General features: G+C 42.6%; 1 protein-coding gene across 1 annotated transcript; it reads right to left on the bottom strand.

Annotated features, from left to right (window-relative positions):
- Nucleotides 1-22819: 22819 nt before the first annotated feature.
- LOC135491577 (uncharacterized) lies at nt 22820-24396 on the bottom strand. Its single transcript, XM_064777549.1, has 3 exons — nt 24231-24396; nt 23913-24088; nt 22820-23032 (listed from the first exon to the last, which is right to left on the bottom strand). The coding sequence occupies exons 1-3, from the start codon at nt 24394-24396 to the stop codon at nt 22820-22822; spliced, it is 555 nt and encodes a 184-aa protein (XP_064633619.1).
- Between the last annotated feature and the right edge of the window lie 119783 nt (nt 24397-144179).

Genomic DNA, 144179 nt, shown 5'->3' with positions numbered 1-144179 from the left:
TGACGGACTGATTTGGAAATTCATTCCAACCATGCAACTGTTTCAGAAATTAGAAAAAGTTCCTGGGTGTCATGACATGCATTCAATTATTATTTCACCACAAAGAGCTGCTTCTGTCAGCAGATATGAGACAGCTACCGGGGCGGGGACTATTTCTTTATGGGGCCTTATTGTTCAGCGTCTCCAAGGAATTCTATTTATAGAGTCCAATGCCATGGGGGGGGGGGTTGGGGGGGGCCTTCCCCCCAATGTACTGACTAAAACCTGTCACTTTCAGAGAACTGGGGAGGGGGTTTGGGGGACTCATCCCCCAATGTACTGGCTAAATATGTCAGAAGGACGGGGGTTGGTGGGCTCCCCCATGTCAAACAGTTACAAGTGTGAGTTCACTAGAGATTGCTCTTTACATATTAACTCACACAACGTAGTGAGCGTAATGGTTACGTATGTGTATAAAGTGTAAACAAAATTCATATATCCATCATGTCCATCGAATCTGAAAAAATTTGTGCAGACCCATGACAATTCTGGTTCCGGTACAGTTTGTCGCATTCCATACGGGCCGCGCTTGCCGATCCTGCTTTCACGACGCACCGCAACCACAGTTACCATGATTCCCATTGTTTCCTTCCTCGTGACGCAATTATTTCATGACGTCATGAGCCATTGACCATTCACGCAAGTAGATTTATTCACACCGGCGCCACTGTCCTGAAGTGCGGGTGTGGGACATCATGTATCTAAAAATCGTCTGCTAGAACATACAGGACAACAACGTCGGCGGAGACTTTTGTGACATTTCATTGCAGACGAAGTAAACGTCCTCTTCTTCTCGATTTACGTACTTTACTTCAAAAAAGTCAGTTTTAACACTACTGCACAAATATAGAGTGGTCATAATGTTCCATTTGGATAGAGATTTGACGGACTGATTTGGAAATTCATTCCAACCATGCAACTGTTTCAGAAATGAGAAAAAGCTCCTGGGTGTCATGACATGCATTGTGTGTCTTGCCTCTGCATTTTTGTACTCCGGCATGTCAGAGGGTTTTCAATTTTCATATCATTGAAGAAATAATTCAGTCCAATCTACAAGTATATCAATCACATCATTTATTTAAAAATCGTCTGCTAGGACATACAGGACAACGTCGGTGGAGACAGTTGTGACATTTCAATTTTCATTGCATAGAGATTTGACGGACTGATTTGGAAATTCATTCCAACCATGCAACTGTTTCAGAAATGAGAAAAAGCTCCTGGGTGTCATGACATGCATTCAATTATTATTTCACCACAAAGAGCTGCTTCTTCCAGCAGATATGAGACAGCTACCGGGTCGGGGACTATTTCTTTATGGGGCCTTATTGTTCAGCGTCTCCAAGGAATTCTGTTTCAGAAATGAGAAAAAGCTCCTGGGTGTCATGACATGCATTCAATTATTATTTCACCACAAAGAGCTGCTTCTTCCAGCAGATATGAGACAGCTACCGGGTCGGGGACTATTTCTTTATGGGGCCTTATTGTTCAGCGTCTCCAAGGAATTCTATTTTTAGAGTCCAATGGGGGGGGGGGGGTTGGGGGGGCCTTCCCCCCAATGTACTGACTAAAACCTGTCACTTTCAGAGAACGGGGAGGGGGTTTTGGGGACTCATCCCCAATGTACTGGCTATATATGTCAGAAGGACGGGGGTTTGGGGGCTCCCCCATGTCAAACAGTTGTGTGAGTTCACTAGAGATTGCTCTTTACATATTAACTCACACAACGTAGTGAGTGTAATGGTTACGTGTGTATAAAGTGTAAACAAAATTCATATATCCATCATGTCCATCGAATCTGAAAAAAATTGTGCAGACCCATGACAATTCTGGTTCCGGTACAGTTTGTCGCATTCCATACGGGCCGCGCTTGCCGATCCTGCATTCACGACGCACCGCAACCACAGTTACCATGATTCACATTGTTTCCTTCCTCGTGAGGCAATTATTTCATGACGTCATGAGCCATTGACCATTCACGCAAGTAGATTTATTCACACCGGCGCCACTGTCCTGAAGTGCGGGTGTGGGACATCATGTATCTAAAAATCGTCTGCTAGAACATACAGGACAACAACGTCGGCGGAGACAGTTGTGACATTTCATTGAAGACGAAATAAACGTCCTCTTCTTCTCGATTTACGTACTTTACTTCAAAAAAGTCAGTTTTAACACTACTGCACAAATATAGAGTGGTCATAATGTTCCATTTGGATAGAGATTTGACGGACTGATTTGGAAATTCATTCCAACCATGCAACTGTTTCAGAAATGAGAAAAAGCTCCTGGGTGTCATGACATGCATGGTGTGTCTTGCCTCTGCATTTTTGTACTCCGGCATGTTAGAGGGTTTTCAATTTTCATATCATTGAAGAAATAATTCATTCCAATCTACAAGTATATCAATCACATCATTTATTTAAAAATCGTCTGCTAGGACATACAGGACAACGTCGGTGGAGACAGTTGTGACATTTCAATTTTCATTGCATAGAGATTTGACGGACTGATTTGGAAATTCATTCCAACCATGCAACTGTTTCAGAAATGAGAAAAAGCTCCTGGGTGTCATGACATGCATTCAATTATTATTTCACCACAAAGAGCTGCTTCTTCCAGCAGATATGAGACAGCTACCGGGGCGGGGACTATTTCTTTATGGGGCCTTATTGTTCAGCGTCTCCAAGGAATTCTATTTTTAGAGTCCAATGGGGGGGGGTTGGGGGGGGGCCTTCCCCCCAATGTACTGACTAAAACCTGCCACTTTCAGAGAACGGGGGAGGGGGTTTGGGGGACTCATCCCCCAATGTACTGGCTATATATGTCAGAAGGACGGGGGTTTGGGGGCTCCCCCATGTCAAACAGTTGTGTGAGTTCACTAGAGATTGCTCTTTACATATTATTTGAAGGAGGCATATACCGTAACGTACATCAATCCGGGCAACAGTCACACTTGAAAGCAGCCTCGTAATGTGTTCCGTTAGGGAAGGAACCACGGTGGTGTCGAAGATACCATGCAAAGTTTATCAACACCAAGAAAAAAAGCAAGAGGGAAGAGTCGATCCGAATGGCATGAATGGCGCTCCAGAGGATTAAAATCTGACCGATGAAATGTGCAGATAACTGGTAGTTCTTGCCTCCGATTTATGATTTATGTTGTTATTTGTATAATATAATTATCATTAAATATTATGCGCGTATTTACTGGCGGCTTTGTGATTTTTCCGCGGATTTCCCCGGAGTCCGCGTTTTATAACAGCCGCAGTACATTATGGTGGCCAACACAGCCGCTTGTAACTCGAGGCGAGGCAAAGTTAATCTATGATTTTTGACTGGTGCAATGCGAGTTTTTGACATAGCATGCCAGTACCAGAGTGTCTTTTTCCCTGGGCGGAAATAACTTGAACATATGAAGCCGCACCAAACGCATTCTGCGAAGCGTCACAAAACACGTGAAGGTTGTACAACATGGGTTTCCCCGCGAATTCTACAGGCCAGTATCAGCGGTTCAGCTGAAATTGTTTCAGGTCAGCTAGTTCATTCAGCCAATCCTGCCATTCGCCATTGATAGGCTGGGGGGATGGGCTCGTCCCAGTCGAGATCCATTTCCCAGATACGTTGTAGTAGCATTTTTGCCCTCAACACAAACGCCGCCAGAAAGCCTAAAGGGTCAAAAACTAAACTGAGGGCACTCAAAACACCATATTTGGTTAACGGGAAATTCAGTTGCAATGCATCAAATAAGAACAAATATCATCACGTAACACCAAAGGTATGAGTGATGGTGTTCCCCTCAAGGTCTAATTTCAGGTTCCCAAGGAGTGATGGATCATGGCCAGTAATAGCGACCAGAACTTCTTGACAATTCGATGCCCGTTTTGTAAGCGTAAACCCACCGGCAGCTGTTAGATCAATAAGTTCCAGAGGTAGACTGATGGCTAGGGGAGAAAAATCAAGGGCCTTTAACATACCGTTCACGTAAAAATTCCGAAGAATTGATTTACACGCCATCACTTGAACCCGTGACGTCACAAGCGACTTCCCTCAAGCAGTAATTCGCGCAACACGGAGAGCATTTTGCACCAAAGACATGTAAGCACATTTGATAGTCTTTTGGAGTGTCACTCTACTTCAAATCGTCCTTCCATAGAAACTGAAGAGCGTCACTGTCAAGTTCAGGCACGTGCACTTGGTGGAACATACCCTCAATGTCAGCCGCAATAGCTATACACCTTTCCAGAAATGGGGCGCTGAGTGTCCGAAATAGTGATGTCATAAGGTGGAGGGACAAAGGAGATAGTCATGGTTGACCAACACACTTGAATGCCTTTAATGACGGACAAGGGGGAAAAAGTTAGTTCCAATGCAAGCCACCAATTTCGGGAAGCATGTATAACACCCCTTCTGAATCTCATTAGAACTCCAATCAAATTAGTGGCGAGATCCGGGCCCGACAACAACTTGGCGTTGAGGCTATGTCCGCGGTATTCTGCAGCAGCGTCAAAAACCACCCGAAGTTAAGGTGTGTTTTTTTTTGGGGGGGGGGGTACTTCGCCGTGGTGTGGGAGTTAGCAAGTTAGTTCGATCAGTGACTGTTTCGGGTTCTTCATTAGTCATCGCGCGAAACCTCTGCTAATACATGTATAACCATGTATTTCTTTCTGAAACTTCTCACGCATTTCAGGATTGGTAACCAGTTTTCTATTGAGAGAATCGAAACATTTTTCAGCAAGTTCTCTATTTTTAGTAAAAACCACGGGATTGTCATCTGTCAGCCCAGAGCATTCCGATTTCATGATACACCGTTTTCAAGTTTTCTAACTGAACTATTCAACATCACAAGAGCTTTAATATCCTCCATAGACTGAGGTTTATCATACGCAGGCGCACATCCAAAGCTTTCAGTAGACCAGAAACTTTCGACTCGAGCGTGCAACTCATCGTCTGACAACCGTACAGCGCTACTGGCAATATGAACGCAGATGATATTGACGTTATCGTTGGTTACGTCATATGGGTTCAAATTATCAGTAAACGCCGCACCCAAGACCGTCCACCCAAGAGGAGTTCGTACTGCAATTGGTAAGTCATCATGACCTGGCCTTGTTTCTAAGTGGGTCATGACGCGTTTGACGTCAGTTCCGATGATGACTATGATTTGGTCCGCACAGACATCACACAAGTTCAAATCTTTTACATGGGGCCAGGCAAGGACACCACTTTGATCACGTGGTAGTGACTGAGCTGGAAGATTAAAGGGCGTGTTGAAAGTCTAGGCATTATGAACCCTAATTGGGGGGGGGGGGGGGGCGGCTGGAAGTTTCAGCATGATCGCTAAGCAAAAAAACACACCCTTTTTGAAAGGGCGAGAGGGCCGTTGCTTTCTACCCCATCGTAGATAATTAAAGCCATACACCAATGAGTGCAACCAGTCAATATTGCATGGTTGTGTATGAAGCCAAGGTCTACATGTCATGTGTAGGGATGTAGGGTGCCTACGTGTAGGCCTTTATTGTTGATTTTGATGAGCAAGTACATGTACATGTACATGTAGCGCTATACTTGTAAAGACAAGCAATCTTTAGTGCTAACTGCTGAACATGCAGTTTCCATGCGGCTATTCCTTTGTCAGTTCATTTGTGTCCAGTACCCTATGTGTGACAGGTGTAAAGTCTAAAATGTTCTTGGATAGAATGCCCGATATTCTTCAATATGAGAGTTTATGTCCTTAATGAGAAACCAGTTCCTATCCCCCTCAGACTAGTATTCTTAGATGAGACGTCTTCAATTGCTTCTACCAAAATACAGGCATAATATCACTTTAATAAGTTATGTATGGCATTCACCAAATGCGGCTCCACGAGTGCGCTTGAAGACGGTATGATAATGTTACTTGTTTACTACATTTAATTAGCCAGTTGTACTGGCTCTTTAATGACGAACCAGTTTCAATCCCTCTCAGACTAGTATTCTTAGAGGATACTTCCTAATTACACTATCGACGTATCACACCAAGGGTTCAATATGGACAAGCCCTTCGGCGATAATGGCTCACTGTGAGAAATGATTGCTATAATGTTGTCAATGTGTACAGGGACTGGACCAATTGGTTCACTTACTGAATCCAAGATGGCGGACCACCAGACTAAAATGCGAGTACTAATTGAAGAGCTTAGAAGTATAATCAGGCTAAGGCACATTTTAAACCCTATATTTGGAGAAAAATGCAAAAATATGAAAAAAATCTTCACATTCCCTGGAAACGCGCAAGTGATGATTTCTAGATATCGCTGAATCATTAAGAGGCACAGATTATATGTGTTGAAAGCATTTGCTTCTTTAATGGTATAAATACTGCAAAATGTGCATAAACCAAGAAGGGTTGTTACAACTAGTTACACTACGGACTTAGTGATAAGGCCTCGTCCCATCGCCCTTACCGGCCACTACGACAAGTCAATACTCTTGCTGATGATTCGTCATTATTGGTCGTCGCAAAAACAACGAATTGACACAGATATCAACTAGGTCAACCAATCACGCGGTAGTCTGGCGGACACACCTCCACGACACACTTTATGTGACTTAGCATGGTGTCCCTGATGCGGCCACTAAAGACATGATGACGTAGATTGCCACAACAAACTTGTGGTGTGAAGCTGTGTACTCCTCCTACTATAATATTACGTCTGGAGGCAAAGTCGTAAGGTGTACAGTTAGCCGACGACGTTTGGTGTGCAGGTTTCTAATGTCTTCGGCATTCCGCGGGCGATGTGGAATTAGTCCGCCGAGGTTATGGAAGAAAAAAACCAAAATGGCGGGAGTGTCGGAGAACGAGAAGCGTACTGCAATTTTTTCCGCATCAATTTTGAAGTATGTGGATAATGAGGCGTTGGGGAGTTCGTTCAAGAGCCAAATAACTTTTGCATACCAGGGTTATGAAACTGCCGGCTTGTTAGAAAAATGTCGGCGGATTAGATGGTCTTCGTTTTCGGACATTTTTTTGTTGGTTGGCACGAACGATTGTTGTAGTCGTTCCAGTGCAAGCGGACATGGTGGAGCCAGTGCTAGTGGGCCAGGTTACTCTACCAGTGAAATATGCAGGCGTATTGATGTAAGTTTTATCTGTTATAGTGGTGACTTCTCGCTACGTTAATTGCAAAATACATGTACATGATAAGAATGAGTTTACATAAGCAATCTAATCTTTGTTTAAAAATAGTGAAATACATTGAAAAGACTTCACCACGTACACGAAGGAGTGCAGGGAGTTTTCATATCCATCGCTGTTGGGAAGAGAAGGCAAATAAGCCTGGCCAAAGCCTGGGGCCAAATTGGTTGCCTTGGATGAGCCGTCATCAGTGAATTCACCTTTTTCATTACAGATTGTTAAATTATTCACAGACATACTTGTGGGTAGGCCTAATCCAGAAGAAACATACCGCCAGCCTTTCCTCCGGGTTTTCCTACAGCCTTCTACTTCTACTATTCTAGGCCTAGTTCTAGCACAGATAATTCACTTATTTTTCAATATATTGCAATAAAACTTGCAAAATATGTTTTAAATAACCTATTTTATTGATTTATGTCAAGAAAATATAATTTTGATAACTTTGAAACCTGGTGGACGCTGGTGGACGCTGGTGGACGCTGCTGGAAGCTAATATTGATGTGGCAGGGAGAATATGCGTGAAGTTTGTGTATGCTTTTGAGAATGAGCGGAGCTCTCCAGTCGACGTGCTCTCTGAAAAGTTGTTATTTATTCCAAAACCACCGGCCTATACGTATACGTTGACTTCAGAATTCACCGGCCATCCGCATCAGGCTGCAAGTGCAACTCTGTCAGTCAGTGTCACCCAAACCAGGTCATACCAATGCTGCCAGCGATTTACAGACAACTAATTTACACCCCTTTGTGAGTATTTCCATCACCTCGACATCTGAAAACTTACTGATTTTGTACGGAAAGCAAGCAGTGAACGATGTAAACATTAATGGATGACGGTAATTACGGTGATTACCTCGTTCCGAATGCTCACCATAAGCTTAGTTGCATACAGTCATACACCTGCAATACTTCATCGATCCCAGGTTGATTATCGGCTAATGTAGCATATCATTATCACACCCCCGGATCAAACCTTACTAATCAAACCTGAAACTATCGAACTGGCACGATATTCGTTCTTTTCTTTAAATATTTGTCGATGGAATCAAATGGAATCAAATGGAATAAATTGTTTGTGGCCGATTTGCACTACTCACACGCTTCCAAAAAACCAACATTTTGCGAATGTACTCGATTTGTTGGAACATAGTAAGCTCGTCCCCTTGTACGAATGTACGTACATATGACCATAATAAATCAATATGAATAACACCCTGGAAAAGGGGCGTGGCAAAATTACATGGAAAAACGAAAAAAACAGATATATACGATGGTTTGTTGTCCAAAATCACTTCACGAGACACACCTATGATGCCAAACACAGCCAATGATGCCGATTGCGCCCGAATCGGTCAGCCCTTATGGACAAACGAGGTTATCGCAAAATGAGGTTAAAAAACACATGCAACTTTAATGGTCACTATAGACAGTGAGCCAATAAGCCTTACACCAAAAAGTCGGACATCAGTCAATGTTGCGAGCCTGTGCATATTAAATCAAGATCTAAATGTCCTGTGTAGGCCCGGGCATGGGGGGGGCATAGGCCTTTATAGTAGATCGGTTTGTATGAGCCTATAGCCCTATTGTTGCAGAGACAAGCAGCCTTTTGTGCCCACTGCAGATCATGCAGTTTCTCTGCGGCCATTCCTGTCCAACACTATACGTGTGCCAGGTGGAGAAGTCCAAAATGCCCATTTCCTTACAAGAATTGGCCATTTTGTTAGTTCATACTTACCTATGGAACACTTTTGCATGTTACTCCATTTGGGCTCAAACACAAGAGTATCCCTTTAATTTTCTAAAGGGAGAACTGAGTTAACAGCTCGGCCGCCAGGCGGCGCCCTGACCGATCCCGCGAGATCGCGCCGATCTCATGCCGCCATATTTAGTCTTTACTCTTGAGCGTTAATAAAGAGTATGTCCCGTTTGTGGGGACGGCGGGAGGGCCGTGTTCAATAGGTAAGTATGAACTAACAAAATGGCCATTTCTTGTAAGGAAATGGGCATTTTGTGTCATTCAAACTTACCTATGGAACACTTTTGCATCGAATCCCAGCAACCTATTGGAGGTGGGAAACGAGGACTTACCTAAGGCTGAGCTGTTGTTCCATCCAGGAGGCACCACCGGCATATTAGCTAAGGAGGACCGCCAGGGGAAAGAAATGGGGAGAACCGGAGGACCGGTATTTTGATCTCGGTATTACAATCATATTATAGAGAGTAATAGACCCATTCTCCGGAAAGCGCTAGAATTGCGTAATAAAACCATCTTCTTTCCGGCAACAGAGCTTAGAGCAAGTAAGGCATGTTGAAGGGTGTAGAATGAGTTATTGCTAAACAACAATAAGAAATTGCGTCCTTTCTAGTCTACTAGGGGTTGCCTGGATGTTGAAGATAGGGCATATCAAAAATGGCGCAAGATGCGCGTTTGACTCTTCAATCGGGCTTCCCCCCCTTTTTTTTTTGATCTAGCCAGGATCAAACAACATGCCCCGCAGACACAATCGGGCCGATTGTGTGCATGCCATCTACGAGGGAAGAAACGTCTCGTAGGTAGAAACGAGAGAATGTGGAGTGATTACTCCAACATGCAGCGGAAACGACTTCTTGAAGAGCAACTCCTCGGTAGTTAGCCCAGGAGGTGGCTAGTGCTCTAACTTCGTGCGCTGAGATGTTAGCTAGCGCACGAAGATCAGAGGAAGTCTTCAAGGTGTTGTAGGAAAGACGAATAGTCTCCACAATCCACCTTGAAATAGTGGCGGCCGCTATCTCTCGTTTATTTCCCTCCTTATAGGACAAAAACAAACGCTCTCTCCCCTGGCGGATACCGGGAGGTTTTGTCCTATTTATGTAGAACTTTAGGGCCCTGACGGGACATAAAGTTCTGTCAGGAAGATCATAAGAGATCGTTCCTGACAGAGAGGAAATAGTAACCGGGGGCCGAGAGGCGGCCGGTCCCTGGTTCTTCGCCAGAAATCCTGGTATAAAAGCCAGGATAACCTCCCCTCCCTCTCTAAAAGCCAGCTTCCTAAAAGAAAGTGCATGGACCTCTGATCTCCGTTGGGCGGTAGCCAAGGCTACTAGAAAGACCGTTTTGAGTGTCAGATATTTCATGGATGAAATAGACATGGGTTCAAAAGGATGCCTCATGAGCACCTTAAGGACAACAGAAAGGTCCCATTTAGGGGTGTTGTGAACCGGTCTAGGACGCTCTAATAACATTCCTCTGAATAGAGGGGTTATTTGGTCCTCCCAACGAAGATCCCAGGTGCTTAAAACACGGAGGGTAGAAGCGATGGCGGACTTGTACCCTTTTATAGCCGTGACAGATAGTTGTCTTTCCGTGAATAATTCAATAAGGTAATCAACTAATCTGTATATAGAGGGAGAGATCGGATTAACTCCGTTTTCCCTGCACCAGGAAGTGAAGGTAGACCACTTTCCTTGATACACATCAAGGGTAGACTCCCTTTGAGGTGCGGACATGCGCTTGACAGCGATGTCCGAAAAGCCTCTCTGGTGGAGATGCAACTGGATAAGTTCCAGGCGTGAAACTTGAAAAATCCAGGGTTCTGGTGGTAGCATCTCCCCAGGGGGTGCCACAGCAGGTGCTTCCAAGTAGGAAGACTCCTGGGGTGATCTATCAGGAGCTCCAGCAAGGCTGGGAACCAGGCCTGATTTGGCCAGCAAGGTGCGATGAGAGTTATTCTCACCGGATGGCTGGTCAAGATCTTGTTCAGGACTGGTTGGATGAGAGGGAGGGGTGGGAACGCATATGCGTTCAGCCCGACCCAAGAGGCTGTAAGGCTGTCGACTTCCAGGGCCTCTTCGTCCGGAAGTGGAGAGTAATAGATGGGAAGGCGATTGTTCAGCCTGGTGGCGAACAGATCTACCTTCGGAGATTGCCAAAGGCGACAAAGGTCGTCTACAATCTCCTGATGGAGTGTCCACTCTGTCTGAACTAGCTTGTTCTGACGGGACAGGGCGTCGGCAAGGATGTTGCGATTGCCCGGTATGTGTCTGGCACATATCGATACTCCAAGGTCGGCACAAAGATGGTTAGCTGGCAAAGAATGCCGGACTTTGTGCCTCCCTGTCTCCTGACATATGCTACTACTGTAGAATTGTCGGAGAACAGGGTTACTCTCCGATTCTTCAGGCGAAGGGAAAGAGCCCTCACGGCAAGAAGGACAGCCTTCATTTCCAATATATTTATTGGAAGAATGGTCTCCTCCCTTGTCCATAGACCTCTTATGGACATGTCCCCGTTGTTCAGATGTGCTCCCCACCCTAGTAGGGAAGCATCTGTGAACAGGGACACTTCTGGGGGCGGTGGAGCAAGATCTACACCGCTTTGGAGACGAGTCTCCGACTCCCAGAAGTTCCAGACGTTCTTGAGTAGGTATTGAGGTATCAATACCAACTTGTCTAATGGGTCCCTGTGGGGTTTCCATAGAGACATTAGAAACATCTGGATGGGACGCATATATAGACGGCCAAGGGGGATTTGGTCTGCTGCCGAATTCAGAAGTCCCAAAAGGCTCAAGCATCGCCTTGCGGGAGCTTGAGTCCTTCCTCTGAATTCTGCGACGAGATGAAGAATTTTCTTTATCCTGTCTAGGGGGGGCAGCATTTTCCCTATGGCCGTAAGGAACCGAACTCCAACGTAAACGAAGTCTTGGGATGGTATGAATTCTGACTTTGTTTCGTTGATAATCCAACCTGCGGAAACTACTTTTTGCTTTAGAACCTGAAGTTGTTGCAGTAGTAGTTCCCGCGATTTGCAACGGAGTAGCCAATCGTCTAGGTAGTGATGGAGCTTGAACCCCATCACGTGAAAGGGAGCGACGAAGGCTGTGACTATCATCGTAAAAATTAGGGGTGCCGATGCCAGACCGAACGGCAGGGCCCTGAATTGATACGTCTTTCCTTCGTAATGGAATCGAAGGAAGTGTTGATAGTCTGGATGGATCGGTACATGTAAGTACGCATCCATTAAATCCATCGATACCGCCCAATCGTTGGGCTGTATCGCCGTTGCTATAGACCTGGTGGTTTCCATCTTGAAATGAGGAACATTCAAGAAGGTGTTTAACCTGGAAAGGTCTATGATCAGCCTCCATGTCCCTGCTTTCTTGGGAACCAAGAAAACGTGGCTGTAAAAGCCGGGGGAGCATGGATCTTGAAGGACCTGGATAGCTTGCTTCTCCAGTAATGTCGCGACCTCTGCTTGGAGGGCAGAGGCCTTGACTGGGTCCTTCGGTGGCTGAACTGGGGTTGGATATATGGTAGTCGGGGGGGTACGGTTGAAATCTAGTTTCACTCCGTACCTCAACATGTTTGGGACTGGGGACCCCTTTGGGCACCAATCGTCCCAAATGTCTGCAAATTTTTGCAGACGGCCCCCGACTACCGGAGTCGGCTCCTTTTTGCGTCCGGGAGGAGAAAGGAGGGGGGAGTCACCTCTTCCGGCCAGCACCCCTTGGGCGAAAGGAGTGCTTAGTCGGACCGGATCCACCCTGGTTAGAGGAAGTATTTTTCCTCTTTCCAGTCCGGCGACCCTCCGCTTCCCGTCGGAAGGATCCAGCAGGAGCAGGCTGACTAGGCGGGGTAGGCCTAGGCAGAACCTGCCTGGCGTACGGGATTGAACCCGATGCCTGCTGGGGCCTCTCTATCTTTCTAGCGTTAGGTAGAGAGGTCTTGGCCCTCTGTGTCGCAGTGGGGGCATATAATTTGTCCCAATCTTTCTGTGCTTGAGCGGCCTCTTGTACAGAATCTGCGAACAGGAAAGAACCGTCCATAGGAGCGGTTCTTAAGGCCCCTTCCAGCTGGAGGGATCTGATGACATTGAGAGAGCCCAGTGCGGCGTCTCTACGGAGTAGGACGCTATTTGCTGCGGTCTTGGCGGACAGCGCAATAGCGTGCCTAATCGAATGTGACAAGGATGTCACAAGCGATTTTGTGTCATCAGATAGTGACTCATTATCTTTTAGGGATCTGGCAAGGGCCAGGTTAGTGTGCTCTGCGTAGGAGAGCACCGCTAACGTGTTTTTGGCCAGACCCTCTTGTGATCTAAGGTCTCGGTAAGCCGAGGAGGAGGTCACCCTAGGCACGAGTTGGTCCAGCTGTACATCGTCCTTTAATATGGAAGTCGATGCTGCAGCTGGACAGCCGGCCGAGCTGACTCGATAATAGTCAGCGCGGTACTGCCTAACGGGAGGAAGTTGTGCCGTGAACAACTTCCCCGGTTTACACCAAGCTTCTGGTCCGACTGCCGGAAGGACAGGGATGGAAGTACGTTGGTGGGCGCCTTGTGAGTCTCTGATTGTACGCTCCAAAAGTTCAGAGACTGCTACCACCGACGGGGAGGGAGGAAGGAATTCAAGTGCCCGAGTGGAGCCTTGAGAAACCTGTGGATTGGGATCCACTTCCTGTCCCCAGAGTGAAAAGGTCGGTGTTGACAAGGCTGGCAGTTCCGGCGGGGTAGGGCACAGATCCTGCGGGAGGTACGCTCTGATCAAGGATCTGAGTGTCCTCATATCCGACAGGATACTGGCCTCCTCTGGTGACAGCTCCTCCTGATTGGGGGAGCGGTAGCCTGGCTGAGAACTCTCGTTCTCAGAAAATTCCTCTAAAATAGAGGAGTCGGATGGTGGGTATCCGATGGGACCAGGCGCACCAGAGGAACCGGAACCCTGCTCCAGATGGCTGAGTCTATCAGAAAGACCTGCTACCATCTGGATGAGCTGGGACAGTTGCTGTCCCGACTCGGGTTCCGGACCCGACGTGCGGCTTCTCTCAACGACGGGCGGTTGAGGCGAGGGTGAGCGCAAAAGCGAACCCTGGAAGCCGTATGTGCGGGCGAATGGGTCTTCCGGAAGCGGAAGATGCCCATATTCTAAACCAGAGTTCAGATGTCCTCTCTGCGTAGCTCGTTCCATGGGAACGACGCCTCTGCTACGAGGAGGGGGTGGCACTTCCGGTTGGTTCCACCCAAGAGGTTGGCCAACGTAGGAAGGTGCCTGCATTTCCGGTAGGACGAAGTCCGAAACCGGAAATGCCCGTAACTCCTTCGCCGGTATGGAGCTACCGGAAGCCCTTTTAGAAGGAGGTACGGAGGGCGGAAACGCTGTTACCGAAGACGCATGGCGTTTCGGAGGTGGCGTTATAAGGTCCGGCCCTACTCTACTGTGTCCGTGAGGACTGGGGTTATTTCGCAGTAAAGACTGAGAAAAACCCCCAGTAGAGTCTTCGGTTACTGAAAAACGGGAACCAGCGTCAGTAACCGGAACTGCAATCGGCGGACCGGAAGCAGTGTGCTCCCGCGGGTACAAAGGGCTTGTACTCGGGGGAGCGGACGACAGGGGAACCGGAAGGTTCCCTGAGGTCCGGGGTATATTAAACCCTTGGAGACTTATTGGATGTAAGTCTCCCTTGGGACCACAGACATTAATAATGTCAGATCCCGCATCCTTCGCAGCCGCGGCCGGAACCGGAACTCGGCTGACGGAAGGGGTGGTGGCGGGAGGTTTGCTAGACCTCCGGGTTATATGCCCGGAAACGGAACCGGAAGAGGGTTTAGGCGTCTTCGCGGCCCGTTTCCCGCCACCAGACGCATTCCTTTGTGGTGAGACAAAGGATGCCGTCGGAGGGGTACGCCATATAAAAAATGGTACCAATGACAATAAAAACACTGGGAACCCCAAGTAGGCCAGAAAGGACGCACTAATTAATGGAAAGGAAAACATGCCTACTTGAATTAAACACTATTGCAATGGATCTGAGTCTTGTTCATTACAATAGAGCGGAGAATAGCCTACTAAACTCTACCCTACCAAGATCAAAATAATGGAGCCGGGTCGACTAAGCTAGCTAAGAAAATGTCTATAATTAAATAGACTGGACAATACTAATGCCAAGATTAGTTTGGCGGTCTACTCCGTAGGTGAATGAACCCAAAAATCGTCTAGACTTGGCTGGTTGAATTTGGTTTTAAATCGAATTCACGGCAGCTTTGAAAAAACGATGTGCTTCGTAGAAGCACAAGAGTAAAGACTGAATATGGCGGCATGAGATCGGCGCGATCTCGCGGGATCGGTCAGGGCGCCGCCTGGCGGCCGAGCTGTTAACTCAGTTCTCCCTTTAGAAAATTAAAGGGATACTCTTGTGTTTGAGCCCAAATGGAGTAACATGCAAAAGTGTTCCATAGGTAAGTTTGAATGACACAAAATGTCCTATGCGCTTTAATCTCTGAGCTATATTGCCAATCATGGCCTCTACAGGGTGTACCAAAAAAAACTATACAGTTTGATAAATTACCCCAAATTAGCACTTTATATTTCTGGAAAATATATTTGATAGATATTTGACAGCTTTTCACGCATGAGAGAGCAAGGGCAAAATTGCCTGAACCAATTCAAAACTTGTTTGCACCGCTAAGGGATGTTATTCAAATTGAATCAAAGATCATGGGAAAGGACATTTGTTTTCCACAAAAATTGCTAATTACCGCATTAACCCTTTGGCCTCCACGTCAATATGAAAAAGATACATTTTGATAAATTACCCCAATATTACCTTTTTTTGTAATTCATAATTTAATTTTTAAATTGTTGGAAAATGTTTCAATGGATATTGGTAGGTAGGGGTTTAATACATATCTTTGCAAAATTTTAGACCCAGCTTTTCACGCATGAGGGAGAAAGGGCAAATTGCCTGAACCAAGTAAAAATTGGATTGCACCACATTAGGGACGACATTTAAAGAAATGCAATTGACCTGGAGGCAAATGAATTAATGCTGTAACCTGGGAACTTTGTGGAAAACAAGGCAGATGTGCCTAATCTACCTTTCCGTGGTCTTTGATCAAATTTAAATGCCATCCTTTTTCACGTTACGAAGGATATTTCATTGCACACTAGTTGGTATCTAAACATTGAAACGTTTTAAAAATAATAATTTCGAGAATATAGCATAAAAATGATAGTTGATGAGTAATTTTGATTTTTTATCAGTTATAATCCTAAGCCTGTTCTGTTTTCCTATTTCGATAAATAATTTTCATTTGGTAACCCAGCCACCCCTTCGTAGTCTTGGCATGGGCATATGGCAAGCGGAGTGTCCAGTAATTAAAAACACCTAGTTTTATTCAAAAAAACTTGGTTTTTTACCTAATAAACTAAGTTTATTTGGTAAAAATATAGGTTTTTTTAAAACAACCTTGTTTATTAGCTAATAAACCGAGTTTCTTTAATAAAACCAAGTTTTTTTTACATTCTTTCCTAATAAAGTAGGTTTTTTAACAGAAACTTACATTTTATGCTAAAAAACCTGGTTTATTACCTAAAAAATTTGGTTTTTTACAACATAATTGTATAAAATATAAGTTTCTGTACAGAAATGTCCATTTATTCAATAAAACAAGGTTTATTACTAAAACAACCTAGTTTATTTAAAAAAACTAAGTTTATTACTAATAAACCTAGTTTTTTTAAATAAACCTGGTTTATCAGAAAACTTACATTTTTAAACCTCGATCCTACCTACATTGAGTTATCTGGGATGAGGTTAGGGTCTCACTAACTAGTTTACAGAGTGCAGTGCAGTGCAGCATTAGTACCACGTGGTGCCGAGGTTGCCCATCCTCGTCCCGATAACATCGCGGATTTGTGTACATGGGGCGAGGTAGAAAATACAAGTTTCTCGATAGAAAGTAGGTTTTTGCACGCCGTTTGTCCAGTTATTCAAAACAACCTACATTTTTACAATAAAACCAGGTTTTATTGCAAAAAACTAAGTTGTTTTGTATAAAACCAAGTTTTTTACGTAAAAAGGTAGGTTTATTGGCCATTTGTCCAGTTATTGTTAATAAACCAAGATTCTTTGCTATAAAACTAAGTTTATTACCACTGGATGAAAAACTTATATTTTAGGGAATAAAACCAAGTTTATTTGTTAAACTTGACATTTGTGGATAGAAACAAGGTTAATAAGGTAAAAAACTTGGTTTCATTAAAGAAACTCGGTTTATTAGCTAATAAACAAGGTTGTTTTAAAAAAACCTATATTTTTACCAAATAAACTTAGTTTATTAGGTAAAAAACTAGGTTTTTTGAATAAAACTAGGTTTTTTTAATTACTGGACACTCCGCTTGCCATATGGGCATTCCACTTTCAGAGCAATATACGTGGAATGCTTGCATACCACAATCTCGAATAAATAACCTGCTGGTAATGCCAGCTTTTTAATATGTAAACTTGTGAGATACCCGTTTATATGAATTGCAATTAAGTTCTCTTAATTTCATGTTTTGATAACTTGATCATTATACCAACACAATAGATACAACCAAACCCTGTCAGCCATTTATGGAACTGAAAAAAAACATTCCGCATTGGCCTCAACTTTATACAGCGAAACTAGTCGCCTCTGTTGTCGATAGATGAAACTGCAAAAAGTTGTAAAATATTTGCAAGTGTGGAGTTTTTTACGCCGGGACATAGCAAACAAGGAGCATGAACACATTCCAACATTTCCCTACATTCAAAAAGATTAGTGAGACTTTTCCTACATTTTTCGACATTTGGCGTTTATAGCGAACACACGTGCAATGGAGCTGAAAGGGTAAATCTCATCCTGGGTGCACCTCAAGTGTCCGAGGTTAAAAATATATTGTCTTGATACAAATCCTCGACAGAGCTGACATTCCTCCCTTCAGGTCGATCTCGTCCTTACCTTTCTTTTCAAGGTATCCTATATCTCCGCTCGGAGCTTTACGCTTCAGCCCTCCATCAACATTAAATTGGTTCTGGGTTTTGTCCTGCAAAAAGAATAACAGTGAAATCATTTACATACATGCTTTGAAATAGTGGTGGTGGTGGTATTACATGGTGTGCAGTGGAAAACAGCATGATTGTCCATTTCTACTACAACAGAGACAACACCTGTACTAAAATAGTGCCGAACACAATCTCGCGTAAGCCCGATCCTTTTGCTGTTTAAGTTTCGACCAGTGTTATTTTTCTGAAAATTTTCACAATGGCTTCATAAGTGCCAAACCTTCTTTTCAAACTTTTTACAGTTTACAATTCATGTGTCTTTCAACCAGGGATGACTGCAAAAATCAACGATGCAAATGCTCTCACTAAAATTATTTGACTCCTGTAGTTCTGCAAAGATCGAAATTGGGTTTCGCTAACTTTTCTGACAATTCGGCACTCGGCTTCTTTGGAGGAATCCCTCACCCGGTTTCTTGGAAGAACCTGCCATCCCAACCATAGCGCTCTCCCTGATCATATAAGCTTTCTCTTTGGTAGTGTAATTTTTTGTGTCTGCTTCCATCTTTTTCTTGTCGTTCAAAATATCCTTTTCTCTGGTAAGATCAGCCAATTCTTGCGAAAGCTGCAGCATCACATCATAGACTTCATCCACTCCAGACCTAAAATGTATACATCAACAACTTGGCTTGACTATTTACGGCACAGATTGTAGTTACTCTCAAAAATTGTCAACATATGCATTATTATGCAAATGAAATGACTCAACCAAGCATGAAATCATTGATTATGGTCGCCGGAGACAAGCCTTTTTTCACAAGGGGAATGCACAATTGTCAAATAAAATCCTTTCAGACTGGATCGCAGCCTCGCAGCATCAGCTATAGTTACCACTCACTACTTAGTAGTGTTTCCTCTTTAAACTGGCCCGATCATCCTTCTTGAATTTTGCAACTGGCAAATCAGCATTCTCCCTGCATATATAGTTTATGATTCACTCTAAATCCTGTTTTACATCATTTAGATTTTTCGCGTGTACACCCCACTGATTCCGGTGATTCTTCGGGTCGTATTGAAAAGGGTTCACAACGTCTCTAAGCAGCAGCACATCCTGCTCTTGAGAGAAACGAAATTTCGGCGGCATGTTCCACTTGAGGGTCTCTAAGGCCACCACACACGGGCAACAAAATCGAGGCGACTGCCGACGCCATTGGCGACCGCGACGTTGCCAGCGATGATCGCAAGTGAGATCGCCAGGCGACGTCGTGTGCGACCAGTCGAGTGAATCATCCGCAAACGGGCGACCAACTTCCGATAGCGACCTAGGTCGCAGTCGATTGTGGCGTCGCATCGGTTTGGTTTGCGGGCAAAAATCGTCTGCGCAACTGATTCTTTTCGTGGCCCGACTAGTTGAAACAACTGTTGCACGAAGCGACTGAAAATTCAACATGTTTGATTTTCAATCGCTTGGTCGGCTGAACTTTATTTTGTCATGATCAGGGACCTGCTTCATAAAGCCTAATAAAGTGTCTTTAGCCCTAATGCTAGGATAAAGGCACTCCTTAAAGGAAGAACGCGTTTCATAAACGTGACTTTAAAATATCTAGGTTAATGTTACCATTAAGAGTGTTTCACGTAGTGGTTTTATCCTGTGTTTATTTTACTCGGTTCCTTTAAACCTGAAGGTAGTCTAGAGTTCCTTTAGTCGCGAGGACTTCGTCCAGGGTAAACGTGGAATCATGTTGCGCTTAATTCAGGAACGGAATAGGCGAAATCTTCGACGAGAACGGGTATTCAGGGATCGATTCAATCCGCTGGTCAGGATTCCTTGATGGATGATTTATTCATCAAGAGATATCGTTTCCCGAAGAACATATGTTTCGATTTTTGTCGTCAGCTGTGGGAGGAGTTTGAGCATCCTACTCAGAGAAATGACGCCCTCCCAGTATCATTGCAAGTGTGTATAGCATTACGATATTTCGCAACCGGGCATGAACAATCTAGTATCGGTGATATTCACCATGTGAGCTTTGCGACAACATCGAGGTGTATCGGCGCTATGTCATCCGCGTTTGCAGCACGCATTGACCAACACGTTCACTTCGAGAGGGACCTCCAGAAGGTCAAAACCAATTTTTTTGATAACACGGGTTTTCCAAGAGTAATTGGATCGATCGATGGGACCCATTGTCGTATACGCAAGCCTCAAATCAACGAAAACGTTTATATCAATCGGAAAGGATACCACAGCATTAATGTCATGCTAGTTTGTGATTGGGATATGATCATTAATAACTGTGTGGCACGTTTTCCAGGAGGGTCTCATGACGCCTTCGTTCTCCACAGTTCAGCCCTTGGCCAGGCATTTGAAAACAATCCACCGAATGGATGGATGTTGGGAGACTCGGGGTATCCTTGCAAGAGGTGGCTTCTGACATCTCTTGCCAATGCCAAAACCAGACAGGAAAGGGCATTCCAGCGGATGCAAATAAGAGCCAGATGCGTCATAGAACGTTGCAACGGTCTCCTAAAGCAACGGTTCTGATGCCTCCGCAAGGAGATTCAATACACACCACAAAAGGCAAGCATTATTATTCAGTCGTGCTGCCTGCTCCACAACATTGCTGTCCCGGATAGATTGCCCTTTGTGGAGGATTCAGATGACGATGACGATGATGACGAGACCTCTGATGATGACGCAGGGGATGATGACTTTCCTCCTCGACACATGAGTGTGAACGACAATCATATTCGCCAGCTTGTAATTGAGTTCTAAGTAAAACTACACTAAAACATCAAATTCAGTATCAGTCCAATTGCGAGATCGCTGTCTCTAGGCCATGTTCCAAGCACAGAGTTAATGCATGGAAAGGAAGTTTCGTATGTCGAAAGGGCAATCATATAGTGTATAGGAACCAAAGACACTAAAATTGACACATTTTGCCACGGCCCGATCATGTATTACGAATCTCAACACAATAAATCACTTTGCGTTCGAGTTTGTTTTTTTTTTCACCAATGAGGTACACCATACAATTTATTAATGGCAGGTCTGTTAAATTTAATGTAATGGCAGAGTAAAAACGAGTTATGAATCGCTTTTAATACGCAGCTTTAAATAGACGTTATATCCTTCCTTTATGGTATCTTGAAGGAAGTCTGTTAAAAAGATTTATGAAACAGGTCCCTGGGCTATTATTTATCTGGTCTTCGCCGGCCAATCACTGATCGGTAGTATGCCATGTGATGATAAGCCATATACTGGACGGCGTCAACTTCTTCAAGCTAGTCATACCACACCATGGCGGCTGCTTGTTGTCAGCGGCATATGCTAGTCATGTTGTTGTTTTTGCGCCGCAAACGGCGCCGGCGGCAAAATAGAATGGCGTACTTGTGGGCACACAAATGGATTCTCCGACGTCAACGTTTGGGGGCATATGGGAATCTTGTCAAGGAGCTCCGCCTTGAAGATGTGAACTCGTACCGGAAGTTCCTAAGAATGAAACCGGATATTTTCGACGACCTCCTCCACCTGATTTGACCACTGCTAATGAAACAAGATACACTTATGCGAGAGGCAATTTCACTAGGGGAGCGTTTAACCATCACACTGCGTTTTCTAGCTACTGGTCAGTATAGATAATCTAACTTGATTCCATAATTTATGTATTGAGTTTTGAGGTGTAATGTAAAAAAATCGTATTCTAAAACATACCTTATTCTCAAATTTCAGGGGGAACGTTCGAAAGTCTGTCCTTTCTGTTTAGAGTTGGAGAAAGAACAATATCAAACATCGTTAACGAAACAACAGTGGCAATATTTGACGCTCTCGGTGAAAAGTACATCGAGGTAACTTCCTGTGTCTCCAGTTGGAAATGAAGGTAGAAAATTATAAAAATCATGACAATAGCAATACAACGACTGAGGAGACGCCAACATTCATGTATTTAAGCAGAATAGTACATTTTTCACAAATAAATGCCGGTAATTTCAAAAGGAAAGGAGGTTTGATACATACAGAACAAGTAGTTGAAGTCATAGCTCACAAGGAGGTTAACTGGAAGAGCCTATCCGAACTCTCAAAGCCAGCGTTGTCATCCATTGAAAATTGCGTATCAGGGGAAGAAACTGTAAACTGGGGGAAGTTGGGTTTATAAAGGGCAGTAGGCACCCCCGGAACGTATTGGTGCCGAGGTTGGGGAAACGGGTTACCTGTTGTTAGGGTATCGAATCTGGGAGCAGGAAAGTAGGCGGATGTTGGAATGTCACGATACAACGGCTCGCGAAAGTATCGTGGCCTCAAAAGAATCCACAAAACCATAGAAATCGAATAGAAATAATTTAATGAACACAACTTGAGAATGTATAGAGAAATTTACAGAAGTTTGGAGACAAGAAAATCTACGTGTTCACTGGTTGAGAGATGGCGGCGCTTGACCTAGAACAGTGGTGCCATCTGCCCGAAGTGAATCACACTAACGTCACAACCAAGGACAGAGAGACATGACAAAACGGAGACAAACCAGCTTCGTCACATGGAAGCATCCCACTGCTTTGTGGAGTGGGATGATCAAAACAATGCCTGCACACAAACCACTATACTCGATGTCAAACACGACATTTTCGATTTTGTGTACTGCCATCATCTGACCACGCCTATCCAGCCTTTTGAGTCTGAAGGAGAGATGGCGACAGAAAGAGTCCATTTCGTCCATGTCTTGATTAAGTTTTGCAGGTGTCTTACAAGGGTTTGTAAGTTTTTTCAGCAGGCTCAACTCTTCTTCTTCAAACTGGTTCATTTTGCCCTTCCTCAGTGGCTTGGTAGTCCTCCCGTTCTTAGCTTTGTCGGCTGTGGTGGACCGTTCGGCAGGAGATGAGCTGCGGCGTCTGACCTTCCGATGTCATAGGAGGGACCTCTGGGTCATCCGGCAACTTTTCACGGCCTTCCACAACCTTTTCCTCTTCAACCATATGACCATCTGAATCATAGTTTGAATCTTCTTTTCTTTCCAATCCTTCTTCAAAATCACTAGGGGTGTTTGCTTGTGCCTGAAATGAGAAAAATAGGCATATTAATCTTCTTTTTTTTCATTTCAGATGCCCGAGAGCCAGGATGAGTGGAAAATTGTTATGTCAGAGTTTGAGGACAAGTGCAACTATCCGCTTTGCCTTGGAGCAATAGACGGCAAACATATCAGCATCGAGAAGCCAGGAAACACCGGATCAGCATATTTTAATTACAAGCACTTTTCCTCTGTCATACATCTTGCGCTTGTTGACGCAAGATACATATTTCTGTACGTTGATGTTTGGGCCCCGCGTCGCGCAGGGGATGCTGGAATATTCCATCAGTCCACACTGAAATTTGGCATGGATTACAACACATTGAATTTTCCTCCAGATGGAACATGTGGAATACTTGTCCACCCCCATATTATAGGGGATGCTGCCTTTCAATTTCGACTAGATTGTTCAAAGCCATACCCCAATAGAACTCATGATATGGCCACCAAAATCCACAACTATCGATTGAGTCGTGCAAGGCGCACCTCAGAAAATTGCTTCGAGATTTTCGCTCACAGGTTTAGAGTATTTCTAACGACTATAAAGCTGGGACCAAGAGTACTTGAGGACATAGTTCTTGGAGCTTGTTGTTTACACAACTATTTGATAGATAACCAGTCCACCTTTTATATCAGACGAGGAGACGTAGACCGAGAAAATGCTTCTCATACGCGGATGGACGGAGCATGGAGAGGTGCGCAAGAAAAACAGCTGACGCCGCTCGAAAAAACCAACCAACGTATGTGCAAACTGAACGCAAAACAACAAAGGGATGCTATGCGTGACTACTTCATGTCGCCAAACGGGGAGGTTTCATGGCAATACGATATAGTGTTCGAATGCCATTTCAAGACGTCATAAATACCTTGAGATTCGTTGTGGTTTTGCCTATGTTCATATAGGGCAACAAAAACTTTAGGTTTTCTTTCACCCATTCTTGTTTCTTCGGCAGCTTTTTCCGGACGCTCCCGGATGGAGGGCACTTTACAGCTCGAGCGAGCATCGTGCGTAAAGATTTCATTTTGGTTTTTACTGTGGGCACTGAAATAGACGTGTATAGAGATTGTCATGAGTACGCTTAATCATAACGAAGTGATGATAACTGAAAATAAAGGTGAAATAAAGGTGTACGTTTAATTTTCAAAGTTTGTTTGTTCCCGATTAACCCCGAATATCAACTTACCGCTGCAACCGATTTCCTTGCCGATGCTCTTAAGAGCGGCAGCCTTGTAGTCAACATCCCTGTAATCATTACAAGTTGTCACATACAACCCTGGATGCTTCTCCCACTCCATTGCCAGTTTAACGGCAACGTCTTCATGTGCATCGTCTTCCACTTCCATGTCCATGTTGACCAATGACTAGACCTACTGAGGAACAGTAGTCGATTTGGAGGATGACGTGATTGTCGTTACCGTTGTCGTTTATCGTTCGAGTTCTTAACCTGGCTATTTTCTCTATTTTCCTTCAACAGCACCCAGGATTTACCCTTTCAGCTGCAGGAGGCTTATACTAGCAGAGACAATGTGCTTGAGTATTACTGCTTTGGAGAATGATGCTACACATTTCCACAAGAAATAGTTCTCGACTCATTGTTACCAGTCGAAAGTTTGATTGTGGTCTATTTTGATTCACGTTGATGATATCATCAAGATAGTGCAAACACAGCAGGTAACAAGGTCTCTTACTCCCAGACCAAAGGCAGGTTACGTAAAATTACTACAGCATGCTTGTCCCAGCTATCAGGATTACCAACAAAACTCAGCAGGAAGGACATCGGAGATGTTTTCTTATTCCTGAAAGTTTCTCTGAACCCGATGATCAAAGTTAGCGTTCTTATATCATTTCTCTAAATTGGTCGTCGACGCATAGCATTCCAAATGCGATCTATGTATGTCTATTTTCACCTCATCTCAACAAACGCCCTGAAAGTATAAAGTCCTAATCATTCTCTTCCCGTCCAGTCAGCTCTAGTAAATTTAGGCCCACTGGGATTCCATGAACGGGAGGCGAGGTTGATTGAATCCAGGCAATGCAATCCGATGATCGTAATCTAGCGTCCAGCTTCTTGAGTCCAGCTTTTATCAACTACCGTGTCCAGAGCATCCAGAAGTATTAAGGTGGCAGGAAGGGGTGGGCGTTAGTGGTTTCTGAGTGTGGGGAGGTATAGTGCCAGTCAACAGACATGTGGTTTCAGTATTATGTCTTTCATTGTAGCAATGCGAAAATATAAGCAATTTTGGTTAGGTCCGTCATTTGTTATGACCAAGTAGTTTTTAGAGTGACTCTTGATTACAGTGGCCACTTCAGCGCCACCAAGCGGATATCTTCGCGCGCGATATGCACCATTCCTGGAAAACTCAATGGCGAAGTATGCTCATCAGCATAATCTATTCTCAACTCGAGGTAATCTTGCGCAGTGTTTCTTCGGCCCAGATACATTGTAATGGAAAACGTCTATTACAAAGAATGCCTGGCTTGCGCCAGACTAATAGGTGAAGAGAGTCTGGCCGCGCGAGTCTACTGTGATAAAAATAACCATTGCAGAGACTCTGTGACGTAGGTATATACTTTTTACAATTAAAAATGCTCTCAAAAGACGATAAGGAATGATTATTAATTATTATTTCCTGAACTATATTCCTTCTAATTATTAATTTACATAAATAGGTTGGCGTTAGGTCGCGTGCTTTTCTTTCCTCGTGACAATATACAGCAAAATAGTTACAACCCCACAATCGCCCTATAAGTCCATAATGAGATCACGGTGACCCGTTATAAATGTTTCGCCAGCTTCGCTATTTTGCCGCTGTATACGCGACGCGTTCGGTTCTTGCGTCAAGAATGCTATCCTATGCCAATATACAAAGCTGGAGCATAGAAATAGCAGAGGTGTAACCGTTATGTGATGAAACCTGAACATCAGTGTGTGCAAACATATCATACTCAAAGACGTTGACGGAAGCTAAGAAGGAAGAAGGAAGAAGATGCAAGCTAAAACCTCCGAATGACGCATTCTCTCAATTTCAATTCCCAACATCATTTATAGAGCTGTAGGCAATAAGTGGTCAAATTCTTTCCACCAATTCTCTCTTACTTACCAGGTCGAGGGCAGAATCTCATTTGAAAGACGGTCGCCCACTTTAAAAGACCGTCTTTCAATCGAGACGGTTCTGCTTACTTATCGCATGTGTAAATTCATCTACACGACATTGTGGCGTAGAAAAGTCATATGAGAAAGTATATCAATGAATTTCTTCATGCAGCAAAGTCTTGCATATTATTGAAAAGTGGAATGGTTCGATGTCTAGTCTAGCTTAGATGTATAGATTTAAACCAGATTCAACTTTGAAGAAAGTTTCGCAATATTACCATCACAAGAAATGAAAAAGGTGTGAAAACTTGCATCCCCTCGGAGCTGTGCAATATCTGTATTCTCACTTCTTCAAGAGGTCCCGTCATTATACAGACGAGAGAACATAACCAGTGAAAAAACGAAATATACTATAACAAATACTATGGAATGTTTCCAGCCAGCCAAGATATTGGTTGATGATCTGAATAAGATTGTATGGACAATACGTGCAAATCTACCCAGATACATGTACACATGTACAGTCCTTCCGGAAAGTAAATGTCCACAGGCTTTTTTAATATCACAGTGATAGAATAAGATAATTGAATGCGGTTTTCAGCAGAGAATGGTATATCTACTTGGCCATGTATCTGTTGTATTTAGACCCACCTAATCCTGTCTCTTCATTATGTAACAGGCAGTTTTAAAAATGTCTAAAAAGTCACTTTTTTATTATATTTGATTTTCGTTCTTTTCACAATGTATGGGTAAACTATGATGCAACAAAGGTTTTTTTGCTTTCATTACTAAAAAATTCCTGCTAGATTCTTTCATTTTGAATATCAATTTTAGGTCGCCACAGATTATTGTTTTTTTCGGACAGCTGGTGACATTTGAGAACACCCCTCATAGTCAGCAATGCAGTCAGTCAGGGTCTTTATGGCCAACTCAGCTCATGCGTGAAGGATGTGGGGTCTTTATCAAAGGTTATGGAAGAGATTAAAAAAATAACATAAAAATCGTAAGCAAAAATGTGCATTTGTCATGACTATCGAACACTCTCTATTGGATTGCAAGTGCAAAAATTGATGGTCATAAAGCACAGTTCATTGGCTCATTTGAATTTTTGAAAAGGCACATGGAATAAAAAAGTGATTTTTGGACCTTTTAAAAAAATGCTTGTTACATAATGGGGGGATGGAATTAGGTGCATCCAAAAACAACAGATATATGACCAACTAAATATACCATACTCTGCTGAAAACCGCATTCATTTATCTTATTTTTATCTCTTTATCTGTGATATGAAAAAAACCTGTTCACATTTACTTTCTGGAAGGACTGTACATGTGTAGTCTCCAAACGAGTTACTTGCACTGACTAAGATAAGGTGATAAGATGACAGTTGCCAGTTCTGCTTTTTTGATGCGATACAATTATGGTGTACTAATTAGGATGTTTCATACCCAATGAATTCTCCCAAGCATCATTTTTACTTCGAAAAATATTGGATAAAATCAATATGATTATTCAACTGATTCATTTTGCCACTTGCATAATACAGCATCAAAAAGCACATTTTAGAAATTTGATAAACATGTTTACGTACAAAACTAAATTATTTGCATTAAACGTTGTGGGGCAGCTAAATGTAATCAGATTGACGGGATAAAACTACTATGATTTATGATTGAGAAGTAATTTCTATCTTCTGCTTTTACAGAGCCGTTCAAACTCTCTATTATTTATAATTCTAAGTGCTTTGCTGCAGGTTGTTCTTAATCTGCAAATGGTGGTTTTAATTTGTTCACGCAGATTGCGTTTCTTTTCTTCACGCAATAAATACTTTTGCGGTCAACTGTTTATTTTCACCAAATTTTGGCCAGGCGATTATTCTTTCATTCGCACCAAGAATAAGCATATGATGTGAGACAAACTTGGCATCTAAGGTCATCAATAACGTAGGCCAAGCATCCACATCAGATTGTTTAAGGCATGCCGCCAAATTTAACATAAAAAGAAGTATAGCACGGTTTTTAGACTGAAACTTGTAGCTCTCATCTGGGTCAAAACCGAGGTTGGCTCCAATTTTCGACCGATGAACCTCAACGACGACGTTATATGATCCGAGCAAAGACACAATTACAGAGTCTCCCAATTTTCTGAAGAAATCATCACGAAAGATAATCGACGTGGATGTATTATATTCGTACGGTTTTTCTAAAATGGTGATGGAATGTGTTCTGGCTGATGATTTAAAGAGGTGACCATTTATATCACATTTGATATTCCCTGACATATCCATATTAAGTGCTATGGTTGCAATGTCGGCTTCTGACGTAAGAGAGTAGCGAATCCATTTTAGGCTTTTAACATACTCAAGTTTAAGATTGAACCCTACGTCGACTATTTTATACCAATCTAACCAAGACACAGACAGGGTTTTTTTCCTGATCTTGTGCTTCTGATATTTGCATCGATAGGTCAACTCCAAGAAAACATTCTCACCGCATGAAATCATTTTGAAATATTCGAACGTCGAATTTTTCGGACCGAGGCTTTTCTTCAGTTCGTCATACGGCAAAATCATCTCTCGGCAATTGCTATTTCCATTCAAATCAACTTGAAATGCTCGAAATGTTTTATAGGCAGATTTCCTTCCAAGACGAGTGCTTACACCTATGACATCATCGCCATATTCTCCAGCAATGTATGTGAGCTCGTTAAAATGAAAATGAGATATGATTTTAAAATCTCCACTAACATCTTGGCTGAAGACGTAGACGTTACGGTAAGGACTCAAGGAGTAATGAAAAGCAGCCACTGTGACTATGACATTTAGCCCAGTGTGGTAAAATACCGATCCCGCCCACGGTGGGAACTGGCCATAGATCCTTACATCACGGTACGACCCATAGTTGCCCCTCTGCTAGTTCGGCGTTTTGGTTGAAGTTAAGATAAAACATCTTCAGGTTATAAACATGATGAAGGATTAATATGCTCAAGTTAATATAATACAATAGTTTTGAGAGACGGAATTCTACTGCTTTCCTGCTCTTGATTCGACAATCGTCACAAGTAATAATGCACGCATCTAGACGCAAGGGCCCAAAGCGCCGCGTAGCAAAAAAGCGAAGCTGGCGAACATTTATAACGGGTCACCGTCACTTATTATTGGACTTATAGCGCATTTACGGGGTTGCAACTATTTTGCTTTAAAGTGTCACCAGGAAAGAAAAGCATGCCACCTAACGCCGATCTATTTGTATAAAGTGATAATTGGAAGGTATATAGTAGGAAATATCAATAAAATAATCATTCCATGTCGTCTTTTGAGGGCATTTTTGATTGTAAAAAATATATGTGTACGTCACCGGAGTCTCTGCAATGATAATTTTATCACATCCGTCTCGCGCAAGTAGAAGTCCTTTACCTGATCTTCACTTATTAGTCTCAATGTCTGGCGCAAAGCCAGACGTTTTCCATTACGATTTCACTACGATGTTTGACAAGAAGGAGCAGTGCGCGAGATATGCTAATGAGCAGACTTCCCTCGCTTGAGTTTCGGAAGAATGTTCCATATCGCGCTAAGCTGACCACTGCTGACCATGACAGGCGTGCATTGGACTGGTACAGGTTGGAACTGAACATTGAATATGCTGGTGGTGACGCTTTCTGATGAGAAGTTGGTCGTGACTGATGCAATATCCTAGGACTTTTCCACAGCATCGTTCAATCATTGCTCTCTGAGCTGCCTTGATTCTGTACTTACCCAAATACTGAGACCAAATGCCTGTTGACTGTGCTTTAAGAGAGACTGGTGCCATGCCTAGTCTCTCTTAAATCACAGTCAACAGACATCAACCCCCTCAGACTCAGAAACCACAAACGCCCAACCCTTCCTGCTACCTTAATACTTCTGGATTATATCAAACCATTATTAACTTATAATGCCACTTTGGGATAACATAATTAGAGAGGTTTCGCTCCATTCTGACTTCCATTTGGGGAACCTTACGGCAACAATATTTATAGCCAGCCTGGTAAAACCACGCGCCTCCCTGTGAGATCTCGTGATGATTAGGTGGTCGATCGCACCGGATCTCGCGCCTAGAAGCGCATGCCCAGTATGAATTGAGCCCAAACGCTATTGCGCCAGGCCCGAGTAATAGCAGAGTAAAGTAGCGTAACCAAGAATGACACAATACTTTGTGTACGTACGTAAACTGCAAAAACTAATCACTAACCCTATTGGCCGAATTTTTCACATCCTTATATCAATTATTCATCAATTACTTCTCTTTTTTTTGCCCCAAAACTGCAGTCTGATGCAATAGAACAAATGTGTATTACATTCGTCTTCCACCTTTTCTCGAAAAACACATTCGGCAGCCATTTAAGCCGAAGTAACCCAATCCGAGGCCAAGCGCTAAGTGAGTCGCCAGTGCCAAGAAGGACGCTGTGGTGCTTACCCCGACTTTCGAACACACTATTGAACAGTGAATAGCGATATTCGATAATCAGTTGTAAATTTTCCACGTTTTGTCTTCTTCCAAACACAACGGATGTGGAAATGGTCCGGATCCATTGAAAAAGTAATGCAGGTCATTTTTTCCTGCATGTTGGTTGTTTTCCTATGCCTGATATTGATTGTGGTTTGAACAATTTGATACCTATGAAATGAATATTAGTAATATATTCCATAACTCTCAAAGTGTTGATACATGTATTAAAACATCGATATGCTTATACTGTTTTTGTAGGCTGTTTCCGCTAAATAGGCGCCATAGCCCGTTTTGAATTTCTGGGCTTTTAACGTTCCAAATCTCACTCCGACTTTACCTCCGAGGTCGAATCATATTTACTGTTATCTATATATATACCAGTATTCAATTAATCAGTTTTAATGATATTCTTTCTGCAGTAAAGTGTTTTAAATTCCAAATTGGATCGGTGCATAAAATGAATACAACGTAGTTGTTTCCAAGTTTCAGTCCACGACTTGGAATCCGACTAAATTATATACGCCTTAGGCACATGTCTGGAATTAAAAAGTAATTTTGTGCAGGTATGCGTAATTTATCGCTGTGGAGTATTTACCAGTTCAGTTGAGTCGAAGTTATCACCAGACGACTGCAATTCACCCTCAATGTTGAAGTGTAGGTGAAATGTTTATTCTTCAGTTGACTTGTTGACGTTGACATTGCGCCGTGAATTCGGACGAGAATTGGGTTTCTTTTTCAAAAGCGACTACGGTACAAAAGTTAAAGTTCGATTTCACTGTATCGTTCGAGTTCCACGTTTAGCGCACACGATCCATCTCAAAGTCGAGCATATTCCTCAACTCCAATGGTAGTCTTGATGGTTTTATTACTGTAGAAGAGAAAAATTTCGCGTACAGGATATTTTTTGCGAATTTCGCGAGTAGCTCATGTTCTCGAAAATGTTCTGCCACAAAAATCTACTGCTTTTCATTGTTGCTATGTTCTACGAAGGTATTGTCTCCAGCTATAGGCGTTGTGTCGATCTCGGTTTGGTATACTATGAAGGTGATAAAAATACGGCGTATACCCTCCTCATTTAGCACGTATGACATCTAACACCCTCAAATTCTACACCTTTGAATGACTACTGCCTAATTGATACCCATCTGTGTGTGCTACAAAAGCTTTAAATTACTCGACACAATGATCTTGACGGTATATTTGAATATAGACATCTACACTGCAGCGTCTACTTTAATTTTTGGGAAAAAAAATTATTGACTCGCGAAAATATTTTGCCGCGAATATGCCTATTAATCGACATTCGCGAAAACTTTATGGCGCGAAAATTTTTCGTTCTACAGTACCTTGAAACTCGCGCATAGTGCTGGCAGTTTCATTTTTCTTTCTGTGTATTTCATAGGCATCGCATCGGCAAATTTTACGAGTCATATAGGTCACACGATTGCCGAAGATAATTCCGACAATGATGGTGGGCGCGATGCGCGGAGGATGGAGATCGTTATAAAGCACGATTCATTCAAACAATCTGTAGTTATTCCTAACATGATGTACTTAGAATATCAAACCGCGCAGTACACGGGATCGTCAGTCAGGCAATTAAGCACAGAGAATAACAAAACCTGACCGACGACGGGTCGAGAGCACCACCATGGTGGCGTTTAACTTGTTGTGCACGCAACAACAGCAAATTATGTCGTTATTGCAAAATTGGTTAAGCCCGTAGCACACTAGCCGCCAACTTCGGCGTTCACAGGCGTTTTTTGCCGCAAGAGTCCTGAACGCCTGAAAAATCCCTAGTCTGCTCCGAACGGCGTCGGCGAACGCCACTTGCCGCCACTTGCCGCAACTAAACGCCAAATATCTAACATGTTTGATTTTTGATGCATGTCGCCGCGTTTGAACGCAAGAAGAAGTCAGGTGTGCTACGGAGTGCCGCCTGAATTGGCGTCGGCGGCGAGGCTATGGCCAATCAGTATGCGTCTTGATGTCACACGATTTCAAAATGGCAGCCTAATGTGGCGGAAAAGACGCTACTCGACGCCGATTCTGGGCAGGTGTGCTCTGACCAGGATCAACTGGCCGCCAACTTTGGCGTCGAGAGGCGTCAGCTGAACGCTTCTAGTGTGCTGCGGGCTTTACGAATGTGGAAATTGAAATATTGGCTACCTGCTTTTTCCAAAGCCGATGTCTTCTGGTCCGGTCACGGCAATTCCAGCCCTTGGTAGCATCATCCTTGTGAAGATGGCAGGTTTCCGTTTGATCATGGCCATCAATGCCGTTCAGGTAGGTGGTGGAAAAGGCAACACAATTCTGAATATTCGAGCAAACAACGCCACATCGAAGAATCGACTGAACTCGTAAAATTGCATGGGTTAAATTATTGTCGGTTCCGCTAATGTGCATTGTCATGCAGTGGAATGAGGAAAACACTAAATTTCCTGAAGCTATGACCATATTGGTTAAAACGTGCAATAATCACTATAATATGTCGTGAATTACATTTACATGGAATATGAAAACTCAACCAATAGATATCTCTATATCGGACGACCTACTTTCTCGAGATATTGATGGTGTCATCGCAAATGCCACATTCAAAACTTTTCGTAGCGAATCTTTAAAGAAATTTACATGAATGCTATATAGAATCTAAACGTGAATAGAATTTGTATCTTCAATTAGTTTTGTAAATGACAACCTTACTTGATCCTTTTTGAACAAATTATATCGAGACTTCCAGTGCATTTGACAGATAGATTCTATATAACTTAAACTTAACTTTTTAAATCTACCTACAAAACCTACATGTAGCACCAAGAGGAAATGACGTTATTTCCTGTTGGTAGCAGCTATTATAATTCCAAAATTTATGAAATTCTAAATAAAAATTTCTGTGACGATTTTGTATTCATTATCATTGTTTTCTGGAGAAAGGTAACGGCTTTCTCTTTTTATCTTCGAGAAATATTTAGAATGTGACTTTTTCGTTGAATTCACAATACAATATATTATGGCTAAAAAAGATTAACTAAGTGTCATCTACATCTGTGGTCGATTGAGCACCACCCGTGGAATACTGACATTAGGTTAGTATGTTTTAGCTGTGAGGTACATATAGCGAGAGGTGTTACAAAGATATTTGCTGTGACGAGTCTACATTGTAAAGAAACTAGCAATTTCTGTGCTCCGCGCAGAGTTTGGGGCATGGACACATGGAGTGGTCGTTGATTGGTGGAAGGAATATCCAAAAGAGCGGAACATTTGTATTTCATATTGATTTGATTATAATTTGGTCGTTATTTACCGCTTGGTTATTTACAAATATACTGATTGGGTACTTTTAACTGAAACAACTTCTCCTTGAAAATTTCACCAAAAGTTTAAAACCGTGTTACATATATATATAGAGTCCTTTAGGCATGGCAATGTTCGGAGAAGCATGACAATTGCACCGTATTTAAAGATGAGACGAATGGTTGGCATGCCGTCGGAGTCATTAAATTACATGTAAGAATTTCAATGGAATAGTTGTCCTGTTGTGTTTCACCATCAGAAACTGGCCCGTCTACACTCAAATACGCTTTGGAGGAGCCCAGCAACGTCCTTATGAGTATGTCGTTGATTTTGAGAACCAATTCGTGTATTGGCGATTGTTTTGGGGAAGGCTTTTGTCCGATCGAATCCCCGCGACAAATCTGTAATGCCTGCGTCGACAGTCTTTGCATTGTTTAGTATGATGCAACATTCCGATGGGGTTTGAATAGAATCTCTGCTCTCTGAACATGGTGGGACTATGTTGTTGCCGTTTTATTGTATAGGCCTATGCAGGCCTACTTAAGCTGTCCCTTTCGGAGTTGCAGGCGTATATATTGGTGGTGGTCGAGGCTCGGAATCTGTATTACAGGAATCGCACTGATATATCGTATATATATCAAATATATTCAATAAGAATCACGGCGAAAAAAGGAAAAAAAGACCACTGCGGGTTCCGACCTCGGGTCGCTGGCGACAGGCCAGTGTTTTTACCATTAGACCGCCAGGATTCCTAGAAATGTCAAGGCAATTTCAGTTGCCAGATTAATAGATGGCAGCACCGTCTATTACCTTTGCTATTCATACGGAAAAAAATCTGATCTCAGATTGTTCAAACGATAAAACACACGAAAAACACGTTTTGCGCTGAAAATATTGATTAGAGACGAAGCTGAATGGCTTCGCGGGTAAACTCAATATGCGTATACGAATAATTAGGAGATTCCATCCAGCGGTTAAGGCTGTGGTAGCCATAAAGAGACTTTTACCAGTTCTAGTATTAATATATACAGTATATGACTAGTGACTTCATGAAGAAATAGATAGCAGCCACCTTGACACAAGACAGAGGGTAAGCCGTGTCATTTTGTTCTCATGCGGCAAATTGGCTGAAACGGGAGTCACAACGAACTTCTCTCAGACTTGTCCCATTGTCTGAAACCTTCCCTGGGCATTGATCTCACTCGCTACCCTGTCTAAAATATATACAAATTTAAGATTTACAGTATACGTGTTCGTAATGGTATGCGGTCCAGCATTGTCAAAAGGCTTAGAACTCATATGTTGGTATTGTTTTAACTACACCAACTGTGACCAAATCCGTGCGGTTGTGAATCATTTAGTTGTCAGACGATTTATGACGATGATGACAACGGCTTGGTGACAAAAAAGATTAAATCAATACTGTACACCGATTCCGATTAAATGAGAAGCGTTTTTGTTATCATTCATAGTTTAAACCTTTTTTTAAGATTTGCATATTAGCTAGTCATTGCATTTATCCAATCACTAGCCTAAATTTAAGTGTGCAACACATGTAGTGCATTTATCAATGTAGAAGTAGTGTAGGTGAATGTACAAGCGAATAGTGCGAGCGTAAAACTATGGCATGGTAGTTATACATTCATTAATTGTGTGCATAATACTAATAGTAGCACTGCAGCATTTTTTGTCACTGCATTTCTCACATCCTGGACCATCAATAATTACGGACGGCGTACCCCTTTAAACGCTCATTATGACGACTGCACGCAAACAGGTCACCAGTCATCAACGCCTTCGTTCAACACAATCTGCTAAGATATTTTTCTATTTTTAGAAAAAAAAAGCTCTTGATTATTTAGTAGCCCAATATACTCTGTTTCCTCACGTATACCGTCTTCCTATACATGCTTCCCGAAATTGGTGGCTTGCATTGGAACTAACTTTTTCCCCTTGTCCGTCATTAAAGGCATTCAAGTGTGTTGGCCAACCATGACTATCTCCTTTGTCCCTCCATCATATGGTCTAGTTTCCCCTTATGACATCACCATTTCGGACACTCAGCGCCCCATTTCTGGAAAGGTGTATACAGCTCATACGAAATAACAGTGTCTATACATTGAGTTGGGTACGCAATAGGCTTCACCACATGCGGGGCGGTTTTTCTTTGCGCACGTGATGAATGGGCAATGTCCATTTGCTCCGTCTCTGTCACGTTATGAAAAGCCCAAGCACGATTGTCTGGCAATACAACCCATTCAATTCATTTAAAATCTCATCAACTAATGGTAGTGGACTGCAAGTATTGGGTATCTCTGGTCATAGGTCAGCGCAACGGTCTGAGCCAATCAGTCCAATCCATGGATTAGACTGATTGACTCTGATTGGCTCGTTGCACTAGGACTAACCTTTGTATTAGATATGCGAGGTATTCTTCTCTTCGGGCCTCTTAAATATGGCGCCTAAAGACAGTAGGAGGGGGGGGGGGGTAATAGGCTCCGATCAACTGCGCAGTGGTGTGTTATGAGGTGGCTTGCGCTCACTGCCACCATTGAATCTGAAATCGCCCATCCGCGTAACTATGGTCTCATAAGGGACTTTTTTTGTATTCATGCGCGGCCAATCCGTAGTTCCTAAAATCATTGATTTCTTGGTCCTCACAGTATGTTAGTGTTGATTTAGCAGTTGTTTTGGCAAAGACATGTTTTTCTGGAGTTTCTGAAACCTAGAGCGCTACTCAATAGGCGGCTTACAAGAAACTACGCATTTACTGTTGTTGCCGACGTGTGTGTACACTGAACTTGGGATGTGCGTCGGCCCCGTGTTGAAATGTCGTCCAGTGCCAGTTGGTGCGTTTTTCGCTGATTTGTGCAAAATTCAACATATTATCTCAAAAGTTCAATGGTTGACCCTCGATTTTTTTTAATTTTTGAGTAGCGTAAGCAACTGTCTTTCATGGGAAAATGGTCACTGTAAGAATTATTCAGGAAGAAATGTAGGCCTTTATTTGGGGGTTTCCGTTATTGTCCGGCCCAATTGGCAATTTTTATAGGATGACAAAATATCGGAGTCAAAAATAATGGTCGCTCCCCCATTGCACTCGTAGCTTTCTTTGCGCAAAGTCCAATAAGCCATGGAACTATACCCTGTGACGTCTCGCTAATATCGATTTTTCCGACGTCAAGCTGGTGGCGCTCGTATACCCAACAATTAACTGCGACAATAATGGAAATAACGTTGCGTCGTAATAGCGGAGTGACGTGAACTCGGAAGGAAAGGTATTTCGCGCGGTAGTTGATAAAACTTGGAATCAGTGAAACCATGTAACCTGTGGTAAACCATGGAATCAGTCCTAAAAATGCATAAAAACATGAAATAATGCCATTGGAACCTAAGGTGGTTACGAATCAATATTTGGAGCTTATTTTTACATGATCAGATCGGAATTTGACGGTAGTTTAGAAATCAGTCGCATTTCCGATTCAACAATCTATATTTTAGAACAACCCAGTCATACCTCGCCTCAAGTGTACATTACTGATCTCCCAAATATGGGCATGTGTGGGAGTCTCGTAATGCAACATTTAGAGTATTGAGATCTTATAGTTTTGAACGTAGAGTATTAGTTTATAGTTTATTAGTAATAGGGGCCTAGTCTTATATCACATATAAGTTGAGTCTCAACCCTGGTTATTGTGCCCAGATCTTGTGAGGGAAATCTAACCCTTCTTGGTTTTTGTTATATATGGAAGCTATTTTGTGTTGGGTTGGCTCTGGCCTGCTGTTATGTCATGTACATAGCCCCTTCCAAGGGAGAGGGCAGACAAAACGCAGACACGAGACAAGTAAGACACAAACGTTGAAGACCCTGATTATATACTTAGAAGGAAGACAAGTTCTGCCACCAAGTTGTGCATCACCAAGTTGCAGCGCCTGAAACCAATGTGGGCAAGTTAAAAATGTTAAATGAGAACGAATTCCTTCACGGTGAGCGATTTCGTACATTTTCATGTACACATCGGGATGTAGAGATATTTTCGTGATGTCACCAGTTCTAAGCGGACACATTTTTTAGTGATTCCCGAGTGCATGTTTGTCCTATCTACCAAGCTTAATCAGAGCATCATATATACAAAATGATTCTAAGGAGTTAGTCGCAGGTCCGTTTTAATATTCCATATTTTGGAAAAACCCAACGTCCTCCGGGTAGGCCTAGTGACCGGCTAGTGACCTAGGCTTGGTAAGGTCCGTATAGGCCTACCCCTGATGTTACTAGCCAGTCACTAGGCCTACCCGGAGGACTGTTTCAGCATTCTTTCAAAGAGCCTGCTAATAAATAAGGTGCATGAATCAGATGCATGGATCTATAGTGAGTGAACTAGAAGAAGAACAGATACATGTACATGTATTCTGCAATAAAAAGCCGCCAATTCCTTTAAACAGTTTGATCGGTTCAAAACAGAAATAGAAATAAATGTTCACATGATAAAAACTGGGTAACATTACAGCATACTCGAAGATTTTTAGTAAATCGACACATTTAAGGCATTTTTTTCGAGCATTCTTGCTGCATACATTTACAGTACCTACTTGTATAATTTGCCGCGGCAGGTAGGCCTAGTAATTTTTCTAAGTCCATATTACAGTTTATACAGTAGGAGTGATGGTACCTAGAGAACAGTCTATTATGATAACACGAATCCCGGGATGATCAGGTATGCATAATACACTCACCTAGGAACTAAGCAAGACTTAATAACTTAAAGGATTACCTCATGTTACGAATGTCTGTGGTTTTTATTAGGTCCTTGATTATTGGTTATTCTTTTGATGACATTTTACGATGTTACTGTCACTTCAAATAAACATGAGGTAATCCTTTGGCATTGAACATGATTTGCGTGGTGACGTCCCCACTTTTATTCAATTGTAATGGAAAACACCTGAGTATTTTAGTCATGAAAAATACCAGGACAGTTGACCATGGGTACTCACCCGCTGTTCAACTGTTCTTCGGCACTCATCACGCAGCTCCTCCTAACGGCTAACCAATGGCCAAACGTCCTTGGATTAATGTCGGTATCTCGGGCAAATGTCGATGCATTTCTTGCGAATGCATGGCCAATTAAGAAGATGCGCCTCCGCAAAATCATCCAGATAACGTATTCTCTCGATCATTCAAAGAATACGCGTTGACGGCGCCGGCGAGGGCGAACGGGCATGTCATCCATGTTATCGGCAGGGGTGGGATCATCTAAGCCTTTCTCTTGGTCTTGGTCTGTTTTCCATTACATGGCAGCAGGTATATAAACACTTACTGCAGCAACTAACCGCGAGACTAACTGCTGGTTGGCTAAAATACTCAGGTGTGGATACTTAATTGTCGTAAAGAAATATTCCTTGTATAACGTTTCGCTACATTGTCACAATCATCTTAATTGCATAAAAGTGTGGACGTCACCACACAAATCATGTTCAGTGTCAAAGGATTAGCTCATGTTTATTTGAAGCGACAGTAACATCGTAAAATTTTATCAAAAGAATAACCAATAATCACGGACATAATAAAAACCACAGACATTCGTTAGAGGCCATATTCCTAGTTCAGTGTATCACGCATACCTGATCATCCCGGGATTCGTTTTATTATATATGCTGTTTCTCTGGCTACTATCACTACTACTGTATAAGCCGTAATATGGACGTAGAAAATTACTAGGCCTACGGCAGCAGATTAGTGCCATAAAAAATAAAATATTATCTCGTTATTACGAGATGTTATCTCGTTATTACGAGATCTTTTCTCGTTATTACGCGATCTTTTCTCGTTATTACGAGATGTTATCTCGTTATTACGAGATCTTTTCTCGTTATTACGAGATGCGAAAGTGCACGCAATATCGAGGATTAAAGCTCAGGATCAAGCGCGGAAAAGGTCCGTACTTTATAGACCCATATACCATCGTCGTGTCCTAACATGCCTAATATGAGGGAACTTCTTGTACGGTTCTATTTCAATCTTGGACTGAACAATGGTGAAAATAACGAGAAAAACATCGCGTAATAACGAGATAACATCTCGTAATAACGAGAAAAGATCGCGTAATAACGAGAAAAGATCTCGTAATAACGAGATAATATTTTATTTTTTATGGCACTAATCTGCTGCCGTATTGGCCTACCTGCCGCGGCAAATTATACAAGTAGGTACTGTATTTCGTTTTTATCTTGATTTATTGCACATCTCGATGTACATGTGCGTTTCACATGTCTCCATATCTTCGTATCGTATCTGTAACAGACCATGGGCACTAATAAGATAATAATAAATTGATATTGATATTGAAATTGAAAAAAGAAACCGAATGTTAACAGTTACTAATGGCGAAGCTAGGAGATGCTATTCACATCTGACAGCCCCGACATACCATGCAGGTCTTAATCGGTTTGCCTGAAGTAATTTTTTGGAGTGATCTGGCAAAGCATTTTAAAATCGCGATTTGCTGTGGAAGAATGATTTGGTACAAAACATTATTTGTTCGGATTTCGTCGGCGCATTTCGAAAGTATCCCGAGAAGGCAAAAGAAACAGTCCGTCGTCGTGACAGTCGCAGCTTGGTGAAACAACGTGCCTCCCACCGACATACCACAATATCGGGAGGTCGATCGCTCCGTTCAGCAGATAGAGCCATTTCGAACAATGAGACGAATGCATCGGTATGCTGCGAACGAGCCTGGCGAGAGTGAAACTGCGGATACTAAACCACTACAATGCAGCTATTGGAATCCTCAATGTTGAGGATAGGATTGGTCATATTGTTGAAGTTTGTGACTTCTCAAAAAAACACCACTCGTGAGTAAATTTAATTGTTTCTGAAGTTTTTTTCCTTTTCCTTTTCCTTTTCCTTTTTCGATTCGATTCTTTATTTGTCTCCTTACATCGCAAAATTCTGATTGGTCCATCCGTCAAAAACGCTGGGCCTGGTCAGTATTCTTTGGACCATTTGGATCTATTTTCATGCAGAAAGACTTTAGACTTGAGGTACATGTATATAGTTGCTACCGCTCTTACAAAATGAAAAGAGTGTACATGTATGTACAGTCCTACCAAAAAGTAAATGTCCACCGGTTTTCTTAATGTCAAAGAGATAGAATAAGATAATTGAATGCGATTTTCAGCAGAGAATGGTATATCTAGTTGGCCATGTATCTGATGTATTTGGACCCAGCTAATCCTGTCTCTTCATTATGTAACAGGCAATTTTAAAAATGTCCAAAAAGTCACTTTTATATAATTTTATTTAATTTTCGTTCTTTTTCACAATGTATGTGTGAGCTATAATGCAACAAAGGTTTTTTTTGGCTTCATTACTAGAAAATTCCTGCTAAATTCTTTCATTTTGAGGATTAGTTTTAGCTCGCGACAGGTGATTGTTTTTTTTCAGACAGATGGTGACCTTTGAGAACACCCCTCATAGTCAGCAGTGCAGTCAGTCAGGGTCTTTATGCCCAACTCAGCTCATACATGAAGGATCGGGGGTCTTGATCAAAGGTTATGGAAGAGATTAAAAAAATAACATAAAAATCGTAAGCAAAAATGTGCATTTGTCATGACTATCGAACACACTCTATAGAATTGCAAGTGCCCACAAAATGATGGTCATAAAGCACAGTTCATGGGCTCATTTGAATTTTTGAAAAGGCACATGAATTTTTTTTAAATGTGATTTTTTGGACCTTTTTTCGAAATGTTTGTTACATAATTAAGGGATGGAATTAGGTGCATCCAAATACAACAGATGACCAACTAAATATATCATATTCTGCTGAAAACCGCATTCAAATATCTTATTTCATCTCTGTGATGTTTTTAAAAAACAGTGGACATTTACTTTCTGGTAGGACTGTACGTGCGGTCATTCCCTTGCAGATCTAGGCCCGAAGACCACCCGGGCCGATGACGCTACGTCCTACGTATCGTGTCCCGCCGAGAGGGTCGGGGTTATTTGCACAAGCGACAATCTCGGTGGCACTGATGGGACATTCTTCGTGAATAAGTCGTCATGTGTAGCTATTCATAGGGGATTCGCGGATCCAATTCGGGTAGGTACACGCTCGTGCGCGAGGAAAATGCCCTGTTCAACTTCTCTGGTGAAACAGGACAAATATTGTTCTTAAATCGCAATAGAAAAGAAACATCGCTACTCATTGATACTCGAAAGGTACTATCTTAAATAGTTCAACTAGTTTTAGTGTCCATTTCTTAGTATTGTGTTTTATCTAATACAGCAGTTTGGAAGAACAATTTTTCATTAAGGAAAGCTGACGCGGATCACCAAATTTCTATCATTGAAAGTTGTCAATGACGTAATAGGGAAGCCTTTTGAAAACGAGGCTCTGTTTGCAGAAGCTTGGATGTGCGCGAACTGAGGAACTTCTGTCTATTGATAGCCTCAATTGTTTTACCTCAGGCTAAAGTGATCTGCTCAGAAAGCGCTGATTTGGACGTCGCAGATGTAATGGATCCAGAGACTGATTTTATTGCCGCACCGAGAGCGAAATGTCCTGGGGGCTATACAGTCCTAAGTTGCTCGTCTTTCTCGGCGTAAGTAATGTAGTTCTAGTGATGTGAAAGGAGTTCTTGTGCAGTAAAAGTAGTTATCATTACTCTTAACGTATTTCTTATAACTGTAAAAGTAGGTCTAGTTCTTAGTATTGTGAAAGTACATGTAGTAGCGTTATTGTTACTGACTGTAAACGCATTTTTTAGTGCTGTAAAATTAGTTCTTATTGCTGTAAAAGTAGTTCTTACTACTGTAGAAGTAGTTATGAAGCTGAAAACACCAGGTCTCATCCACTGCTCATTGCTCTAAATAAATGCTAATACTACAATGAACGTAGTTCTTTTCGCTGCGAAATTAATATGGTTCTTACCACATGTATACTAAAAGTAGGTCTCGTACTGTATAAAGCAGGTCTTACTACTGTCCAAGTACATGTGATACTGTAAAATGGGCTAGGAGCGCCTGACCGAACATTCCAAGTCTTGGCACTGAAAGTTGCTCTGCCAATTTGTTTCGCATTCCTGATCTTTTTGCATGTCAGTACAATGAATCTCTCGTGTACTCAGGCTGAAAAACCAACAAACACTATAGCACCGATGATTGTTTTTAGGAAAACTCTATCATGGGTCGCTTGATAGATTTCTTGTTTGATGCCATTATCCAAAGCATTCCGTGTTTATGTTTGTGTTAAGAGGTCTTCAATGGTCCTTAAGTGAAAACCCATATTTTCCATTAAGTTTAATGAAATCATACAATGTATACAGTTTGCTCTTTTCTTTCAAACAGAAAAGCAATCAGTGCAATGAGTAATGAGTGTTGCCATGGGAGAGCTTTGGCCAATCCAGTGGGTGGGTAGTAATATGGAAATTAGCAATTCAGAAATAGAATCTACTTTGATTAGTTTCCTTTCGTACTACTCAACAACCAGGTTACAAGTAATACATATGAAAACTTTGTAGTGAGCGCATATAGTATTCGGTGGATAAGACCCCTTTGATGCAGGTGTGTCAGTTTATAATTGATCATGACCGTGATCTATCTATCATCCCGTAATCATTTTCAGGTCAGGTAACCATTGAAGTGTGATGTTGGTTGGAACAGTGACAGAACATTCCCTTTTATTGAATTGTTAGAACTGTCCAAAGTTTATCGAAACCTAAAATATGAAATTTAAAAAAAAGCTCCTTGCTAACTTATCAAAGATATATCTGGGGTCAGTAACAAATATTATATAAATGAAACAGTCTTTCAGGTTGACAAATCTTCCTAATTATGAGAAACAAAAGAATTTTTGGGTGCAAGTGTAACACGGGAGAACTGCATAACGGTCCTCTCGTCGGGGGGTACGGGGCACGTAAGTTGCGTCTGGGGAATAGGGCCTCGGACAACTATTGGCATGCGACTAGTATACTACAAGAACCGAACAACGGAATGAATTGGAACTATCATCAGATCTATATTTTGCCACTATACGTGCACAAAACAACAACATACATGTAATACATACTACATTTGGCCTCGGAGCCAAACAAAGAACCTCACAACCCACATGTGAAATGTTTTAGGAGCAAATCTCCCCAAAAGTATGATCAACCAGAAGAAAATGATGCCGTGCCAGTGATGCCCAGTGCTTAGAGAAGGGGATGAACCATTGCCAAACGGAAGATGTATATTGTATAAGGTTGATTTTGAGGATTTAATACGGAATGATAAATAGGAAATCTGGTCTCTTGAGGGTCCACCTAACATACAAATCTCCCCCAGCAGGAGAGCTCAGAGATGAACTTTTAGTTAGTTCCCCTTCTCTCAGAGGGCACCACTGACCAATACATATAACTTGACAGGGCTACATCCACCCCCCAGTTAAAAAGAAGTCTCCCACGACTTCGCACAAAACAACAACGACCGATCAGCGATCACCTAAAGATGCGTTTCAACTTTTTTTCTGAAAATAGAAACGACCCTAAGAAACCGGTGTAAAAGTAACCCACGACCTACCTAGCTGGAGTCCGCCGGACTCTAACTCCTGGGAATCTAAGTCCTACGGTCCTGGACGGCTAGGAGCTGGAGTCCTAGGACTTAGGTTACTAGCAACCAATGTCCTTGGACCGTGACTCCTTAGGAATGTAGGTCCAAAATCTAGTAATCTCCGTCCTAGGTGGACTTCCATTACTAGAACAAACTAGTATTCCAAGTCCTATGCAAAACTACAGTAGATTTTCAAGGAAGATACATTACTCTACTCAAAGTGCCTGCACCTAATTTTCATTCGCAGTGAGGTGTTGCAGCTTACCGATTTTCTATGGCAATGGCTTTTACAATTTCATTCGCCTTGTACTGTACATGTATGTACATAAAGAAATCAACAAGTCATTCTGTTTAACCAGATTCTGTATTTAATGCAAGTATTCACAAGGGTTGACATAAATACTAGTATCATACCCTGCTCTTGAATTGGGCTCTCAAATCACTCTGTTTTTAACCAGAATTGATACATATTGTGGTATTGATAATGTGTTGACAGTGACATGAAGACTGGAACGTAGTTTCGCCCCGTTTATTGAGGATTTCAAGTGGATACCATCCTCGTTCGTTAACAAGTATCCCCCGCTCTTGGTCTTGCTCCTTATGACATACGGGCCCAGCCAAGGTAACGCAGATTTTCCCTCTTTTCGATCCAATCGTACCAAATTTTTCTTCAGGACCTTAGTTCCAACGGGGATATCCTGCAACAAAAAGAAATATGAAGTTTGAGAACAGAAGTTTGCAATACATGTAAGGTGCCACTTGCCTTAGACAATAGCTTCTTTGCAACATTTCCCTTCTTCAGATCAGTGACGTCATCTTCGCATGGTCAAATGAAGCAACATTTTCATGAATAATACATGAATACGTTTTGTCTAACACTCACGTTTTGAGAGATCCTCCTCTTGTTGTAATGCGTTTCTTGTCGCCCCTGGGCCTTCTTGATGTTTTAAGCACTTTCTGCCCTATAGACTCTCGCATTCTAGTAACTCTCTTATTGACCTCTGCATGTTGTTCACTCCCACTTGGTCGGGGTTCGTCTGCTTCGGCGTTTCCCTCAGGTTCATCCACATCTTCAGGAAGAGTGGGTTCCCTAAAATGAATAATGATTGAACTTGCGCGACACATAATAAGAGTGATTCAAGGATATTGTAACCACTTATAGCTACACACGCAGCGCTTAAAACAATATTGATAACCAGTTAGTACTTGGAAACTGGTAAGTACATGTCAGAACGAATCACTTACTTATTATCAATCCAAGCTGAATTTAAGACTTTTTTGGTGTCAAAAGTTTGGGTCAATTTTCCTTTCCTTTTAGACAACAGAAGACCAATAATTACCTGCCATACATGAGGAAAAAGGGAGAAAATCCCGTTGAGGCGTGCTTTGAGGTGTTGTACGTGAACACGACTTGAGGCAATTGGTTCTCCCAGTCATCACCTGGCTCCATCTTTTGTAGCATTGCTTCCAATGTCTGATTGAAACGTTCTGGAGAAAAAAATACAACAAATGAAGCGAAATTAATTTACGTATAAAACAGAATTAGAATATGTGGCCTTGTAATGTATTGTCTGCATTTATATAGCGCTAACAAGTTAACCTGCTCAAGTCCTTTACTTACCAGTTAATCCATTCGACTGAGGGTGGTAAGCCGTGGTTCGGTGGTGCGACATTTCTAAAGCAGTCACTATGCCCTTCACAATCTCGTTGTTGAATTCCCGCCCTTGATCGGAGATCAAAACCCTTGCGGAACCAAAACTGAAATAAAGACTACGAATACGGAATTATGTTTTTTTGTGCGTATGTCTATTGATGAACAGTCCTGTCCCTGAGTAAGGCATGATGGGTTATACTTACATGTAGCTGCCAAAGTAGCGCTAATTTGACTATGGCCTATGTCTTAAGTTATAGTAATGTCTTATGCCTATGTCCTATCAACATGATCAAGGAGAAAGGAAAATTATTTATTTGTCTGATTTCATTCTCTATTCATTGTTCAAATTTAGTCTATAAAACTTACCACAAGAATGACTTGAAAAGCACCTTCGCAACACCTTCTGCATGTTTTGACGGTAGTGGGTTCGCCTGGGCCCACTTGGAGAAGTAACAGGTCGTCGTGCATATGTATTTATTGCCATTCCTTGACTCTTCTAGAGGCCCGATAAGATCGATACCAATCTGAAATCACAAAAAGGGGACAAAACGAAAGTAGAGTTAGAACGCAGATAATCAATTGTAGCGTCTTGCCCAGTAGGACACCACTGCATTACGAGATATAACATTGTATTCAAATGCAAGATACTATCGCTATTTATATGAGCATACTGCAGTTAGTTATAAACAATGAAGAGTGTAAACTCACCGTTCTATAGCATTGCGCTTTAGCGACAAGGATCGGGTGAAGAGGCGGGGCGACCATATTCATTTTGCGGTTTACCTGCTGGCATCTTGGGCATTTCTTCAGAAAGGCATTAACGTCGGCTACAAGGTTTTGCCACCAATAGCGCTTTTCAACTTTGTCCAAGGTTTTATCCCTTCCTAAATGCTCACCTGAAATGTTGGAATGGTAGTTGAAAAGAGGAAAGATTTTCGGTACCACGATCATTTCACCAAAGTTGCCTTCAAATTAAAATTCGCTTATTTGATATAAGTGTTCAAGTGTATCCTTAGAACAGTAAGCACATCAGTAAACACTACGCATAAATTAACCATCCATCGCTTACCTAAGGCCGACGAATGGAGATTCGCAAGCGCGTCATCGATCTGTTTTGGCGTCATAAGGACCTTGCGCCAAGGACTTTCGTGTAATTCCCCATCTTGGTCAGCATCATCGTAAGTGCCTGGGACGTCGTTTATCTTCTTTTTCAGTCGCCGATACATGAGTTCACCGCGTTCAAGCTGTAAAAAGACGTATGCTGGTGTTAACAGTGAAAGCATTCATGGTTGTTGCTTCCCAGTCTAGTTTTTTTTTAGAAATTTGAAATTTTTTTGCTTGCAACAAAATTGCCTGTTTGGGATGAACACTGTAGTCGTGCGTACACGCATTAAATTGTATTGAAATCTAGATCAGCAACACCGAATTTGTTGCACATATTTGTCGAAAAAGTGTACCATTAGATTTCGCGCTGGAGAGGAAAAGGCCTATGCTATGGCATGGGGTCTATATATTGATTGAATTTGAAACATCATAACCAAAATCCTACGCAGCGCATCAATAGCCTTCTCAATAAATAAGCTTCCTCCAGTCATCCGGACCTATTTTACTAGGAAAAAAAGTCCCCAAGACCTCCTTTCCTAGGAATCTAACTCCCCCGGACCTTCTTTTCTAGGAATCCAAGTCCCAAGACCTGCTTTCCTAGGAATCCAAGTCCCCCAGACCGGCTTTCCTCGGAATCCAAGTCCCCAAGACCTGCTTTCCTCGGAATCCAAGTCCCCCAGACCAGCTTTCCTTGGAATCTAAGTCCTCAGATCTGCTTTCCTAGGAATCCAAGTCCAAACTTACCTTAAAATTGTTCTTTGATGCTCGGCGGATGGACCGCTTCCTCGAAAGACTGCAACGAGCTGGATAGGCATGGTCCCGTAAATAGCGAAAAATAATGTGCGGGTCATGAGGTGTTCTTTCGGTTGACATCTCGGCAGGAATGAAGGCCAATACAAGTTTCCACTTGCGTTTTATAGGCCTAGGCTACACTGATGATCATGATTGAATATTGAGTCACTCGAATGATTGTAATCGATTATGCAAGATGTAATGAAGAGAAATAAACAAAAAAAGAATAGACCGAGCGGGACTCGAACCAGCGGTTTCTGCTTACTAGGCAGGGACCATGACCACTACACCGTTCCCAAGGAATGGGGGCCCATTCCTTGGGAACCAAGGTCCGTAGGACCTTGGTTCCGGGCGGACTTGCATTTCTTTTACACCGGTATAAAACATAATATCATATTAGTCTAAAAGTAGTGGGGCAGCATGGCCGAGTGGTTAGGGCTTCCGACTCACAATCCGAAGATCGATTCCCGCACCGGTCTGTCTGCTTTCAACCCTGAGCAAGTTGATTTACCTCGATTGCTCCGTCCTTCGCATGAGACGTAAAACCGAGGTTCCTTGTATCTGGTGTCTATTCCAGAGCAAGTAAAAGACCCCATCCAAGTGGACTGTAGCTTGTGGTGGACTACCCCTCCTCAACTTGTGGTGTCTATGCCACGAAGCCGAAGTCGGAGTCACTAGGCCAATAAACCCAATTGGCGCTAAACCGTAGTGGCACGCATTACCGCTCATCCCGCCTTGGAGGGGAAATACTCCCAGGAGAATGACCCCTCCAGAGGCAGAGCGAACGCGAAGAAGAAGAAGAAGAAGAGTCTAAAAGTCACGATGTAGTTTGATGACACAAGTGCAGTAATACTGCCCAATAGTGGAACACCCAAGCTGTTCTATAACCCCATCAGCAATTAGAAGGCAACGGCATTGAGCTGACCAGCTATCCATAGATCACAACCATGACACCTAAGGAGTATATTAATAACATAAGATGATTAGTCAGCAGTAGAACAAGAAATGCATATAAGACGGATTAGTAAAACACACAAAAATTAAAACAAATGCAAGATCCTGGGCAAAGCACAGCAGTAACCACACCGATTAACTGGACTATTTAAAGCCATTTGAACTTGTTGGCAAAGATGCTAGTAATTGGACTCAAAGTTCTGATTCAGATTGATGCAACTCAAGTGTCAGTGCAAGTGTCTATCAAGATCAACATGGTCCAGTACAGTATCACAGTTCATGCCACTATAGTGATTGTTAGTCATAACGCTGCTGCCAATCCTCGGAATATCAAGTATAGAATATATGTAGAAACTGTATAAGTGAGCCCATTCCTCTGCAACCATACGCCCAAAAGCCATACCCATTATATATATGCGTGAGTAATCCTCGCGAGTAGTGACAGTACGTCCGTTGCTTTCGCCTATTGTCACTAACATTCCATATACAACTGCTGGCACGTGCGCTGCATATACACAGTCTGTGGATTTGGTCCCGCGATAATACATGGTCTGACCGGCTTCATAAATGCTTGCACCAAGCATATCAAGGTACGAATGTTCACACTAGAAGGCAGTTGAGCTGCAGTTTCCTTAAGTCAAGCCTCAGCTAAAGTTACTGTGATGGTCCACTCCACAACGAGGGACGACGGCGGTCCAATAAAGGACCTGCATCGAGAATGTTTGTTGTACAGAAACACAACTTTCCAATCACAGCAACGATGTTACGGCAGATATCAACACCAATCTCCTAACAGGCTGACGTTGTCCGGTTATTCTCCTCCATCTACTGCTTAATGCCACATATCCATAACGACAGACTGACTGAGCCAGTCTAGTCCAAAAGTGATGGCGAGTGTAAAGTCTACACATTACCGGGCACATTGTTTCTGCTGGTGAATACCTGCTCACTGCTGCTCAAGCTCAGTAACAGTTTAAATCCAGTGATTCGAATCACGAATCCATCCAGTGTTGAAAGTACGGGGCAGGCAGTTGGTTGTACGGAATAGAGGACTTTGCTCAGACAAAAGCCAAATATATGAACTAAATGCTAAGTCCTTCGAAATCCCATATCGATCATTGTCCTGCTGTAATCCAGGTGGCATCCATCACACTGGAAGAGTCACACACAGCACTTGCACGGCACGATTTTTTTCAAGAAGAACGAACGGATTATGTAATGCAGTGACATCCACATGAAATTAACAATTACGAATCCTCCAAATAGATTTCCAGGCATCCTCGAACATAGAAAATTTGCTGCTGGGCCCAGGTGGTATGCTAGAGGGAGTCCCAAGAACCATCAAGGCTAACAGACTGAGTATTCGCGACTAGTGCCACAATTTTGAAGGTTTTTTTTTTGTTTTGTTTTGGTATGTGACAACAGTTCATCTTAGCTTCCCCAAGCACCGGCATCACCCGCACAGAAAAGATTCCTTCCAGGGATCAACAACCAACCTCGACAAGGAGAATAATTGGAGTATTCAACACCTAACCCTAATCCTATAGCTACCTGAGGACTACAAAATGATTGAATCACCAACCTATAAAAGTTAGCCTAAGACGATTAAGCCTATTAAAACCATTCACTACTAGAAGAGGGTTTATCCTAAACTTGTAAGAAAACATTGGCAAGTGAATCAGCCAAAATGCTGCTTCCATTTTACCATTTACATAAGACTAGACGGCAAGGGTGCCATATCATCGAATACACATACTCACCTGCCTTTTTGTCCACAAACACCCAAATTGGTGGTAAGAGGCAGTAGTAGGCTGCTACAGATGCATGATGAGCAACGCAGCCAGGTTTAAATATAACAAATTGGTTGTTACCAAATGTAACCATAGCGTAAATTGAACGCACGACTTAACTGCACAGCAGTCAGTGCTTAAATCGACACCATCCACAATAGAGGTTGGTGGTCAGCAAATACAGGAATTTAAAGTCTCAAACCACCGATATACAGCTTACATGGCAATACATGTAGCGTTCCAAATCAGAAAAGCCTTCCCAAGGAGATGCAAATTGGTTACAATAAAAGTACGGATAGTTGAGGTCTCTGTAAATCGGGCCACTGCCATTGCAGTCCTTCAACTGTCACCAAGAGTGGGGCACAAATAGAACACACACAAAATCGAGAAATATCAACTAATCAAATACATAAGTGAAATCGGGGCAAAATCAAAGAGCGGTTATCGCTTTGGAATCCTTGGATGGTTTTCTCTCACAGGCAGGGATGCACCAGTCAAGGATGCCACTGCATCGAAAAGCTGGGAAAGGTTGGCCACTGCACTCTGTTGCCGCAAGGATGGGGCTCCCAGTCTGTCGTAGACAAAGTTTCGAGCAGGCCGTCTCTCGCGGGCAGAGCGTCTTGCAGGAACTGCGGCTTCCTCACTAGCATCGTCAGATGCGCTGCTCTGATCTATATTATGATGATTGAATTCTTCGTCTCCTTCCGACTCGACAGGGGGTCCGGGCATTCCTGCCTGATGATGGTTTGCGTCACTCTCGGATTCAGAATCAGAGAAGTCCCATCTCGGGCGCTCGGCCTCGTCTACATTGCTGTGGGATGAATCTATTTCGCTCACAGGGGTATCCTTGGGTGGCGGTCTTTTCCTCGGCTTTGGTATTGGTTTTGGTTTTGGTTTTGCCGTGGCAGGGAGCTCAGTGGGCAAGGGCAGAAATCCACATGGCAACAGAAGATTTCTGTGGAGGGTACGGGGGTTGCCCTTTCCGTCTTCCCGTCGCACTGTATAAACAGGGGAGTCTTCGCTGCCGTTCTGGCTGACTATAAGGTGAGCCTCCTCACCCCATGTGTCCGCTAACTTCCTTTTCCCTCGGATGGTAACATTCTTCACCAACACTCTGTCACCTACATGCATACTATTCTTCCTGACCTTAGCGTCATAACACCCCTTGTTCGCATCATGGCGTTTCTGTGCTGCGGCTGAGGCCTTGTCATATGCATCTTTGAGTGATTGTTTTAGATCTTCAACATAAGTGTCGTACGACTTTCTGTCTTCCTCAGGTTCCCTAAGGCCGAAAAACCAGTCAATCGGCAGTCTTGGCTGCCGGCCAAACATCAATTCAAAAGGCGAGAACTTGGTAGAATCGTTTGCAGTACAGTTGTACGCATGAACCAGGAACTTGATGTGCTTCGACCAGTGCGACTTCCTCTCTTTATCCAGGCACCCGAGCATGTCAATCAGGGTCCGATTAAACCGTTCGCACTGGCCATTTCCTTGAGGGTGGTAGGGGGTGGTAAGTGAGCTCTTCACTCCAGTGATCTCTTTAAGCTGGGAGATGACCTTCCCGGTGAATGATGCACCACGATCAGAGTGAAGTCGTGCTGGCAAACCAAAATCTAAGAAAAAGTTTTTCCACAACACCTCGGCGACTTGCTTGGCTGTCTGGTTCTTCGTGACGAAGGCCTTCGAGAATATTGTAAAGTGGTATGTCAGCACCAGGATGTTCTCTTTTCCTGTCTGATCCGGGTCCACACTTAAAAAGTCAATACAAACCAGATCCATGGGGCCGGATGATTGGAGCGCCCGCAAACACGCAGAGGGTCTCTGTGTCGCCTTCCTCAAGGTGCACCGGCGACATTTCTTACAGTGGTTTGTGACGTCTCTGTCCATCCCTTCCCAATAAAATCTCTTTCTTGCTAACGTTAATACACGGTCAATACCCAGGTGCCCCATCTCGTCATGCAGCCCGTTAAGAGCGTGGGCACGCAAGGACGGAGGGGTGACAATCCTCTTGTAAAGGTTGGTTCCAAGTTTGGACTTCCTTAAGAGGATGCCATCAGATATGGTGAAATGATCTATGCCACGTAGCAGTGATCTTACCTCAGGGGTCTCCCTCCTCCGGGCCGAAGATGAAGGGGGCGTCCCAGCACCTATGATTGCTAGTAACCGCCTGAGGTTTGGATCTTCCCTCTGCGCTGACCGCAGTTGATCTGTACTAAGAAATTTGGGTAATCCTGAGCACAAGTCATCGCCAACTGTCATGTATTCATCAACAACCGTTGGTGTAACTGGGAGACACTGGACAAGGGGTAGATCAGGCGCCGGCCAGGAGTCTAGGACTTGTCCAACGTGCTGTACTTGGCACTGGGGCTGAATCCGATTCAGGAGGTCCTTAGTTGCAGCTTCCTGGTCCCAATCATCATGTTCAACTGGTTCAGGGGGCTGGGGCATCCGAGAGAGGCCATCTGCATCAATGTTCTTCTTACCAGCGATATAGTGGATAGAGAAATCTTACAAAGCCAAGGCTGCAACCCACCGCTGTCCTGTGGCATCCAGTTGGGCTGTGGTCATGACGTACGTGAGTGGATTATTGTCGGTAAGAACTTTGAATTTGGCTCCATAGAGGTAGTCACCTAGTTTGTCAACTACGGCCCACTTTAGGGCAAGAAACTCCAATTTGTGGGCGGGGTAGTTGCGTTCACTATTACTAAGCCCACGGCTAGCAAAGGCCACCGGCCGGAGGACACCATCCTGTCGTTGATAAAGGGCCGCACCTAATCCCAGACGGCTTGCATCGGTATGCAGTTCATAGGGCAAATTAGGATCAGCAATAGCTAGCACAGGGGCAGTCGTCAGGGCGGTCTTCAAGGAAAGAAACGCTTCTTCACATTGGGGGGTCCATTGATCACCAAAGGGCTGCTTGATCTTTGAATAATCCACGGCAATCTTCGCTCCCTTACTGCTGGGCTTGGAGCAGACATATCCCTTCAATAGGTCATTGAGTGGCTTAGCAATTTGAGCGAAGCCTTTGACGAATCGCCGGTAGTATCCAAGGAATCCCAATAAAGACCGCAAGTCCTTCATATTCTCAGGGCTTGGCCAACTGCGGACGGCCGCAACTTTCTTGGTGTCAGTCTCAACTCCACGCTCAGAGACAACATGGCCCAAATAGCTGACAGTCCGTTGGAAAAAGTGGCACTTTCCGGGCTTAGTTTGAGGCCAAAGGCCCTAAGACGGGTAAGAGCATGACGCAAACGCTGTTCATGCTCCTCCAGGGTTATTGAGAAGATAATAAGGTCATCCAAGAATGCTAGGGCCCAGTCAAGGTTCATTGTGCCGAGACATTTCTCCATGAGCCGCTGAAATGTGGCCGGAGCATTGGTGACTCCCTGGGGCATTCGATTAAACTCATAGAAGCCTAGCGGACAAGTGAAAGCTGTCTTAGGCTTGTCCGCCTCGTTGACTGTGACGTTGTAGTAGCCGGATTTCAAGTCCATGGTGGAGAACCAGCGGCAACCTGACAGCTTGGTGAATGCGTCCTCGATGCGTGGCAAGGCGTAGGCATCGCGTACCGTCCGCCGGTTCAACTTACGGTAGTCAACGGTCAGGCGTATGTCTCCATTTCGCTTGCGCACAAGGACGATAGGGCTGGCATAGGGGCTTTTGGACTCACGAATGATGCCTTGGTCCAAAAGTTGCTGTATGTGGCGTCTGGCGTCTTCAAGGTCTCTCGGCCGAATAGGTCTCGGCCTCTCCTTGAACGGGGTGTTATCGGTCAGTTCGATCTTGTGCTCCACCACGTCCGTGCAACCGATGTCCATATCATGGCGGGAAAAGACGTCTGCATGCTCACGCAAGAGTGCCTTGGCCCTGACGTCCCATTCGGCGGGAAGGCTTGCATCGAATTTGAAATTGTCAACCACACTTGGTGCATCATCACCGTCCTTAACAGTCTGTGGTGCTGAAATGACGTCATCGTCCGTCTTGATGCTAGTGTTTGCACATTCCTCGTCCAATTTGGGAGGAACAGATCAGCTAGCGTGGAACGGGGCGCAAGGTTTATTTTTTTCTGAGAAAGGTTGGCAACTTGGATGTTGAGTCGGGCCTTGGTGGTGGTCGGCATCGTCACCAACATATTCTGAATCATGAGGCCGGCTGGGAACGAGGTCCTTGTTGAGGTTTCCTGGACGGCTGCGGGATACTCAACCTTTGCCCCAAGCGTACGGGCCTGGCAGGGAACAGTGACGGTCTCCCCAGGTTTGATCACAACAGCACGATGACTCAATACTTTGGCTGACCCCAGTTTACCAGTCTTTTCATCACAAAATTGCTTGACGTGTAACATCGAGGCGTGTATTCGTCTCACCTCAGGGGAGGCCCACAGCGGAACGGAATCGGGCCAAAGTCCGGTTAAAACGTTGGTCCCAAGTAGGATCGGGACTTTAGAGGAGAAGGCTGTATCAGGACATACGAGAAAAAAACTATCGCGGCCATGCCCACGGGGATCCGGATCTCCAGGGAAGCTAACCACTGCTGAGGTGTACCCAATATAAGGAAGTAAATGGCCACCAGCGCCCTCTACAGTGAGCACTCCGTCGAGTGGTTCAAGAGGTCTGGTCCTGGCCAGGTGGTCCCGGTAAAAAGACTCTGACACTGTGCTAACCTGCGACCCAGAGTCCAGCAAACACACAGTGTCGGTCCCACCAACGATGACACCGGCTTCGCACCTTTCACCAACTATTTTTGACAGGAGGCTCTGCCAATCAACCTTGGTTGTTGATCTCTCAGCAGATCTCGTACAGGTCACTGTGGGGCCTCTCCCACGTGTTGCCTGTGTCTGGCCCTCGACACAGACACCACTTAGTTTCCCTGGTCTTCCAGGGGGTGTCCTCCTCCCATGAGGGTTGCGCATACACGGTGGGGGTTATGGGGCTTTCCACAATCACGATAGAAGTGGCCCTCTTCTCCACAGTTATAGCAGATTGCCCGTCGGGTGCGTGGCACTGGGGCCATTGACCGCTGTCGACCAAGTTCTCACGGCTGGGCCCTCGTCCTCGGCCACGACCTCGTCCTGGTTCAACCTGATCTCTGGGAGGCTGCTGATATTGAGGCTGATCTCTGGGAGGCTGCTGATATCGAGATTTCTTCAAGCCTTCTACCGAGATGCTAAGAGCTTTCACTGTCTCCATCAGCTGGGCCATCTGAGCGCTTTCTGGCTGCGCGGCTGGTTCCGACCCTACGTCCTGTACAGCCTGGGACTTTACGACGGCCTTCTTTCGGTCCTTGACATCCTTGCCCTCCGTGGCGTGGAACCTAGCCTTTTTTTCACGAATCCTGACTTCTTCCTGCTTGAGGGCGATAAAGAGAGAGGGAAAGTCTTCATAGTCCACATCCTCAGCATCTCCCCACAAGTCGAGGGTCGATAGGAGTGTGTCCTCTCGGCTTCCACGGCGGAACTGCTTCAAAAGCGTCTCAAACTCGCCAACAACATCCACGGTCCCTCTATCAACGGCTTTACGCAACACATCCTGGAGGCGCTGCAGATACGAGCTGGGTTGTTCGTCTTCCCTCTGAAACGTGTCGTAAAAGCGCATGAGGATCTCATGGCCGTCATCAGATTGGCCATAAGCAGCCCGAAAAACCTTCACGATGCTATCGAGGGTAGCTGCCTTTCCAAGACTGCGGCCAAGGGTAGACGCTGGGGGAACAAGGCTGCCCATGACCAGCCGATGCTTGACTCTGTCATCGAGTTCTGTTCCCGGTTTGAGTTGGAGCTGGTTGACCTCATATTCCCAGCCATCAAAGTCCAGTTCAGAGCTAGGGGGATGTCTTTTTCCTGAAAAAGATTTTAAGCGTCTGGTCCACACACGCTCGGACTGTGCAGATTTACCCCCTGTGGCGGCAGCTGGGGGTGCCCCTGCTGGCTCCTTGGGCTCGTCGTCATCACTCGCCATAGTGAGCCTGAAATTAAAAAACAAAGGTGTAAGCAAGGGGTTAAAAGGTATTATAACAGTGCCTGGGGCACAAAGGCAATACCTGTATACACAGCTTAAACTCAGTTACGCAGGGAAATCAAAACAATGAGGGGCATATTTAAAATTTACCCTAATTTACCTTAGGTCTACTTGTAGGCCTACAAGTACATCAGGTTACTGTACAACATAGCACCTACAGCCACTACACGACATACGTCATCGTATGCATCCGACATGTATTTCTAGCTCACCAGCTTCCAAGAGAAATGCATATCTCTGAGCCAATACAATGTACGCACACAATGTACAGGAGATGTACAGATCATGTACACCAAAATGCACTACACTCTACAGCCTGCATTTTCACTACAATAAACTAGGCCTATGCACACATAGAAAAGATAAGGCCTACAGACCCAACAGGCCCCACGTTGGGCGCCAAATATGTTACACGGGAGAACTGCATAACGGTCCTCTCGTCGGGGGGGGGGGGGGGTACGGGGCACGTAAGTTGCGTCTGGGGAATAGGGCCTCGGACAACTATTGGCATGCGACTAGTATACTACAAGAACCGAACAACGGAATGAATTGGAACTATCATCAGATCTATATTTTGCCACTATACGTGCACAAAACCACAACATACATGTAATACATACTACATTTGGCCTCGGAGCCAAACAAAGAACCTCACAACCCACATGTGAAATGTTTTAGGAGCAAATCTCCCCAAAAGTATGATCAACCAGAAGAAAATGATGCCGTGCCAGTGATGCCCAGTGCTTAGAGAAGGGGATGAACCATTGCCAAACGGAAGATGTACATGTATATTGTATAAGGTTGATTTTGAGGATTTAATACGGAATGATAAATAAGAAATCTGGTCTCTTGAGGGTCCACCTAACATACAAATCTCCCCCAGCAGGAGAGCTCAGAGATGAACTTTTAGTTAGTTCCCCTTCTCTCAGAGGGCACCACTGACGAATACATATAACTTGACAGGGCTACACAAGAAATAAGCAAACCTGTTGGCTTTTTTTCTCTGCCGAAAGCCTATCAATGCGCGAATAAGGGTCATTGCTAGGGCTAGGGCAAGCTGGCATTTTGCAGAAGAAACCGCCTACATGTAGGTAGTTTATGAGTAAATGGTGATTTTATTTACAGCTTTCTACATTTTTTGTTTTAATTGTCCTGTTTGGCTGTAAGGGGAGAGCATTAGCGTCATTTTGAGACCCTAACCATTGTAATCCAAGTTGAAGGTTTTCTTGAACTAATCCGTTTTTGATCAGGGGTATAATTTGTCGGACCACTCATGCTTACAGTTGTCTTTTGAGGTACCGGTTATTGTACGTGAAAATTCTGCAAACAATAACGTGAGTGTGCGGCATCTTGACTGGCACCAGTTTCACTGACATTGAAAATTAATAACGTGTGCTGGATGAAAATTTAAGAAATATTGAAATTCTCTATTATGCGATAAACTGTAAGGACTATTTATGTGATATCCATATAGAATCGTTTTATGATAGCATAATTGAGAGTTGTTTGGCCGCTGGCAAGATAACAATTCCAGTGACAAATCTAATCAACTTAAGGGTAAAGCTGGCTAGAATGAAGAGGTTAAAGAATACAAAGAAAATGCCCGTTTTGGCATAATGGGAGAGCCCGCAATAGAGTAGTCGCAAATACGGTAAAGTATGATCTATCCGGCCACCACGACGAACTTGTCTAACAAACAAATTATTGAATACATGTATACACACTCCAGGAAAAGTTATGAAAGGCCTGATTAGGGTTACATGTTCATGAAAATCGTCCTAGGCGTACACTGTAATGGTTATCCCGTGGTGAGATCAGTTTATAGAAATGACATGTCATTCATTAACCCTTGCCTGCGACTAACGGACTTAAATTGAAAAAGCTCACGATTTCAAAAAACAAACAATTTTAATGCCTCTTGGGTCAAACTACAAATCAAAAACCTGAAATCACTCAATATCGTCATACACATCCTCAAGGATCACACCATCTTCACTACTTTCATCGTCTGACCCACAAAAATCTGTTACATCCTGTTCTGCATGCTCCGTTACAGGCTCTTCATTCTGTAGTAGCCTAGAGGCTCTCCACGCGGTGTGGATCGCTTCAGCGGTTATCTGACCCCAGAACTCGCCAATGACGCGCATGACCGAAAACCTTGGTATGGCAGGAGATTGGCCATGTTCATCATTGTTTGCAATTACCCATGCCTTCCACAGCCTGCGTATGTTACTTTTGAAAGATCGTATTATCGTCAGGTCTGGAGAGGTTGTACAATCGAGGTACACCTCCTAGGAAACATGTGCACAAACCGAATCTTTGATTGTCTGTTAGGAGGTGGGCATTTCTGTGGGCTGGGAAGTCGAACATGTCCAAAATTAAGAGAAAGGGAAATGCATCCCCTACAAAAGGCAGGAGGCAATCATTAACCCAGGCCAGAAGCGTTTCCCAGTTAGCCCAACCTGTTGGTGAACCTGTTATCCGGACATTTTCTGGAGCGTTAGCTTGTAAATGTTGCATTTCTTCTCCGTCTGCCCTTACTCCTAAAGATTACACTGGCAGGCATCTTTCTCCCGTCGAAAGTAATGCCCAACGTTACAGTAACACCAAGCTTTGCGTTGCCGAGGGACGTACGTACATCTACCTGTTTGGCTCCTTTAGTACTGTATGTGTATCTGGGAGCCATGTCCCATAGGGCAAAAGTCTCATTCAAATTAACGATGAGATCAATTCTATTTTCTTCCACAGTTGCAGCGACATCCTGGCGGAAGTTTTCCACCAGTTTATCAGCATTTGCAGGTAAAGTTGTTGAATCCTTGCAAGATTTTCGGTAACTTATATTAGGTCATTTCTGTTTAAAAACCCATGTGACCATCCTCTTGAAGCTTTAAATTCTGCAAAGTGAGGTCTGTTTATCTGGTATTCTTCTTGTTGGTCATCAGATAGCTCTGCCCACGCTCTGCCCACGCTGGCTTTGCATCATCAAATCCTTTCCGGACAATGTGAGTCCTTGTCCACGTCGACCGTTCATCCACTCCGTAACCAAACGGTCAACCTCGGGCCAGAGGTCTGAAATAAAAGTTTCATCTCGATCATCACCAAATAACGACAAAGTTCCCAAGATCCACATTAAGCGATTATATTGTTGATTATCATTCGGTTGTGGGATTAAGCTAAAAAAATGCTGCTGAAAATGTTCCGCCTGCCGCATCCCATATCCATTTCGTTAATTTCTGCCGAGACCTACCTACGCCTCTTTGTCTTTGCCGATGCATTCTAGCTTGGCAAAGGTGGCCCCACGCTGCCTCTCTCTAATTTCTTCTTCTTCATTGAGCCATCGTCGCATCGTCCTTCGAGGGATTTTGTGCTCCCTTGCAAATTCGGTGTCTGAAATCCCACGAGGCTGTCTTAAAATGTGAGCAGCATGAAAATCATAAGAATAAGATCCGTGACGTCGAGGGTAGCGACATCATCAACATCATCAGCATTTTCCATCATGAGCACAGGTGTGAGGAGACTAAATGCCAACATTGCGGGTAAACTCTTCATCTTGACCTCATAGCATACACTGTGACAGAATGTGCCTGTCTTTGCCAATGTCTAACATGCCTGAGATGTCCTGATCAACACGATTTGAAAATGGTGTTAATTTCAGCCTCGCCTATACTGTGGATTAAAACTGTGGCCTGCCGTTGAAAAGAACTCACAAGTGAAAGGTATTTTATAACTTGACCTGGACGCAAGTACCCAACGCGCCTCGTAGCGGCAAAATATCGAGCTGGCGAAACATTTATAACGGGTCACCGTGATCTCATTATGGACTTATAGCGCGATTATGGGGTTGTAACAATTTTGTTCTATTTTGTCACGAGGAAAGAAAAGCACGCGACCTAACGCCGACCCATTTATGTAAAGTGATAATTAGAAGGAATATAGTTCAGGAAATGTTAATAAATAATCATTCCTTATCCTCTTTTGAGAGCACTTTTAATTGTAAAAAGTATATGCCTACGCCACAGAGTCTCTGCAATGGTCATTTTTGCCACAGTAGTCTCACGCAGCCAGATCTTCTTCACTTATTATTTTGGCTCAAGCCAGGCGTTCTTTGTACAAGACGTTTTCCACCACAATGTATCTGGGCCGAAGAAACACTGCGCAAGATTACCTCGGGCTGGAGTTAAGATTAGATTATGCTAATGACTCGAGGAGCATGCTTCCTTCTCTGAGTTTTCCCAGAATGGCAAGGAGGATACCGCGGTGACGTCACGGCTTTTCCAAGATGGCGCTGCATATTGTAAACAAACTCGATGAGACAAGACCACTTATGAATATTCATAGGTTGGAGGGTCGAGGCCTATCAATTAGACGAGTGCATGTTTTTAACTCTCAAGTACATATTTGGAGAGGTATTGAAAAAATATTTGTTGTGGCAAGTCTACAGATATAAAGAAATTATTTGATGAAAAAATTAATTTCGAATTTTGCTAATTGGGTAATAGGGGGCGTGTTTTGAGTTTTTTCTGTCAGTTGGCTGAAAAGAGTGGAGATATCAAAGTCTGTCTAATTTGTCGATTATCAAAAAATTTCCGTGGTCAATCACCATTTTATTTTTCACCATTTACTTGCCCGACTGTCCGTAATAACATAATCTAAATTTCAGATTCACAACACCACGCGTTCTTTGATGCGTCGCGGTCAAACATTGACAATTTTAAACTGCTAAAAGGCTTAAAAAATCAATTGTGGTCTTGTCTCCGATCCACGGCCAAGGGAAAATCAAGTCATCAAATAAAGTTACATTTTTCGCATCAAATCAGAGTTATTAGTACTTTTCTGCTATGAAATAAGTCTTCAGACAATAAGTTATCATTTGAATAATGAAAAGTGCTGTTTTGATGGGGAAAAATTGGGTTTTTAAAACCAAATAGCCGGGCACCGGTGTAATGTTTTTGAGTGTTTCTGTTTTTGAGTGTTTCCCCTCATTGTTTGGGAACGCTCAAAAATAGATTGACGAGTTTTTCTGTGTATCCCCCCTATTGAAAAGTCATGGTCTCTCTAGCTGCCTATTGTTTGGAAACACATGGGGAACAACCACAGATGTTACACCGGTCTTCCAAAATTAGCGATGGTTTCAAAACAGTCTCCCAGATATGGGGCAATCTCTTCATTATCATAATGGGATTTGGAGGCATGTTTACAGATTTTACAAGTTCGAGACCTGTAGGACCTAAAACTTGCATAGATCCCCATAGATCCCCTCTATTTGTCGAGTTAGCGCCCCTGTAAGATCATGCATTTTCGGACACTAGAACGAAATCTTCTTGCGGACATCGCGGTTTCGGTGATGATTTAAGGAGAAATTGACTGTTCTTAGAGTTGTATCGACAGAAATGAGTTTATACTTCATGAATACATGAATATATTATGATATGGGCGGGCTTCTAAGTCAAAACAATAACAAACTCAACTGCATCTCTACCGTGTATCGCGTAGTGCATTGCCTAGTGTATTTCGTAGTGTATTTTAGCGGAGACATTATTTCCGCACTTTGGCCACGCCAAACGTCTTTTTTATTCGTGGAAGTTAATCTGCTATGTAAATTTTATTTTACACAGGAAGAATCCATACTAGGTATTGTAATATTTCATGTCTATTGGTGTTTTTGTGTACAGGAGCGCACCAGACAGTGAGACGTGGAGATGTGTTCAGTGCTGGTGCTGTCAGTAGACCATTACAGCCAGATCCCGTTAGGGAAGGTCAAAAAGCGAACCTCAGGTTGCAAAGGCAAATGCATTGATGCCTTGAGGTTCACTTTTCTCTTTGAGTTGCCCGATGATGTTGGTATTAGGGTAATGAGGTGTAATCACAGATAGTCTAATCGCCTCTGGCATATCTGGCTGACTGCTTGCCACAGCAGGTGTTACCTATATATAAGCTGACAAGATGTTGAGTTTGGTAATGGTCAACGGTGTAACTTTTATGTCTTTGCTTTGTGGTTATGTTGGCTGAACTTTTGAAACTACTTTTAACCCCTCAGGACCATTCTCCTCAGGGGTCAAGCAGTGAATCTGATTGGCCATAGCGATCAGTAATATGGGTCGTGATCACGTGATGTGACGTCACCGCGGTATCCAGACACCGCTATACCCCCTCACACTCAGAAACCATCAACACCCATCCCTTTCTGCTACCATGATACTTCTGGATTGTGTATATTCAATCGTTTGCGCGTAAGGCAAGCTAGTCGTGATAGTCGGATAAGTCATACTATACAGTATACGACACCACACGTGAGCGTTGTACCATTATGCCCTTAAAAGGATCTTGGAGGAATTATACTTGAAAGGAGAAACAACGAGCCCACTTCAAAGGTTCAATCTAGATCACCGCCGCCGACTTCTGGTATTATGTTTATTGCTAAATAAACACGCACCGAGATAAGGCGCCGCGACTTCGGAAGTTCCGATTGTACTTCGGGAATTTCCGCCGAAAGTTTCCCGGATGTAATTAGCCGGTTGCTGGGTTACTCAGTTTATTGTCAACAAAGATGGCGGCGGCGGCGAATTTAAACCAGGCTGCAAATGATCCAGAAAAAGATGATTTGCACAACGATTTTTTCATCAATCTTAATGATCTATCAGACAGCGATTTTGTAGAGATATACTGCACTTGTATGAGACCAGAAGAAGGCATTATGGTTGCATGTTCGTCACCAAACTGCGAATTTGAATGGTTCCACTTGGATTGTGTGGGCCTTACAGAGGAATCAATTCCAAATGGTGACTGGATTTGCGACCACTGCAAGTCTGGGTCTGGGCTTTCTACTAGGCATACCTCTCAAAAAAAGAAAGGGTCTCTACCTGTGAAGAAAAAAGGTCAAACGCGTCCAGCAATCCCAGCATCATCGAGATCTTTGCCACATGATGTACCACAATCACAGGACCAGGGCCCGGGGCACCACTCACCATGCTCACAGACACAGTCACATACCCTGTCCATCCAGGGCCAGGACCAGGGCAATGCAAAGTCAAAGCCAAAGAAGTCGAAGAAAAAGGTTTGTGATAATTGTATTTTGATATCAAATCTTCTATCCAGGAATTAAGTACAACATTCAACAACAATTCAAATTGAAATAACTTTTTGATTTTGAAAAAATATGCATACGCTCAGCAGGCCTACCAGTACAATTCTAATTGAAACATTCAATCATTCATTGAAAGATTCTAATACACAGCTACAATTATTTATCTTCTCTATTTTTCCAGAACTGGAGACATCCCCTCAGCTGCTTAGTAAAGATGAATTACAGACCAAGGCAATCGCCGTGATGAAACGTTCCACATCTGCAGTTCGTGATAGTGATATTTCACGTTTGAATAATGAGGTAAAAACAGATATCATGGCCCTGGAGCAATCATTGTAGGATTCAAGTTATTCTGAACAGTGGAGCTTGTTCGCCAATGAACTTTTCAACTTGTTGTGGCCAGCTTTGGATATTCTCAGCACCAATTGCAAGAATGAGAGCCAGGAAAAATTGTGTAAGTTGTTCCATAACATATCCATTGATGGCAGAGCTGACAGGTTGTTTGATCAATTTTTGAACAGTTGCAGAATAGTTCTTCAGAAAAAGGTGTTGGTGCTGCAATTCCTGATGGAAGAGTATTTGAAGAACACACTCGAAATAAGGCACAAGAACACAAAAACACTTTTCACAATCGATGACACTACTGAAACGATTGTGCCTCTAACAACTGCACAGGAGCAAGTGCTACGATACACTGCAGGATACGTTTCAAGAAAACTGGTACGAAAGTACAGGACAATGAAAAATAAGGAGGTGGTGAATGTACTTCTAACAACACTTGAAGAGTGGAGGGTAGACAAATCAATTCCTGAAGTCGATACCTTCCTGAGTTACACTCGGAAACTTGTAGACATTTGTAACAGGGGTGGACTTTTCGTCATAAGGAATGATGTGTATGACTTCTTCAAACAAACTGAACTTGTCGTAAATCCAATTTTGAAAGTGAAAAATGTTTGCAGATTGGCTGGCAAAAATCTGAAAACTGACTTGGAGAACAAGCTCCACGACAATGTGAATGTTCAATGCGCATGGAACAAAGTTACAGAACACATGAGTAGTCAATTAAATCGAAAACTATTCAAAGATGTTATTGGTTACTGGGTGTCTCTTAGACATAAAGCTTTTGTGAGCGCTTACAGCTTTGTTCAACAAAAAAATGATAAGTTGTCGAAAAAAGGACAAAAGAGTCTGCGAAAAGAGCTGAAAAAACCAAAACTCTCCTAAGTAGAGGCATGCATGCCATTGTCTTTAGAGATGAATACATTTGACAGTTCAAATCCTCAACCTCAACCTCCCTGGAAGAAATTCCAATTTCACTTTCATTGTGCCGTTCTATTGTTGGGTCGCCGTAGAAGTGGATTGCAAAGTTGCTCGTTATTTGCCATTCTCTCATTCAGGTTTACCTCACAGTTCCCTCTAGCAGAGGCTTTAATGTTCCTTGATCCAACCAACAAAATGTGCAAGTCATTCTTTGCAAACTGCTGAACTGTTGGGTTGTCGTTTCGTCCACTACATCCCCGCTGCTTACTGAAGTACAGCTCAAGTGGATATTGGCTTATTTTTCCAGAGAGTAGGAAGTTCACAGATGGAATGGACAACAGTTCCTTTGCCAAGGCAGTAAATGAAAGCACTGTAAAAAAGTAGTCATAATGTTGGATTCAAAACATGTATGTACATTGACTGTACTATGAGTATAACTGTAAACCCAAGTCATAAATTGTAGGAAGTCCTGTAAAAACCGTGTCTTGTTATTTTGAATTAAATGCAATATCTAAAAATACAAGGTTCTTTTGGAGTGACTACTTTAAAACACAGTAGAACCTCAAGCATGTCAAGTACACCCTTGGGACTGACATTGACAGGTGCTGTCCTTAATAGCGAGGTGTCCTTATTAGAGATGTCAAATCGAATGGAAACGACCACTCTGGGACCAAAACTAGTGTCCTTAATAGAGAGGTGTCCGCTAAGAGAGGTTCCACTGTACCAGTAGATAATGGCTTTCAGATATAAAAAATGTAAACAACTTACCAGTAATTCGTAAGCCTTCAAGTGCTTCCCTACTTGGACACAGTTTTGCCCTCTCCGTCTTCGTCAGTTCAACTCTTCCCTGACTTTCATCCTCCAATTCTTTCAGAAATCCAAGAAAATCCTTGGTTAGCCAATGCAAAAAGTAGAAAATGAAGGGACACATTAATAAATGAACATGCAATACAGTGCACATGGTCGTACAGATTACGGACATTGAGACAATCGAAGAATCTGTCCATGTAGAGGCAGAACTTCCGTGTGGATACGGTGGCTTGGGCGAGGCGATCTGCTGACATTTCAAAGGCGATGGCAACTTTACTACTGAGCACCTGGGAAAGGAGAATAAGAAGTGGGTGTATCAGAACCATAACACTGTTATAATGAGCCAATAATCAGATGCCATGCACGTCAAAGAAGTTGGCATGTATCATAACTCCTCCAAGGTGTAGTAAGGCTCTCTTACCTGTTCAGCTAAGCTAACTTTCATTCAAAGTGATGGAGTGAGGTACAAGTGTTCTTTGAGGATTTTTGACAACTGTCGTAGGCCTCCGACATCCCCCTGCTCATTCCGGGTCATGTTCATGTCGGTATCCACCAGTGTCATTAGCTGAGACCATTTGATCTGCTGCCCATTGTACTGAAAACACAAACAAAATATTCTTAGATAATTTCAATTACTTTTCTAATACTAGTACTTTCCTTTTTTGAAATGTACCAATATGAAGTATAATTCCTCCGAGGAAGGATGAACAAGAATCACGATCGTACAGCATGTGTGAAAACTAGCTACGACACTTTAGAGTAAAAACGGGGAGGAACTTTAGAAAGTGGTTAAAAGGACTAGGGGCTGAGTAAGTCGCAGCCAAATAATATGGATATTGTAGAAGGTGGTGAGGCTATCTGCCAACTGTTTGTGGCAAAGTTTGTACGCTTTTATACTTCGGTAACGTACGATGATAATGACATGCACTCTTTGATGCGCGATATCAATGGTGGAATCACGGAAGAGTGTTGTAGAGGTTTATGTCATGAGAGTCACACATTGGGTGATTTCAAAGTTGGTTTTGGTTTTAGTGTTGGGTGTTAGTGTCAGTTTTACTCTTAATTTCTACCCCTAAAAACCTATGTCTGGATAAGACCAATTCGAGGTTTTAGTTTAACACCAACACCTGGTTTTGTCTTAACTCCTAAAACCTGGGCTGAAACTAAGAAGAGGTTTTATTCTGCAGGTAAAACTAACACCAAGATGGGCAGAGATAAAACCTTGGAAAAACCAAACATGCATGTTGTTGTCGTTGTTACTGTTGTTTCCCTATTGTAACTGCTTCCGATCTATATAAATTTGTTCGTCTTCTTTCACGTCCATCATCATTCCCATCAGCGTTCAAAATACCAGTAACTACTTCTTGAAATGGTACAAACAACACCAACACCAACTTTGAAATCCACTCGGTGTTAATGCCTAAGGTGTTAGTTTTATTGGTAATACAAAATGCACTACAAATCTTCCAAATATAACACCGAGCTGGGATTAAGATCAGACCTTGGTGTTCCAATTCGTTTCAGTGTGAAACTAAAACCTAATTTGAAATAGGATAATGCTAAAACTGAGTGTCAAAACTAACACCAGAACTGACTTCATTTCTGGTGTTGTGGAGAGTTTTAGTTTTAGTCCTGGTGTTAGTTTTTGACACTAAAACCATCCCTTAGTTTTTAGCTCAAACCGGACATAATGCTAAAACCAACAAACACCAACTTTGAAATAGGATGAAACTAAAACCCAATTCATTTCAATACTGGTTTAATCAAGGGTTTTAGTGTTCCATTTAGTTTTAAAACTAAATCTAAAAACTGACTTTGAAATCACCCATTGTGTCTTAATGATATACATGTAGTTATGGGAATAAAATGTCTTAGGATAGGGAAGAGTGATAGTATTTCAGGAATAATTACAGATGCTTTTATACAGGAAACAAACAAACTCAATGAAATCATTAGTATGTTACTATCCTCCATGCTTCGTCATGGCAACTGTCCAAATGACTTTCTGAAAACCACTGTGATACCCATCCCAAAAAGCAGTAAGAAGTCAGCTTATCCGTCAGACAACTACAAGGGCATATCATTTAGCAGTATCCTAGGGAAGATATTAGATTACGTGTTCCTAAGAACGTCTGATAATATCTTGAATTCGACTGGTGGTCAGTTTGGTTTTAAAGCTGGTCTCTCCACTGCTACATGCCTCACCTTGGTAAACGAGATTGAAGAATATTACAAAAGTCGCGGCACTACGGTGTACTGCGTTATGCTTGACGCAAGTAATTATAAGGCTTTGATTCGGTTAATTTGATTAAACTTTTTCGGCCGTTGCAAAAAAGGGTCCTTGTCCGTTAGTCACACGATTTCTTGCGGTATTGTACACAAACCAGAAGATTAGGGTACAATGGGGTGGTCAAATTTCTAATGAGTTTACAGTACGAAATGGTGTAAAACAAGGGGGAGTCATGTCTCCGGTATTGTTCAGTATTTACACAGGTGAGTTATTAATTTATTTAGAAAAATCAGGTGTTGGGTGCCACATCGGTCATGTTGTTGTGGTGCTTTTGCTTATGATGACGATGTGATAATTTTGGCCCCGACAATCCTTGCACTAAATCATATGTTGAGGATAGCAACTAGGCATTCTACTATTTTTCAACATCCTGTTTATTGCAGCCAAAAGCAAATTTCAATATTTGGGAACGGGAATATTTAGGCAGTAGAGTAGTTTTCGATGGTACTATCTTGTTGCCTTCTCCTGCTGAGATCCACCTGGGTACCTTACTTGGGAAGAACGTCATGCAGAAAAGAATTCAGATGGCTGTAAAAGACCTGTACAAAAGGACAAACATACTAATGTCCCAGTTCTACCATGCAGGGTATAAGATCAAGTACCAGCCATTTAAAAGTTACTGTATGTCCCTGTATGGGACCTCTCGAGGCCATGGATGGAGGGCCGGTACACGGCATGGAGGAAGTGTGTTAAAATGTCACTGAAATTGCCATTTTCCATTCAGGTGATAATATGTAGAACGTTGTAAGAAAATGATTGTATTTGAAGCCAGTCACCAATTGGGAGGTATTTTACCGTCGTCATGAATTAATATGGGTGGGATAGAAATGCCATACTAAGCAAAGGGCTAATGTTCCTAAAAATTGAGAGTCGTTATAAAAGGAATCTATATATCATAGGTTTGGCGGCCAAATAAAGAATTACTGGGTTAGAGGGAACACGATCACGATTGGTTAACCAGAGAAGAAGTATACTGTACGTGTATATTAAATGATGTATGTAGAAATTAGACAGATGCCCAGGTCGTGTGCAGACTCTCCGAGTACGGTCTCGAGAGGTTACTTAACTGAGACCTTATATCGACTGATGTACATGTATATATAATATCGGCTCGCTTATATATTCTCGATGATATGCTTAGATGAGAATGTCTTGTATGTAATGCTTAACTGCACCACTGCAATTTGAACTACTCTTACTTCAGTTATACTTTACATTTTATAGTAAGGGTAAACATGTATGTATAATATGGAAAGAAAGGATTCTGTGAAAATGGTAAAGTGCCGGTGTGAAAGTTTGAAACATCCAACATTCGAGTAGAGTGTCCGGTTGACAAAGGATATGATTATGCACTAATAATCTTTGAGGTATACATGATGGTCATGGTCTCTTTAGAACCATATACATTGTACACGTTATCAAGAGGGTGGGGGATTTTAGGCTGGGATGATTCTCACAGGACAAAATGTTTCTTTTAAGGTGGGCGACTTATAATAGACACCTGAAGGCAACCAAGACTAGACGGTCGTGCGCCCTCACAATCCAATGTGCCAAATGTCGTGTCTTCGCAAGATGCAGCCGGGGTACGTATTCACCAAGCAGCATTTTAAAGACCTCCTCATTTGCATTGGCAACTCAGAAGCCTTCAAGTCTACTACCTCCAGGATTGGATGCAGGCTTTTGGTGGGCCAAAACGACAGGATGTCTTTAAAATTCGGCCATTCGAAAGTGGTGAATTATGTAGGAAACGGATTGCGTAAGTTTAGGAACTCAACCAGAATCTTTCAAAGACTTTGGTGCAAAGTAGTGCGTCATTGTTATCTGTATATAAATTCCTGAACTGAAAATAGCCGACATGCAAATTTGTGCACATTTTGCATTGTGGCTAATATAATCTACAGGCAAAACGAGAACGTGTTGAGGTACAAATAGACGAGGGGTCCTATTGCGAGGCAAGAAAGCAAACCAAAGGCTCAAGGTCAGCATTCTTCTTCTTATCTGATCGTTCTGTGGAGTATCCGTGTTCTGTTAACCGCCAAAATTGTGCGCGAAGATTTCTCGAAAATGTTAGAAATGTATGCTTTTTGTTTTGACGAAAGACGAAGAAATTGTCACTTTCCCAACTGAATTTTTTCCCCCAACTTAAATTTCCGCGAAGATAAAACGTCCACACAAACGCCTCCTTTCGGTAAGTACCGCTGCCCGGAAAAGATTAGTAAACTGAGGAACAGCTAATTGAATACTGGAGTTTATTTGTTCAAAAGCACCACAGTTTATACGTTTAAGATCTAAGTGAGGAAGACAAGTCGTATTGTAGAGTCGAACATAGCTTTTATTTCATCAATACCAGACAAACACGACTACAACAACATTATAAGGTTGAAAAGTGAATTGATTTATAATCTTCAACCAGAGTGTTTCAAATAAAGAGTCGGGCAGCAAGGGAACGTATGGCTTCAACATCAAAGCCGCCGTCCGTTTCGGAAGACGCGCGTTGGGACAGAGCTCTCTCGGGTCACGTGGTACACCCAAGCCAATTCTGCACAACTGGACTTTGAACAATTCTTCGATCCGCTGAAAATGGCCGTTACAAACAACCCGTTTTAAAGCAAAGGCCGACTTCAAAGTCACTGATCTCTATAAAACTATTTAAATACAATGTCAAAGATAATATTAACATGAAAAATGATATGTTTCGCATTTTTTTCTTTTCGACGGTTTTGAAGAGAAGTAATGGAACCAGTTTGAAAATAATTTTCGAAAAGCGTTTTTCTACCGTTCATCATCACATATTTTTGTGGTTAGCAGTTTAGTATGTTGTCGGTGCTAAATGGACAATATAAGGGTATCATATGGTTCCATGTGTTGTCATCTAATGGGATACTCATATCTGATTAATTTTGACAGACTACAACAAGTTTTATAGCAGGTTTAATTTCGCGTTTGCGGTAAAAAACGAGAAAAACGTGAAAAATTGTAAAACGTCCCGTTGATGTTCACATGTTTAGAAATCCCATTCTATGTCTATCAAATTTTTCTTATTTGATGTAACTGTCATTTAACGGGATATTTGATAGTTTTGTGATTTTGAAGCCCAGTTTCAAGTGTATTTCGATTAGAAAACTGTTCATTTTTCCCATCGATGAGCTGTTTTGGCACACAAGCGCAAAGTGGTGTGAGGTATACTCTTCCAATATTGTTGGACACGCAATTTGACTTAACCTTACAAACATTTATGATGTGTACATCAACTTTTGAGTCACCTCATAAGAAATAATTTACGTTATGTTGCCATTGATTACAACCTAATTATGGATTTTTTTATAACAGATTGCAAACAGATGAGAGTGCATGCAGTTTAATTGTGGTTTGATTATTGTTATGTTTTTGCAATTAGCAGCCAATCAACAAATCAACCTAAATTCTAGATCGTTCGCATCAATATAATTTATATTATATATGTATTTGTATCCCGATAAATTATATGTGCAGAGTAAATATCTTTCGTTGAATTTTGGTCGTTCCACCATTGTTTTGCACCTCAGCTCACTTTGTAGCTGAATTAAAAAGGGCTTCAACCTGGCTTCCAGTTAATTGCCCAAGAGAGCTGTGGGATCAAAGGAAACTTGTCGTGACCTGACTCGTTTCCTACTTATTCAGTTTATTACACTGTACATTTACGATCTTTACTAGTTCTGCATGAAACGCGTACATTTTGTGTAGTTTGGATTATTTTTAGTGTGGTTCCTTCTTTAAGATTTTCGGAACATGATTTTGTCGACACCAGAGAACTGATTGACACATTCATATATATCTTATCTATTTTTGTCAATCTTTTTATTGGTAGGACTTTTGAGGTTCGTGATCAGACCACGTGACTCGTCAAGAAAACGATGACGCCTGAGTTAGGACGAGGCGCTCTGTGATGGTCAGCGAAAACAAAAAGAAGTTTAGAGATCGTGTTGGCCTTACGGTGGATGACGTGTTATAGGACGGTTGACCTTTATTAACAAAACATATCAGAAACCAAACCCGACTGCACAATTGTTTGAGATTTATAATGACAGAAAAAGCTATTTGGTTCGCACGCCTCTCATACTTGATAGTTGTTTGCCCTGTTTCTATTGTGTCGTCTGTATCTGCAAAAGGTAATCGCCTATTGGAGTTAAACCGGTTACTTTATCCGCCGTTTTTATGTCCCAAGAGAGATGAGGAGCCATAAAGTTAGTAAAACAGTTTCACAGCAGGAAAATCATAACCTCTGTTAAAATTGCATAGCAAACAAAACCAGCTTCTATTGATATATACATGATGATAAATTTCAGCACATTTTACGCGAACAGATCTTATTAACGATTTAAAAACAACGGTAATGATTGTATTGATTTCAAATTAAATCAATACAAAACAGTTCAATTATCGCAAAAATGGCTTTACATGCGATTTTCGGGTACAGTACATTGTAGTTGAAAATTTCACGAGTTGTCAGAAATTACCTCAGAAGTTAACACCGCCTGTTGCCAAATTCAACTCCTACCCCCATGTTTTTGAGTCTACCGAATCGACTGAAATCATCGAAATCCAGGTCAGTTGGCCGCCATATTGGATTTCATAATGGCTGCCCAGCGTTTTAATCGATATCTCGAATATTATGATAGATAAATCCTCGATTTCAATGCCTTTACCTAGATTTCTGAATTTAATCCTCGATTTCAATGCCTTTACCTAGTTTTCTGAATTTAACCAATCAAATGCCACCATCAAAATTTAAGCAGTCATCTTGAATATCAAAATGGCAACCAAAAATGAGACGTTTCCCCTATATCTCGAAATCTACAGCAGCTTGGAATCTAATTCTAACGCCTACCCCTATGTTTTTGGGTCTGACCAATGGAATGGAACAATCGAAATCAAGGCCAGATGGCCGCGATATTGATCATGCATTTAACCTTGCTGCCAAAAATACCCACAAACATTTTTGTCTCGTAACTAGATTACTGATAAGGGCACGATCGGCAAAACAGATTGACCTTGAAGATGCTGTCGGATTTTCGAATTTAACTTGATTGCTGTTTGAATCCGATGGTTCAATCCAGCCGACAAATGTTGTGCCAACCCTGGAGGAGGTTGCGTAGAATGCCGTAACAGATGAAGTTGGTTGCTTGGTCAATGCAGACATTCCAATGTGCCTTATGGTGGACAGTATATGGCCATTGTTCAATATGTCATTGAATCGAGGAGGTAATTGAATCGAGGAGCTTCATTGATTGCCAGGCATTTGCTATATACTGTCTTCTTCCACTTAACCGAGCGCCAGGAAAATGGCTCGAAAATGACTAAGTCCAGAAACATGGCAGTCTGTAGTTTTTTACGGGTGGGCTGCAAACATTCAATATGACAGCCAATTATAGTGATCAATGGATGTAGGAAGACAACCTTTTAAATGTTGTCAATTCAATAACGCCTGGTCGCGGCCAGGGCCAGTAACCCCTGCAGTCAGGGTGATGAATATTGAAGTTACGTAAGTCTATTACAAGTCCATGTAAATGGTTGACCGATTCAGAGTCTTTTAAATAAAGTTATTTTATCTAAAGCTAGGTGCACACAGAGCTTGTGACTGCGTGATCGCAGCTGCAAGTCGTATCCCCCAAAGTCATGCGACGACGCAATCCTCTAGACTGTTGCGATCATGTGTGACATCGACGACGCCAAATCATCACCACTGTTTCGTCTCGCTCCTCGTTCCATTCTTCAACCATGTCTGTGGGTGCTGCCATCTTGAAATCATGTGGTGTAACAGGAACGATTTGACTGGTCGAGAGGTAATAGATTGTCGGAAAATTCTATCAGCGCGCAGGCGAGCGGTGCACACTGCTTGCGCAGCCTTGCGTCCTATGGTAGGGGAGAATACGGCTCCGACAAATATCAAATAATTTTGATCCTTGCGATTCCGACTGCTAGGACGCAAGCACTGAATGGCTGCGGTCTCCAGTGCAGACAGACATTTGCGTCCTCGCAAAGAGCCTTGCGGCTGCGATCACGCAGGCACTAAGCTCTGTGTGAACCTAGCTCGATTATGGAATCGTTTTCTTGTGGGGGAAATCCAATAAAGGGAACTTTCGTGTCAAATGTCATAATTGTTGTCTGCCATCTTGCTTTGAATCTTGCTTTGACCACGTTGTTCTGGTAAAATGCACGCAATCCGATGGATTTTGTGGGTAGGCCTAGCGGGCACCCAGATGATCTTAACGTATGGAATGGTGCATGGAGATGATGTTGACAGCCCTGACCCTGATACCACTACTGATGATGATGATGTAGATGATGCTAACCAAGCTGAACCGGGTGCACGTAGGCACCAGAAAAGATACAGTCTCAATCAGAAGATTGACCTTATCGAGACATACCAATTGGAGCATGCTATAGGATTACGTCATGCTGAAACTGCGACATCCTTTGATAGACACCACCGCATAGCACCGCAGACATTTAGACGTTGGATGAGCACACATGGTGACTTGTTTGCCCTCAGAGATAGATCAACTCAAGACCATAGAAGACGGAGGAGACAACGGCAACACGGCACTGATGCACAAGGTAGTGTTTCTTCAAGTATTCTATTCCTCGCTGAATGAATTTCCTTCTTTGTTCGCCTATACTGACTGGAATAAGTCCGCTTCTGTGTCATGGACGGAAGAATAAGTCGCATGATACATCAAAGCGACTGACCCTGACCATGTCTTTAACAATCAGTATTATTGTTCCAGGGACCTTTATTCTTCGGACTAACATTTCGTTCATACCTGTGGTCATCACCAATCAATATTTCCAAAGATGTTAAACGTGTTAGCTTTTTTATTTCAGCATACTCGCCCGAAATGGAAAACAATTTGAACACTTGGTTCCTTGAGCTCCGAAGACTTGGTTTCCCTGTTTCCGGTGAGGATATTAAAGGGCAAGCTGGAAGAGAATTTCGGCAATGGTGGGCAGAGCTTCCGAACGAAACAAAGGCCGAAAGACAAGAACAGAGACCCCTGCGATACCTTTTCCATGCATCTGCACATTGGCTTAGCAATTTTATGGAAAGGTGAGCTTTATTCCTCTGTTGCATGGATCGGCCTTAACGTACGGAATGGATTGTATTCGGTGAATTTTGATAATATGCAAATTCCATTTCAGGAAACAAATCAGCTATCGAAGGAAGACCAAAGATTCAAGGGGGTTTACCTGAGAACGCCCAGGCTATGGTTGCCAACTACCGGGGAGAGTTTGCCGACCTCATCAGAGACGCTGATTTTGATGTCATCATGAACATGATCATGAACATTTGATATGGTGCCAAGATCAACAATGGAAGCGACTGGGTATCAGAATGTTGACATTAGATCATCCGAAGGCAACCCGAAACTTGGATGCACGGTGGTTATGACAGATGGATGAAAAGGACGAGCCAAGGTCAACTTCAGAGGCTTGCCACCAGATGGTGACGTCGTTCGGCAGCTTCAGGCGGATGTTTGAGACAATGTGCGAGTGAGTATTGGCATAGAATACAAGTCCGTGGTTGTAGTACAGGATATTTACCTGACGTCATCAGTGTTGTCATTGACGGTCAGACATTCTAGTTAATGGTAGTCTTTTTTAGGAAAATCAGAACTTCTATGACTAAAATTGTTGTAGGTTTGTCATGGATGCAACCAAAACATTGTGCGTGTCTGACTGTTCAGAAAAGTAATGTAAATGTTCATACTTGTTGTTTGCTTTTCCAGGTAACTGGTAGTCCACAGGGTTGGGCCCGACACCAGTCGTTAATTGAGTGGTTGCAGGCCCTGATTGTGGCATTTGTAGCAGTGGCCACGTTCCTGTTACTTTTCGACAGGTATCCGGCGCATCGAAATCAGCAGTTTCGTGATGCAATCACCGCAGAGAATGGGACAGACACATTTATCCCAGGACAATGTACTTCGCTGCTGCAGCCCTTGGACTTTTATGGGCGGTTATATCCGCAATTAATGGAGGTTGCAATTTTTATATGGACGTTACCAATTTTATAAAGAGGTTGCAAATTTGGGTGGTTAAATTAAAGACATTAACAAATTTAAGACGTTAGTAATTATAGACATGGCGATTTACGGAGGTTGTGAATTAGGGTCGTATTGTTAAACAGACGTGGTTTTATACAGACGTGGTTTAATACAGACGTTGTGTTATACAGTCGTATGTTTAACAGCCGTTGGGTGGCGCTCGTGTCGCTCGTGTCGGAAATTTGCAACCTCCTTATAAAATTGGTAACGTCCATATAAAAATTGCAACCTCCATTTATTGCGGATATAACCGCCCATAGACTTTACCGTAAACAGGAGCTTCAAGTGTCACCTGAGGACCGTTTGAAAAGTGTGGAAAATCGGCCACCCCGATGATCAAGGACATTGTGAGCGGATCACCAGGCGGGAAGTGGTAAGGATGATTAGCCTCGGCTGGGAAAAGGTCACACGACAGACGATTATGGACGGTTGGAGAGCCAATGGCCTAGTTCCTGAGGACGATGACGAAGTCGATCGGGGAGGGGGTAGAGATGGTAAATGATGAGCTTGAGCAGTTTGTTGAGGGGATTGAGTTATCTGAAGGAGAAGAGGATGATGATGTAATTGATGATGACGTGTAAACCCCGTTTGGATAATAAAATTGGTAAATTGATACATATATCTGTGATCTTCTTTAATTTATTGGTTGACAACAAGACTTCTTTATTGGGACATGCTGCAGACCCATGAAGCTGGCTTTATCATAGACCCCAGATTATAAATTTCTGGTCAACCAACACTATAGGCATAAAATGAGGACGCTATTTGCATAGTATTCATTCATTCAGTACAGGACTACCCCATGTCAATGTTCATGTCTTTTATCAACTTACGTGGAAGGCATTGGCATTGCCCACGAAAAGGGAGTCAATTATCAGCTGTGGCTGTTCTTTCTAATGTTCGCCTGCCACCAGTAAAATCGGCTTATTCATTTCGACTTAGTCATTTTACGATTCAGCCGCGTTCGGTTAAGTGGGAGAAGACAGTGGGTGGAATTCACCAAGGCATTTTATCGTGCGTGCAAGTAAAGCCCGATTATCTTATAAACGGAGGATAAAACATCGTTGTCCGCGGACTGATAAACGAACGTTCAAACAGAGATTCACAACGCTCGATCATCGATGTTTTATACGAACGCGGACCAACCTGTGTTATCGTTCAATAAACGCCTGTTTTTGTTATTGTTCCGTCGTCTGCGCCATCAAATTACGTAACTCGCAGTACATAAATCTACGGTCAAGTGGTCACACTGCCGTCAGCATGGGGAAGACGAAGAGGGCGGATCATTTTACATCCGACCAAAGGATTGGCCTGATTGAGGCTGTTCGTTTGCGGGAAAAGGTTGTAGAAAGCAAAAGAGCCGATGCTACTACGACCAAGAAAAAGAAACAGGCGCGGGACGACATTGCAAACGAAATGGCAGCTAATTTCCCTGAGAGGTCCAAGTCTACTTCCAAAGATCTACGAAAATTGTTACGTCGGATGAAGAACAAGGCAAAGGCAACAGCACGAGAAAAGAACATTGCACTCATCAAAGAAAGTTAAGGACCACTTTTTATATTTAACTTTTTTTTTTTACAGCACATATTAAGGACCAGAAAATGCTTAAATATGAATGTCCTGTATGACCTCCAAGACACAGTAATCAATTTCACATGTTGTTTGTTCCAGTTGTTGCATAACTTCTTTCTAAACTTGTCACAACCTGAAAATGGGTGTTTTTGGTGTGTCAGCTGACCACATAAAGTGGTACAAAAGTCCATGCAAGTGCTTTTCCTTGCATTTCCCACCAAGCTCAGGCAGCATTCTGACAAGAGAGATGCCTAGATGTCACTTGAGTAAAGTAGAGGTTGCACGAGCCATAGGGATGCTGGAAGCTGGCTTCAGTCAGCGACGAGTAGCTGAGATGATGGGTGTGTCTCCCAGTGTCATCAGTCGTGCTTACCAACGACACCGGGAGACAGGGCGATACTCAGAGAGACCCCGTACTGGCCGCCCATCAGCAACAACTGCGAGGGATGACCGCTACTTAGTGACTCTTTGTCGTCGCAACCGCTTCAGTAGTGCTCGCAGACTCAATAACCAATTCACTGCTGCAACTGGGGTGACAGTTTCAAATCAAACCATCCGTAACCGACTTCACAGAGCCGACATCCATGCCAGGAGGCCACTGCAATGCATCCCATTAACCCCTGCTCACAGAAGAATCCGTCTCAATTGGGCTCGTGATTATGTGGGATCGAGCCACCAGCAATGGCGCCGTGTTCTGTTCTCAGATGAGAGCAGATTCAGCCTGGGCCACAATGATTGACGTGTTAGAGTCTGGAGACAACAGGGAAGGAGATTTGCAGATGCCTGCATCGCTGAACATGACCGCTATGGTGGAAGCAGCATCATGGTGTGGGGCGGAATCAGCTACGGCCAACGCACTCGCCTCTATGTGCTCCCATGGGGAGCAATTGCAGGTGTGAGGTACAGAGATGAAATCGTGGAACCTTTTGTGGTTCCGTTTGCAGAAAACACTGGGGAAAATTTCATTTTCATGGACGACAACGCCCGTCCCCACACATCGAGGGTGGTGACACAGTACCTGGCGGATCATGGAATTGAGCGTATGGACTTGCCAGCGAAATCCCCGAACTTGAATCCGATAGAACATGTCTGGGACATGATGGGAAGGAGTATTGGAGCGCTTGAGGTGCAGCCAAATGGGTTGCAGCAGCTTGGTGTGGCCTTGGAGGCTGCATGGGATGCAATTGATGTCAGGGGTGTTAATCGTCTGATAAACTCAATGAGACAGCGGTGTCAGGCTGTTATTGCAGCAGGGGGAGGCCATACTCGCTACTGACCATGCTGACATTGATGACAAGACATTAGGCTAAAATTGTGAAAAAGTTGACACACCAAATCACCCATTTTCAGGTTGTGACAAGTTTAGAAAGAAGTTATGCAACAACTTGAACAAACCACGTGTGAAATTGATTACTGTGTCTTGGAGGTCATACAGGACATTCATATTTAGGCATTTTCTGGTCCTTAATATGTGCTGTGAAAAAAATATGTTAAAAATAAAAAGTGGCCCTTAACTTTCTTTGATGAGTATATGTCAAAAACTGGTGGTGGACTACCTGAGGTGAATTACGTTGATGATGAGACATGGGCGATTTTAGGCATCATCAAAGGGAACTTAGAGCAAATCCACAACTTATTTGACGACGATGCTCCTCAACTGACCGACCAAGCAACCATCCTGGAAGGCGATGCTGATGATGCTTCACCAAACACGACAGGTGTAAATGACAGGTAGGTTGCTTAGTATTCGATCAACTTTTGTTTTGTTTTTTTCTTCTCGATGTCCCATAAACATTTGGCAAAAGATGCTATGATATTTGAAATGTGAAATGATAAGCACCAGCAACAAAAATAAATTTAATTCAAGTGGAATAGTATTGAATAAATTTCATTTATTTTTCAGCAACAACCACTTTTCTGCAGATGATTATGACACAGATGACGAGATTGATGATTTTCTAGCGAGGGAGAAGAACCAGCAGTTATCACCCCAGTGCAGTAGAATTACCATAGGGTAAGAAACACGAATGCTGTAGCATAGGCCCTATACAGGCCTACCTCAAACGAGGTCCCTCCTTTCCAAATGGTACCATCACTCGTCAGATTATAGAATTACACACATTCATTTGCAGAATAATAATTTCAAGACACGCTTCTATCGAGATCATTATATCCATAGTATAATAAATTTCACCGCATCTCTTTTTCAGTTCAAGAGCTAATAGCAAGAAGGCTTCTGATCGAAGTCAACTGTCGGCCACTGCCAATGCCCTTTCAGAGACGTCTTGCACTTCGTTTGATCCTCAGCCTAAATTGACCACTCCCAGCAAACAGGGTCGCAACACTGCTCATCGTCCTCCACCTCGTGCTACCATTGTCACCCCGCCTCCAGGACAACAACCAAGTGTGAGTGCTCCCAGTACCGTATCTCCTCCCTCAGCCACAGGGCGTCAACATCTTCAGCAGACCATCGCTCAGCCTAAGCCTACAGCTACCTCTGTACGTCCTGCGAACCCGGTTCTGCAAAAAACATCGGAAGCATTAACCTGCCTGCAAGAAGAACACAGAGCAAAAATGGAACTCATCGAATTGCAAAAAGAGGCAGCCCGGTCAAAAAGAAGAGCGTATGATGCGAAAACCGAATATTATCAAGAGAAATTGAAGAAGAAACTTTTGGATTTTTAAGTACATGTATTAAAAGATACTGTATTGAATAAAATGAAAAGTTGTTAATTCAAGTATTTGTTTCACTTACTAGAAATGTTGCGTAATGAATCTTTGTCTGAATAGGTTGCCCCTCAGATCAGCCTCTATCCGGTTGATAGGCCGTTCTGGTTCCTCGTAGTTACGTCTAGGAAGGTCTTGATCTGGTTCCGGTAACGGATCATTCCTCCTACTTGCTAGATTGTGTAAGCAGGCGGTTGCAACTATTATTGCCATATTATTGTCCAACTGAAAGTAAAGAAAATACACTTATCTGGTGACTACTACGGTAACTGTAGTGTTATTTTTCGTCGATTGTGTAGTGGCAAAGAAGAAATACTCACGGAACATCTCAAGTGCATTCCCTTAGATACACGGAACCTCCTGTTCCAGATGCCGAATGCTCTTTCAATAACTCCCCTGGTGCGCCTCTGAGCATTGTTGTAGCGATGTTCTGCTGGTGTCCTTGGGTTGCGTACTGGGGTCAGCATACACGTCCGGCAAGTGTAAGCCGGATCACCTAGAAAAATCCCTTGATTTTCTTTCGTCCGGAATTTACGAAATAACTCGGATTCCTGGAATATCCCGGAGTCATGCGCCGATCCAGGCCATCTTGCTACAACGTTGGTAAAGAGCAGCTCATGGTCAACCGTAAGTTGGCAGTTTATACTGTAATATCCCTTTCTGCACATAAAACGTAATGCCCGGTCGCCGTTGGGATGACAGATTGCCACATGACTCCCATCTATTGCACCTACTACTCCGGGAAATTCAGAGATCTGGTAAAACCCTTCAGCGGCTGCCCTTCGTTCTTCAGGTGTGGCCGGGAAATGGATGAAATTCTCTTTTCGGGCGCAAATTGCTGATGTAACCCGATGAACAGCCCGACAGACGGTCGCCTGTAATACTCCGCACATGTCGCCTATGTCCATCTGGAATTATGCCCTCGCATAAACAGTTGCTCTGCCGGGGTCAGAGCATGATTCTGGTCCGTTTCGTGCAATAGGTCATACTGTAGCACACCAACAAGCCATCGGAAACTTTCCTTTGAAATCCTCTATCTCTTTACGAATTTTCTGTCATCATATTTGGTTAGAGGGTCTACCCGTTGCTCCTAAACTCTCTCTGCACGAGGAGGAGCCACCTGTTGTTCTCCAACCGCCTCCTCCTGCGCCAGCTCAAAGAAATCGAGAATGCCGTCCATTCCTGACAGTAACTTCCTTCGAATGGCCGAGGTATTCCAACAACCAATGCCTAAGGCTTGTACCCACGGACGCGATTTTCCTTGCTTTTGCCGCCGCGGAAAGTCGCCGCGATAATCGCAAAGAATGGTTCCTGGTCAATTCAGTACATGTGTTCCCACTTGAGCGATGCTACAAAATCCAAGCGATTTCTCGTGCTTTCTCGTGCTTGGCCTTGCGCGCTACGTAATTGAGATTGCAAAAAGGGCAATCTATGCGACAAATCGCGGCGACCGGTTAGGTCATTTTGACTCAAGTAACTACCTTTGGGTTATTGACAGACAGAATTACGTAATGATTTGCGGGCTTGTGTCCACAAATAGTCCTCAACTGTTCACTTGGTCATCATTTTGGGTCCGTCATCACCAACTCGACATGTCTGAACCCGATTTTTTGGAACGGTTGATCCTGGAGATTGAGAAGTTCCCTAGGATATATAACAAAGGATTGGAAAAATACAAGGATCCTGACAAAAAAGATGACGCATGGAAAAAGGTTGCTGATAAGTTGTCTATTGGAGGTAAATACATTTGATGTACATTTGGCTGATACAGTCTGTTATCATCAGCAATTTGATAAGGACATATTATACACTTTTGTTATGGATCTGCTGATACAGATGTTACAAATGTCCTAGTCAGCAGGGCTTACTTCTATCTGAGATACTAGACAGTTTTATTTAGTCTTCACCAAAGCAACTTTGGTGTTGCCATGAAACAGCACCGGCATCTGACATGAAATAGTCCTTGAATGTTTCTCTCACAACCAGGGCATCTTTCTTCTGCCTATGCCCGACTTGCTCTAGGTTCTGCGATATTCCATCATCAATACGATCTGTTTGGGCTTTTGGTTGTGGTGGTGGTGGAGGGACAGCTGTGCCCCTTTTCTGCAGCATATTATGCAGAGCGCACGTTGCCATCACCACCGCATCAACATTTTCTGGTTGAAGAGGAATTTTGCGGTGAAAGAGTCGCCATCGGTTTACAAGTATACCAAATGCATTTTCTGAAATACGTCTGGCCCTAGATAACCTATAGTTGAATATGCGCTGATCAACGGGAAGATTTCTTCCCGGAAAAGGGCGAAGAAGGTTTTGTAGTGACGGGAAGGCCTCATCAGCTAAAATGACACATGGAACCAAACCTCTGTGATCTGCATCTGGTAGATGCTTTTCTTCTGGAATATGGAGGGTGCCAGAGGCTACACCCTGGCGTAAGACGCTCCTACGGAAAAAACCCCCGTCACTATTGGAACCGTATGATCCGACATCAATGAAGCAAGACAACGGAAAATGTCTTCTTGTAATTAAAATACATACTTCCAGATTTCTTTGGTGCAAAAATGAGGACATGCTTTCCATCCAATGCACCCAAACAATTTGGAAATTGCCATTTTGTATAGAAGCCTTCGATGCCTCTTTCCCAGTGGTTTCGGTCCGGTTTCGGCATGTACAACGGCTGTAGTTTCATCCAAATTGCTTCGCATGTTTCCTTCACGATTCTAGAGACCGTTGTCTTCCCAACACGAAAACTTGTCGATATTGTATTGTAGGAATCACCAGTTGCTAAGAACCTGAAATGAGAACATTTTTTTTCAGTTCCTCTGGCAAAATCGAAGTGGAAAAATATAAGGGACGCCATGAGAAGATACAAGAACGATATTCGTACAAAGAGTGGGCAAGGAAGAAAAAAAGTAAAGGAATACAAGTACGCAAAAATGCTGGGATTTCTGGAACCGTTTTTGGAGGATCGAAGTAAAGAACGACTTGATATTTGCAAAATTTCGACTCTAGATAAATTGCCATATGAACAAGCATATTAAAATTGAATATGTTGTTCTTTCTAGGTCATCGGGTAATCTTCAGGTTACTCAAGAAGAGGGCCATGATGAAAAGCAGACGACCAAGGATGTATCTGACTTCCTTGCTGAGGATGACGATCAGACTGTGGATGAGGATCACGATGACACCATGGAGCCAAGCAGTTCGTCAAAGACAAGTGCCGTCACAGCGAAGAAAAGGAAGAAAACTGAGAGCACTGATGTCATTGCCACTACGGATGCAGTCTTTCTAAATTACATAAAGAAAAAAAGCGAAAAAATGGACAGGAAACCTCCAACCGATACTGATGACGATGTAGCAGATTTCATGAAGTCTATGACAACTAAAGTAAGAAAGTTCCCCCCATATGTTAGGGCAGATCTAATGTTCAAAATACATGGCCTTGTTCATCAAGCAGAAATGCAACAAATGTATAAAGCCAGTTCATCAGGCAATAGAGATGCATCTTCATGTAATGCACCAAACCAATCTTTGGTTGGTCAGCAACAGAGTGCAGCTGCAGTAGGTTCAGCTTGTCAACAAACCTTTGGCCAACAAATGATGAACAACTCGTGGTCATCCTTCTAAACAGATGGTAAATAAATTCATGAAATTTAACCAAATTAAACTTGCTTTGTCTTCTTACCTCAGGCATATGGCTAACCGCTCCTCAGGACCAATAGGCCTGCGCATAGTTGTGACGTCTTTCGTCAATTCTTCTCTCAACATCGCTAGCAGGTTGTTGAATTCGTGCGGGTACATCCTGAAGTACATGAAGAATTTATCTTCGTATCCAAGCAACTGTCTGATGAGATGATGATATTCGCCATAAATTGGCCTCTCCTGCCACAGATCGTGAACCCAGTAATTGTGCCTTCTCTTCTTCTTTCTCTTGCATAACATGCGTACGACGAGGATATCGTCGAAGTCAGAATCCGAATCCGTTGAAGACATGTTTCAAAATGAACCCGGACGGCACGTGCAACGTGTCCAAAATGAACTCCGCAAGTCCTTGAAGTCGATTAGCAAGAGATTATGTCGTAACCTGACATGAGTACGCTCCATTATACGCTTCAGTCGGAACAGGTTACGAAATTCGGCGCGCAACGACTTGTCGCGGCGGAATATCGCAGCGACGTTTTGTAGGCGATAAATCGCGCCCGTGGGTACAAGCCTTTAGACGCGGAGATAAACATACCCTCACGGCCGTTTAAGTTTTCTTTTGTTCGGAAAAACGCCCATTGTCCGCACGCGAGATGATCACATGTTGTGAATTGCTGTCTAACTTCAAGCCTGCGATGATCGTGCGTTTAAGCAAATTTGTACGCAGACAACCCTTAAACGACAGATAAAATGCCTTGGTGAATTCCACCCAGTATCTTTATTACCACGGTAGCTAGCAAGGTAATAGACCGGCCTGGCCCTTTCCTAAGGCTGATGTTACATAGGAATGAGCTACTCACGCCACATTTTTCATCGACTCACGGCTCATTTTCACGTGTCACTCCTCATTTGTCACGAGTGACCGCGGCGGTTTACATACAGATCATTTTTCGCTCGTTCATTTGTCACTTGGATTTTCTCGGCGACGCACATGGACTCAGAAGAAGAAGAGATGGCAGCCATGCTGCTCCTGCTGGAGAATAGAAAACGAAAGCGGAGGCGACGGAAGAGAACAATGTGGTACATAAAAGTGCTGCATTTTTGCATTTTTTGTTTCTCATTTCCAATCGAAATTAGCTATTGTGTTAATGTGTAAACTAATGAAAATGCCGAAAAGTAGCTATACTCACAGTTTCGAAGGCGATATCACTACAAATGCACATGGACGTCCACTTTCTTTGCTAGCTCATTTCACAAAGAATGAACATGTCCATTCATCGCCTCACGCGTGAAATGACATGAAATGACGTGAGGCGACGAATGCGGGCAAAACTTACAAAATTCACTTCAATGAGAACAGGTCAATAGGTTTTCCAATGTCCATTCATCAGCTCACGAATGACAAGTGACAAATGAGTCGTGAGTCGATGAAACGTGAGGTCTATGTAACTTCAGCCTAATAGCCAATACAAGTGGTACGGGAATTAACTTCGAATAATGATGTTTTAATTGCCAGGCCGAAAGTAAACAATTATCGCATTGATAATTTCCACGTGACGCCTAACATTACAAATCGCCAAACGCCAATGATTGGCCGAACGCCAATGATTGGCCGATTCGAAAATAACATACTTTCATAGGGCTTGCACTTTGTGAACGTCTGGTTATCCCTAAAAACATGAAAAATAGCGCTTGGATAATCTGGCCATCCTCCAAACAGCTATCCTGAAAAAACAGCTCATCGCACGGGCGTTACATTTTAAATACATTACAGAGAGCCAGGGCGTCTGTAAATTGCGTACGGCTGTAATTCCTGGCCTTTTTCGAAAGTTTCGGCTCGCCAGACAGAAAAGATCTTTTCATCACATGTTTGGCAAGCCGGGCTTGACAAACTGGGTTTGTTTTCAGTGCTGTTCGGCAAGCGGCTCTCCAAACAGGACAAAAAATGATGCTGGTTCGGCAAGCGGCTTGCAAAATGTCCCCAGTCTACAAATTTACCTGCCTAGCCTAGAATTGCCGTCAGAGACTATGCAAAGTACGTTCAGTGGACATCAGGGGATTTCACAAAGATGAACGCCTCCTGTCCAACAAGAAATTCGATGAGGACTCTTTCAGCAAATACTTGAGGAGCCTTGGGACAATGCAAACGACGTTTGATTGCGCAAGGCATTGCCCAGCCGAGCGAGATTTCAGGGACACCTATATCTACGGGAGGCTTGACACACGGAACTCCCATGGCACGTGAAGTCCAACATGCGACTGTATTGGTCCGGTTGTTCAGCAGTTTGAAGCACAAATGTTTTTGGCCATCAGGGGAGTCTATACGATAGCCCTGTGTCTGTCGTCGTCCGTCGTCCGTCGTCCGTCGTCCGTCGTCCGTATCCTGTGTGGCACGCTTCTTAACCGCTTGTGCTATGAACTTGAACCTTTGTACACATTATGACCTAGGTCACATGACCTCTGGCAGCGAATTTCGGTCCGGTCTAATTCTTCACCTGGCCACCAGGGGGCTAAAACCAAAAACTTAAAAAGTGCGATAAAACGTTTATTACTGATTTGTTTTTGCTAACATTTTTATGGTGTGTACCCCTAGCAAGGATACATCACATATCCTACGGGTTTTTGATTTGACTAACTTGTCAAGGTCACAGAGGTCAAACTCTAAAATTTCACCGATAGTGGTTTTGTCTTGATTTGTCCTATAGTCTCTAAATTTGGTATGTAGACGCCTGTTACGTAGCTCTACATGTTGACAAAAAATCAGGTCGATGTGGCGTACTTTTCAAGGTCACAGAGGTCAAATGGTGTGAATTGGCCGTTTGTGTGAAAATATGGCACGTTTCTTAACCACTTAAGCTATGAACTTTAAACTTGGTACACATTACCCCCTAGGTCAGATGACCTGTGACACTGATTTTCGGTCCGGTCTGATTCTTAACTTGGCCACCAGGGTGCCAAAACCAAAAATTTGAATTTGCCATATCTCGCTTATTACTGATTTAAAAATTTATGGTAGATACTCCTAGCAAGGATACATCACATATGATACGGGTTTTTGATTTGACGTACTTGTCAAGGTCACAGAGGTCAAATGGCGTAAATTGGCCATTTGAGTGTAACTGTGGAACGTTTGTTAACCCCTAAGGCTATGAACTTGAGACTTTGTACAAAGGACCCCCTAGGTGAGCTGACCTCTGACCCTGATTTCAGTCCGGTCTGATTCTCGACTTGGCCACCAGGGGGGGGGGGGGAAAGTGAAAACCTAGAAATTGTGATATCTCGCTTATTAGTGATTCGTTTTCAATAACATTTTTATGGTAGGTTCTCCTAGCAAGGATACATCACATATCATATGAGTTTTTGATTTGACCTGCTTTTCAAGGTCACAGAGGTCAAATGGCGTAAATTGGTCGTTTGATTGTAACTATGGCACGTTTCTTAACCACTAAAGCTATGAACTTGAAATTTAGTACACATGACTCCCTACGTCATGTTACCTCGGACAGCAGATTTCGATCTGATATGGTACTCAACTTGGCCACCAGGAGGCCAAAACTAAAATAGTTAAAAAGTGCAATATCTCGTTTATTAGTGACTTGTTTTTGATGATGATATTCTTGTGGTACTTACTCCAAGCAACGATACATCACATGTCATACCGACTTTGGTTTGACCTATATACTATACATGCACAATGTTTCTTAACCTGGATGAATTCCAAAGCACCAAATATCTATACGGTGAGCACAATGGCCCCTGGCCGTTTCATTTTATCTATTAGTTTGGTTTGTTTACTCCAAAGTTCTTGTTTGGTGTGGTGCATGTCTATAGTTTTTATGACGTTCACCACACGATCGAACCTGTTGTGACCCCATAATTACTTACTGGCTAATTGAACCCTTTTGAACTTCTGTTGGCAATGATCCGATTGTTTCTTTGAACAAATTTGGGCCTAATAATATCAAAAGTTAGGTTTAAACATTGCATTTTGACACACATCGACAAATAATGGTGAGGCTGATTGGTAACTGCATGCACAAATGGTTGATCCTAATATCCAGATCGCACGAGATGATTTTCTACGGGCTGAACGCTTGAATCCGCATTGACAATTTTTGCAGAATAACCTCCGGGTGTCATCGACAGGTCTGCAAATTATCGAAGAGATCGGTTTCAAACTGTGCGAGTACTTGTATTATCAAATTCAAAACAGCATGTCAAAGAATGCAATATCACAGCTGCGTAATGTGACCTTCGTCATTATCATGCCAGCTGCCAGGTGTTGGCATCTGTCAATCAGTGTCAGTCTAAAAATAGTCTGTCTGGGTGTTAATAGTGGAGTTTTATAGTTGTTGCTGCTGACCGTAAATGGGATAAACAACAGTATATTTATCAACGGTGTAACGACAACATTTAAAAAAGGGACCCAAACGTTGGTGGTGTCCAAGATCTCATATGGCAAATATAGGGTGTATCAAATGACCTCAATCTTAAAACTTTCATTGGAGAGATGTCGTCTTTTCTGATCTACACGTATATTCTGAATGCAATCCAGGTTGAACGCATTGTACAGGGAAGGCAGGTCAAGCTCATCTTTGCTTATGAGACATCGAGTTAAAACGTAACATGATGAAGGTCATGCAGAGAACCATAATAAGGGTTTCTGAGCTGATGAAAATGTTCGGGGCTTTTTCTGCCAACACAACCACGCACCTATGGCAAGCCGTTAGTTTCATGGAGAAAAAACATGCAGAATATAAAGAAAACGTGGGTTTTTTTTCTAATAAACCAAGCTTTTATGGAAGAAGCATAGGTTTATTAGAAAAAAACACGTTTTCTTGATATTCTGCACAGAAAATTTAAGCGCCGTAAAATGTTCGCGAATGCCGTGCGAAGAACATATTGGCGGCAGAATATTTTGCGAAAATATCCTGCACGCGAAATGTTTCTGTTCTACAGTATGGTGGAATGGCAATCTGTGTTGTCGGAAAGAATCTCCTTTGGTCTGCTCGGTGAATGTCGTAGACTAGTGAGCTATATCTAGAAGTAGTAGAGACGGACACGTTTTTTGTTTACATTCGATTCCACAAATTGACCGTCTTTGGTCATGTAAAGCTGACTGCAGCTTGCAATGCACCTGAGGACGAAAGGATGACCATCCATCATTAAAAATCGACCACCTCCATTCCTCTTTTGATAAACATACACGCGTATTACTCGGAAAGAATGAGCTAAGCAAACTACTATGGACCCTTTATGGTAGTGAACTGAATTAATACGCGCCCGAGTGTTAAGCTTCTGTAACCTAAGCTCAGACATCTTAATCGAATTGTTACCTTCGTCAAATTGTAACATATGAATCCTCATATATGTTGCTTGTCTTATACGCACTTCATCGCATAAAAGTAGACATTTGTCCACCACATCACTGAGGCTTATTCTAACAGGATTGTTAATCTTCAATTGGATATATCCATTTTTCAAGCGTATAGAGCTATATGTTATTTGCTGTTGATATGTCTTGATAAGGTAGTGTTTCTGGTGCAAGCAATGCACTAAAACAAATCTTTCCATAGTACCTATTCTCGTGATTTTTCCTGAAATAATGGTTGGTTTTGATAATCCTCGTGTCCTGAATTTGTCAGATTTTGGAAATACTAGAATACTCCCGACATCTCCCTTAAGAATATCGGTCACACGAATTATACGCTTTCGCTCAATAAAGAATATGATATACTGCTTATATATACCAAGCACACTGATACCAAAGTGTAGACGGAGCACTTTTCGAGTAATTTGGAATTGCCCATTTTTGTGGTCAGCTTTAAATGTTAAGCAGAACTTTTTATATGTGTCCACATGACATAGTATTGAGGGTTTCTTTTCTGCGAGTTGCGAGTTGCGAGTTGGATTTGCTAGTCGTGAGTTACATTTGCGAGTTGCGAGTTACATTTGCGAGTTGCGAGTTGGATTTGCGAGTTGCGAGTTACATTTGCGAGTTGCGAGTTGCGAGTTGGATTTGCGAGTTAAAAATGCCAGATGCCTTCTCTCAATTCCAGTGTCATTAAATGGGTCTAAAAATGTCAAACTAGCCCAAATCGCAAAAGAAAACCCCCGGGTAAATTTTTTCTGCGAGTTGCCAGCTGAAATTGGCAAAGCATGGCCAAATGCCCTTGTATTTAGTCATGTATGGCCACACTGGTAGGATGCCTCATATCAGAGATGCCCTCTCTCATTTCCAGTGTCATTTATCGGGTCTAGAAATGGCTAACTAGCCCAACTCGCAGAAAAAGAAAACACCCTGGGGTAATTCTTTTCTGCGAGTTGCCAGCTGAAATTGGCAAAGCATGGCCAAATGCCCTTGTATTTAGTCATGTATGGCCACACTGATAGGCAGCCTCATAGCAGAGATGTCCTCTTTCATTTCCAATGTCATTTATCGGGTCTAGAAATGGCTAACAAGTCCAACTCGCAGAAAAGAAAACACCCTGGGGTCATTCTTTTTTGCGAGTTGCCAGCTGAAATTGGCAAAGCATGGCCAAATGCCCTTGTATTTAGTCATGTATGGCCACACTGATAGGTAGCCTCATAGCAGAGATGTCCTCTTTCATTTCCAATGTCATTTATCGGGTCTAGAAATGGCTAACTAGTCCAACTCGCAGAAAAGAAAACACCCTGGGGTCATTCTTTTCTGCGAGTTGCCAGCTGAAACTGGGCTTCAAAATCCCACTGATAACAGTTATATCAAATAAGAAAAATTTCAATAAGACAAAAATGAGCCTTCTGAAAATGTGAACAGCTGACCACAAAATTGGGAAAAGCCGAGACCTTTTGCGTATTTTCGTCTATGATTTGCTAATTTCAGCAGGCAACTCGCAGAAAAGAATTACCCCTGTGGATTTTCTTTTCTGCGAGTTGGGCTATTTCAACATGTTTTGCCCATTGAATGGTACTGGGAATGAAAGAGGGCATCTCTTATATGAGGCATCCTACCAGTGTGGCCAAACATGGCCAAACTCAAGAGAATTTACCATAAATTGCCAATTTCAGCAGGCAACTCGCAGAAAAGAATTACCCCGGGGTTTTCTTTTCTGCGAGTTAAACTAGCGCAACATTTCTAGACCCAATAAATGACACTGGAAATAACAGAAAGCATCTCTGATATGAGGCAGCCTATCAGTGTGGCCAAACATAGCCAAATTCAAGAGAATTTACCATAAATTGCCAATTTCAACTGGCAACTCGCAGAAAAGAATTACCCTGGGGGTTTTCTTTTCTGCGAGTTGGGCTAGTTAGCCATTTCTAGACCCAATAAATGACACTTGAAGTGAGAGAGGGCATCTCTGATATGAGGCATCCTATCAGTGTGGCCAAACACGGCCTAATTCAAGAGAATTTACCATAAATTGCCAATTTCAACTGGCAACTCGCAGAAAAGAATTACTCTGGGGGTTTTCTTTTCTGCGAGTTGGGCTAGTTAGCCATTTCTAGACCCAATAAATGACACTTGAAATGAGTGAGGGCATCTCTGATATGAGGCATCCTATCAGTGTGGCCAAACATGGCCAAATTCAAGAGAATTTACCATAAATTGCCAATTTCAACTGGCAACTCGCAGAAAAGAATTACCCTGGGGGTTTTCTTTTCTGCGAGTTGGGCTAGTTAGCCATTTCTAGACCCAATAAATGACACTTGAAATGAGAGAGGGCATCTCTGATATGAGGCATCCTACCAGTGTGGCCAAACATGACCAAATTCAAGAGAATTTACCATGATTTGGCAATTTCAGCCAGGCAACTCGCAGAAAAGAATAACCATGGGGGTTTTCTTTTCTGCAAGTTGGGCTAGTTCAACATTTTTTGGCCATTGCTTACCAGTCGTTCATTACCAGTGTCATTGATTGGGTCTAGGAATGTCTAACTTAGTTGCCTGCTGAAATTAGCAAATTGTGGTAAATCCAACTCGCAACTCGCAGATGTAACTCGCAACTCGCAAATGTAACTCGCAACTCGCAACTTGCATGAAAGTCGCACTCCATAGAATTAGTGCTGTTAGGTAATTGTTATATGTGTGAATCGCTCGACTTTTAAGCCCTCTAAAGGCGTTATACTCATATGCGTAGCAATGCCTATATTTGGGTGTCTTAACCGGACGGCATTCCTGAAAGGGCAACGTTGAATTCATGTGGTGCACTGTGTCGTAGAACAGATTCGTCAATCTACGACGAAGGCTGGGAGCACAAAGAGATGAATGTCCGAGATCATGTCTTTAAAATCCTACATTAATCGACAAACGGACTGTTTGTTTTGTTGGCATCAGCTGATCAGTAGAATATTCACCAAGCAGAATAATACCAACGAGTGGACGGACCAATTTTCCAGTGATTTGAAATTTCTCATATTTCGGCATTAGTTCGGGGAGCTTTTAATATCAAGCAGGTCTGTTTATATGTATTGATATGTTGGGTTGGTTTAGCCACTGTCACCTGGATGTACATATAGACTATATACTTACTCACGTTTCCTCACGTATACCGTCTTCTTATACCCCTAATACAAATTTACAGTGTCCATACATTGGGTGGGGTACGCAATAAGGTTCACCACATGCGGGGCGCTTTTTCTTTGCCCACGTGATGAATGGGCATTGTCCATTTGCTGCGCCTCGGTCACGCCATGAATAAAGACCAAACACGATTGTCTGGTAATATAACCCATTCAACTCATTAAAAATCCCATCGACCAATGGTAGTGGACTGCAAGTATTGGGTGTCTCTGGTCATATGTCTGCGCCACGATCTGAGCCAATCAGTCCAATCAACTAGGCCTAAGACGGTTTTTATCAGGTATGGGAGGTATTCATCACTTCGGACCTCTTAAATATTGCGCCCAAAGACGGTATACGTGAGGAGACTGAGTATACCATTATCAGAAATAGAGCTCATTGCAGAATGCATACACTGCGCATGCTCTAATCCTCATTGCTCGAGCCCTGGGCTAATATGTACAGGCTTTGTACACGGCTATATTTAGAATCACTTAAAATAAATATGCAGGCGGTGTTGTGCTAGCTACGTCTTCTCTTGGCTTCTGAATGGATTCAGCTATAAAAGATCTAAATCCTGGTGAAAAAATTGTTGAAATCGGATAATATTAAGTTGGTTCCATCTAACCACCAGAATCACCTAATATAAATGAAGTTTTTGCAGTGTATTTCATGGAAAAATCGCCGTTTGGTTGATTTTTGAAAGCTTCAAACAAAAGAACAACGCTAGGTAACTTAGTTCTTAGCCGTTACTATAGATGGCGAGTATGTTCTTAGTGTCTCTGTTCAAGTCCCATTCAAATTGAAGAAGGTTTAGATGGTTCCAATGTCTGATTTTTGAAGGGGTCCTTTTGTTGCTGGACAGAAGTTATCTGGGCCATTTCAGTGGTAAATAGCCCCCTCTTACTTAAATTATATCCAATATAAATTTGAATACAAATGCCATAATTGTTTTAGGATTATTTTTTATAGTCTTTTGCATGCCTACCCAATAGTGGAATGTCCATCTTTGAGAGCCAAGGGTATTTTGGGGGTAAAAGGGCGGTCAAAATCCTTCACAGCGCAAGTTGTTTAAGGTTCATTCAGTAGCAAGGGGTTGCCTGTGATGTCTTTCCTTCTTTTAGGAGAATGTTTACAGCGTAGTTTTCCTTTTACTGCGTTTAAGCGGTATTTCAGGCCCATTATTGAGAGCTTTGAAATCTATCTGTACACCTCGAGTTTTTCTCATTGAAGTCGCCATTTTGACTGAATAAGGGGATCTGATTGGCTCTTGGGATCATGTGACCTAAATACAGTAGAGGCACCTGGAGGGCAGTTTTTCTCACTATTTCTGGTAATGCGTGTTGGGAAACGATATGGAAGATTTTCTAATTTCATCCAATTTTACAAAAACAAAAACTCTCCAAATATACCCTGTTGACATGCATTATAGTACACGTACAATACACATAATAATGTACAGGAAAGCGTGCTTTACAAGTTGAAGATGAAGACAGTTGGTAAAAACATGCTGCAAAGTCAACATTTTGTAGTGGGTGTATTCATAATTACCGCTATAGCAGTGCTGCCATCTGGACGAAGTGAGAGAAATAAATGTTCTTCGATGGCAACTCAAATGCGTAGTCCTGAGTGCTAACCCATAAAATAGAACAGTGGCGACGAGTTTTGTGGAAGTAAGCTGGTAAAATAGCAGATGACCTGGAAATATCCGCCGTCAGGCCTTTTGAAGTGAGCTCGGACCAAAAAGGCAGAAATGGAAGCGACCATCCCAGTACACTTGTATTTTATTGATGCAAAAGGCATCACGGCAGACGGTCGAAAGCGCTCGATGCTATATTGCATTGTGCTGGGGAGCAAGTGCACGATCTATATTTGAGAGTTTAGTAGACCCAGGCCCCGCTGTAACTGTAACTGATGCGGACGGTAATTCTGTGGCTGATAGGACAACAAACTATGAAAAAGCATTGCGTACATTGGACAGTTATTCGTGCATAAGGTTAATGAACCCTATGAGAGACATGTATTTCGTGCTATTTGGCTCAGCATTCGGATGAGACTGTATATAGACCAGTACGTAGCCAGGCTGCGCAGGCAAGCCCGGTTGTGCAATTTTGAAAATGTGGATGCGGATATTCGAGACCAACCTATCAATAGATGCAAGTCCAGCGAACCTGCTGTAAAGGAGGGGTATACATTGAAAATAGCCCATGACATTGCCAGAGCCCTTGAGGCAGTTGGACCTAAACAGTGATAAATCAGAAATGTCTGACGCTACTGTAAATCGTGTGTCACATTCATCCAAAAAGGATGCTAGTGCCACTGTGGGAAACTCGAGTGTCATCGGTGCTGAAAATTGGCACTTTGCAACGGCGTGTCGTACCAAATCGGCTGCTGCTGCTACGGGAAATTTGGGAAGAAGCAATATCAAGTGGTTGCATCGGAACCGGATTCTTATTCGACGGAGGTCACACTATTCGCTATTTATTCGGCAAAGGATTCGCATTCTGAGGAAATTCAGGTGGATGTGATGGTGAAGGGAAAATGTGTTCCATTCACGGTCGACACTGCCGCTTCTGTATCGGTCATTCCTTAAGTGTTATATCTGTCAAATTCAATGATATGCCATTGCGGTCAACCAATATCAGGCTCAAAAGCTACTCAGGAGATTTTATTCTGGTTCTGGGGAAATTGAAGTGAATGTTTGCTGTAATGAGCAAAGGTGTCTGTCCCTCTGGTGAAAAGTAGCATTGTTGGGTCGTGATTGGTTGAGAGCAATTATAATTCCACTTTATTCCATTATCCTTCATCAGCGGCGTTTATAACTTAACAAGTTACTTTCCTTTGCATTGGCTCTGGGCATGCCTAATAATTAATAAATAACAATAATATACACTGTTAAAACCATTAATACATGTAATTTTTAAAAGCCTCTGTAAAAGGAAGGTCTTCATACTCTTCTTGAAATTGATAAAACAATCAATCTGCCTCAGATGTATAGACACTGCGTTCTAAAGCCGCGGAGCACAGATCCCGAAAGCTCTATATCCTCATCAGTTACTTTCTTGGACCGTTTCCACTCCAAGGTTGGAGCTGAGTGAGCTCTGGTTTCTTGTCTCGAACCTTATGGAGAGGAAGCCGAGGATACTCGGGGCCTGTGCCATGCCCGGCTTTGAAAGCAATGGTTAAATTTCTAAATTTAATAGTTGTTGAACGGGTAGCCAATGGAAGTTGTACAAAACAGGTGTGATATGATCGTGTTTTCTTGTACCCGGCCTGGCTGCTTGGTTTTGAAGTTCCTGGAGGCGGTTCGTTTCACAGGCAGCGAGACCATAAAACAAGGAATTACCGAAATCGAATCTTGAGGTGATAAAAGCGTGCACAGGATTGCCCTTCCCGTCCAGACCATCGACCAAAATATCCCTTCCTTAATTCCAGGGGTATGCTGTGAGAGAAGTTAACTCTGGGTCTAATGTCGCCATTTTTGTTTCTTTTTCGTGAGTAACGTCTTCGGCTGAAGATTGCCCCGAGTATCAATCAAAAACTAAGCTTGCAATCATGACATTGTCTTTCACAAATTTCGCATGCTTTTCCATGACATCAAAGGCTGTGTCCTTTCCTTAATTAGCTGATAGAAGTAGAGACCACCAACTAACACTTGTGACTCTCCAAGCCGCTCCTTAACTGCAAGCTGTGGTCTGTTCTCTTCACGAATTGGTCTCTCTTGAACTAATTACGAGGAAGTGTGGATAGCTCAAACTTGAATAACTCATTAATCATAATCAACGACCTCTGAAATAGAAGCCATATTTTCCCAATTGACAGTCACATACATTTTTGCAAGGGTTTTATTTTTGTCTTTCTCTTTCAATGAGTAAGAACATGCAACGTGCCCCTCGTTTTTCTGAATAATTGCGGATTCGCGTTCTTTGACCCAGTTATTTCAGCTGCAGTGTAAGCATTTGTCATCTCCTTGTGTTGTTTACTCATATTTTAGATCTGCCCAGTCAATTCTTGCATCATCTCATTGACAGCTGGTATAGCCAAGAGGCAGTATGTCAGTTGATCCTCTTCCATATCACGAAATTTGGTAAGACCAATAATTGTCTTCAGTGTTTTCAAAATAAATTTTGACATGTCCACTAGATCAGTGGGGACCAGCCCAGACACGATAAAATCTTCGGATAAAAAAAGTGTGGAATGTTTTTTGGCAAATATGCCAGGTTTTAGTTTTCACGAATTCAAATAGATCTCGAAATTGGATTGAAGTACATATCTGGTATACTTGTATTGTCCAGTATGAACATGAGGCATCATATGGAGGGTTTCCGATTTCAGTATGAATTTTCCTGTTCGCAGGTACAACGAAAATTTAAGAACAATGTTGCCTGACACAAGACAAGTCCGCCAACCATTACTTGGAAAGAATTGGCTGGGTAATCGTTGCTTCGTGACGCCAATTGTACGTGATGTCTTTCTGATTTTCTGAATTTGCACTATGAACAGAACTACGCTTTTTTATCATTATTTAGCCAGATGATGCATTTGTAAGCTACATGTGTTATACGCAAGGCAGCTTATTGGTGTGCGTCGTGTTGCTGTTTCAATCGGGCCAGATACGTCATATAAGCTTCTGTCCGTGTTTGTCCGGATGTACTTCCCTCTATCAACGACGACTGAAAAAACAAAACATAAAGAATTTAGCCAGCTACCTATTGGGGTTCTGTTGAAGAGTTTGTGATTTCAGCCTCGCCGAATCGAGTATTTTAATACAATACTCGATTCGAGAAAGAAGTATATTGTGGTTTTGAATGCGAAACAAACACGATACACTTGCCGAGATATCAGACCACTGATCGAGCAATAGCGATGGTCAGTGGCATTAGGTTACCTACTTGAGTGAGCTAATTAGTATTCACACTATGGGGGTCTGAGTGTTTAGCTCACACCTCATTAACCCCATTCAATCTTTATTGACCTATTTTGGGAAGTCCTGATATTATCGCAAGTTTAAAAAAAATCCGAACTTTCAAGGAAAAGTCGGACATTGTCGGACTTTTGTCAGATAAATCAGGAAACAGTTAGAGAAACCGTCAAGACTCCTACTGGTGATATAAGTTATAACATCGCGTACACCTACTGGCGCTATGGAACTTCTTGACATTGCTTGGAGAAAGTGCATGGTGATAAACATGGAGACTACTCATGGATCCGATAAACACACCCATTCCATCGACTTGATAATTGTGCCAATCCCCTTCCACCCGAGCTGATACCGCTCATGCTCGTTGTAAATACTGTCCAGGTTACTTCCCATGACATGTTGCCTTTGGACAACTTGACCATTCACATACATCGCTGCTGTACGCTCTCGACGGTCCCAAGTCAGAACAACAGAATGTCCACCGCAGCAGGTTTGATAAGGTATTATTAATTTTGCAATGCAGGCGAATGATATCTTTAGTAAAAGTCTTACGGATGTTAAACACAAATTCGTTTCGTGAAAAATAAAAGCAAAACTGGTATGGTGTTCTCCAGTCACCTAGTAGCACCGCCATTCTATTATGTTCGAGTATGTAAATATAAAGAGCTATAGTGAAACTAAAGCCCCTCATTTCGAATCTTGGAATTGTGATCCTTGCCGTGTTGTCCCTAATTGCCAAGACAGACCGAAATATGACTGAGTGAACGTAATCGGCGTTTCCAGTGATTCTGAATGAGGAACAAATAATGAAAAAGAAAATGAAAAAAAAATCATGTTACTTCACGCTATCACGAAATCATTGGTTAACGTTCTCCGGCCCTGCTAACCACGGTGGATAACCGTCCGATTTAGCGACCAAATGGACGGTTCAAGGAACAGCCGCTTATGCACTCTAGCAGTGAGTTGTGAGTTGAAAATCAGTATAGTAAAATATGGAAGATATGGATACATTTTTGCGATGTAGCGGCCTGGGCTTTTGCTAGATACAATTTACTATCCTTCAGATCATAACGCGATGGTTTGTGTCGTTTATAGGGCTATTTAATTGCAATTTTTAAAAAGTTTAGTAGGGTACCATGTCATCGCTGTCTAGTTAACGGTAGGCTGTCAGGTTCCCGAAATTCTGCTCTTTTCTTTTTTTTCGTGATTTTGACCGATTTCTGCAATGACCGTATATGTTTAACGAACCCTCGAGTGGTTCAGCGACTTCACCTTGTACGGTTTAACAAAGGAAATCTCTACGTCGAAATTCAGTTTCTGAGGTATACTGCTGCACTCCATGACACGGTGACGGCATAGTAATCCCAGTTCTTCTCGTCTCCATGGACATCCTATCCATAAACGTCAAGGTTCATATAAAACAGAGTATACGGTGTGACACAAGACCTACAAGCATAAAGTGCACTCTCTGTGATTGTGTATGAGAAACTGCTCGACGAGACCGTGCATTTTCGTCGACGTTTTCTCACAAAAGTTGCTCCTGAAATAGAGTAAAATATTTGGCTAATTGAAGACAATTCCCACGCCTGGAAGGCAAAAACGATCGACTATTGGTAGTAAAGTTACATTTAAGATTGGGAATTATGAATGTCTTGGCCATATTTCGAGTGAAATGCGATAAATAATTTTTAATCGTTGAACCATACAACCCGTACACTTTCAGTGCGTTACATTGCTAAACCAGTGCACAGTAATATCGCTAAACATCGTACACTTTCATGAAGTCAACATATTTTACACTGTATCTCAGCAAAAGGGCATGCATATTACTTGTTACTTCGTCAGTCTTTATTGTTAGCTTTGTAGTACATGATAGCCATGCAAAAAAGGCGTCAATTTCAGACGCTTCGCCATAAAATGATATCAAATTTCTAACTTTCAACGTGAATGTTAGCTCTTTTTCTCTAAGTCAGAACCATATGGGCATACTGATGTAAACTACAACGACTGATGATGCATGCATTATAAGCAAAACCGGATTAAACCACAGGACCTTACCGAAAATTGTAAAAATGTGTGCTACCTTGAAAATTCGAGCAAAACGGAAGTTCGCTGAACCGTACATATTGGTCGCTAAACCGCTACGGTTATCCACCGTGCTGACGTTAATCCCTGATTTCCTCAGGATGCTACAAGAGATGTCTTCGGAAACTGGTTTGTTGTCCACAAAATTAACTGGGGAAAAATCCTTTGATTTCCGTAACTACATCGTTGCATGGTTGCCAACAGGGGGTGCCACCTTGTTTACCTCGTCCACGATCCGTAGAGTAGATCACAGGTGGGTGAAGATACCAGATTTATAGCGATTGATCAGCTCCGAAATAAATAATTGACACAATCTGAAGAACAAGCACTCCAAGAGACAAAGGCCTTTAATCAGAATTTAAGGTAAGGATGTTTTGACAGGCTTACTCTATGTAAAAAGGGGCGTTCATTCTTATTTGCACCACTGAAGTCAAAATAGCCATTTTAACCCTTTTTGCCAAAAATTGCCATATTTTGATAGTAAATACTGGCTTCTGATTACAATTTTAGGTAAGGAGGTTTTGGCGGCCTATTCAATGTACACAGGTGTGCTGATGCCGAAAACAGCAGTCTTATGTGAACCACTCAAGATAAAATAGCCATTTAAATGTCAGTCCATGATACCACCATGCGGGATCATGCAAATGGTGGCAAGGTGGGGGGTCAACAGATCTAGTTGTAATTTCTACCACAGACCTGTCCTAGGGTACTATGAAGGCTGGTGGATTGGTTTCGAAAATAACCTCACAGTTTTGGGGTACGGCTGTTAACCATTTCCTACTCATTTTCCTTTTAAAAAAACATGCATTATCCCTCAAAATAGGCTAAGTATTTTGTCAATTTTCGTGCATCAAACAGAATTATCACTAAACACCGCCTATTGAAATTGAAAGTACATGATCTGAGCTACCTTTTCATGCCTTTTGTTTTGCCCCAGGTACATTTTAATGACAGGTACAGTACGTCCCAAAAACAATGCAATCTCAAATTTCAGTAAAAAGGCAATTTTACCTCTCCTTTAGCTCCAACACTGCAGTTTTTTAGGTGATGCCACTTCCAGGTAAGGAAGTCAGAATGCTGTTTTTTAATTTGCAAAAGAAAAAAATCCGGCCGCCCTTACGGTTTTCCGGTGAGGGGGTCGAGTCGCGCCCTTCTCACTGGTGCCCATTTTTTGCCCATTCCCTCAGATAACTGACGAAATACACATGCTTTCCAAATAAAATTACATTTTTAGATGTTAGTGAACCCCCCTCTCCCTTGCCCCTCCCACACACTCCCTCAAACAACCTAGAGGCCTTTATTACCCCTGTGGAGGCTTAGCGGTCTAGGCGGAAACGAACACCAGCAACGACAACAACAACAACAGTTACAGTTACAATGCATTGTGTACATGCACGTGTACATTGTGTGATAGTCTATTGAAAATGGAACCTGAAAAATCACAGTTGAAATGTGGATTTGCTGTCATATCCAAGGATATCGAGTGTGGTACTGACGCTTCATACCTCAATGACAAGAGTGTGATCCCCTTGAAACAATGTAAGAAGGACGTGCACTCCCATTTGATGCGTTGGATGTCCTCCAGGAAAGCCAGTCAAGTCGAAAGTGAATGGGAGCTCATAGCACTTCGTGCTGGCGTGTTTGATATGAGTTCTCCAGTTCTGGACACCACAATATGCCCGAACCACCGATACAAGTTGAGTTTATCATGGAATCAGCAAAGGAGATGCCAGCACCCACTTCATCAACCCTCTAAAACAAGTCGGAAGCCCAGAAAAGATGGTGGTTCAGTTCATCGAGTGATGTCTCGGGAAATATACATGGGAGTTTTTGTCCCAGTTGGCTCAGGTAAGGGATCAGTCTCAAAATCACTGAAGTAGAAAAGAAGCAGTAGGCCTGTAATGATACCCACTCTGACTAAACCTAACTTTGGTGCAAAACCAACTGAGTGATAACGATTTACCACTTCATTTGTGTTCTTCCTAGAAAGTTGATTGGAGCCTTGGCTTGATGGTCAGGAAGTCCCAGTTATGATTCCCTGCCAATGCCACTGGAGGTGATGCTTCACTGCCGTACAAAATCAGCATGGCCGGTCGCATTATCAAAACAAGTCTATCATCATCATCATGTCCTCACACTATTATATTGCACATCATATTATCATTACGCCCATAATCTGGTGCCTTTTCAGCTCTGTGTAAAGGATGTGAGGCTAAACATCGAGTATCTGTGGCAAATGTAGAACCAGAAGTAGAACCAGCACACATGGATACAGAGGTGAGTTGAATGAAAAAAAAGGGGAGAAGATTCGGGGCAAGCCAAAGTGAATATTGGTTAATTCTGCCTGCAGCGACTGACTTACATGTAAGAAGGTCACTGATGAGAGAGGAGGGACTAAGCTGAAAACCTTGATGCCATTCTGGCTCCCATCTCCTTGGCAATGAGGGATTCTAAGCCAAACCTGATTCTCCATCAATATCTTTTTTCAGTCCGCTGTTGCCTCTTCCTCTGTTCAACCAGCCGACGCCTTAGAAAACCCAGCAGACGGGACAGAAGGGCAAATTTGATGGGTAATGTTGTTGCAACAGTATCATAAGGACTGCTGGTCAAGCACTCTTGAGCTGGGAGAGAGAAATGATAAGAGGGTGGAGACAGATATTCTGAAATGTTGGTGTTTGAGTCATGACTGGGCAGAATTAGCCCAGTGAAAGTTGTCAGCCACACATCAAGAATTCTTGATTTAGAATGAAAGGGTACGACTTTATTGGATGTACATTCATCAGGCTTGACCTGAGATTTTCCACGCCATTGATTGCAAATGCATTGTTCGCATTCCACAATACATCTCTCTTTTTCTAAAAAAAATACATGGTGAATTTCCTAAAACTGTTACATGCTGTGTTTTTGTCTCCCTTGACTAACATAACCTGCAATATGAAGGACATCCAGATTTGATGTTCTAGTATATCTAGCGGATGGTTCATCAGGTAAAATGCGGGGCTTGGTTAAAAAATGATTTTATAGCGATATCTTAGATAAATTTGAACTTTGGCTTTCAGTAAACAATTGTAAATGCCAAGATAGATTTTTAATGTCAGTATACTTAATAGCGCTAATGTCAGTTTTGAACAACCAAGCCTGCTACTGGAAAGTGGGACTCTCTCCTGATACTATCCTGCACTTGGGCCTGACATGTAGTACCGTAAATGAGGTGTTACTAGTATTGGTCCCTCCCTAGTAGTGGTTAGTAGTGGTTTGGCTATTGTCTGCAAAATAGCCTTTTTTCTATGTATCATTATATTAGCTTGTAAATAAATCACCCATTTGTAAAAAAAAAGTGTCCCTGCTTCTTAGGGGGCAGCACTGTCCTCTGCAGACAGGTACAAGTGTAGCATGTGGAAAGTTGTGATCTGTCCTAAGGGACTGGACAGTGTTACGCTCCAACTCTATAATAGTGCCAACTCTGATGGACATGATTCCAACTTTAATATGCCAACCCTGATAGCGATAGATAAGTACTCAGCCGCAAGATGTCTCTACCCGGTGAACGGTTTGTTCCAACTCTAATATGCCAACTATACGAGAGTTTGCAATCAGTCTGAATGATTTAAAAACGCCTAAGTAAGGCAGGATGATCGTTCGTCTTCTTATCCGCAAGGACGCAAAGATCTCCCATGGTCCATTCAGCTGACTTCCTGAACATCCTGAAGATATTGGGCACAAAAAGAGCAACAATTTGATTGTAGCCATTGGTATTTTGGTGCTTAATGAATGCGGGTTGTAAAATGCATGACGGCAAAGGCATTTGACATGCCTGTGCCCCGGCTGTATGATTTTCGTGTTGATTTTTTCAGTGTAGAAAAAGTACATGGTGTCCTCCAAAGATTGTTTGACCGCCCTGCATTAGGACTTGTCCCTGCTTATTCATGTTTATTGACATTTGCTCATCATCTTTAGACATAGGTTATTGTGCCAGATATTAGTAAGGATAAAACAATCGTAGATGAAGGATATCTCAGTTGACAATTGGCATTGAGATCCAAAGATCTTAGGTCCAACTACCCGTGGCTAGTCAGATGATAGAGTCGTGGGGACACCCATTACCACTAATATTACCAAATGAGGCAGGTTTTGCATTTCTAAACCTTTTAGACAAAAAAGAGCCCTAACTTTGGACAGAAATAAGTAATTAGGGTCTAATTGCCCTTTAATTTGGCAAGCTAGCTTGTGGAAAAGGCACGCCATCCTTTTGTGTCGCAAGGAGCAAGGAGCTAACAAATTAGACCCTTATTAGTCTTTTTCGAACAAAGCTATGGCCTAAAGTGTCTAGAAATGCAAAATTCGCCTCTTTTGGTGCTATGACTGAGTAAAATGAATCCGTGCAAATACATTGAAAAGCAAGAAAACCAAGTATAAAAACATTAAGATCAAGATCACTTACTATGTATTTTCTAATAGATACAGATAGTACAATTACTGACTACGATATATTTTTTCGTCAGAAAAATCTCTGGAATGATAGCCTTTGAACGAAATTAGAAGTTCTCATCAAAATTATCATAAAGTGTATAATCATGGTTCATGTCATGTTTAATTATATGTTTAGTTGACTATTTACTAAACATAACTAGACCTTTGTTCACGGTAAAGTAAGGTGAAGCTACACATGTTACGGTTGTTATTAACTACATCAGATAGGAGCACTTCCACTCATCAAATTCTCTAGCTGATGTTGAGTTTATTAGGAGAAAATCACCATCTTCCGGAAAAGCTGTTGAAGGTCGAAATTTGGCAAGCCAAATGTTAAGAAGCTTGTCTTTGAAGCGTTTTCGATAATCCTCTGCTGTCATTTTCCCCTGGAATGCGTCAAAATCGTCCATCAGTTCTTCATTCAAAACGTAACCCCCATTGACCTTTTCCAGTGTGATTCCTCTCGTCTGTGCATCTCTGGCCCACAGCATGCTCGCACCCGTTATGCCAAAGAGCCAGTGATTTTCTGGGATAGCATCCCATTCCAGTGAACCAATGCATGTACGTACCGTGTCGGAACCGGTCAACCCCAATTCACAATGACAAAAGATAACCGAAGAAAGTATAAGGAATGATCGCAACATCTTGACTCGCACGTGTATCGAAACTGTATACAAAGTTTCGCTTTCAAAGTTGGCATATTAGACTTGGAACAAACCGTTCACCCGGTAGAGACATCTTGCGGCTGAATACTTATCTATCTCCATCAGAGTTGGCCTATTTAAGTTGGAATCATGTCCATCAGAGATGGCACTATTATAGAGTTGGAGCGTTACAGACAGTACCGTAACTCAGTTCATGAAAAACTTCTCCATTCCAGTACATGTATATGTACAATTTAGCCAATGCTAGAGCAACTCCAGGAGAACATTTCACCGCCAACCAAGGAGCTGAAAACTTCCAATAGCAGTACTCTGACGGTGCAGCCAACTGCAGGGTTGTCCTCATCAAACAGTAATTACAGTAGGAACTGCACCTTTGGTCCATTGGCTCCTTAGCAATGGAAGGTGTTACTAGTATGTGAAATGAGCACTTCTGCAAGGTTCTTAGGAACAGGATGATCCCTGCATGGGTTGATAAAGATGTATTAGTAGGTCATACCACATGCCCTTCAGGTGCCTTAGCCATGGGGGGGGGGGGGGGGGGGGGTCCAACCCTTACAACATGCTCTGGCAGCATGACACAGGCTAATGAATGGGTCAACATTAGCATCCTCACCAACAGGGGGGTTTCTTTAGGTTTTCGGACTGTAAGAAGGCCTACATGTAGCTTATTCAATTACGTTGCCATCAGGTAGGCCAAGGCCGAAATGTTATTTGAAATTCAAATCAGCATTTCAGGACCTATGGGGCCCAATTCCCCAAAGGGCTTTCATCAAGGGCAAATTTGTAGTGATGAGCTTGTTCTTTTTTTGGGGGAAAAATGCAAGTGGAGTTATTTACCGGTAGGCCTACTAAAAATAGGTTAGTAGGCCTAGGCATGGGGGGGGGGGGGTGATCATGGTGGTTGACAGTAACTACTAATCCTCATGGCCAGCACCAAGCATAAATTATGTGTTCATTATGCATTTATTTTATAATTCATCAAGTGTACACAAGGTGGCAGCACTAGCCAATGAGTGTCATTTTGGTGGAAAATAGCACTTTTTCCTTGGTTTATCCTGGGAAAACAGTAAAAGCGGCCGGAAATTTTATTTCTGATTTTGAAAGTAGGTATCATTGCCTTTATCATGTGCAAGCCACAGCATTCAAAGACCTGCAGTGTTGGAGATATGAGCGTCGATAGAGAGCTCTTCCTAAGCACTGCCCCTAGGTATGCATAATTACTAGGCCTAGCACGACCAAAGTATGAAGTGTTACTCAATGACCTGTTGCAGAATGGAAGATCTCATCAAATACTTCCATCATACAAAGGGGGAAAATCCAGCTATTTTTTTTTAGTCTCTCCAGGGGTGCCCAACATTGACCCAAAAATACACAAAAAATAGGGGGAAAAAAGCTAAAACAAGCCCCCTAACTAGGCCTGCCCCTAACTCGGTTGCTAGTGATTTTTGAGAGTCATCAATTGCTGTGTAATGATGTCTTAGTGGAAGGATGTTGCATACCTAATCTCGTTAAAAACGGTTGACCCCCACCTTGCCACCCTCTGCATGGTGGTATCATGGACTGACACTTAACTCTTTTTGGCCAAATATGACCCTCAGTGGTCAAATACTGGTTTTTATTCCGAATTTTCGGTCCACCCTGTCACTCCTTTATCTCCAGCGTTCTATGTGTTCTCTGGGGGGGGGGGGGGGTATCTGATTGTAGGTACGATCGCTTTGCTCTGCTATGATTCGAATATCATCAAGCGCCCATGTGCCACATCCGGGACTTGGCGATTAAATGAACATCTATGTTGGCAGAGAGACTATTCTTGGACCTGAATGGCCTTTGAATGCATTCTCAATGCAGGGTACTCGAAGCAGCACCCTGACTCATTAGAATCTGTTATGTTTCGTCTCTGCATCATTTGAGCGAACATGAGGTATTAAGTGATATTGGCCATCCAAGTCGGTTTGAGACCTCCTTTCGTGATTGCTTGTAAGTCCATATACCCAACTCACGTCTGGATGAGGTCCATTCAGACTATAACTGATGATAGCTGAAAGACAAACGAGAATGTTCATAGAACCACCTCACGTCAGAATGAGGTCCATTAAGACTATAACTGATGATAGCTGAAAGAGGAACTTATACCCACCTCACGTCTGGATGAGGTCCATTCAGACTATATCTGATGATAGCTGAAATAGGAACGAGAATATCCTTAGACGAGAATTCTTCCAACGATATCCTTCTCTGTTTGATGGGCGGAAGTACGAGGGGAGGTGGCTCCGGTCTAGACCAATACTTCGTACTGGTCTATCCCGGCACCTCGCACTTCGTCCCCAAAAGGGACGAAGTGCGAGGTGGCTATTGCGAAAATGATTTGTTGCCAAAACAATGGCCTGATTGGTTGGCTAGCCTTGTGACGTCAAACTATTTTTACACCGAGGGGTTTTCCTGTTTTTCTTCATGGCTTAAACTTAAATGCGTTTGGGCTGGAATTCCTGGCATTTTTCGAGCTCACACATGGGCTCGATGTATAGCGTAGCGGATCGAGGCTATATAATGGGCTAGCTGCGATCAGGAATGAATCGGTTGAGTTCATCTTTGGGCTCGAGGGGAGGTGGCTGCGGTCAGGAATGAATCGGTTGGGTTTACACATGCTTCCCGAAATTGGTGGCTTGCATTGGAACTAACTTTCCCCCCTTGTCCGTCATCAAAGGCATTCAAGTGTGTTGGTCAACCATGACTATCTCCTTTGTTCCTCCACAATAAGGCCTTGTTTCCCCTTATGACATCACTATTTCGGACACTCAGCGCCCCATTTCTGCAAAGGTGTATATCTGGGCTCGAGGGGAGGTGGGTGCGGTCAGGAATGAATCAGTTGGGTTCATCTTTGGGCTCGAGGGGAGGTGGCTGCGATCATGAATGAATCTGTTGGGTTCATCTTTGAAGAGAAAATATCGAGTATGAGTGGGGAAATGCAATAGGAAGCACTAGGTATGTATATAGTGGTACTCAAGCTCCATATTTTGACGCTTGACTGACGCTGTCACCAAGGTAATGGTGATTGACAGCCACAAACGAGAATGCAGCAGACGTTGCATGCTTGTCATTTCCGCAGAAGAAACCCGATTATCATCGACGTGTAATACAGATGTGATCTGAGTGATCCTCTATGCATTGAGGAACGTTGATCAGTTAGCCAAATTAAAAGTGATGATACTTGTAGCACAAAAATAGTGTCCATTGTATAATGCGCTATTCGGTGAGCCAATGAGGCAAACTTTCAAAGGCCTATAAGTTTGTCATATAGATTGTTGAATATATACCAGACTATCGATTGCTGCATATTTCGTCATGAGGATCAATAAGTGTGTAAATGAAACATCATGATGGCACATTTGTGGGGTTGACTTCTGATCACCATTACCAGCATTAGGCAAAGCTAGCTGGGCAGCGGGGGGGGGGGGGGGGGTCAGATGCCGCAGGAGTCACCAAAAAAATGTCTTACATATATATATCTATGATCGATGATTCAGGCCGAATGTTTCAAAAAGTGTTAATTAGCCGACCCACCCCAAGAGAGCCTCCCCGACCGAAAGACAAGCTACGTACATGACCAGTCGACTTCATGCGCAGCAGGTAGCCCCCAGCTTCCTCCAGTTAACCTTGGCCAAGGTTTCGACCTTGTGGTGTCCGTAATCTGTCTTCATCTCCAAGCAGTGATTGAGTGCAAGACATTCGTCGGCTGTTACCTTTGGTCTGGTCTACATTTGGTCTCACATAGGCTCACCCATTGTTTATCACTAATATTTCAAGTACTTTCAGCAAAGTCGAAATCTCGTGGTTAAGATGCATGGGTATGGTATGACTGAGTGATAAAAGTATTCCTCGTAGAAACAAGAGGACCAAAGAGAGCAAATAATAAGGACCAAAGACCTATGAGTGACCCTAAGTGTAAATACTAATTAGCTCACTCAATTAAGTCGCCTCATTAACCCCATCCAACACAGGCCTTTGATCCATAATGCCCTATTTTGGAAAGCGAGGCCTCTGATCTTTAATGCCCTATTTTGGGAAGCCCTGATATTTTTCACCGGTTTTTTTCCTTTCTGGGAAAAGTCGGACAATGTCGGACTTTTGTCGGATAAATCAGGAAAAAGTTAGAGAAACTGTTAAGAAGTCGGAAAAGCCTCTACTAGTGAAAGTATTTTGATATTCCACACGTGCACAAGGTTATGCTGATAGTACCACATCGCAACTGATGATACCAGTAGAGGTAATTCCTTCGCCGCCGAGTATACTGACGACTTTTGGCTTGTCTTTCTGTATCACTGGAAATGTCTTATGCTGCTCATTAGATAGAAGCAACTCTTTTCCCTCATCACATGGCCAAATTATTCATAAATTACATGGCCTCCACTTTTAGCTTGTAGTGAAATCCTGTTTTAACCTCTGCCTTTAAGTTAGTTTTTTTCAGTAAAACATAAATCGACTTTGAGAAAAGCTCACATTTCTTTGCTTTCTGCGAGAAAATAGCATGTTTGCAAGGAACAATCCACGATTGACAATACGCAATGCAGCTTATTGGTGCGCGTCGTGTTGCTGTTTCAATCGGGCCAGATACGTCATATAAGCTTCGGTCCGTGTTTGTCCGGATGTACTTCCCTCTATCAACGACGACTGAAAAAACAAAACGTAAAGAATTTAACCAGCTACCTATTGGGGTTCTGTTGAAGAGTTTGTGATTTCAGCCTCGCCGTATCGAGTATTTTAATACAATACTCGATTCGAAAAAGAAGTATATTGTGGTTTTGAATAAGAAACAAACACGCTACACTAGCCGAGATATCAGACCACTGATCGAGCAATAGCGATGGTCAGTGGCATTAGGTTACCTGCTTGAGTGAGCTAATTAGTATTCACACTTTGGGTCACTCTGAGTGTTTGGCTCACACCTCATTAACCCCATTCAATCTTTATTGACCTATTTTGGGAAGTCCTGATATTATCGCAAGTTTTAAAAAAATCCGAACTTTCAAGGAAAAGTCGGACATTGTCGGACTTTTGTCAGATAAATCAGGAAACAGTTAGAGAAACCGTCAAGACTCCTACTGGTGATATAAGTTATAACATCGCGTACACCTACTGGCGCTATGGAACTTCTTGACATTGCTTGGAGAAAGTGCATGGTGATAAACATGGAGACTACTCATGGATCCGATAAACACACCCATTCCATCGACTTGATAATCGTGCCAATCCCCCTTCCACCCAAGCTGATACCGCTCATGCTCGTTGTAAATACTGTCCATGTTACTTCCCATGACATGTTGCCTTTGGACAACTTGACCATTCACATACATCGCTGCTGTATGCTCTCGACGGTCCCAAGTCAGAACAACAGATGTCCACCTCAGCAGGTTTGATAAGGTATCATTAATTTTGCAATGCAGGCGAATGATATCTTTAGTAAAAGTCTTACGGAGGTTAAACACAAATTCGTTTCGTGAAAAATAAAAGCAAAACTGGTATGGTGTTCTCCAGTCACCTAGTAGCACCGCCATTCTATTATGTTCGAGTATGTAAATATAAAGAGCTATAGTGAAACTAAAGCCCCTCATTTCGAATCTTGGAATTGTTATCCTTGCCGTGTTGTCCCTAATTGCCAAGACAGACCGAAATATGACTGAGTGAACGTAATCGGCGTTTCCAGTGATTCTGAATGAGGAACAAATAATGAAAAAGAAAATGAAAAAAAAATCATGTCACTTCACGCTATCACGAAATCATTGGTTAACGTTCTCCGGCCCTGCTAACCACGGTGGATAACCGTCCGATTTAGCGACCAAATGGACGGTTCAAGGAACAGCCGCTCGTGCACTCTAGCAGATGACGTGGGTTGAAAATCAGTATAGTAAAATATGGAAGATATGGATACATTTTTGCGATGTAGCGGCCTGGGCTTTTGCTAGATACAATTTTCTATCCTTCAGATCATAACGCGATGGTTTTTGTCGTTTATAGGGCTATTTAATTACAATTTTTAAAAAGTTTAGTAGGGTACCATGTCATCGCTGTCTAGTTAACGGTAGGCTGTCAGGTTCCCGAATATCTGCTCTTTTCTTTTTTTTCGTGATTTTGACCGATTTCTGCAATGACCATATATGTTTAACGAACCCTCGAGTGGTTCAGCGACTTCACCTTGTACGGTTCAACAAAGGAAATCTCTACGTCGAAATTCAGTTTCTGAGGTATACTGCTGCACTCCATGACACGGTGACGGCATAGTAATCCCAGTTCTTCTCGTCTCCATGGACATCCTATCCATAAACGTCAAGGTTCATATAAAACAGAGTATACGGTGTGCCACAAGACCTACAAGCATAAAGTGCACTCTCTGTGATTGTGTATGAGAAACTGCTCGACGAGACCGTGCATTTTCGTCGACGTTTTCTCACAAAAGTTGCTCCTGAAATAGAGTAAAATATTTGGCTAATTGAAGACAATTCCCACGCCTCGAAGGCAAAAACGATCGACTATTGGTAGTAAAGTTACATTTAAGATTGGGAATTATGAATGTCTTGGCCATATTTCGAGTGAAATGCGATAAATAATTTTTAATCGTTGAACCATACAACCCGTACACTTTCAGTGCGTTATATTGCTAAACCAGTGCACAGTAATATCGCTAAACATCGTACACTTTCATGAAGTCAACATATTTTACACTGTATCTCAGCAAAAGGGCATGCATATTACTTGTTACTTCGTCAGTCTTTATTGTTAGCTTTGTAGTACATGATAGCCATGCAAAAAAGGCGTCAATTTCAGACGCTTCGCCATAAAATGATATCAAATTTCTAACTTTCAACGTGAATGTTAGCTCTGTTTCTCTAAGTCAGAACCATATGGGCATACTGATGTAAACTACAACGACTGATGATGCATGCATTATAAGCAAAACCGGATTAAACCACTGGAACTTACCGAAAATTGTAAAAATGTGTGCTACCTTGAAAATTCGAGCAAAACGGAAGTTCGCTGAACCGTACATATTGGTCGCTAAACCGCTACGGTTATCCACCGTGCTGACGTTAATCCCTGATTTCCTCAGGATGCTACAAGAGATGTCTTCGGAAACAGGTTTGTTGTCCACAAAATTAACTGGGGAAAAATCCCTTGATTTCCGTAACTACATCGTTGCATGGTTGCCAACAGGGGGTGCCACCTAGTTTACCTCGTCCACGATCCGTAGAGTAGATCACAGGTGGGTGAAGATACCAGATTTATAGCGATTGATCAGCTCCGAAACAAATAATTGACACAATCTGAAGAACAAGCACTCCAAGAGACAGAGGCCTTTAATCAGAATTTTAGGTGAGGATGTTTTGACAGGCTTACTCTATGTAAAAAGGGGCGTTCATTCTTATTTGCACCACTGAAGTCAAAATAGCCATTTTAACCCTTTTTGCCAAAAATTGCCATATTTTGATAGTAAATACTGGCTTCTGATTACAATTTTAGGTAAGGAGGTTTTGGCGGCCTATTCAATGTACACAGGTGTGCTGATGCCGAAAACAGCAGTCTTATGTGAACCACTCAAGATAAAATAGCCATTTAACTCTTTTTGGCCATGACCCTAAGTGGTCAAATACTGGTTTTTATTCCGAATTTTCGGTCCACCCTGTCACTCCTTTATCTCCAGCGTTCTATGTGTTCTGTGGGGGGGGGGGGGGGGGTTATCTGATTGTAGGTACGATCGCTTTGCTCTGCTATGATTCGAATATCATCAAGCGCCCATGTGCCACATCCGGGACTTGGCGATTTAATGAACATCTATGTTGGCAGAGAGACTATTCTTGGACCTGAATGGCCTTTGAATGCATTCTCAATGCTGGGTACTCGAAGCAGCACCCTGACTCATTAGAATCTGTTATGTTTCGTCTCTGCATCATTTGAGCGAACATGAGGCATTAAGTGATATTGGCCATCCAAGTCGGTTTGAGACCTCCTTTCGTGATTGCTTGTAAGTCCATATACCCACCTCACGTCTGGATGAGGTCCATTCAGACTATAACTGATGATAGCTGAAAGACAAACGAGAATGTTCATAGAACCACCTCACGTCAGAATGAGGTCCATTAAGACTATAACTGATGAAAGCTGAAAGAGGAACTTATACCCACCTCACGTCTGGATGAGGTCCATTTAGACTATAACTGATGATAGCTGAAAAAGGAACGAGAATATCCTTAGACGAGAATTCTTCCAACGATATCCTTCTCTGTTTGATGGGCGGAAGTACGAGGGGAGGTGGCTCCGGTCTAGACCAATACTTCGTACTGGTCTATCCCAGCACCTCGCACTTCGTCCCCAAAAGGGACGAAGTGCGAGGTGCCTATTGCGAAAATGATTTGTTGCCGAAACAATGGCCTGATTGGTTGGCTAGCCTTGTGACGTCAAACTTTTTTACACCGAGGGGTTTTCCTGTTTTTCTTCATGGCTTAAACTTAAATGCAATTGGGCTGGAATTCCTGGAGTTTTTCGAGCTCACACATGGGCTCGATGTACAGCGTAGCGGATCGAGGCTATATAATGGGCTAGCTGCGGTCAGGAATGAATCGGTTGAGTTTAACTTTGGGCTCGAGGGGAGGTGGCTGCGGTCAGGAATGAATCGGTTGGGTTTATACATGCTTCCCGAAATTGGTGGCTTGCATTGGAACTAACTCCCCCCCCCCCCCCCCTTGTCCGTCATCAAAGGCATTCAAGTGTGTTGGTCAACCATGACTATCTCCTTTGTCCCTCCACAATAAGGCCTAGTTTCCCTTTATGACATCACTATTTCGGACACTCAGCGCCCCATTTCTGCAAAGGTGTATATCTGGGCTCGAGGGGAGGTGGGTGCGGTCAGGAATGAATCAGTTGGGTTCATCTTTGTGCTCGAGGGGAGATGGCTGCGATCATGAATGAATCTGTTGGGTTCATCTTTGAAGAGAAAATATCGAGTATGAGTGGGGAAATGCAATAGGAAGCACTAGGTATGTATATAGTGGTACTCACGCTCCATATTTTGACGCTTGACTGACGCTGTCACCAAGGTAATAGTGATTGACAGCCACAAACGGGAATGCAGCAGACGTTGCATGCTTGTCATTTCCGCAGAAGAAACCCGATTATCATCGACGTGTAATACAGATGTGATCTGAGTGATCCTCTATGCATTGAGGAACGTTGATCAGTTAGCCAAATTAAAAGTGATGATACTTGTAGCACAAAAATAGTGTCCATTGTATAATGCGCTGTTCGGTGAGCCAATGAGGCAAACTTTCAAAGGCCTATAAGTTTGTCATATAGATTGTTGAATATATACCAGACTATCGATTGCTGCATATTTCGTCATGAGGATCAATAAGTGTTAAAATGAAACATCATGATGGCACAATTGTGAGGTTGACTTATGATCACCATTACCAGCATTGGGCAAAGCTAGCTGGGCAGCGGGGGGGGGGGGGGTCAGATGCCGCAGAAGTCACCAACATAATGTCTTACATGTAAATATTTATGATCGGTGATTCAGGCCGAATGTTTTCAAAAAGTGTCAATAAGCCATCCCTTCCCCAAGAGGCCTCCCCGGCCGAAGGACTAGCTACGCACATGACCAGTTGACCTCATTCGCAGCAGGCAGCCCCCAGCTTCCTCAAGTTAAGCTTGGCCAGGTCTTTGACCGTGTTGTGTCCGTAATCTGTCTCCATCTCTAAGCAGTGATAGGGCGCAAGACATTCGTCGGCTGTTACATTTGGTCGGGTCTGGTTCACATAGACTCACCCATTGTTTATCGCTAATATTTCAAGTACTTTCAGAAACGTTGAAATCTTGTCGTCAAGATGCATGGGTATGGTATGACTGAGTGATAAAAATATTCCTCGTACAAACATGAGCGCTGCCGATGTACTGTCACGTAGTAGAGTTGGCGACTAGGGCATAAATAAGGATCAAAGACCTATGAGTGACCCTAAGTGTAAATACTAATTAGCTCACTCAATTAAGTCACCTCATTAACCCTATCCAACCCAGGACTATGACCTCAAATGCCCTATTTTGGGAAGCCCCGATATTTTTCACAGGTTTTTTCCTTTCTGGGAAAAGTCGGACAATGTCGGACTTTTTTCGGATAAATCAGGACAAAGTTAGAGAAACTGTTAAGAAGTCGGAAAAGCCTCTTCTAGCGAATGTATTTTGATGTTCCACACGTGCACAAGGTTATGCCGATAGTACCACGTCGCAACTGATGATACCAGTAGAGGTAATTCCTTCGTCGCCGAGTATACTGACGACTTTTGGCTTTACTATCTGTATCACTGGAAATTTGTTACGCTGCTCATCAGATAGAAGCAACTCTTTTCCCTCATTACATGGCCAAATTATTCATTAATTACATGGTCTCCACTTTTAGCTTGTAGTGAAATCCTGTTTTAACATCTGCCTTTAAGTTCGTTCTTATTTGTAAAACATAAATCGACTTTGAGAAAAGCTCACAATTCTTTGTTTTCTGCGAGAAAATAGCATGTTTGCAAGGAACAATCCACGATTTACAATACGCAATGCAGCTTTTTGGTGTGCGTCGTGTTGCTGTTTCAATCGGGCCAGATACGTCATATAAGCTTCGGTCCGTGTTTGTCCGGATGTACTTCCCTCTATCAACGACGACTGAAAAAACAAAACGTAAAGAATTTAGCCAGCTACCAATTGGGCTTCTGTTGAAGAGTTTCTGACTGAAGCCCCGTATTTTAATACAATACTCGATTCGAGGAAGAAGTGTATTGTGGTTTTGAATGAGAAACAAAGTGGCATTAGGTTACCTACTTGAGTGAGCTAATTAGTATTCACACTTTGGGTCACTCTGAGTGTTTGGCTCACGCCTCATTAACCCCATTCAATCTTTATTGACCTATTTTGGGAAATCCTGATATTATCGCAAGTTTTAAAAAAATCCGAACGTTCAAGGAAAAGTCGGACATTGTCGGACTTTTGTCAGATAAATCAGGAAACAGTTAGAGAAATCGTCAAGACTCCTACTGGTGATATAAGTTATAACATTGCGTACACCTACTGGCGCTATGGAACTTCTTGACATTGCTTGGAGAAAGTGCATGGTGATAAACACGGAGGCTACTCATGGATCCGATAAACACACCCATTCCACCGAGCTCATCCTCCTTCCACCCGAGCTGATACCGCTCATGCTCGTTGTAAATACTGTCCAGGTTACTTCCCATGACATGTTGCCTTTGGACAACTTGACCATTCACATACATCGCTGCTGTACGCTCTCGACGGTCCCAGGTCACAACGGCAGATGTCCACCGCAGCACGTTTAATAAGGTATCTTTAATTTTGCAAACCAGGTGAATGATATTATTTTCAAAAGCCTTACGGAGGCTAAACACAAATTCGTTTCTTGAAAAATGAAGCCAAAACTGGTATGGTTTTCTCCAGTCACCTAGTAGCACCGCCATTCTATTATGTTCAAGTTTGAAAATATAAAGAGCTATAGTGAAACTAAAGCCTCTCATTTCGAATCTTGGAATTGTGATCCTTGCCGTGTTGTCCCTTATTGCCAAGACAGACCGGAATATGACTGAGTGAACGTAAGCTGCGTTACCAGTGATTCTGAATGATGAACAAATGATAAAAAAAGAAAATGAAAAAAAAAATGTTACTTCACAATACTTAAGAGCATCGTGAGGAAATCGTTGGTTAACGTTCTCCGGTCTTGCTAACCACCGTGGATGATCGTAACGGTTTAGCGACCAAATGGACGGTGTCACATACCACCCTTGCTTTCACCCCTATTGCTTAATAATGATAGCGACCATCGGCATATAGGCCTTGGTCGCGTTGGCCTCGGCCGATTTGGTCCCTGGTCTTTTGGCCGCATAGTAATTGGACATGCAAGAGCAGAGCAAGAACAGCCGTAAGTTTTCGTTTTAGTTCGTATTTTGCCTTTGGTTCGTATTTTGTGATATGTTTACGTTTACTTATGTTTGTATATGCTTTTTTAGGTTTCATAATAAAACGCAGTAGAGGAAAAAAGCCTTCGTTGAGTCGCCGCAGCCCTTGGTTAGGCAACTGTCACATCGACCTCACGTTTTCACGCCTCATGCGTGACGCTTCACGGGTCATTCATGACCTGAAGAATTCCCCAGGTATTTTCAATATACCATGTCACATAGGGCCTAATTTTGTAGTCATTTTTATTTTTGGCCGATTCATGTCATTTCGTGCGTGAACTCATGAATGTCATAAATGACTCAAAGAATTGGACGGCCAATTCTTTGTGACGTGAACTAGGTGCAGAGAGGAGGTGCCTGCTGTCAAAATCACTTGAATATGAGTATCCGATGGTTTCAGACCTTTTTTTACTGTAATTGGAGTTCTCCAGTTACAACCGATAGGTTGGAGATGCGGCAGCACGAGTCTCTTCAACTCATCGAAGGTTTGATAAGACATTCGCATGTAATTAAAGAAGAGTTCCTCATCCGGATGGTTGACGAGATGTTTGTAGGTTCTGTGGAACTCCCCCCTGGAGTTTCGGACCAGGAAATGTTCCCTACACCATACTGTCCGATGTTGCCTTCGCTTTCTTTTGCGGCCGTTCTGCATTAACAGCAACATGGCCAACATTTCGTCCTCGGAGGAGTCCATTTCCGTCCGCGGGAAACGCCAAGTGACAAATGAACGAGTTCAAAGTGAACCATATGTGACATCCCCTAAAAAATGACGGATGAATCGTGACGCGTGAGGCCTCATGTGTGACACGTATGGCCTCACGCGTGAGGCGTGAAAAATGAATTGTTCATTTCTATGTGACAGTTGCCTGAGCAGATGACGTGAGTTGAAAATCAGTATAGTAAAATGTGGAAGATTTGGATACATTTTTGCGATGTAGCGGCCTGGGCGTTTGCTAGATACTATCCTTCAGATCATAACGCGATGGTTTTTGTCGTTTATAGGGCTATTTAATTACAATTTGAAAAAAGTTTAGTAGGGTACCATGCAATTGCTGTCTAGTTAACGGTAGGCCGTCACGTTCCCTTCAAAGCTATTGAATCAAAATCTGGGGATGTGTTTCGTGGTGTTTCATTCGAAATTCTGCCCTTTTCTTATTTTTTTTTCTTTATTTTGACCGATATCTGCAATGCCCATACACATTTAGCGAACCCGCGAGTGGTTCATTAACTTCACCTTGTACAGTTTAACAAAGGCAACCTGTTCTTCGAAATTCAGTTTCTGACGTATACTGCTGCACTCCATGACACGGTACCGGCATGGTGATCCCAGTTCTTCTCGTCTCCATGAACATTCTATCAATAATCATCAATGTTCATATAAAACAAAACAAAAAGGTATAAGCAAACAACAATTTGACTGATAGAATTTTATTTTTTACTTTCAACAAACAAGTTGTTCTCCGAGCAACGGTTCGTAATAAGCTCGTAAGGTGCGAAGCACTGGTGTGCGACGTGTGTGTAAAATGGACGCTCAATCAGCACAAGACACGTCAAAGATAGCACTCGTGAGAACCTTTACAAGTGTGCGATGTGCGACAAGACCTACAAGCATAAAGTGCACTCTCCGAAATGGTGTATGAGATACTGCTCGTCGAGACCGTGCATTTTCGTCGACGTTTTCTCACAAAAGTTGTGAAGAAACATTGCCCCTGAAATTTTAAACAAGTTTAGTAGGGTACCATGTCATCGCTGTCTAGTTAACGGTAGGCCGTCAGGTTCCCTTCAAAGCTTTAGAATCATCCTCTGGGCATGTGTTTCGTGGTGATTCATTCGCAATTCTGCCCTTTTCTTAATTTTTTTCCGTGATTTTGACCGATTTTTGCAATGACCGTTCATGTTCAGCGAACCCTCGAGTGGTTCAGCGACTTCACCTTGTGTGGTTTAACAAATTTCGTTAAAATTCAGTTTCAGACGTATACTGCAGCATTCCATGACACGGTACCGGCATGGTAATCCCAGTTCTTCTCGTCTCCATGGACATCCTATCCATAAACGAAGGTTCCAATAAAACAGAGTATACGGTGTGCCACAAGACCTACAAGCATAAAGTGCACTCTCCGTGATGGTGTATGAGAAACTGCTCGACAAGACCGTGCATTTCGTCGACGTTTTCTCACAAAAGTTGCTCCTGAAATAGAGTAAAATATTCGGCTAATTGAAGACAATTCCCACGCCTCGAAGGCAAAAACGATCGACTATTGGTTGTAAAGTTACATTTAAGATGTCTTGGCCATATTACGAGTGAAATGCGATAAATAATTTTTAATCGTTGAACCATACAACCCGTACACTTTCAGTGCGTTACATTGCTAAACCGGTGTACAGTAATATCGCTAAACATCGTACACTTTCATGAAGTCAACATATTTTGCAATGTATCTCAGCAAAAGGGCATGCATACTACTTGTTACTTCGTCAGTCTTTATTGTTAGCTTTGTAGTACATGATAGCCATGCAAAAATGGCGTCAATTTCAAACGCTTCGCCCTAAAATGATATCAAATTTCTAACTTTCAACGTGAATGTTAGCTCTGTTTCTCTAAGTCAGAACCACATGGGCATACTGATGCAAACTACAACAACTGATGATGCATGCATTATAAGCAGAACCGGATTAAACCACAGAACCTTACCGAAAATTGTAAAAATGTGTGCTACCTTGAAAATTCGAGCAAAACGGAAGTTCGCTGAACCGTACATATTGGTCGCTAAACCGCTACGGTTATCCACCGTGCTGACGTTAATCCCTGATTTCCTCAGGATGCTACAAGAGATGTCTTCGGGAAACAGGTTTGTTGTCCACAAAATTAACTGGGGAAAATCCCTTGATTTCCGTAACTACATCGTTGCATGGTTGCCAACAGGGGGCGCCACCTTGTTTACCTCGTCCACGATCGGTAGAGTAGATCACAGGTGCGTGAAGATACCAGATTTATATCGATTGATCAGCTCCGAAATAAATAATTGACACAATCTGAAGAACAAGCACTCCAAGAGACAGAGGCTTTTAATCAAAATTTTAGGTAAGGATGTTTTGACAGGCTTACTCTATGTAAAAAGGGGCGTTCATTCTTATTTGCACCACTGAAGTCAAAATAGCCTTTTTAACCCTTTTTTGCAAGAGATTGCCATATTTTGATAGTAACTACTGGCTTCTGATTACAATTTTAGGTAAGGAGGTTTTGGCAGCCTATTTAATGTACACAGGTGTGCTGATGCCGAAAACAGAAGTCTTATGTGAACCACTCAAGATAAAATAGCCATTTAACTCTTTTTGGCCAAATATGACCCTAAGTGGTCAAATACCGATTTTCATTCCGAATTTTCGGTCCTCCCTATCACTCCTTTATCTCCAGCGTTCTATGTGTTCTCTGGGGGGGGGGGGGGTATCTGATTGTAGGTACGACCGCTTGGCTCTGCTATGATTCGAATATCATCAAGCGCCCATGTGCCACATCCGAGACTTGGCGATTAAATGAACATCTATGTTGGCAGAGAGACTATTCTTGGACATGAATGGCCTTTGAAGGCATTCTCACTGAGGGTACTCGAAGCAGCACCCTGACTCATTAGAATCTGTTGTGTTTCGTCTCTGCATCATTTGAGCGGACAATGGGTATTAAGGGATATTGGCCAGTGAGTCCATATACCTACCTCACGTCTGGATGAGGTCCATTCAGACTATAACTGATGATAGCTGAAAGAGGAACGAGAATGTCCATATACCCACCTCACGTCTGGATGAAGTCCATTCAGACTATAACTGATGATAGCTGAAAGAGGAACGAGAAGAGGGACGAAGTGCGAGGTGCCTATTGCGAAAATGATTTGTTGCCGAAACAATGGCCTGATTGGTTGGCTAGCCTTGTGACGTCAAACTATTTTCACACCGAGGGGTTTTCCTGTTTTTCTTCATGGCTTAAACTCAAATGCGTTTGGGCTGGAATTCCTGGCTTTTTTCGAGCTTACACATGGGCTCGATGTACAGTGTAGCGGATCGAGGCTATATAATGGGATAGCTGCGGTCAGGAATGAATCTGTTGGGTTCATCTTTGAAGAGAAAATATCGAGTAAGAGTGGGGAAATGCGATAGAGAGCACTAAGCAGTGGTACTCACGCTCCATATTTTGACGCCGGACTGACGCTGTCACCAAGGTAATGGTGATGGACGACAGCCACAAACGGGAATGCAGCAGACTTTGCATGCCTGTTATTTCCGAAGAAGAAACCCAATTATCATCGACGTGTGACACAGATTAGATCTGAGTGATCAGTAAGCCAAATAATAAGTGATGATGCATGTAGCACAAAAATAGTGGCCATTGTATAATGCTCTGTTCGGTGAGCCAAGGAGGCAAACTTTCAAAGGCCTATAAGTTTGTCATATAGATTGTTGTATATATACCAGACTATCGATTGCTGCATATTTCGTCATGAAGATCAATAAGTGTTAAAATGAAACATCATGATGGCACATTTGTGAGGTTGACTTATGATCACCATTCCCAGCATGAGGCAAAGCTAGCTGGGCAGCGGGGGGGGGGGGGGGGGGGAGGTGTCAGATACCGCAGGAGTCACCAAAATAATGTCTTACATGTATATATTTATGATCGATGATTCAGGCCGATTGTTTTCAAAAAGTGTGAATTAGCCACCCCGCCCCCAGAGAGCCTCCCCGACCGAAAGACTAGCTACGCGCATGACCAGTCGACTTCATGCGCCGCAGGCAGCCCCCAGCTTCCTCCAGTTAACCTTGGCCAGGTCTTCGAGCGTGTGGTGTCCGTAATCTGCCTCCATCTCCAAGCAGTGATTGGGTGCAAGGCATTCGTCGGTTGTTACATTGGTCTGGTATGGTTCACATAGGCTCACCCATTGTTTATCGCTAATATTTCAAGTACTTTTAGCAAAGTCGAAATCTTGTGGTCAAGATGCATGGGTATGGTATGACTGAGTGATTAAAATATTCCTCGTAGAAACATGAGCGTTGCCGATGTACTGTCACGTAGTAGAGTTGGCGACTAGGGCATTAATAAGGATCAAAGACCTATGAGTGACCCTAAGTGTAAATACTAATTAGCTCACTCAATTAAGTCACCTCATTAACCCCATCCAACGCAGGCCTTTTATCTCTAATGCCCTATTTTGGAAAGCGAGGTCTTTGATCTTTAATACCCTACTTTTGGAAGCCCTGATATGTTTCACAGGTCTTTTCCTTTCTGGGAAAAGTCGGACAATGTCGGACTTGTTTCGGATAAATCATGAAAAAGCTAGAGAAACTGTTAAGAAGTCGGAAAAGCCTCTTCTAGTGAATGTATTTTGATGTTCCACACGTGCACAAGGTTATGCCGATAGTACCACGTCGCAACTGATGATACCAGTAGAGGTAATTTCACTCATTACATCACCAGATTATTCATTAATTACATGGCCTCCACTTTCAGCTTGTAGTGAAATCCTGTTTTAACCTCTGCCTTTAAGTTCGTTCTTATTTGTAAAGCATAAATGGACTTTGAGAAAAGCTCAGAATTCTTCGTTTTCTGCGAGAAAATAGCATGTTTGCAGGGAACAATCCGCGATTTACAATACGCAATGCAGCTTATTGGTGTGCGTCGTGTTGCTGTTTCAATCGGGCCAGATACGTCATATAAGCTTCGGTCCGTGTTTGTCCGGATGTACTTCCCTCTATCAACAACGACTGAACAAAACAAAACGTAAAGAATTTAGCCAGCTCCCTATTGGGGATCTGTTGAAGACAGTGACTTCAGCCTCGCCGTATCGAGTATTTTAATACAATACTCGATTCGAGGAAGAAGTGTATTGTGGTTTTGAATGAGAAACAAAGTGGCATTAGGTTACCTACTTGAGTGAGCTAATTAGTATTCACACTTTGGGTCACTCCGAGTGTTTGGCTCACACCTCATTAACCCCATTCAATCTTTATTGACCTATTTTGGGAAGCCCGGATATTATAACAGGTTTTAAAAAAATCCGATCTTTCAGGGAAATGTCGGACATTGTCAGATAAATCAGAGACAAGACCACTAATGAATATTCATAGGTTGGAGGGTCGAGACCTATCTATTAGACGAGTGCATGTTTTTTACTCTAAAGTACATATTTGGAGAGGTATTGAAAAAATATTTGCTGTGGCAAGTCTACAGATATAAATAAACTGTTTGGTAAAAAAATAATTTTGAATTTCGACAACCTGGCCATAGGGGGTGGTTCAAATTTGGAGTGAAAATGGCCGAAGTGGGTAAAAATGTCCACTTGTGTCAAACTTGTCAATTTAAAAAAAGATTTCCGTGGTCAATCACCAATTTAAATCGCACCAGTTACTCACAAGACTAACCCGTATATCATATCCAAATTTCAGTTTCACTACTCGACGCATTCTTTGATGCGTCGCGGTCAAACATTGAAAATTTAACTGCTAAAAGGCTTAAAAAATCAATTGTGGTCTTGTCTCATCAGGAAATGTGAGAGAAACCGTTAAGACTCCTACTGGTGTTATAAGTTATGACATTGCGTACACCTACTGGCGCTATGGAACTTCTTGACATTGCTTGGAGAAAGTGCATGGTGATAAACACGGAGACTACTCATGGATCCGATAAACACACCCATTCCATCGACTTGATAACTGTGCCCATCCCCCTTCCACCCGAGCTAATACCGCTCTTGCTCGTTGATAATACTGTCCAGGTTCCTTCCCATGACATGTTGCCTTTGGATAACTTGACCATTCACATACATCGCTGCTGTATGCTCTCGACGGTCCTAAGTCAGAAGTCAGAACAACAGATGTCCACCGCAGCAGGTTTGATAAGGTATCATTAATTTTGCATTGCAGGCTAATGATATCTTTATGATAAGCCTTACGGAGGTTAAACACAAATTCGTTTCGTAAAAAATAAAAGCAAAACTGGTATGGTGTTCTCCAGTCACCTAGTAGCACCGCCATTCTATTATGTTGGAGTATGTAAATATAAAGAGCTATAGTGAAACTAAAGCCCCTCATTTCGAATCTTGGAATTGTGATCCTTGCCGTGTTGTCCCTTACTGCCAAGACAGACCGAAATATGACTGAGTGAACGTAATCGGCGTTTCCAGTGATTCTGAATAATGAACAAATAATAAAAAAGAAAATGAAAAAAAAATCATGTTACTTCACGCTACTTAGGAGCATCCTGAGGAAATCATTGGTTAACGTTCTCCGGCCCTGCTAACCACGGTGGATAACCGTACCGATTTAGCGTCAAATGGACGGTTCAAGGAACAGCCGCTTATGCACTCTAGCAGATGATGTGAGTTGAAAATCAGTACAGTAAAATATGCAAGATTTGGATAAATTTTTGCGATGTAGCGGCCTGGGCTTTTGCTAGATACAATTTACTATCATTCAGATCATATCGCGATGGTTTTTGTCGTTTATAGGGCTATGTAATTACAATTTTTAAAAAGTTTAGTGGGGTACCATGTCATCGCTGTCTAGTTAACGGTAGGCTGTCGGGTTCCCTTCAAAGCTATGGAATCAACCTCTGGGGATGTGTTTCGTGGGGTTTCATTCGCAATTCTGCTCTTTTCTTAATTTTGTTCGTGATTTTGACCGATTTCTGCAATGACCGTATATGTTTAACGAACCCTCGAGTGGTTCAGCGACTTCATCTTGTGCGGTTTAACAAAGGCAATCCCTACGTCGAAATTCAGTTTCTGAGGTATAATGCTGCACCCCATGACACGGTACCGGCATAATAATCCCAGTTCTTCTCGTCTCCATGGACATCCTATCCATAAACGTCAAGGTTCATATAAAACAGAGTATACGGTGTGCCACAAGACCTACAAGCATAAAGTGCACTCTCCGTGATGGTGTATGAGAGACTGATCGACGAGACCGTGCGTTTTTGTCGACGTTTTCTCACAAAAGTTGGTCCTGAAATAGAGTAAAATATTTGGCTAATTGAAGACAATTCCCACGCCTCGAAGGCAAAAACGATCGACTATTGGTGGTAAAGTTACATTTTTGATTGGGAATTATGACTGTCTGGGCCATATTTTGCGTGAAATGCGATAAATAATTTTTAATCGTTGAACCATACAACTCGTACACTTTCTGTGTGTTATATTGCTAAACCAGTGTACAGTAATATCGCTAAATACCGTACACTTTCATGAAGTCAACATATTTTGCAATGTATCTCATCAAAAGGGCATGCATATTACTTGTTACTTCGTCAGTCTTTATTGTTAGCTTTGCAGTACATGATAGCCATGCAAACATGGCGTCAATTTCAGACGCTTCGCCACAAAATGATGTCTTTGAAGATCATCAAATTTCGAACTTTCAACGTGAATATTAGCTCCGTTTCTCTAAGTCAGAACCATATGGGCATACTGATGTAAACTACAACGACTGATGATGCATGCATTATAAGCAGAACCGGATTAAACCACAGGAACTTACCGAAAATTGTAAAAATGTGTGCTACCTTGAAAATTCGAGCAAAACGGAAGTTCGCTGAACCGTACATATTGGTCGCTAAACCGCTACGGTTATCCACCGTGATGACATTAATCCCTGATTTCCTCAGGATGCTACAGGAGATGTCTTCGGGAAACTTTGTTGTTGTCCTCAAAATTAACTGGGGAAAAAGCCCTTGATTTCCGTAACTACATCATTCCATGATTGCCAACAGGGAGCGCCACCTTGTTTACCTCGTCCACGATCCGTAGAGTAGATCACAGGTGCGTGAAGATGCCGGATTTATAGCGATTGATCAGCTCCGATATAAATAATTGCCACAATCTGAATAACAAGTACTCCAAGAGTCAGAGGCCATTAATCAGAATTTTAGGTAAGGATGTTTTGACAGGCTTACTGTTTGTAAAAAGGGGCGTTCATTCTAAAATAGCAGTCTTATTTGCACCACTCAAGACAAAATAGGCATTTTAACCCTTTTTTGCCAAAAATGCCATATTTTTATATTAAATACATATTTACTGGCTTCTGATTAGAATTTTAGGTGAGGTGGTTTCGTGATCGGCAGGCCTATTCAATGTACAAATGTAAACCAGTGGATTTGACTTTTGCATTTTGTTGATCCACCCTGTATGTGACTATTCTGTGGCAATGCGCTGCTGCCACCTATACTGTTTTGACTGGTTTAGGAACTACATTTATTGCACGGTCGCTATGGTAACGGTCAGTTTAACTTCGTTAATCAGCTTCCTAAAATCATCGGGTTGGTTTAATATTTTGAGAATATTACTTGAGGAATTTTAAGTACCTTTTAGGCCTTGATATGAATTTATTTACGTGTGTAAACGACTGGGCACATGGTCGTCTGCTAATTTCTCCATCTTGGAAGCGAAACAATTTTTCTGAATCTTGAGAAGAAAACTCTCTTTTTACGCATAAATTCACCTTTCCTAAACCTGGTGCCTGACTTGAGGAAGCATGAATACCCATGGAATGGACTAGACCCCTTTAGATGATGTTGTGGCTAGTCGGTAATACGCAATCGGGGTGATTTTGAGACCACCTCTGGCTCTGTACCTGTGACCTTGGCTGGCTTTTGCCCAAACAGGCTGGTATTCAGCCTCTCTGTCCCTGTCCCACCTCTTGTTTGGTGTCTAACTTTGTGTCTGGCAGGACAGGTTAGCCCTAAGTGATGTCCCGGAGATTCGTGGCCCGTCGTTTACACGGTTAGGCCCAGTTGTAGGCCAAGAGTTAGGTTTGAGAGAGTCCTGTACATTGTGTAGTGCATCGGCATGTGCATTGTGAGGCCTGGCCCTGTTATGATTGTGTGAACAATAGTTATCCCAGGGAATCCTTGCGTTCTTTTATTATCTACCCCATACCCAGACCCGCTCGTTGTGGTTGGCCCCATGGGTATGACGGTCTTAGGACAGCCCCGAACCTGGAGTGTATAGCAATTGTGAGTGAGCAAAGCCGGAGTGAACTGTGAGACCGGACCCACCCCGCACGGTGGTCGGAGACTGGGCAAGTGCGGGCTGCACAAAGGTGTTCTGATGCCGAAAACAGCAGTCTTATCTGAACCACTAATGTTAAAATAGCCATTTTAACACTTTTTGGCCAAATATGACCCTTAGTGGTCAAATACTGGTTTTTATTCCAAATTTTAGGTGTACCCTATCACTCCTTTATCTCCAGCGTTCTATGTGTTCTGTGTGGGGGTGTCTGATTGTAGGTACGATCGCTTTGCTCTGCTATGATTCGAATATCATCAAGCACCTATGTGCCACATCCGGGACTTGGCGATTTAATGAACATCTACGTTGGCAGAGAGACTATTCTTGGACATGAATGGCCTTTGAAGCCATTCTCAATGCAGGGTACTCGAAGCGGCAGACCTCCTTTCGTGATTGCTTGTAAGTCCATATACCCACCTCACGTCTGGATGAGGTCCATTCAGACTACAACTGATGATTGCTGAAAGAGGAACGAGAATGTTCATAGAACCACCTCACGTCTGAATGAGGTCCATTCAGACTATAACTGATGATAGCTGAAATAGGAACGAGAATGTCCTTAGACGAGAATTCTTCCAACGATATCCTTCTCTCTTTGATGGGCGGAAGTACGAGGGGAGGTGGCTGCGGTCTAGACCAAAACTTCGTCCCAAAATGGGACGAAGTGCGTGGTGCCTATTGCGAAAATGATTGGTTGCCGAATAGTGGCCTGGTTGGTTAGCCTTGTAACGTCAAATTATTTTTACACCGAGTGGTTTTTCTGTTTTTCATCATGGCTTCAGTTTAATGCGTTTGGGCTAGAATTCCTGGCTTTTTTCGAGCTCACACATGCGCTCAATGTACAGCGTAGCGGATCGAGGCTATATAATGGGGTAGCTGCGGTCAGGATGAATCGGTTGAGTTCATCTTTGGGCTCGAGGGGAGGTGGCTGCGATCAGGAATGAATCGGTTGGGTTCATCTTTGGGCTCGAGGGGAGGTGGCTGCGATCAGGAATGAATCTGTTGGGTTCATCTTTGGGCTCGAGGGGAGGTGGATGCGATCAGGAATGAATCTGTTGGATTCATCTTTGAAGACAAAATATCGAGTATGAGTGGGGAAATGCAATAGGAAGCACTAAGTATGTATAGTGGTACTCACGCTCCATATTTTGACGCCGGATTGTCGCTGTCACCAAGGTAATGCTGATTGACAGCCACAAACGGGAATGCAGTAGACGTTGCATGCTTGTCATTTCCGCAGAAGAAACCCGATTATCATCGACTAGTGATACAGATTAGATTTGAGTGATCAGTAAGCCAAATTATAAGTGATGATGCTTGTAGCACAAAAAGAGTGTCCATTGTATAATGCTGTAATCATATTGTGTACAAAGGTTGTTGTCATTGCTTATCGTACCTTTAAGGAACAGGTAGCATGTATGCAGGACCGAAATAGTCTACAGGTAGTTTCAAGTGCGATGCCCCCGCCGCAATGCGCCATAATGCTAGCCTTTCATTGACTGCAAAATGTTCCAGTCAGTGGCGCATTGCCCGGGCGCATTGCGGGCCTACCTGTGTGACGCAGTGATGACGCTTTATGCTGCATTGCAGTGGCGTATTGCAGCCCCTTTTCGGCACCCTGATTGGTTGGTTCCTGTATATATGCCCTTTCCTTGAAGGTGGAAAGACAATTATTATTATGATTTCGGATAGTCAAGTAAGAGTCAAATAAACGAAAGTACGTATCGTATCTACTTCTCGTGTGGAAATTTCTCCTTACGATCCCAGAGAGTTAGTTTCCCCAGGATGGACGGAAAGGTAAAGATTGGTCTCCCCCTATAGTTAAGGCCAATACGACGAGTGGACAACACGATTAGATAACAATGCTCTGTTCGGTGAGCCAACGAGGCAAACTTTCAAAGGCCTATAAATTTGTCATATTGATTGTTGAATATATACCAGACTATCGATTGCTGCATATTTCGTCATGAAGATCATTAAGTTTCAAAATGAAACATCATGATGGCACATTTGTGAGGTTGACTTATGATCACCATTACCAGCATTAGGCAAAGCTAGCTGGGCAGCGGGGGGGGGGTCAGATGCCGCAAAAAATGTCTTACATGTCTTACATGTCTTACCGAATGTTTTTAAAAAGTGTCAATTAGCCACCCTGCCCCCAGAGAGCCTCCCCGACCGAAAGACTAGCTACGGGCATGACCAGTCGACTTCATGCGCAGCAGGCAGTCCCCAGCTTCCTCCAGTTAACCTTGGCCAGGTCTTCGACCGTGCGGTGTCCGTAATCTGTCTCCATCTCTAAGGAGAGATTAGGAGCAAGACATTCGTCGGCTGGTCTGGTCTGGTTCACATAGGTTCACCCATTGTTTATCGCTAATATTTCAAGTACTTTCAGCAAAGTCGAAATCTTGTGGTCAAGATGCATGGGTATGGTATGACTGAGTGATAAAAATATTCCTAGAAACATGAGCGCTGTCGATGTACTGTCACGTAGTAGAGTTGGCGACTAGGACATTAATAAGGATCAAAGACCTATGAGTGACCCTAAGTGTAAATACTAATTACCTCACTGAATTAGGTCATCTCATTAGCCCCATCCAATGCCATATTTTGGAAAGCGAGGCCTTTGATCTTTAATGCCCTATTTTGGGAAGCCCTGATATTTTTCACCTTTTTTTTTCCTTTCTGGGAAAAGTCGGACAATGTCGGACTTTTGTCGGATAAATCAGGAAAAAGTTAGAGAAACTGTTAAGAAGTCGGGAAATCTTCTACTAGTGAAAGTATTTTGATGTTCCACAGGTGCACAAGGTTATGCCGATAGTACCACTTCGTAACTGATGATACCAGTAGAGGTAATTCCTTCGTCGCCGAGTATACTGACGACTTTTGGCTTGTCTATCTGTATCAATAGAAATTTGTTATGCTGCTCATCAGATAGAAGCAACTCTTTTCCCTCATTACTTGACCAAATTATTCATTAATTACATGGCCTCCAGTTTTAGCTTGTAGTGAAATCCTGTTTTAACCTCTGCCTTTAAGTTAGTTCTTATTTGTAAAACATAAATCAACTTTGAGAAAAGCTCACATTTCTTTGCTTTCTGCGAGAAAATAGCATGTTTGCAAGGAACAATCCGCGATTTACAATACGCAATGCAGCTTATTGGTGTGCGTCGTGTTGCTGCTTTAGTCAGACCAGAAACGTCATATAAGATTCTGTCCGTATTAGTCCGGATGTACTTCCCTTTATCAACGACGACTGAACAAACAAAACGTAAAGAATTTAGCCAGCTACCTATTGGGGTTCTGTTGAAGAGTTTCTGACTTCAGCCTCGCGGTATCGAGTATTTTAATACAATACCCGATTCGAGGAAGAAGTATATTGTGGTTTTGAATGGGACACAAACAAGCTGTCACTTGCCGTGATATCAGACCGGTGTAACATCTGTGGTTGTTCCCCATGTTTCAGTGTTTCCAAACAATAGGCAGCTAGAGAGACCATGACTTTTCAATAGGGGGGATACACAGAAATACTCGTTAATCTACTTTTGAGCGTTCCCAAACAATGAGGGGAAACACTCATAAACAGAAACACTCAAAAACATTACACCGGTGATCGAGCAATGGCGATGGTCAGGTAATAGCCGATCAACTTCATTTGGAAATAGATTGCATATAAGTGCATGCTTTACTTTACGTCAAGCTATTGACTCGCATTGTCCGTAAGCTGAGCATTGAGGGTCAAGATCAAAACTTATATCACTATAACTTTTTCCTAATTTTTCTGTCAAAAGTCCGGCAATGTCCGACTTTTCCCTGAAAGGGACGGCTTTTTTAAAAACCTTTCATAATATCAGGGCTTCCCAAAATAGGGCTATGAAAATCAAAGGACTATCTTAAATGCGGTTAATGAGGTTACCTAATTGAGTGAGCTAATTGGTATTCACACTTTGGGTCACTCTGGGTGTGTGTTTCACACTTTATATCACATGTTTTTAAAAAATCCGACCTCTTAGGGAAAAGTCGGACTTTGTCTGACTTTTGTCAGATAAATCAGGAAAAAGTTAGAAAAACCGTTAAGGCTCCGTTATGTCGTCGCGTTTACCTATACTGGCGCTATGGAACTTCTTGACATTGCTTCGAGAAAGTGCATGGTGATAAACATGGAGACTACTCATGGATCCGATAAACACACCCATTCCACCGTGCTCATCCCCCTTCCATCCGAGCTGATACCGCTCATGCTTGTTGTAAACACTGTCCAGGTTACTTCTCATGACATGTTGCCTATGGACAACTTGACCATTCACATACATCGCTGCTGTACGCTCTCGACGGTCCCAAGTCACAACGACAGATGTCCACACTAGCAGGTTTAATAAGGTATCTTTATTTTTGCATTCCAAGTGAATGAGATTTTTATAATGAACCTGATAGAGTCTAAATACTAATGCTTTTCGTGAAAAATGAAAGCAAAACTGGAATGGTATTGTCCAGTCACCTAGTAGCACCGCCCATCTATTATGTTCGAGTATGTATATGTAAAGAGCTATAGTGAAACTAAAGCCTCTCATTTCGAATCTTGGAATTGTGATCCTTGACGTGTTGTCCCTAATTGTCAAGACAGACCGGAATATGACTGAGTGAACGTAAGCTGCGTTACCAGTTATTCTGAATAATGAACAAATAATAAAAAAGAAAATGAAAATGAAATCTTGTTACTTCACGCTAGTTAAGAGCATCCTGAGGAATTCATTGGTTAACGTTCTCTGGCCCTGCTAACCACGGTGGATAACCGTAACGGTTTAGCGACCAAATGTACGGTTCAAGGAACAGTCGCTTATGCACTCCAGCAGACGATGTGAGTTGAAAATCGGTATAATAAAATATGGAAGATATGATATATTTTTGCGATGTAGCGGCGTGGGCTCTTCCTGGATACAATTTACTATCCTTCAGATCATAACGCGATGGTTTTTGTCGTTTATAGGGCTAATCGATTACAATTTTTAAAAGGTTTAGCCGGGTACCATGTCATCGCTGTCTAGTTAACGGTAGGCGGTCACGTTCCTTTCAAAGCTATGGAATCAACCTCTTGGGATGTGTTTCGTGGTGTTTCATTCGTTATCTGCCCTTTTCTTATTTTTTTCTTTATTTTGACCGATATCTGCAATGCCCATACACATTTAGCGAACCCTCGAGTGGTTCATTAACTTCACCTTGTACAGTTTAACAAAGGCAACCTGTACGTCGAAATTCAGTTTCTGACGTATACTGCTGCACTCCATGACACGGTACCTGCATGGTGATCCCAGTTCTTCTCGTCTCCATGAACATTCTATCAATAATCATCAATGTTCATATAAAACAGAACAAAAGGTATAAGCAAACAACAATTTGACTGATAGAATTTTATTTTTTACCTTTGACAAACAAGTTGTTCTCCGAGCAACGGTTCGTAATAAGCTCGTAAGATTCGAAGCACTGGTATACGACGTGTGTGTAAAATGGACGCTCAATCAGCACAAGATACGTCAAAGATAGCACTGGTGAGAACCTTTACAAGTGTGCGATGTGCGACAAGACCTACAAGCATAAAGTGCACTCTCCGGAATGGTGTATGAGATACTGCTCGACGAGATCGTGCATTTTCGTCGACGTTTTCTCACAAAAGTTCTGAAGAAACATTGCTCCTGAAATTTTAAACAAGTTTAGTAGGGTACCATGTCATCGCTGTCTTGTTAACGGTAGGCCGTCAGGTTCCCTTCAAAGCTTTGGAATCATCCTCTGGGCATGTGTTTCGTGGTGTTTCATTCGCAATTCTGCTCTTTTCTTAATTTTTTTCCGTGATTTTGACCGATTTTTGCAATGACCGTTCATGTTCAGCGAACCCTCGAGTGGTTCAGCGACTTCACCTTGTGCGGTTTAACAAAGGCAATATGTTCGTTAAAATTCAGTTTCAGACGTATACTGCAGCACTCCATGACACGGTACCGGCATGGTAATCCCAGTTCTTCTCGTCTCCATGGTCATCCTATCCATAAACGTCCAGGTTCATATAAAACAGAGTATACGGTGTGCCACAAGACCTACAAGCATAAAGTGCACTTTCAGTGATTGTGTATGAGAAACTGCTCGACGAGACCGTGCATTTTCGTCGACGTTTTCTCACAAAAGTTGCTCCTGAAATAGAGTAAAATATTTGGCTAATTGAAGACAATTCCCACGCCTCGAAGGCAAAAACGATCGACTATTGGTAGTAAAGTTACCTTTTAGATTGGGAATTATGACTGTCAGGGCCATATTACGAGTGAAATGCGATAAATAATTTTTAATCGTTGAACCATACAACCCGTACACTTTCAGTGCGTTACATTGCTAAACCGGTGTACAGTAATATCGCTAAACATCGTACACTTTCATGAAGTCAACATATTTTGCAATGTATCTCAGCAAAAGGGCATGCATATTACTTGTTACTTCGTCAGTCTTTATTGTTAGCTTTGTAGTACATGATAGCCATGCAAAAATTGCGTCAATTTAATCAGACGCTTCGCCATAAAATGATGTCTTTGAAGATCATCAAAGTTCCAACTTTCAACGTGAATATTAGCTCTTTTTCTCTAAGTCAGAACCAGATGGGCATACTGATGTAAACTACAACGACTAATGATGCATGCATTATATGCAGAACCGGATTAAACCACAGGAACTTACCAAAAATTGTAAAAATGTGTGCTACCTTGAAAATTCGAGCAAAACAGAAGTTCGCTGAACCGTACATATTGGTCGCTAAACCGCTACGGTTATCCACCGTGATGACATTAATCCCTGATTTCCTCAGGATGCTACAGAAGATGTCTTCGGGAAACTTTGTTGTTGTCCTCAAAATTAACTGGGGAAAAAGCCCTTGATTTCCGTAACTACATCGTTCCATGACTGCCAACAGGGGGCGCCACCTTGTTTAATACCTCGTCAACGATCCGTAGAGTAGATCACAGGTGCGTGAAGATACCAGATTCATAGCGATTGATCAGCTCCTAAATAAATAATTGACACAATCTGAATAACAAATACTTCAAGATACAGTGGCCTTTAATCAGAATTTTAGGTGAGGATGTTTTGACAGGATTACTCTTTGTAAAAAGGGGCGTTCATTCTAAAATAGCAGTCTTATTTGCACCACTCGAGACAAAATAGCCATTTTAACCTTTTTTTTGCAAAAAATGCTATATTTTGATATTAAATACATATTTACTGGCTTCTGATTAGAATTTTAGGTAAGGTGGTTTCGCGATCGGCAGGCCTATTCAATGTAGACAGGTGTGCTGATGCTGAACCACTAAAGTTAAAATAGCCATTTTAACACTTTTTGGCCAAATATGACCCTAAGTGGTCAAATACTGGTTTTTATTCCAAATTTTAGGTGCACCCTATCACTCCTTTATCTCCAGCGTTCTATGTGTTCTGTGTGGGGGTGTCTGATTGTAGGTACGATCGCTTTGCTCTGCTATGATTCGAATATCATCAAGCGCCAATGTGCCACATCCGGGACTTGGCGATTTAATGAACATCTACGTTGGCAGAGAGACTATTCTTGGACATGAATGGCCTTTGAAGCCATTCTCAATGCAGGGTACTCGAAGCGGCAGACCTCCTTTCGTGATTGCTTGTAAGTCCATATACCCACCTCACGTCTGGATGAGGTCCATTCAGACTATAACTGATGATTGCTGAAAGAGGAACGAGAATGTTCATAGAACCACCTCACGTCTGAATGAGGTCCATTCAGACTATAACTGATGATAGCTGAAATAGGAACGAGAATGTCCTTAGACGAGAATTCTTCCAACGATATCCTTCTCTGTTTGACGGGCGGAAGTACGAGGGGAGGTGGCTGCGGTCTAGACCAATACTTCATTCCAAAAAGGGACGAAGTGCGAGGTGCCTATTGCGAAAATGATTGGTTGCCGAATAGTGGCCTGGTTGGTTAGCCTTGTAACGTCAAATTATTTTGACACCGAGTGGTTTTCCTGTTTTTCATCATGGCTTAAGTTTTAATGCGTTTGGGCTAGAATTCCTGGCTTTTTTCGAGTTCACACATGCGCTCGATGTACAGCGTAGCGAATCGAGGCTATATAATGGGGTAGCTGCGGTCAGGAATGAATCGGTTGAGTTCATCTTTGGGCTCGAGGGGGGGGGGGGGGTGGCTGCGATCAGGAATGAATCTGTTGGGTTCATCTTTGAAGAGAAAATATCGAGTAAGAGTGGGGAAATGCGATAGAGAGCACTAAGTATGTATATAGTGGTACTCATGCTCCATATTTTGACGCCGGATTGACGCTGTCACCAAGGTAATCGTGATTGATAGCCACAAACGGGTATGCAGCAGACGTTGCATGCTTGTAATTTCCGTAGAAGAAACCCGATTATCATCGACGTGTGATACAGATGTGATCTGAGTGATCCTATATGCATTGAGGAACGTTGATCAGTTAGCCAAATTAAAAGTGATGATGCTTGTAGCACAAAAATAGTGTCCATTGTATAATGCTCTGTTCGGTGAGCCAACGAGGCAAACTTTCAAAGGCCTATAAGTTTGTCATATAGATTGTTAAATATATATGAGACTATCGATTGCTGCATATTTCGTCATAAAGATCAATAAGTGTTAAAATCAAACATCATGATGGCACATTTGTGAGGTTGACTTATGATCACCATTACCAGCATTAGGCAAAGCTAGCTGGGCAGCGGGGGGAGGGGGTGTCAGACGCCGCAGAAGTCACCAAAATAATGTCTTACATGTATATATTTATGATCGGTGATTCAGGCCGAATGTTTTCAAAAAGTGTCAATTAGCCACCCTGCCCCAAGAGAGCCTCCCCGACCAAAAGACCAGCTACGCACATGACCAGTCGACTTCATGCGCAGCAGGCAGCCCCCATCGTCTTCGACCATGTGGTGTCCGTAATCTGTCTTCATCTCCAAGCAGTGATAGGGCGCTAGACATTCGTTGGCTGGTCTGGTCTGGTTCACATAGGCTCACCCATTGTTTATCGCTAAAATTTCAAGTACTTTCAGAAACATTGAAATCTTGTGGTCAAGATGCATGGGTATGGTATGACTGAGTGATAAAAATATTCCTCGTAGAAACTTGTTATACCGCTCATCAGATAGAAGCAACTCTTTTCACTCATTACATGGCCAAATTATTCATTACTTACATGGCCTCCACTTTTAGCTTGTAGTGAAATCCTGTTTTAACCTCTGCCTTTAAGTTAGTTCTTATTTGTAAAACATAAATCAACTTTGAGAAAAGCTCACAATTCATCGTTTTCTGCGAGAAAATAGCATGTTTGCAAGGAACAATCCGCGATTTACAATACGCAATGCAGCTTATTGGTGTGCGTCGTGTTGCTGTTTCAATCGGGCCAGATACGTCATATAAGCTTCTGTCCGTGTTTGTCCGGATGTACTTCCCTCTATCAACGACGACTGAAAAAACAAAACGTAAAGAATTTAGCCAGCTACCTATTGGGGTTCTGTTGAAGAGTTTCTGACTTCAGCCTCGTATTTTAATACAATACTCGATTCGAGGAAGAAGTATATTGTGGTTTTGAATGAGAAACAAACACGCTACACTAGCCGAGATATCAGACCACTGATCGAGCAATAGCGATGGTCAGTGGCATTAGGTTACCTACTTGAGTGAGCTAATTAGTATTCACACTTTGGGTCACTCTGAGTGTTTGGCTCACACCTCATTAACCCCATTCAATCTTTATTGACCTATTCTGGGAAGCCCTGGTATTATCATAGGTTTTAAAAAATCCAAACTTTCAGGGAAAAGTCGGACATTGTCGGACTTTTGTCAGATAAATCAGGAAAAAGTTAGAAAAATCGTCAAGACTCCTACTGGTGATAAAAGTTATAACATCGCGTACACCTACTGGCGCTATGGAGCTTCTTGACATTGCTTGGAGAAAGTGCATGGTGATAAACATGGATGTTACTCATGGAGCCGATAAACACACCCACTCCACCGTGCTCATCCCCCTTCCATCCGAGCTGATACCGCTCATGCTTGTTGTAAATACTTTCCAGGTTACTTCCCATGACATGTTGCCTATGGACAACTTGACCATTCACATACATCGCTGCTGTACGCTCTCGACGGTCCCTAGTCAGAACAACAGATGTCCACCGTAGCAAGTTTAATAAGGTGTCTTTAATTTTGCATTTTAGGTGAATGATAACTTTATGATAAGTCTGACGGAGTTGAAACCCAAATTTGATTCGTGAATAATAAAGCCCAAACTGGTTTGGTCTTCTCCAGTCACATAGTAGCACCGCCCTTCTATTATGTTGGAGTATGTATATATAAAAAAACTATAGTGAAACTAAAGCCCCTCATTTCGAATCTTGGAATTCTGACCCTTGCCGTGTTGTCCCTAATTGTCAAGACAGACCGGAATATGACTGAGTGAACGTAAGCTGCGTTACCAGTGATTCTGAATAATGAACCAATAATAAAAAAGAAAATCAAGTTAATACTTCACGCTAGTTGAGAGCTTCCTGAGGAAACCATTGGTTAATGTTCTCTGGCCCAGCTAACATTAATCCCTAATTTCCTCAGGATGCTACAAGAGATGTCTTCGGGAAACTGTGTTCTTGTCCTCAAAATTAACTGGGGTAAAAGCCCTTGATTTCCGTAATTACATCGTTCCATGGTTGCCAACAGGTGGCGCCACCTTGTTTACCTCGTCCACGATCCGTAGAGTAGATCACAAAGAGATTCATAGCGTTCGATTAGCTCCAAAACGAATATTAATTAACTCGTTTATTTCAAGAGTTCTATGTGATCTGTGTTGGGGTTATTCTTGTAGGTACGATAGCTATGCTCTGCTATGATTCGAATATCATCAAGAGCCTGTGCTGTGAGAATGATGGGTGTCTCCTTTCAAATTATGAGGCCCGTTCACCTTTAAGTGGGAGTGTTTTTGCAAATGAGCTAAATTTGTGGCCTCTCAATTAAACAACTTTAATTGCATTCTTTTCAAGTTTAAAACGAAATGATAAAAATAACTTTTATATTGTAGCAACTAGGGAAAGGTAAACGATACAAAGCACAAGTAAAACATAATGTGTACTTTTAAGATCTACGGTATATACAGTACGTGAGGTTATTCGAGTTTGGCTTTTCTTATCGAGGGAGGCGATGTTGATTCATTAATCCAATGATGCAAGATGACGCGACAGACACAACTTAGCCCGTTTCGAGGGACCAGCCACGTCACTTGTACCAGGGAGAGAGTCTCATCATCGCCTGGGTAACATTGTAACAAACAAACCTAATGTATAAATCTGGAGGTCTCCTTTCCCTCAAGAGAACCCCTCAGAGAACCCGGAGGATAACTTAACAGAACCCACGAGAACTCGGGAGAACCAAGAAAGAACTCTAGTCAATAAGGGATTACACGTAAGAGTCGAGATGTAGTACATAAAGTAATAAATCGTGTCCACAAGGTCTGGCTTCTGCCTTTGTCTTCCTACGATCCCAGGTCACCTACCTATCGATATAGTCCCCAGGAAAGCATGAAAGGATGGTATCTCTGACATGTCTGACTGTCACCATGCAAGGAGTGTAAGGAGGATCCCAGGCCAACGACCATGATAACGAACTGGTGGAGAACGACCATGATAACAAATTGGTGAAGAACCCAACCATGACAACAGTGCCACATCCCGGGCTTCGCGGTTTGATAGAAATCTGTGTCGGCAGAGAGATCATAATCCTAGACATTAGATCTGCTTGGAGAATGGTCTATGAAGCCATTCTCGATGCAGACTACTCGAAGCGGCAAACTTATTCCTTAGGATCTGGTATGATTCGTCTCTACATCGGTTGAGCGGACAATTGGTAAGTTATATTAGTCATCCAAGTCGGTTTGAGACCTACTTTCGTAATTTCTTGTACATGTATATCTTAAAGCCTATATACCTCACGTCTGGATGAGGTTCGTTGAGGCTATAACTGACGATTGCTGAAAGAGGAACGAGAATCTTCCAATTATATCTGTGAAGGTCTCACTAGCAAGTGGATACGTGGCCGCCTTTTGTCCTACCTCAAAAATACAGTTCTTCAGGCGCATCCCGTCTCCATGTTAATGTATGGGCCTATCCTATTCCAAATACTACTTACTTAAACGTCATGATCATAATTTCCATCTACAGAGGATGCTTTGGTGATTTTATGAGGCACTCTTCTGTGAGTTTAGGACCACGCCGCCACTCAAGTTGGGCCTCATAGCCGAATATACGTCCAAGCCGCGGGGCGAGATTTGTCCAAGTTCATTGAGGGCGAATTTTCTTCGTTCGTGTTCTGGGCCATATAGCGAAACAAGCTTAGATGGGTTACACTTTTGGCAATGAACCTCCAAAGTACTAATATCGGGTTATCTTATCCAGAAGTATTAAGGTAGCAGGAAGGGTTGGGCGTTTGTGGTTTCTGAGTCTGAGGGGGTTGGTGTCTGTTGACTGTGCTTTAAGAGAGACTAGGCATGGCGGCAGTCTCTCTTAAAGCACAGTCAACAGGCATTTGGTCTCAGTATTTGGGTAAGTACAGAATCAAGCCAGCTCAGAGAGCAATGATTGAACGATGCTGTGGACAAGTCCTAGGATACTGCATCAGTCACGACCAACTTTTCATCAGAAAGCGTCACCACCAGCATATTCAATGTTCAGTTCCAACCTGTACCAGTCCAATGCACGCCTGTCATGGTCAGCAGTGGTCAGCTTAGCGCGATATGGAACATTCTTCCGAAACTCAAGCGAGGGAAGTCTGCTCATTAGCATATCTCGCGCACTGCTCCTTCTTGTCAAACATCGTAGTGAAATCGTAATGGAAAACGTCTGGCTTTGCGCCAGACATTGAGACTAATAAGTGAAGAACTAATAGGTAAAGAACTTCTACTTGCGCGAGACTGCTGTGATAAAATTATCATTGCAGAGACTCCGGTGACGTACACATATATTTTTTACAATCAAAAATGCCCTCAAAAGACGACATGGAATGATTATTTTATTGATATTTCCTACTACATGTATATAGCTTCCAATTATCACTTTATACAAACAGATCGGCGTTAGGTCGCATGCTTTTCTTTCCTGGTGACACTATAAAGCAAAATAGTTGCAACCCCGTAAATGCGCTATAAGTCCAATAATAAGTGACGGTGACCCGTTATAAATGTTTCGCCAGCTTCGTTTTTTGCCGCTACGCGGCGCTTTGGGCCCTTGCGTCGAGGTCAGCTCTTGTGCCTCAAAAATCTCCTTTACATAGCATATAAACCCGCTCCTTGGTCCCAAGTCGGGCAATTCTGATGTAAGTTTTGACCATTTTCAGGGTCTGGGTAGGTCTGACGTCTCGCCCAGCGGGGTCCACCGCTGGCTAGTGAGACCCAAGCTCAACTTTGGTGGGCGGAAGCTCGAGGGGGCGGTGGCGGCAGTCAGGAATGAATCGGTTGGGTTCATCTTTAAAGAGAAAATATCGAGGAAGAGAGAAAGCACTGAGTGTGTTGATGGTTGTACTCACGCTTCATAATTTGATGTAAGATTGCCTCTGTTACGAGGGAAATGATGATTGGCAGCCACAAATTGAAATGCAGCAGGCGTTTCATGCTGGGCGTTTCCGCATAAGAAACCCGATTATCATCGACGTCTCAGTGATTTGATCTTCAATTATGCATTGAGGAACGTTAATCAGCGCTGTTCGGTGAGCCAACTATGCAAACTTAAAAGGCCTATAAGTATGTCTTATAGATTGTTGTATATATACCAGACTATCGATTGCTGCATATTTCGTCATGAAGATCAATAAGTGTTAAAATGAAACATCATGATGGCACAATTGTGAGGTTGACTTATGATCACCATTACCAGCATTAGGCAAAGCTAGCTGGGCAGCGGGGGGGGGGGGGGGGGGTCAGATGCCGCAGAAGTCACCAAAATAATGTCTTATATGCATTTATTTATGATCGGTGATTCAGGCCGAATGTTTTCAAAAAGTAGTAGAGTTGGCGACTAGGGCATTAATAAGGATCAAAGACCTATGAGTGACCCTAAGTGTAAATACTAATTAGCTCACTCAATTAGGTCACCTCATTAACCCCATCCAACACAGGCCATTGATCTCTAATGCCCTATTTTGGAAAGCGAGGCCTTTGATCTTTAATGCCCTATTTTGGGAAGCCCTGATATTTTTCACCGTTTTTTTTCCTTTCTGGGAAAAGTCGGACAATGTCGGACTTTTGTCGGCTAAATCAGGACAAAGTTAGAGAAACTGTTAAGAAGTCGGAAAAGCCTCTACTAGTAAATTTATTGTGATGTTCCACACGTGCACAAGGTTATGCCGATAGTACCACGTCGCAACTGATGATACCAGTAAAGGTAATTCCTTCGTCGCCGAGTATACTGACGACTTTTGGCTTTTCTATCTGTATCACTGGAAATTTGTTATGCTGCTCATCAGATAGAAGCAACTCTTTTCAATCATTACATGGCCAAATTATTCATTAATTACATGGCCTCCACTTTTAGCTTGTAGTGAAATCCTGTTTTAACCTCTGCCTTTAAGTTAGTTCTTATTTGAAAAACGTAAATCGACTTTGAGAAAAGCTCACATTTCTTTGCCTTTTGCGAGAAAATAGCATGTTTGCAAGGAATATTCCGCGATTTACAATACGCAATGCAACTTATTGGTGTGCGTCGTGTTGCTGTTTCTATCGGGCCAGATACGTCATATAAGCTTCTGTCCGTATTTGTCCGGATGTACTTCCCTCTATCAACGACGACTGAACAAACAAAACGTAAAGATTTTAGCCAGCTACCTATTGGGGTTCTGTTGAAGAGTTTGTGACTTCAGCCTCGCCGTATCGAGTATTTTAATGCAATACCCGATTCGAAGAAGAAGTGTATTGTGGTTTTGAATGGGACACAAACAAGCTGTCTCTTGCCGTGATATCAGACCGCTGATCGAGCAATGGCGACGGTCAGGTAATAGCCGATCAACTTCATTTGGAAGTAGATTGCATATAAGTGCATGCTTTACTTTACGTCAATGTATTGACGTGCATTGTCTGTAAGCTGAGCATTGAGGGTCAAGATGTCATAACTTATATCACTATTACTTTTTCCTAATTTATCTGACAAAAGTCCGACAATGTCCGACTTTTCCCTGAATGGGACGGCTTTTTAAAAAACCTTTCATAATATCAGGGCTTCCAAAAATAGGGCTATGAAAATCAAAGGACTATCTTAAATGCTGTTGATGAGGTTACCTAATTGAGTGAGCTAATTGGTATTCACACTTTGGGTCACTCTGGGTGTGTGTTTCACACTTTATATCACATGTTTTTAAAAAATCCGACCTCTCAGGGAAAAGTCGGACTTTGTCGGATTTTTGTCAGATAAATCAGGAAAAAGTTAAAAAACCGTTAAGGCTCCGTTATGTCATCGCGTTTACCTACTGGCGCTATGGAACTTCTTGACATTGCTTCGAGAAAGTGCATGGTGATAAACACGGAGGCTACTCATGGATCCGATAAACACACCAGTTTCCCTGCTTTGATGATGGTGCTCATCCCCCTTCCATCCGAGCTGATACCGCTCATGCTTGTTGTAAACACTGTCCAGGTTACTTCTCATGACATGTTGCCTATGGACAACTTGACCATTCACATACATCGCTGCTGTACGCTCTCGACGGTCCCAAGTCACAACGACAGATGTCCACACTAGCAGGTTTAATAAGGTATCTTTATTTTTGTATTGCAAGCGAATGAGATTTATATGAGGAGCCTGAAAGAGTCTAAATAGTAATTCTTTTCGTCAAAAACGAATCCAAAACTGGTGTGGTATTCTCCAGTCACATAGTAGCACCGCCATTCTATTATGTTGGAGTATGTAAATATAAAGAGCTATAGAGAAACTAAAGCCCCTCATTTCGAATCTTGGAATTGTGATCCTTGCCGTGTTGTCCCTAAATGCCAAGACAGACCGAAATATGACTGAGTGAACGTAATCGGCGTTTCCAGTGATTCTGAATGAGGAACAAATAATGAACAAGATAATGAAAAAAAAATCATGTTACTTCACGCTATCACGAAATCATTGGTTAACGTTCTCCGGCCCTGCTAACCACGGTGGATGATCGCAACGGTTCAGCGACCAAATGGACGGTTCAAGGAACAGTCGCTTATGAACTCTAGCAGATGACGTGAGTTGAAAATCAGTATAGTAAAATATGGAAGATATGGATAAATATTTGCGATGTAGCGGCCTGGGCTTTTGCTAGATACAATTTACTATCCTTCAGATCATAACGCGATGGTTTGTGTCGTTTATAGGGCTATTTAATTACAATTTTTAAAAAGTTTTGTAGGGTACCATGTCATCGCTGTCTAGTTAACGGTAGGCTGTCAGGTTCCCTTCAAAGCTATGGAATCAACCTCTGGGGATGTGTTTCGTGATATTTCATTCGAAATTCTGCTCTTTTCTTTTTTTTCGTGATTTTCACAATTTCTGCAATGACCGTATATGTTTAACGAACCCTCGAGTGGTTCAGCGACTTCACCTTGTACGGTTTAACAAAGGAAATCTCTACGTCGAAATTCAGTTTCTGAGGTATACTGCTGCACTCCATGACACGGTACCGGCATGGTAATCCCAGTTCGTCTCGTCTCCATGGACATCCTATCCATAAACGTCAAGGTTCATATAAAACAGAGCACGGTGTGCCACAAGACCTACAAGCATAAAGTGCACTTTCCGGGAGGATGTATGAGAAACTACTTGACGAGACCGTGCATTTTCGTCGACGTTTTCTCACAAAAGTTTCTAACTTTCAACGTGAATATTAGCTCTGTTTCTGTAAGTCAGAACCATATGGGCATACTGTTGTAAACTACAACGACTGATGATGCATGCATTATAAGCAGAACCGGATTAAACCACAGGAACTTATCGAAAATTGTAAAAATGTGTGCTACCTTGAAAATTCGAGCAAAACGGAAGTTCGCTGAACCGTACATATTGGTCGCTAAACCGCTACGGTTATCCACCGTGAAGACATCAATCCCTGATTTCCTCAGGATGCTACA

The sequence above is a fragment of the Lineus longissimus genome, chromosome 7 (genome assembly GCF_910592395.1).
Source record: "Lineus longissimus chromosome 7, tnLinLong1.2, whole genome shotgun sequence".
Lineage (NCBI taxonomy): Eukaryota > Metazoa > Nemertea > Pilidiophora > Heteronemertea > Lineidae > Lineus > Lineus longissimus.
Note: the sequence above shows the minus strand (reverse complement) of the source record. Positions and strands in the feature narration are given on the sequence as shown.

What these genes read in the sequence shown, in the direction of transcription:
- LOC135491577 (XM_064777549.1), bottom strand. Translation starts at nt 24,396, where the DNA reads ATGGACATGGAAGTGGAAGACGATGCACATGAAGACGTTGCCGTTAAA. An exon ending in CAAGGAAATCGGTTGCAGCG is followed by an intron (nt 24,089 to 24,230) that starts GTAAGTTGATAT and finishes CGTCTATTTCAG; the next exon opens with TGCCCACAGTAAAAACCAAA. An exon ending in AAACCACAACGAATCTCAAG is followed by an intron (nt 23,033 to 23,912) that starts GTATTTATGACG and finishes TTCTCATTTCAG; the next exon opens with GCACAAGCAAACACCCCTAG.